The sequence below is a fragment of the Sander vitreus genome, chromosome 20 (genome assembly GCF_031162955.1).
Source record: "Sander vitreus isolate 19-12246 chromosome 20, sanVit1, whole genome shotgun sequence".
Lineage (NCBI taxonomy): Eukaryota > Metazoa > Chordata > Actinopteri > Perciformes > Percidae > Sander > Sander vitreus.
Window position 1 is genome coordinate 13,725,455 of NC_135874.1, and position 144,179 is coordinate 13,869,633.

At 40.1% G+C, this 144,179-nt stretch overlaps 4 protein-coding genes across 4 annotated transcripts; 3 read left to right on the top strand and 1 right to left on the bottom strand.

Moving 5' to 3' along the window:
- Positions 1–10,140: 10,140 nt before the first annotated feature.
- impg1b (interphotoreceptor matrix proteoglycan 1b) lies at positions 10,141–33,483 on the top strand. Its single transcript, XM_078276687.1, has 17 exons — positions 10,141–10,207; positions 14,488–14,703; positions 15,884–16,050; positions 16,191–16,219; positions 16,583–16,617; positions 16,736–16,782; positions 16,905–17,054; positions 18,834–18,892; positions 19,192–19,379; positions 19,477–19,863; positions 25,139–25,785; positions 26,249–26,338; positions 30,936–31,155; positions 31,564–31,774; positions 32,523–32,708; positions 32,846–33,029; positions 33,382–33,483. Exons 1-17 carry the CDS (start codon positions 10,141–10,143, stop codon positions 33,481–33,483), a joined length of 2,985 nt encoding a protein of 994 aa, XP_078132813.1.
- A 1,598-nt stretch (positions 33,484–35,081) lies between these two features.
- Positions 35,082–71,674, bottom strand: myo6b (myosin VIb). Its single transcript, XM_078277851.1, has 32 exons — positions 71,530–71,674; positions 67,359–67,506; positions 65,412–65,481; positions 65,238–65,311; positions 64,650–64,779; positions 64,452–64,557; positions 63,973–64,028; positions 62,790–62,887; positions 62,516–62,680; positions 61,732–61,812; positions 59,649–59,829; positions 58,743–58,887; positions 57,126–57,283; positions 56,702–56,793; positions 56,177–56,249; positions 54,440–54,567; positions 53,644–53,739; positions 53,052–53,222; positions 51,475–51,513; positions 51,285–51,378; positions 50,124–50,254; positions 49,813–49,890; positions 49,559–49,688; positions 48,105–48,195; positions 47,175–47,325; positions 45,622–45,830; positions 45,445–45,523; positions 42,907–43,067; positions 39,187–39,290; positions 38,165–38,299; positions 36,938–37,156; positions 35,082–36,472 (listed from the first exon to the last, which is right to left on the bottom strand). Exons 2-32 carry the CDS (start codon positions 67,473–67,475, stop codon positions 36,273–36,275), a joined length of 3,762 nt encoding a protein of 1,253 aa, XP_078133977.1. The 5' UTR covers positions 67,476–67,506; positions 71,530–71,674; the 3' UTR covers positions 35,082–36,272.
- Positions 71,675–73,819: 2,145 nt separating this feature from the next.
- On the top strand, positions 73,820–76,097 carry colec11 (collectin sub-family member 11). Its single transcript, XM_078277833.1, has 6 exons — positions 73,820–73,952; positions 74,045–74,116; positions 74,592–74,663; positions 74,771–74,824; positions 74,954–75,049; positions 75,706–76,097. The coding sequence occupies exons 1-6, from the start codon at positions 73,820–73,822 to the stop codon at positions 76,095–76,097; spliced, it is 819 nt and encodes a 272-aa protein (XP_078133959.1).
- Positions 76,098–78,884: 2,787 nt separating this feature from the next.
- Positions 78,885–97,878, top strand: dcdc2c (doublecortin domain containing 2C). Its single transcript, XM_078277819.1, has 12 exons — positions 78,885–79,168; positions 79,706–79,754; positions 80,019–80,095; positions 80,262–80,393; positions 80,930–81,106; positions 81,225–81,273; positions 84,856–84,985; positions 88,309–88,409; positions 88,923–89,051; positions 94,609–94,678; positions 96,707–96,761; positions 97,780–97,878. Exons 1-11 carry the CDS (start codon positions 78,885–78,887, stop codon positions 96,736–96,738), a joined length of 1,230 nt encoding a protein of 409 aa, XP_078133945.1. The 3' UTR covers positions 96,739–96,761; positions 97,780–97,878.
- The last annotated feature ends 46,301 nt before the right edge of the window (positions 97,879–144,179 follow it).

Consider the following 144,179-nt stretch of genomic DNA (forward strand, 5'->3'; position numbering starts at 1 on the left):
ATGCAACCTAGGGTCTTTTTGTGAATGTACTCGAGTCAAACTTTCGTTTAAAAGCATATTTAGGATGGAAGCGCCACTTTTAAAATGTACCGTATTTTTGTTTTTCGGTCAAAAGGCCTTTTGAATGGGAGTAATAGGGGCACTTTTATGCTAGCCTCAAAATAGCTATTTTTAAAACACTAAGAAGGCTTGACGCAACATGAAACTTTGCTCGAAGTATCACCAGGGACTCTACACCTTAACTACACCAGTGCACAAGGGATATACTAAATCTGTGGCTACTTGTTTTGATATCGACTCGGTTTGACTGCTGAGGTGGTAGTGGCCGGAAACAACAAACGAAAATACGGTACATCTTAAAAATGGCGCTTCCATCCAAAATATGCTTTTAAACGAAAGTGTGACTCGAGTACATTCACAAAAAGACCCTAGGTTGCATTTTGGCGAGAGTTACGCTTTAAGTTCAGGATCAAGAATTATTATCTTAAAAAAAAAACTGTATGACATTACCGGGGATGCAGCTGTAATGCACTTTTCTGACTGATATAGTCCATTTTTTTTCCAGCCTCACTCAAATCATATGAGTTAAGTTGAACTGTTTTCCTGCAGCCATGCCATAAAACTGAACGGACTCTTGGGAAATCATTAAATGAAGCATGAATTATATCTGCCAGTGTGAGATCATATGGAAAATACAGCATCTATTGAGGCAGCTGCATGGACTAACAGTCCCATTAAATCTGGAGTTCAAACTGTGGTGACTGTGACAACCACTACACACACAAGCAACCATACCATTGCCTTCAGGTTTTCTTCACTGTGAAGAAATAAAGCATGATCTCAGTGTCTTTGTGGGGTGTGGTCTGATCTATTTACCATCCATCTGCAGCTGTGTATCCAGGTCAATGTTCTCTTATTCCCGAGGTCCACACGTTTATTCCTACCAGATGCCACACCATCTTAAATTGCATATCTCAGTTTTGGAGGTGCCGATCACTCCCATATTAGAGTGAGGCGAGCTCACCCTGCAGAGAAAACTCATTTCAGCCCAATTTAACTGCAGGAGTGGTGTCCTAGGGGGTCGGAGGTGTTATCCGCCGCACTGCAATCTTCACTGGCCGACCCTGGCGCTCCTCCATAACACATTTTCTGACTATGACTGGTAAGTAGGTAATCAATTTGTCATTACTAAAAAAAGAAGGACGGAGATGTTGGCCAATGAGAAATAACCTAAAATGGAGTAGCAGTTAACCTGCGACTCCTTCTGTGATGCCTGATTGGTTCTGGTCATTAACCTCATGACTGCCTGATCAGGGTTGTTACATTTACATTTAAATCGTATCACTATGGCACTCGTACTAGTGACTCCTTGGTCCTAAATATTCCATTTGTTAGGACAGAATTAGGCAAAACTGCATTTGAATATTATGCCCCATGTAAATGGAATAGCCTGCATTTTCTAATGAGATTGAACAGCCTAATTCCATTTAATCACTTTAAATGTCTTCTTCTGTGCATTTTGAGTTTAACATTCTGCAACTGTTTTATGTGTGTACTGTGTATTGCAACTGTATAGTGTATATTAATTGCTATGTTTGGTTGTATGTGGTTTTGTATGTGTTATAATTTTGTATGGCATGTCATCAGGGCGTCATTGGAAATGAGAGCTTGCTCTCAACTGACCCTCCCTGAATAAATAAAGGTGATATATATATATATATATATATATTTTTTTTTATATATATAATACTATATACTTTAATAGGTCATTTAAAGCTGCCTCAATCTGATATTTCATCACATGTATGATATGCAGATATCTCTTCAGGAGAGAGGTGAAGTGTCTCCCTATATGATTTGTCCTTGTGCAACATTATATATGAGCGCTTACAGTATGTCAACATCCTGGGTGTTTGGAGGTTTGGGCTACCCTGTTGTTTTAATCAGGCTAAAACTATATGTCCCCTGATGAAATTTGATGCGATCTTGAGCCCTATAAGTGAGTTTTAGAGTGAACCTGTCATATGTTATGTAAGATGCACATGGATACATTTGGATGCAATTATTGTTTGAGACAAATCCAAACTGACATGGCATTTGGCCAATAAAATGAATTATTTGTCATTAGTTTATTCACTGTGTTACAGATTTCTCTGTGGACAACTGCTGATTGATATTCATTAAACCCTGCTGTGTGAATGTTAAGTGCATCTTTTCCTATGAAAATGCCTTGCTGTGATTTGTCTTTTGCTACAAATCAGCGACTTTATTGGAAAACACGGTTTACTACAACTTGGGTTCCCCAGCTGGAATCGCACTGGGGACATTAAAATCACATGGTATGCATCTTTCCAGTGATTCTTAAAAAGGGGTCTGTGAAAGGTTTCAGATTCATTGATTTAAATTATATTATCTTTTTACAAAAGGCTTCATAGTTCAATGAATATTTGCATTTTAAAATCTGAATTAGTTCATAGATGATGTTCTAATCTAACAAATTGTATATTGTGAGTGACCTTGCAAGGAACACAGGATATATCCCTAAGGGCAGAGCGCATAATGTGGAGGAGATGCTGGGCCTGACCAGAGATAAGAAGAAAAGCTACTGATTGCATGAAACTAATAACTAACTTGACTCCCAACTCCTTTAAAAAGCCACTGTTGAGAACACTCTTCAGTCATTTACTGTACTTACGCTGAAGTGCTGTAAACTGACTGCTTGCACAAGTAAAATTACTTAAAGAGAACGCCAGTGATTTTGTCCATTCTTTGATAAATAATTATCCTAACAACACTTCAAACTTCTCTTGATATGTGTGTGTATGTTCTGAAATGCACTTCAAATTAGCGACCTTTCTTTTGATTTGCATTTGATATTTTGTTTAGGTACAGGAAGGTCTGGCAATGCAAGACTAGGTACAGTGTTTCTTGCAGCTAATTGAGTTAATGTCAATTGCATTGTTTAATGGGTATTCTGTGTTGAGATGGTGGAAATGTTTTAAATATATGTCTACTTTCTTTCTAATGGCCTACAATTCTTTTGTGTTGTTTCACATAACTATGGCTGTAGAAGTGTAAAAAATGGGTAAATGAGTATATACAAAATAACAAAATAAAATATGTATATTGAATATGAAGTAACCAGTGTACAAGTAGCATAATATGCAATATTGTAATGTGTGTGGTGATGAGATAGTTATCTCTCAGACAGCTGTGAATTGTTGTACAGTTTTATGGAATGTGGCAGGAAGAATTTTTTGTAGCGGTCCGTGCAACATCAAAGCTGTCAGAGCCTCTTAGAGAAGGTGCTCCGCTGGTGGACCAGTGTGGGGTGGAGAGGATGGTCGGTGTTTTCCATGATGGATAACAGTTTGTCCAGTGACCTCCTCTCCACCACAGCTTCAAATCTCTGCTGTTTGCAGCCAATAATGGAACCAGCCTTCCTGATCTGAGCTACTGCCCCAGCAGATGGCGGAGGAGAACAGAGCGCTGGCCACAACAGACTAGTAGAACATCTCCAATATTCAGGTGATTCTTAACAGCCACTCCACAAAGTTGTCCACCAGCGCTCTCTACTCTCCCTCCTGTCCATCCCTTACACCCAACAACTGCAGAGTCATCAGAAATCTTCTGTAAGTGACATGGCTCTGAGTTGTACTGGAAGTTTGTGGTGTATAAGGTTAACAGGAAAGGAGACAGCACAGTCCCCTGTGGAGCCCTTGTACCACTCACCACCACATCAGACAGAACACAGTCCAGACGGACAAACTGTGGTCTGCCTGTCAGGTAGTCAGTGATCCAGGAGACTATGGATGCACCAACACCCATCAGCTGCAGCATCTCACCTAGTAGCAGTGGCTGGATGGTGTGTAATGCACTGTAGAAATCAAAAAATGTGATTCTCACAGCACCGCCACCATCATCCAGGTGCAAATGAGCTCGCTGCAGCAGATAGATGACAAAGGATGGGTCCAGAGAAGATCTCACCTGCGGCCTCAGGCATGCCAAGACCAGCCTCTCCAGCACCTTCATCACATGGGATGTGAGAGCTACTGGGTGGTAGTCCTTGAGGCCAAATGGAGTCGACTTCTTGAGGACCAGGACAAGGCAGGACGTCTTCCATAGCAGCGGCACCCACTGCAGACTCAGATTGAAGAGATGCTGGAGAACAACACACAACTGACTGGCGCAGGTCTTCAGGACCCTGGGGCTGATGCCGTCAGGGCCTGCAGCCTTGCGCTGGTGAAGCCTCTCCAGCTGTGTCCTTACCTGGCCAGGTGTGATTGTCAAGGGGGGGGGGGGTGCTTAAAGTGTCTGTGGGGGGAGATGAAATGTGCTGTAGTGGTGGGGGTAGTTTGGGATAGGTGGGCACACCACTGTGGAGTGAGGGGGGAGGTGTGGGAGCAGGAGAGGGAGGGGAGGAGGAAGAGAGGGGGTGTGGGTTGGGGGTGTAGTAGAAGAGACAGGGGATGGCTGTGAGCTAAACCTGTTGAAGTCCTTGGCTGTCTTTTAGACTACTAGTCCTATTGTATTCTGTTCTATTCCTCGATAAATATAACTGTGTTGAACTGTGAACAAAATGTGGGAAACAAGTGATTGGGAGAAAGTGAATGGCAGGGCCCTCATAGTTGTTGCAGTTTGAGGTTGTTAGCTCCCTACAGGACAAAGAATATTGCGTTTATAATTTACACTGCGACTACCTCCATGTTTCAGCTACTTTCCATTCAAGTCTGATAATTTTATGGGGGAAGTGACTATTTACTGAGTCAAAGTGAAGGTTTAAGAGTGTTTGTGTTATTGTTCATCACTGATCATTTTCATAATCAAAGCATGGTGTGCATAACCTGGCATTACACATTCCAGCGAACAATTGGTTTCCATTCATTTATGTATGTTATGAAAATCAGCTATTAGACTTCAAAGTTGCACACTTGGTAATTGATCACAACCCCATCATGTCTGCATTTCTTCAATAGTTGCGCTATTATTGTGTTTTATGGTAGCTGTAAGTGCAGATTACATTGATTTGTGAACAAATGCAATGCATTGCCTCACAATAATAATGTAACACTAACAAAATACTCACTTGACCCATTAGCATATTTTGAACAGTTGGTTTTTGACACCTCAGTAAAATAAACCAAAGGTGGGGAAAAAGACATTTATGGGCATCCAGTGTGAGTGATGGACCTCTCTCTTCCCTCATTGTATGTCAACTCTCTATTACCAACTTTCTAAGAAAGGCAAAAAATGCTAAAAGAAAGGACTGATGTATTTCATATTGCACACACACTCATATGTGCCTCATTAACTACCAAATTTCCATAAGCAATCTACCGTATAGTGAGACAAAATACTGAAATGAATTGCTTCAGGTTCCTGGCAACTTCATCCTTTCAGCATGTACTTTTCAGATTTTCAGTTCACATAATCTATCCACTGAAATTGATTTATTCAACAGAAATAATTGATTTCCAAATCTTCCTAAAATATGTCATTTATAGAGTGTTTAGTGGGTCATGAGTTTTAGGCAAAAGTAGCTTTGGAAATAAGAGGTTTATTTCTGAATGAGTTCTTTGTGTGTGTGCAGAGCCTGAACTCACTAACTTTCAAACAGTCACTGTATGGTTTGGACAGTTCAACATGCTGCCCTGTGTTGGTGTTTCTTTTGCAAAGTCTGCACAAAATTATGAATTAGAAGCAATTAAACCCTCTGTGACACACTTTAATACTGGATATCTGTGGAGTACTACTACTTGGCAGGCTTATGGTTACAGCAGCAATCTCTTAGCATGAGTAGAGTTGTAGCTGGGATTTTAGAGACACTGAGGTCATTCATCCAGTTGCTCCATTCACCCTAAACTGCTTAATTATTTTGATGTTTCATATTACATGTATTCACTTCACTGTAAATATGAAGTTATAACTGCTGTGCTCTATGGGCCTGGTATTGAACCTCAATATGTTTTGAGTACTGGCTGAAATGCGTCTGCATCCAGTATCTAAGATTCTAAGCCTTTTTTACATATTCTTTGATCAAATACTTCCTGATTAAACCTAGAAACATAACTTTATTTTATTCAAGCTTTTTTGTTTGGATGCTTCAAGACGTTTCTTGATTGGAAAAGAAACTGTCAAAACATGCTTCTATTCCCCAAAGTATCATATAGGCACTAATAGAAATGGTACTTTATTTATGTATTTTATAGGTTCAAAGGCATCACAAGTTCAGCGGCAATTATCTCAAGGCTACTACACTTATTAACAGATCTTCATCACAGATTATGGGTGACTAAGAACACCCTCACGTATGAACTCCAGTACCAGGTCACAGAGTTGAAGTTGGCACAGGCACTTAGACTTCACTGGCACTTTCACTGCTGCAGGTCTAGTAGAGTGGATCACATCGATAATCAGCCCAGAGGGGATTTTCCCAAAGAGGAGCACTACGACAAACAGGACTCTAATATTAGACATACTGTAGCCCTGAGGCATTGGTCTTTCTCAGCTCTCCAAGAGAAGGTTAAAGGCTGGGACCACACTGAAAATGAATATCAGAGGTTTTTAATGTTACTTTGAGGTATAGGCTACATCTTATACTATCTTTAGGGGAAAACACAGTATCTACAAATGTTTAATTTAAAAGAAAGAAAATAAACATTATTTTGGTATTTACAGTAAATAGTTATAGTTATTTAATCAGCTCTGTACTGTCTGTCTACTAATATTTACAATATATTGAACTAATTTAATACATCTAAATATGTGATTTAAAGGTAGCTTAACCACACCAAATTGCATGAGTTCCAAACAAGTGTCAAAAGTTGTGATGGCAGTTGTTGCTGGTACTGTTGGCTTTGTAGGGCAGCTCAGATTTTTGTTATAGCCTATTGCTATCTGTAGAACACAACTACAAATGACCATAAACATGGTCATTACTGACATTCAGAGATTCATGCTTTTTAATTTTTCATATAGGCCTACACCTTTAATTGCATAAGCAGTAAAGTCCCCACCTGCTGGCAGCAGAATAAAGTGTGGCTTTAGTGGTTGGTAGGTAGGTAGGTAGATACATAAACATAAATACATACATACATAAAGTACATACATACATACAACTGCTTGTGGTCACATGGAAGTTAACCAGTGTGGTAGCATGGAAGTTAACCAGTAGGTAACAGCTGTATTTCTTTTGAATGAGTTTGCAACTGATGTCATCATGGACCATGTGAATTATGGGGAAATGGGAAATATATCAAAAAGTATATTCTGATTTTGCATCTGTCCAAAGTAGTTGCCCACCAAAAAAACACCACTGCACAATGCATACTGTAATAGCTAACGTTATGGATCATGGATGTAACAGCATAGGTGTCTCGTTTTGCCAGACTCTGCCAGCCAGAGAAACCTAGGCTCTGTCCCTAATGAAATAACCAATTCTGACAGATGGCAAGTACCACTTCCCCTCTGTTGCATAATTTAAACTGACCACTCTAATTGGACCATGATTCAAGTCATCAGCCATTGGGAGAAGGTCAAGCTTGTCTGAGCAAAATCCTGGTTAAGACTGACAAGGATTTGTTTTTCTTGGGAAAAATATCAAAGTGACTCATGAATATACAGTGAATCTCAGAATACATTATTACCTACAAGACTCAGCTACACGATTAGGTTGCTTTTATGCATAAATTATGCTAAAATTCAACAATGATGTTGCATTAGTGTCAGTTTATTTTAGACTTAAACTTGATACTTAGGGCCGAATGTTACATTAATTCTTTATCCTCACCCTGAACCAACAGTCTTTGACTTAATTAAACTAGACTGAGACCTGATATGTGACCCTGACCCTAATCCTGAAGGATTTGGGTCGATCACATACTGGAATGGTCAGGTTTGACTACACAACATATGCAAAGTGTGCAAGAGAGGACTTGGCATTCTAAACTTTGTTGATACATGTAAAGTTAAATTTACATTTTCAGTTTAATTTACCTAGGGAGGTGAAGTATTTATAGTAGGTTTTATGTTAAAAAAAAAAAAAGTCAACATGAAAAAAGCAGTCCTCACAAATGTCAGTGTGGGTACTGGGGCCTCCTTCAGTATATAAATATATAATCTTCTCAACTTCCTAACTATGTGACAGCCTGTACCTGTCTGATATTACCTAGTTAAAGTGTTGAAGTCCACGCTAGTAAAGAAGAGATGAAGGAAGTTCTTCTGACTACTTTTGTAAAATGTCAAGGTCTTGCATGCAACAAAAATATTTAAATATTATATTGTGATCACCCCTTTCCATTTCAACTAATATTAATGCCCAAATGAAATGTTTTCTCTTGCTGACAGCCATTTTGCTTCATGAATGCAAAGTTAGAGGTACCAAGTTGCGTTTTGACCACAAGTGGTGCTGTAGAGCATTGCTGTCATATATTCTACTAACTTCAGAAGACAGTAATTACCCTGACCTCTGACCTATGACCAACCATTGGAGTAAGGTAAGCAAAATGTATCCCTCAGTAATCAACACAGTAATACAAATAAATATTAATGTGAAATATAACAATATAATCTTGAATTCAGTGCATGTGTTGGCTGTCTGATTTGAAATTGCAGGGAATTGAGATTTCTTTTAACATGTTAGCAATAACTTCTATTCAATTCAATTCAATTCAATTCAATTTTATTTATAGTGTCAAATCATAACAGGAATTATCTCAGGACACTTTACACTTCTGCCTCTAAGTGGCCAAAAAACTGAATAACACTGCTTCAAAATGTGTCCCTTTTCATGGAGCAACAATTATTAGTTCAAAATCAGATTACTGTGTCAGAAAACAGCCTGGATGGATTATGTTGCTCTTGAAGAGGATATTTACTGTCACAAATTGTTAACAACCAACAAGGGGCGGCTAATCCTCTTTACAAGTAGAGGCGAGGGTGGAGACTTAAAACATGGAGCCTTCCCCACTCTTATACACCATAACAGGAGAGGTCCCACATGCTTATTTCATCACAGCCATTACCATCAGCACCCACTATTAATTAGAATAGAGGAACGGAATCTTTGATGGAGACTTTCCTGATCCGGCTTTTTTTCTTTCTTTCTGCGAAGCAACACCAAACTGTCTTTGGATGGGACAAATATGGAATAAGTGAGCATCAGAAAGACACCTCAGGAAGTGGAGTTGGGTTCATTGGTTCCTCCATCTCACAGGTAACAGTGCAGATAACAGAGGAGGAGGATCAAGCAGCATCAGCAACAGCCAACAGGGTCAGGGTTAGATGTAGACACTGCTCTTTACAGGAAGAAGAGAGGCCTGAACTTGGCTGTGCAGCTAGAGTAGGAATGAGGCACATTGTTTGACTGGTAGCCGGGTGAACAGCACAGAACAAAAGGGCAATCCTGACCTCACTTGGCACCCACAATTGTTGGTCTGAGAGGCAGGAATTTGCTGTGGGCACCCAGGAAGGATACATCTAAACTGAGAGAGAAAAGAGGAAGAGCTAGGCAGTTGGACAGTGACATGTAGAGGCAGATAAGAACACACAAAGATTCTGGGCGTCAGTGATCAATTTGGGGCAACTGCAGGGAGTAGTTATCTGGTCGAGGCTGGTTGGCAAATCCCCAAGTTTGTTCAGCTGACAGATGAGGGTCCAGAAGGTGGCTAACAGGATGAGGCCAGGCGGCCACGTGGACTCGCAGGGATTACAAGCAGCAAGAAGAAGGTAAAGGGATTAGACTCAAAACGGAGCCTGATTTTTTAACCTCGTCACTGTTTGTCACACTGACAGCATAGAAGAAAACTCCTGAGCCAAACCACCGTCTCTCCTTCCTCTACCTCTCCTCCCTCCCTTTGCTCATCTACTCATGCAGCCACCTTGGTTGTTACAGGGATCCAGCAACATCCAATAACTAAATTCTGCTGAAGAACTGAGCTGGAGCACAAATAGGAGTGGACGGGACACCCTCCTTTTGGTACATGCTAACAAGCTGAAGACCTTGTCAGCACAGATGTGGACACTGTTGCACACTCTGCTAATGGACTCAAGATAAAAGAGTTTGTGGATTTTATTGTTGTTTGCAAGAGTCTCTTTACAAATGACAACTTTGGGCTTGAAAACTACATAAATTAACCCATCATGCTTTTGAAGTCAGGAATATTCTTCACTTTGTGTCTGTTTACCCTCCAAGCAAGTCGAATCAAAGGTAAGAATCCTGTAGGAAGACTGGTATTCATGTTGAGATTTTTCTTTCAGTTTGTGCATTTCTGTTATGATTGGAGAAAGCAATGCTGTTTGTATTCACACAGACATTTGCATTAGTGGCATCTTTGCAAGTTTTTTTTTTTTAACAATCTAACTCTTTAAGGCTGCACTCTTAGCAAGTACAGATGTAATTCTGTATATATAGCAGTAAGCCACTAATATATTTCTACTTGCTTCTTTCACACACATGCCAAGAAATAAGGACCCAACTTTGGAAAATGAAAAAGGTCACTGTTCATTACTTTATGTTTAGATAATGACAAATTATTATTTGATGTGAAGACCTTCCTGCAGGTTTATCATTGAGGTTCTACTGTATGACGGGACACTTAAAGAGGTGGTGATCCACTTCAAGGGCAACAAGGTTTTTCTATCTCATCCTCAAACAGATTTTTTTGCGAGCCAGCGAGCCACTTTTGAGATTATGGATAGTCACTATGAATTATACGGCATACGACATATACGGCATACGACATATAATAGATGTTCACTGAGAAAGATAGCATCATTTCACAAGTGATAACATTTGCGTCTGCACTGGTTGTCTTGTTTAATGTGATGTGCTTGGGTGAGCTCATTATCCTGAAGTAAACAAAAGCCATTCTGTTCCCAGTGTCACAGGACGCTAATCTTTTCTGGCTTGTAATTCTGCTGTGAGGCCTTTTTGCGGCTACACTGGGCATTTAGGCCTGCTCAAACACTCCGTCCTCTCACTCAGCCCCTTGTGTCTCTGCATGTGCAAGTCAGGCTTCAAGCTTACCAATTTCCAAAAAAATAATTTAAAATGCATTGAAACACACATGATTTAGCTAAATTTCAGGCCACCCTGATTTGCTGAAATGTTTGCAAGTGGAAGGTTTGTCAGTTGAATGGGTCTGCCTGACAGACACTAAACTGGGGAATATTTGCCCGACAAAGCTAAAGGCTGCAATGTCAATGCCCACACATTCTTTGCATGTTCTTGGTGTCGGGCCAAATTTGGATTTGATGAAAACAATATTGTTCATTGTAGAGGTTATTATTTAGATGTAATACAGTGATTACCACAGTGTTTTCTTTTCTTGCTCTACCATTTATGTCTAGCTAAATATCAATGAATGCCTGTGTTTTTCAATTTTTAATTCTAATTCCTGAATTATGACAGGTAGCACAACAGACATGCATATTCCTACTTCCGTTGTGCTATGACAGCATAAAGAAGGTTTACACAATGTCAACAACATACTGTATCTATACAACAACCACCACAAACTCTGACCTGTGAACACAAGTCTCTGTCATTCTCAACGAAAAACAGAACATTTTAAGCTTCACACAAGGCAGTTTGTTTGTGTGTTAGCATGCCCAGCTACACAATCTTTTTTTTCTCCCCCAACTAAATCTTAACACATATTCAAGTTGAATGATAATACAATGTGTGAGGGGTACAATCATGTTTTAGCATTGAATCACATACAAAACAAATACAATGGCACAAACAAACTCAGAGAGAATTCATTTCCGTAAAACTGTAGTTATTAAAATTCCGACATATCCATTACATAATTATTATTTTTAATATCATTGTTATTATTGCCATAAATAATGGTTCCTTTCATTACTGGTAACTCTTTCATTTTTTTGTTAAATTAGAATATCAGTATATCCAAAGAAAAGAAAAACAAGAAATCTTCCATATCATTTTTACAAATGTTCTAATGATCAACTAATTGATTAATCAACTAAACTTATTATTACTATCATTTCATGACTGTACGATCAATGTAATCAGAATTATCTAAATAATTAAATATTTGTATTAATGTTTTATATCCAAATACACTATTATTACCTTATGCAATACTATATATATATATATATATATATATATATATATATATATATATATATATATATATATATTATTAGTTAATGATGCAGGGCTCATCTGCTGCATTACATTAGCTTGTACATACGTTTATGATATTGTGTAACATGCAAATGCAAATTCACACACTTGCAGCATGTTCTTGCTTGACACTCTCTGGACTCTTTCTGTGTTGTTCTCCTGCTTGTGGTCCAGCATCTCCAGCTAAAAGTTCTGTGTCTGATGCCAATATAACAGAAATTATATTATTTACACTCACTCTTTTTATATTTTTGTTATCATTATGTTCCCTAATCCAAAGGAGGCACAGTCTATTATTTGGGTCCAACAACCTCCAGCCTGTGTTTTGGGGCTTAGAAATCCTGGCTTATTGTCTTAGAAAGAGGTTTGCCACCTGGCATCAATGAGACTCTTTCTTCTAAAATAGCTTTATTCAATGGGGTGACTGTGTTCGGGAGTGTTGACTGGCACGCTGGCTTGTGCAATGATGTGGAATTACCTTCCTGTAATTCCTGCGGCTGGCTGAGCTTGTTTTCTTTACTAAGGTGACATTTTCCTCATAATGTGTGCAGCATTTCAGTGATATCATTTAAGGAAATAGTCCTGTCTGTTATGGCTTGAATGTTTTTGTTCGGTTGGATTGTTTTTGTTAGCCACTAAAATCAGTTGGGTATCCACCTGTACCTCATTTTAATCTCTTTAAGGTTTGCTTTGCACGCACATCCTTTTTCAGCTGTAATCCTCATGCCTGCACTTCTGCATATTCACACCTGGACGCTGCCCAGCACCACTTCATCCTTACACTTTTGGGCAGCTTCAGTGATGCAACTTGGGTCAAGTCGCCCAAGGGCATCTCAGCAACTGCTCCTTAGGTAGAAGAGAATGTTACTCATTCGCTTTCTCTACACATCGGTGCACTTTCCAAGGATTCACAATGAAACCTTTCCAGTCACAAACCAGCTCCTCAATACTCTAGGACCTGAAAGAGATACAAAATTCACAGGATTTGTTTCTGCTAAATTGTCCCTAAATAGACTGTCAGGGACCTGCTGTGTATAATATACTTTTCACTGCAAAGCCAGATGCTATTTATAGGCAGCGGCAGATCAAGCAGCAGTTAACTTACAGTAAGAGGGCTGGACAGATGCCATGAGGTATCTTGTTGAAGTGTCTGTCAAATGAAATACTCCTCCTCAGTGGTAGTTGGTGTTAACTGCCTGATTCTTGGATACACACTACAAGACTAAGAAAGGTAGATATTGAAAGGGAACTTCAGTGACTTCCATGCAACTTGATAGCGTGTTTTATTATACCGCCAATGCCCATGTCTCCACAAACAAATTCACAAGAAAAGCTTTCTGTCAATATATAAAAGGTCTCAAGCCCAACAGAGCTCAGTGTGATTCCGCAAATCACTTTCATATATTCTAAATCAGGATTTTGATTATTAGCCATAATGTCGTAAACATCCAAGGTAGACTTACCATGAGCTATGAGATTGTGAAATTGGTTTATGCTCCCCTGAATTTGTATGATATCAACCTTGTTTTAATAATGTTTTATTTCTGATGTCATGGAGAGGTACTACACAGTGTAACAGCGACGTCTCTGATTGGTGGAGTTCGCTGTTCGCCACAATGGAAATGTTTACAGAACCTGAAAACGGCTAGTGAGCTGCTACTCCTGAACTCTACGATCGTTATGTACACAGTCTTGTACTTTTGCCTTTTCTTTCACTTTCTATTTTTGTTCTTACGCCCAATCAAATGTATTATGGTCACGATTCATCCTGTAGTTGGTTGGCTTGGTTACAGGCTTAAAACTCTTTATATAAGTATTTTCTGAACGGGAGTAAATGAATAGACGTTTTAAAAAGTGTCCGGTCATTGTTGAGTTCTATATGAGATAACCCTGATGGCATCACTGTGACATCATCAGGGTTGTTGCTGTTTTCACAGGATGAGGTTCAACTGATCTTTGTGTGTGAAATTGGTTCAGTGCCCCTTTTTCAAAATAACTCTCTGTTTTGCTTGTGATAAAGCAAACTGAGTTTTGTTGCCAGCAAATACTATTTGTGGTTTTGCTTTCATCCATAAGGGCAAAGGCTACATGTTTTAAATGAATAGCTACGTCATTAAAAATCAAATATACCCTTATGATAGATAAGCAAGATGTTTGTGTTTGCATAATTTTCCACCTGAGAAATCTCACACTTACATGATAATCAAAACAATTTCAGCTACTGTACCTATCATGAAGTGCTCACACATGTTTTATGTTTACTTGAATACTGAATACTGTACAAATGATTATATTTCTTCCTGAACTTACAACTTCACTGACTGCTCTTGCAGACCTTCATGACCACGGTTTTTCTGGACTCAGGGATGTGAAGTACCGACACTTTCTAGAAGCCTCCAGACCTATCAGACACACCACAAATGTCAGAGCAGAGCAGGATGGACATCGGACGAAGAGGTCAGCGCTGCTCACCACGGGGGTCAAGGTGTGTCCCCAGGAGACGATGAAAACAATCATCAGCAGCCATTGGGCCTATTACAAGCTCAGAGGTAAACTGTAGACTTTGACGTGAGCTCATGTAATTGTGAATTAACTTTTTGAAGTTTAACTTTATAATTATGACCTATAGTGAAATGATAAGCCTTTTCTTAAACATTGACTCTGTGTCAAAATGAGAATAAAGCACTTAAACAGTTGGGCAAATTTCTGCTTTGAAGTTTTGTGCAGTTTGGAACAAAACGAAAAAAGATACTCTAATCCTCTCAAAAGGTGTATGGTTCTCTTCATCTTATCAATTGATGTACATACACATACATGAAGCTTAATACAGATGTTTGTTATTTGTCTCAAGTGTTTAGAGCCTGGTGACACTGACACGATGCCACTGAATGATGCACTAAAGCTCTTTTAGGGATACACATACTGAAGCACTTGATATAATGAAGTTATATGCAAATATTCTTTGTTCAAGAGGGATGAATTGTGGATGATTTAAGAGGCAAACATTGCTACCTTGGCTTGTTACAATGGCATTGTATTACAAATTGTTCCACAACAGCTGCTGTGGCGTATGCTTTTAAAATCATCATGGCAGATTAATTTGGTGTATTGGATGTAATCGCACTGCTCCAGAAATGAGTTTGTCAGAGAATGGATTTCCCACAGGCATCAAGATATTAAATAATGTGGAGCTTGTTTCCCCCCAAAGTGGCAGATAAAACATACTGTGGCTTCAGGGGCTATTTGTGCTCCTGATTTTAATATTCACATAAATGTCATTGACATGCAAAGCCTTAAATATACAGTTTGACATTTACTGAGACAGGCATTCCTACTTTTTTGTGCTATCACGTTAAATATATTTCATGATTTATTGTAGCATTGTGCCATTCTAGACTGTTATGTGCTGCATATTCATATGTGAAGCTGCCAGGAAATGTTTCTCTGAGGGGAACACAATCTTATTGCTTAATCGCTAAATCAAAATCCCCACATGCAGAGATGCCAAGATCAATACCAGCAATCCATTTTATCTTCAGTCATTTGAGTTCTCCATGCTGTAATTTTCATCCTGTCTGCCCTTGTTGCAAATACAGTATATGTAAATCTAGGTCTAGTCATCCTTTATATGCTTTTTAACATATATATATATTGGATGTATTTTATTCTAATATTTTCTGAGAAAAGTAAAAAAAAAAACATCCACAAAATTACATGACATCTTTTCAGTTTGTCAGGAAGCAATTTGGGAAGCGTTTCGGATCTTCTTGGACAGAGTCCCAAACTCAGAGGAGTACAGAGCCTGGCTTTACACCTGCCAGCATGAAAACCTCTGCATGGACGACCTGGCCCAGAACTTCAGCAGCTCTCAGGAGCATCAGGACCTGGTGGCCATAGTGAGTCAGGCACCCGAACACAACTGAAATACCTTCAGTAGTCTACTTTTATGGCAATATGTTCATACTGCAAGGCAGATTTCTCATCAGTCTACAGTGTGAATCTGTGATAGTTAATCTTGTTTTTTTTTTATTTCCAGAGAGTAGCTGAGCAAGCTGAAATTGAAGGGTACGTGTAAACCTTAAATTTTGTGTTAGATGTGAGTTACCTGTTTTTAGAATCCGCCTTTAAACCAAAATATGTGCAATGGACAAATGTTTTGTTTGTTTTTAACAGTGCAAAGTGTGAAATAATTGGTAAATAATGTAATGTTTTCATTTTCGCAGAGGCAATGAAAGCATTAGAGGCACCTCTGCTCAAAATGTTAAAAGAATGTTTGAACCAACATTTGCCACCCTAGACAGAAAAATAAATTTTGGGGATATTAGGCAAAAATAAATATGGGATTCTTGACCATCTCAGGAATTTAGTAAAGCAAATGTTCATTGTCGTCTAACTAAATTTGTAACAAAAACATTATTTTATTTTCAGAGTTATCACTGGAACCACAGAGTCAAGAAGGGATTGTGAGTTGAACACTAACGCACCAATACTGTTCAATGAAAGCAATTTAATTACCTTATAAACTATCAATACATTTTCATAACATCATACATTAACAAGTGAGTTGCTGTTTTGTCTCAGGCACATGGACACCGGCACCTTTTCTGCTACCAACTGAGGCTGACGTGGTAAGTTAACCCACAACGTTTCAGAATCGCATGTTAAGGTTTTGAATATTTAACACTCCAAGCACACACAAAATCAGGTGGCACTAGTCTAACAACAGTGTCATTTGAATTTTCCTTGCCAGATCCCAGAAGACCCCAACATGATCAAAGAGAACTATGAGGAGTATATTGTTGAGTTTAGAGTCACTATTGTGGACCCGGCATACAATAAGCTGCTCAGTAATCCAGGGGTCGCCCAGTACCATGAGATCACACGAGAGCTCACAAACAAGGTGAGAGCCAAGTGTAACTTTACAGACCCACAGTGAATGTTAGCTGTCTGCTTCTTTACATTTCTTTACACCTGATAGCAGAGCTGTGTTTTAAAAGCTTTTTAAGATCCTTCTGAGGGTGATGAAACCCTGAAATGTTACAGAAAAAGAAGCAAGTGAGATCTGCTGTGGTAAACATGTGTGTGTATTATTACACTTTTTTTATACAACAGCTGTTTTGTCACCTGTAATCTCTTTGCGGACAAAAAAATCCTCCTCCGTCTCGGCCTAAATTACTCTCCCCTTATTCTACAGTACTGTTGTATCATTATGCAAGCTGTCTTACAATGAGATCAATGTGATTGCCAGCTTCTATGGCATTGTTAAAGGTGCACTATGAGTTCCTGCATGGTTGACATTCCAAGTAAATTCAAAACAAAACAGAGCAAGCTCTCCCCTCCCCCCATGTTTCCATAACTGTCATGACTGACTAACTGTCACTAACCCCCACCCCCTCCCCCAACCATCTTGTCGTGATTGGCTGGAGTGTTTTGTTGTATTTTGGTGCCTATCATGTGCCTCTAGTGTTTGTTTGATGAGTAAGACCCCTGTGTTGTCTCCTGAGACTGGGCTTTTTCACAGTGTATTCAGGGGGCAGGCAGCTAGCAGATCAAGGAGAGATGCCCATGATTTGAGACAAAAATGAAATTGCGCTGAAACCATGCAGGAACTCATAGTGCACCTTTAAGTGTAAATCTCACCCTGGTTGATTTAACACCTTTTGAATATTGTTAAATCTTTAAGACTTTAGGTAAGACTTCTAAATGACCACAAGCCTGAAATAGTAAGATCTAATCATAGATTATCTCTGACTAAGAAGGCATTGGCTGAGGCTCTAAACACAGTTCTTAAGAATGACTTCTACTGGTATAAAACCATTAGTATATTATTTATTTTTTTCAAAGAACTGAATGTTGGCTGTAAGAATGTAGTGCAGCCACTACAGAAAGGTCAATAAGGTCATAGAGAAATGCGAATAGTGTGCACTTACACTAATCAGGTTCATTCCTAAAACTTTGATGTCAAGCCTTCAAACATAATGGAAATGTTTGCCCTATTTAAAAACGACTGTAGTTTTTGTTGTCCATCTTGCTGGATTAAGAAACAAGAGTAACTGCATCTGCGTGTAGCTGTCATGGCAACTACCAATTCTTAATATTACTTAACTCTTTTTACCTGTTGGCAGTTTGCCTAATTCTTCCCGTCATTTCAGATGCCCAGCAGAAGTCCTCGATGTTACCACCTTTAGCTATCAGCTGACCTCCATACTTAATCGTTTTGGCTATAGAAAATAGCATAATACACTTGTTACAATTGTTCCACAGTCCAAGGTGATGTCTTAACATGTCTTACTGTGTCCAACCAAACTGTCCACAACTCAAAGATATTCACTATGGTGTATGACAAAGAAAAGCATAAACATTCTCACAGTTGAGACACTGGAACCAGGGATTACCATTTTTGTTTAGAATAGCTGCCATTCATTTTCTGTTGATCAACTAACTGATAAGTCGAACTGTTGCAGCTCTAGTGTACAATGCAGCAAATGTAATGTGTTGTTTTTATTGGCTGATGTGCTAATGTCCAATGAAAACATATCTTCAAAATGCTTCAGTAATAAAATCACTAAATAGAGAGATCATGGTTTTTACTAGACGGCAAAGCCCAATACTGCAAAGCAGAATGATTGGAGAGAAAATGTTCATGTTTTTTTCACACTCTTGTTTTTCTTTTATTTAGATGATTCGTGTGTTTGAAAAAGTTCCAGGATTCAAAGAGATTCGTGTTCTAGGATTTCGGTGGGTTTAGTTTTATTAAAGGTTTTCTTAATGGATTAGCTGTAATTGTGCTTTGTAATTATGATTGATTTTGACAAAACAACAAAGTATAAGAAATTTATGTTTGAGCTATTTATAGCTCAAACATACATTTCTTATACTTTTCCCCTGAAGTAACTTTTGTTGAAGCATTATATGGCTCAAGTCTCAAGAGAAACTATAACATCTACAAAATACCCTCTTTTGTCTTAGCAGACATCCATTACCAGTAAGGTCTGTCTGTTCTGAGTGTTTCTAACATGATTTGTTCTGTTGATCAGCTCAGAGGATGTGTCTGTGCGTTATGCCGTGGTCTTTAATGGAGAAACAGAGCTCAACGATGAACCTGAGGGTCTTGAGGAGCCTGAAACAGACGAGGATGTGAATGCTCCTAAACTGAAGCACATCATCGTAAAGGCCTTCAAACAGGAACCGTCACTGGACATACAGACACTCAGTTTTGAGGCTGGTAAGCATATATATAACATTTAACTAAATAGACTAATACGTTAGTGCTCAGAATAGGATTTTAAAGTGTTATAAATGTTTTAACTCTTCCTTTTCAGTAACCACAGTTTATTCAGTTGCGGAGCTCGGCCTGAACCATGTTAAGGGCGTTGTATCTGAGTTCGACACCACACAGGCGCCAACAGCGGACAATAGTTTCCTCCCTACTGTGGCAGTGATAGAAAACTCTTTGGAAGCTTCTGCAATCAAACCAGAAACACACACTGTTGTGCCTTTCATCCCAAACATCTTCCCAGAAAGCACTCCTGCCGTCATCGATGAAACTCCATTAACATCATCAGCAGAGGAGGAATCCACAGTAGATTCTGCTGAGGAGCCCGGTGACATTATAACATCAGGCGCATATCTGGAAACTATCACAGAGCAGGGAGAGGAAGCAGAGCCAGAGGTGGAGGAGATACCACCAAATGAGCCTGATGACGGAGGTGAAGCTGAACCTGAAGAACAGGTGACAGACGGTAAGGCTGCTTCAGGTCTTGATTCTGCTGATGGTGGGAAAGCAGTGGGAGGATGTTGTTATGGTCTTAAGACACAAGATACAGGAACAGCTGATCGGGGAAAAATAAAAAGAACACATCCCCTGGATAGAAAAGTAAGAGGGAGAAGTACATTTTAGTTGTATTTGAGTTGATGTTACCAAAGAAATTAATATCTAAAAGTAGACGGAAAATTCTTAAGAATAGGAGTAGATGAAAAACAATTAAGAATTTAACGCATTTTACTGTGCTTCATTTAGTATTAATATTGTTTAACAACACTTTATTTGATTAGTCTGATGATGATCCACACTTTACTTGGTGGTGAAGAAGTATCTTTTTCCTTTTTTCTGTATGCACCATTAACCTAAACCCTGAGAGTAACTTTAACTGGGATATAAATGTTCAACTTAATACTATTGCATTGTGTGACTTTCTAGTGACACATTCAAGCCACTCGATAGTGAATATCAGCACTGGACTGTACAAATAAAGACTGGCCTATTTTTTTCTTCTTTTACTAACACATATCTGCACAGAACACTTGCATCGTAGGAAATGGAAATGGCAGTACAATAAGACTCTGTGGTTTGGTTTTTTTCACACAGAGATGCTCCCTGCTGAGGCAATACATCATATTGAAACCCATTAACAAGCAGCGGCCTGCTGGTGGTCCAAACTCATGCTGTACAGCCAAACTTTGTTCAAACCTGCAGAACTTCATTTTAAACTCTAGTAGAGTTTCCAACAAATGTATCAGACTTTTCAAGATGAATTTGGGGTAAATGTGTATGAAATGATGCACTAAACATTAACAGTATTTTAATTTGACGGACCCCATCTAACATGAAAGTTAGATGAAAGATCGATACCACTCTCACGTCAGTGCATTGAGTTTGGAGCTAGAGCTAGAAGGTTAGCTTTGCTTAGCATAAATACTGGAAGCAGGGGGAAACAACTAACCTGGCAATTTTCAAAATTCCAAAATCAGCCAACTTGTACCTCTAAAGCTCACCTATTGCCTCAGTTTAATTTGTAGACATAGTAATGTAAATTGACTGCTTCCAGTCTTTATGCTCGTTAGGCTAATTGCTTCCCAGCTCTTAACGATAGTTACGTATTGTAACTCCAGATTCTATGAGTAGGCGCAGCCCTCTAAGAGCTATCGCTATTGGGTTTATCCCTTCGCGCATGCGCAGTCGTGAAGATTTTGTTTCGCGCCCTGTGCCTTACGTCCGCAGATACTGTATATTACAGTGGAGCGACCAGAGATCTGCTCCCAGCATTTTTCTTCAGCCAATGTTGGTGAAGCAAGGTGGCCCGAATCTTAGAGGGCTGCACCTATACTCATAGAATCTGGAGTTACAATACGTGACTATCGTTCTATTTTGTATAGGCTTCGTCCTCTAAGAGCTATCACTATTGGGTTAAGGGTGAAGCTGCCGTTGTCAACGCCACCTGCGACACAAGGTCCACAACCAGAACGTAGACTAATTCATCTTCCTATTTCCACTGAACAAGGTTTAATGAATCAAAACATTATTTTGATGAGAAAAACCCTCATCATCATGAGTAGGCCTACTGATCGTGAGGCCCATGTCATGTGGATTGTGAAAATGTTTTATGGTGACAAAAATTAACATCACAATTAATAGCTGCAAAAAAGGATGGAGACAGCAGCAAAACCAAACCTGACAGTGGATCATCCGCTGTCAAGTGCGGATAAAACTGCGTGAGTGTGAACGGGCACGGGGACGTCCAGGAGGCTGCTGCACTACAGGCGTGGGTGATAGCTTCACACAGTCAACGAGACAGACGCTGCTCCGAAAGAGTTGCACCTTGTGTGCGTTCTCTGTAGTTAACGAACAGCCGCTGTGTTCATCTGATGTCTGTCGTGCATAAAACGTACTGGAATAACGTGTGCACCGACCAGGTCGGTGAGACGCCTCCTCCGTGTCGTTTTTAATGAGGCGGAGGGAAAACTCCCTCGCCCGAAGGTTGTTAAAACTTTCGGTGTGATGATAGATTTGGCTGCTCCCGTCCCCTCTAATGGAGAGGAGAGCGCATAAATCACACACCCTCTTAGCCGACATCAATGTGAAGGAGGAGCGCTGTTTTTAGTGACAGCATCCTGAGAGGGGCTTGTGCCAGAGACAAACTTCTCTCTCTGTAGCCCTCGTGGCAGGATGAAATGGCCGCTACGTAGGCTTTAACCGTAGACGGAGCCAAATCATTACCCTTCTCCATGCACCAGCGCTGGAAAGCAGACCAACGCCCTGCGTAACACGCCGTAGTAGAGGGGGCTCTTGCGCCCTGAATAGTGCGCACCATGGCAGGGGGCAAGCCTAGTCTCTGCAAGTGTTTCCGCTCAGTTGTGATAGAGCGTCCTCTTGCCACGGTAGTTGCCAGGGGACTCTAGCAGCTGAACCAGAGTTGGAAACCAGGATGCGCTCGTGCGCTCCGGTGCCGCTAGAATGACTCTCCTCCTGGATGCATTCCAGGAGGCGAGGGATCAGAGTGACCGGGGGGAAAGTGTGTAGGAGGGTTCTGGGCCAGGGTTGGTGGGAGAAGGCGCTGACACCGAGGGGTGGATTGTCCCATGTGCTTGAGGAAAAACTACAGTGCGCTCTGTGTGTTCTCTCATGAGGTGAACAGATCCACCTCCGCTTTTCCGAACCTGCTCCACAGCTTCTGAACAATAGTGGGATTCAATTTCCACTCATTGTGAGAGGGCCCTCCCCTCGACATTAGGTCTGCCGCCCGGTTCTCCTCCCACCACCTGTGACTCGCACATTCCTCCCCAGCCGGTAAGGGACGCGTCCGTGTACACTGTCACGTATTACGTCTCTTTGCCCAGGGGAACCCCGGTTGACAGGGTCCGGGGGTTTCCCCAATATGCCCGGTCTGACTGAAGGCGGGATGGTCTGCATCCACCACTTGTGGCGTTTAGGGTCGAGGTGCTGAAAATGGAACCACCTCTGGATTTTCCTCATGTGGAGGAGACCCAGGGGGACTACCACGTGACTCGCAGACATCATGCCCAGAAGACGCATCACAGACAGCGCTGACACTGTCGCATGAGGCGTGATACGTGACAACAGAGAGCTTAGTGCATCCAGCCTTGGCGCTGACAGTGGCTCTCATAGTGGTTGTCTGTAAGGGGACCAGCGAGCTCTTTTTGCCAGTTTATGACAAACTCACTGTCTGTAGGTGCTGCCCAAACTCCATCCATTGTGTGGTGCGCAGCTCTCTCCTGGGAAGGAGCCATAATGAATGAATCATCCAAATAAAAAGGGGCTTTGATCCCATTTCTCTGTAACAGCATTTGGAGAATGTGGAACGTGGAAAATGCGTCTCTCAGATCCACGGAAGTGAGCCATACGTGGTGGTGTACACATTCAAACACGTGTCTGACCGTCTGCATGTGGGATGGGTGCCTCATAATGTTCATAATGGAATTGAGACAGGACGAGAAGGGTTCCAGTCTGCCCGTCTTTCCCGGTGTGAGAAGTAACGGGAACAGAAACCGTTCTCTTCTCCTGGAGGGACGCAGGATAAAAAGCATCCTTGCCCGCAGCTCTGCCAGCTCTGACGTCAGAGCAGCTATCTCCCCTGAGGTGACACGGCTATTTCCAACACACCGTTGAAAAGGAGGAGGAGGCTGGTAAACTGGGGTGTATAGCCTTTTGTGATAAGCTTGACAGCCATGCATTCCTGGGTGGCAAGCTTTCCCACACTGCGCCCCGCTCTGAGCGTGCACATCCATGTGTTGTCATTTGACATAGCAACAGAGAGTGCGCCGCTATGCTATGTATTCAGAGAACGCATGGCGGGGCATCGAGTCAGCTCTCCCCGTCCGGCCAGACGGCCGGGGGAGGAGTGACTGTTTAGCACGCACATACTGAGTGGGCGCTCGCTCCCATTGTTTACACAGTATGGGAGTGACCGGGCTCTGCCTACGGCACCACATGTGTGCAAGGCGTCAGAGCCGTTATCTGAACTCGAGATAGCATTATAGCTTGGCGTTATGTGTCCAACTCCAGCTGGAGTGAGACACACGTTCCCGGTGCCCCGTCACCGTCACTGCCGCCGCCGTTAGCGGAACGGCGAGGTGGGTGCTGCCCGCCGAGCCTCATGACAGCGCCGCCATACGTGAAGCTGGAGCCGGGGCTTGGAGGGGCGCAGACCGCAGCCCGCGAGGCGCCGCCTCCTTGAGCCGACACCTCCGTGCCGCCGTTGTGGACGAAGCGTCGCTCTCTAGGAGGTGTGTTACCGCATCCCTTCCACAACCTACAGCCCGTGGCTGCCCCAGCCTCAACGGGGAACAGCCAAGCTTAGCGGTCGTGGTGGATACAGCAGAGCTAGCAGTCATGCTTGTTCAGCGCCGCGGCCACCTAGGCGGTACACTGGTACGCGCGGTCAGTGAGTGAGCATGGACCGGGTTTCGGGGAGATGGCGGTGTGGGCTTCCGTCGACCGAAAGCGGGATGGAGGCCAGCCTCTGCCGCTGTGACGGGGCCGCCGTCCATTTCCCTGGTTAGGGGAATGCTACTCGGCATTCACACAGGTCAAGAACAAGAAGCTAGCGGTGGGCAGGGAGCCCGCCCGCTGCAGATGAGAGAAAGAGGAGAAAGCCGCCGGTGTGGTGCTCCTCGACTGTCCGCTCGGCTGCCATCGTCTGCTGCTTCAGTTCTTCCAGCAGTAAGCGACTGCAGAACTGCCGGTGGCCGGAGGGGTGCCAGCGGGCCGGTGGCAGGATGTAGCCGGTCGGTGGTCGGTACACGGCGGACACCACTGTTCTTCGAAGTCTTCAAAACTGCTTGTCGCTGAAGAAAAAATGGGAGCAGATCTCTGGTTGCGCCACTGTAATATACAGTATCTGCGGACGTAAGAGAGGCCCGTGCGGGGCACAGGGCGCGAAAGAAAATCTTCACAACTGCACATGCGCGAAGGGATAAACCCAATAGCGATAGCTCTTAGAGGGCGAAGCCTATACGAAATATTTCTGAAAAAATGTTGTCAAATCATCAAAGCAGTGAGATATAATAGTTATGTTAGGCTACCTATCAGATGAAACAGAGTAACATGATCCAGCCTAAGAGTGTCCTGCCTAAATTGCAACAATACATGTATATAACAATTTGTGTACCTGTATACTTCTTTCATACACAAAATAACTTTTTCTGGTCATAACACATCTTCTCTGAAATGTTTTATTTTACAAGAACCTGAACCAGCTGGTGGGGTCACCGAGGAACACCCAGAGCAACAGAATGAACTTCCCTTAGTAACTCCAGACTCCCAACCAGAAGAAGTAAATACTGATACACCTGTGGAGGTTTACCTGGACCTGCCAGAGTCTACAGATCCTACAGAGACATCTGTCATAGAAGCAGCAGTCACAGTTGCTACACCATCGCCTCATGAGGATGTCGTCCAAGGCACTGAACCAGAAAAAGACGTGCAGTCTTTGGCATCCCCTGCAGAGAGCGGCAAAGCCCCTGAGGACAGAGATGATTCTAGTGGAGGGCAAAGTGGAGCGACCTCGGTCTCAACAGACCTGCCTCCTAAGAACTCAAACATTCAAGAGGATGGAGCGTCAAGTCAGAACGGGACCGAGGCGGATGTGACTGAACTTCTGGAAGAAGAGAGCGGTAGTGGATTCCCCTCAGAGTCTGACGAAGGCCCGTACGAATCCACGGCTGCACCGGCCATGAGACAAGCCAGCACCCCTCTGATGACTGCAGTAGATAAGGGCAAAGAGTTAGTGGTTTTCTTTAGCTTGAGGGTCACTAACATGATGTTTTCTGATGACCTGTTCAACAAGAGCTCCCCAGAGTATAAGTCACTGGAGAATACCTTCCTTGAGCTGGTAGGTACACAAGCTTTTGTGCTGGATATCATGCTTGTGCATGCTTCATTCTCATATTTGCTTTTGTAGCCCGAGCTGAAAAGTGTGATAAAAGTTTAAAATGTTTGCAACATATAGGCCTACTGTTGATGATGATGATATTTTAGTAAGAGAAAAAAATATTTTACAGTAGTCCCAAATTTGTGCTTAATCTAAATCGTGTTGTCCTGCACAATTGAGGATGCACTTTGCAGCAAGCCTTATCCTCCCATTTTTTAAATCCTAAAATAAACAGTAAATTATAATAAATTGATATTCTTTCTTCAACAAATTGTATTTTTTTATAAAAAGTGTTGAAGTGTGATAAGGCTTTAACCAATCGCCAAATTATTGATCAAATCCGAGGTATGCTAATGCTGTAATTTCAGAGGAGGCATTGTGTTAAGAAATATACAGTATAAAGAAATTATTCTGTTTCACTTAGATACAGCACTCCGGGTCCAGAAACTCGCCAAACCCTGGAGCTTCCAGTAAATCTGGGCCTGGGAGAAAGACGACTTTAGCCTCAATACCGGTATTTTTTTTTCCATATTGGAACTACATCTCCAATGCCTCAGAGAGAGCATGACCTTTCTATTTCTACTAACTAACCTTTTTGAAATGCAGTATCTAACAATCTGAAAGCACCTAGTGTTTCTAACATTTCTGAAGTAGGCTACTCAGCTTTAGTTTTCAGCTTTTCTTTTGTCCTCACATTAGACATTCCACCTTCCTGCTGCAGCCGCTCATGTCTATTGGTTTTATCTACGAGTCTGGTTCTAATGTGACAAGCTTGTTTTTGTGTGTTTTGCCTTAATTATTTTGAATTGTTCTAGAGTTTTGGCTTTTTTTAAGGACTGTTTGGAATCTGTTTGACTCATAATCCAGCACTTCCATTTTGTACAATTTGTGGCTGCAAGGGATTTGTTCTGAGCTATAAAATCAAAAGAGGCTTCTGCTAGTAATTGGAGATTTAAAGAGGTAGACATGCTAAATGGTACATGGTAACACATGAGAATATTGATACCACTCAATCTTCTCATCTAACTCTAACAAGAAAGCTAATAAGCATGTTTCCCAAAATGTCAAACTATTCCTTTAAAGAACAGCATTGTAAGCAAAAGATCTTTTGTCATTTATTTGTACAGCTTTGTTAAGCTCTCTGGTGTGATCATAATGTAGCATACACTCATCAGTTTTGGGACTATACATTTGTGTTTATATGTACAGTGTAAGTGTCGTTAGGCTAATTAGTTTCTCACCAACAAAATCCAGATTTTATTTTTGTACATTTGTTGCTCATATGTATGTTGTGACATTGACCGGTGTGTTGGTGCATATTTTGAAGCCTTAAAGATAAATTTGCAGAGTGAATAAATGTGGAAATGAATTAATGTGGAGCAGAATAATTTGATAATAGGCTTAGTTAACCTAATAGAAAAGTCATGCAGCTTCATGCATTTTGTGTTGCTAAAACTGTATTGCTTTGTACATGGTAGTCTGAATCATGAGACCCGGGTCTGCCTTAGTCATTGTAGGACTCAGAGGTTTGTCACTTGTGGTAAGAAGCTTTCAGTAATTCTGGTCAGTTCCTGAACCACACACATTGTGCTATTAATGGTTCCAATCTGCTTAGTGCGACATCAGTCAGGTTACATCTGTATGCATGTTGCAGTAGTCTTACTGTGTTGGTTATCTGGTATATACATACTATTTTTATATACTACTATATGCAACAAGACAATGAAATAAAATAGATAATTTAGTTTTGGAGCATTTGTGTGTAAATACACATTTTAATCAATGGTGATATGTGCCCTTTACGTTCCATTTTCTGTGGGAAATAGGCTACATTGCACATTTTCTTTCTAGATAATGGTTTTAAATTTGCATTAGCTGGGTACAAGCAGGTGAGGACTGTGTCTCTTAAAACCTGTACCTTATTAACAAACATCAAAGCAAGAAGCATCACTTGACATCCTTATGTAGTTTCAAGGCTTACCCCAAGGTTAAGGGAGGGGACATATTTTTAGGCTTGTGCCCTGCGCTCTGTGTTATGTAAAGGCCTCAGCTTTAAACTAAGGAGGTGCATCGATACAAATTGGATTGTCTGTTTGCTGCAATGCGAAAGGTGCAGAGTTAATGTGAGCTCCTACAGCTTGGCTTAGTTTTCAGAGTTTCTTTGATGATATAGCTTTCTGGGTTAATAATGTGTTATATTTTCATAATTTCTCAATAATCTCATTTGTTATAGTGATACACAAAACATTGAAAAGTTGAGGTTTTGGTGATTCATCTTATGAATTTGATCTGTTTTAATTTTGTATTCTGGAACAGAATGCATAATTTTCCCAATTAAATTGAGTTTTCAATTAGTTTTCATAACATATATAGAAATACACAGTGACTGCACTGGATCAGAGAATACAATATGAAGTAGTAGGGATACAGAAATTACATACACAGATGCATATTACAGATACAAATCTAAAACAATGATGAAAATAACACTCCATCTCCAATCTTTAATGGTTGCCCAAACCGTGGTTACTGCAGCTTTCCTCATTTAATCGATGTATTTAGCTTCCTGGCAAAACTAATGTGGTCAGACGTTTGAGCTGGTAAGTATTTACCGTATACTGTCTATTCTCACTATCCCATTAGGAATAGTCAACATATCTTCCTTTAAATGGGCTACTTAGGCAGAGAAGGGACACTTTGAAACAAATATTTCAAACTGGTCAGTTCTGGTTTTTAAATCACCAAAAAATAGCAGGAACTATAATGAAGAAATGTCAAATAATATTATATTCTGCAGCCCATTTAAATGGACATAATGTAATGTTTTGCTGGATATCAGACCCCATTTGTGATACTGTACATTCCCTGTCTCTCATATATATGTATACATATATATGAACCATTAGCCTACAGTGGCTTAAAGTTCCCCCTGCTATATTTGCCTTTGCCTCCATTACTCCTGTACCTACTGGTTTGTGAAGCAACCAATAAAATTGGACATGGAGGTTGGAATGACTTTATTTGCTACGGCAAATCACTAAAAAAAACATTTTCATGGCAGCATAATATTCCTTGTGTTTTTTTTCTTTTTCTCGACATCAGAGAAGGGATGTTACATCAGGTTTTCCAAAACAAGAACCAGTAGATACATGTGTAACCTCAGAGAAGCATATGTGAAATTACGGTTGTGTTTGTGTCATGCTTTCTACATTTCTATGGCTAAAAAGGAATCTACAGTATATCTGTTGTTCCTTGGTCCACAATACAGACTGCACTGAGGTCTTTTGTGAAAGAACTCGGCTCTGACCTTGTGTGGAAGGCAACAGAGCTACAGATTGGTATCTAATCTACAGTGTACGTGTAATACTTGACATATTGCATTGAGACAAATGGATGACCAAACAGCAAGCTGTGTCCAGTCGTACTGCAGGCTGCTGCCCATTTCTTTGGGGTGTTGGACCCTCTTGTACATAGACTATTAGCTATAGGGAACTAGCCCCCAGTAAACTGTCTGCCAGTGATAAGTGAAGTAACCCGATCAGAGCAGAGCTCCTTAAGGCCTCTTATCTCCCGCTCGACAGCCAGGCCAGCTAAAGCATCGTAATCGCTCTATCTTACACTGCGGCTGTTCAGAGCGGTTCAGATCGATGAACATTGATGCAGGTCCATTACTTGAGCTGGTTGACTTTCTCCCCACCTAAATATCCCCACCATCATAGTCGGAGTCCATAGTCTTAAACGATTGGTTTCTCAGTTATCTGAGCTGCAAGTCTGTGGGAATAGTTTTCAATGCAACAATGTGAAAAATTGTAAGATATGAGTAAAAATGTGGCTGCATAGATTTGATTTTACTGCACAGATGTTTTTTCTAAACCAGGAGTTGCTGCTGCTGATGCTGTGTAATGTAAGGCAGGGGGCATCTACAGAAATGCAGCTAAACTGTATAACAGATATAGAAATTGTAAAACCTTAATTATGTGCCTTGTTTGCCAGTCACTTATAATTGAATATATTTAATATGATTTAAAGGTAGTGTTTGCTTAACCACATCAAATCATGTTATTCCACCAGAATTAGAGGCTGCAGAGATGGCAGTTATTGCTACTCTGCTAAGCTAGGCTAACTAACTTTTAGTATGACTAGTTTGTCTGCTACTTTTATCTTTTTTTTTTTTACTCCATACGTAAAACATATTCAATTACTAAGATGTTGGTTTAATTACAGAAAACAGGCAGAAGAAAGTGGTTACATTAGCTTCAGCTAAGGCTATCTCACCAGCTAGCCTGTAGCTGCTGGAGTGTCACTGCAGTTTGGCTTTTACCTGCTTTTCCCCAAAACATCCACATTTTTAAAGCATTATAATTGATATATGATGAAACAGATGACATAAAGTCAAAGATTCTGGTCAAATTGTCAGCTATGTAGTCTATGCGTTGTGGTTTGTATGGCAGTGTAGGTGGGATAATGCAGAGATACTGGACCTGAGAATATAGCATGCATATGTTACTGTTTAGCACTTACGATACTATAGATTTGTTATGGACTTGTCTGATCTTTTCATCATGTGTTCTCTGGCTCTTCATTGACTAGAAATAGCATGTGTGTTCTGCTGCTTATAAACCTAACCCTAATTTTGTTTGAGATCTAAGAACACAGTCATCGCAGTGTTGGCAGGATTTCATGCTTGCATCAAAATTTGATTATGAACTATTTATAGCATTCACACTGTAAAATGTGACCTGAATAATTCTAAATCAGCCTTGCTACGACAACCTCAGTTCTGTCCTTGTGGAACTTAAACCACAGGTGAATGTGGTCTCTGCTGCACAGATCTTTACTGACACTTGGCACTGACATGAATCTGACATAATTTGATTAACCTAACTATCCAAGTGGTAGTCTTTGTCCTCATAGGCTTGAGAATGATTCCCTTTTTAACCTGTATGATGAAATCAATCTTGCTTGAGTGTTGCTTTCCAAGAACACTCACTAATCACTAACTGCACAGAAAACTAATCTTTCAAAATGAGTAAATTCAGTATAAGAGAATAGTTGAATAAACAGATTAAATAAACAAAGTAATACGTTGCTTTCCTCTTCCTTCCCCACAGCTTCTGCCATATCTACAATCCAATTTAACTGGATTTAAGCAGCTGGAAATTCTCAACTTCAGGAATGGCAGCGTTGTGGTAAACAGCAAGATGAAACTGGACAAACCGGTACCTTATAATGTCACGGAAGCGGTTCACTGTGTGCTCGAAGACTTCTGCAGTGCGGCATCTAAACGGCTCGACATCGAGATTGACAGTCGCTCACTGGAAGTTGAACCAGGTGAAATGTACTTGCTTATAGAGTAGAATCCCTGTTGTGTCGTATGTGATTACAGGATGCAGACATCTCAAAACTGTTCTTGCGCTGATTTGTTCATTCATGCTACAAGCTCAGAGTGTCCTGTCCACAGCAGTCATTCTCACTTTGCTGTCTTTTGCAGTCTGTATGCTAGATGATGCGCAGTATAAATGTGATGCATCTTTTTGCTTGGACGATTTCATGACTGTATTAGACCTCATTAAAACACACCTTGTTCAAAGCAGGCACCCTCAATCCCATCAATCAAAATGTCCTTTCATTTCTCCTCTGAATCAGTGACAGGCAGGTGGACACTGCAGTAATGTTAATGAGCTATCACCTCTCTCTGGTCTTTATTTCTTCAACACGTCTCTTCTCTGTTGGTTTCAGCTGACCAAGCAGACCCCTGTAAGTTCCTGGCCTGCAACGAGTTTTCACGCTGCGTAGTAAACAGTTGGACCGCAGAGGCGGAGTGTCTGTGCGATCCGGGCTACAGCATCGTGGATGGCCTGCTGTGTCAGAGCACCTGCGCTTTGCAGCCAGACTACTGCCTGAATGAAGGCCTGTGTGAAATAATCCCAGGGCATGGAGCCACCTGCAGGTACACAAAAGCTGACGAATGAAAGAAAACACAGACAGCATGACCTCGGCTTGTTTAAAGGTTTTACATTTTTAACTAGAGAATGTACTAGACTGTACCTTAGTCCTATTTCAAAAGCATACCTTAAGTCTTTACAAATCCCTTTCTATCTGGCAGGCATTACTTTGCACTCATTTCACTATTGTAACTACCTATCTACCTACCTATACTATCGTTATTGTGTTGCAAGCACAAGCAGGGACTGTATTGAAATCATTTGCTTAATAGTGCATTCAAGGTTATTAAAGATTTGAGAGTTGACTACTGAAAAACAACGCATTCTCACACTCAGAGGACACATATTAAGCAAATCAGCAGAAGATAAATGTTAAGCAAATATCGATGCTGTGGAGAGGATCATGTTTATCTGTTAGTTTCCTCACAATTATTATTGATGTTTATAGCAGCCAGACCAGGCAAGACTTAATGCAGAGATCATTCAGTTATTTAATCAAAAAAAGTGGTTTCATTTGAATTGGAAAGCTTGGCATTACGAAGAAAAAAATCTGTGATGATTTAATTGGATGGCAATTTTATGTATATTCGTGAACACATCATGTTGTATTTATTCGTTACATTATTTTCCACAAGGTAGAAGTAATAATTATTTACATTTCTTGGCATTTCTTTTGTGCCTGCCTATCAAAGTGAAAGACTTGTTTCCAGGGTACTTCTCTTTAACCTATATTTGTTTTGTCATCTCTTTCAGATGCCCTGTAGGCAAATACTGGCACTACCACGGAGAGCGCTGCAACGAGCTGGTGTTGATGCCATTAGACCCTACGCTAATTATGACCTGCCTCGTGGGAAGTCTCTGCTTTGTTTGTGCCATCATTGGCATTTTGTTATTTATTAACAAGAAATGTATAAGGATCCATAAGGCTGTAGCTTTGGTGTAAGTATGAGCCCTTTTATTCTTCCTATTTTTAACTGTTTTTTGTGTTTCAGGTCAATGCAGTTGCAGTGATTTTGTGATGTTTTGTATTGTAAACTTTTCTTTTTATTCACCACCTCATCTCCTTTACATTGTAGGCACACCCCTGCTCCCTATGCCTTTGAGAATACTTTGAGGGTGAACCCCGTATTTGAGAATGATGATGGTGTCTTAAGTCAAGTGTCCACATTGCCATGTCCTTCAAGTTCTGCTTCTTCCCAATCCCAAGAGTCTGAGCAAGAACATTTTGCCTCAATTGAAAACATACATCTGAGTATTGAGGTACACAGTTCTGTGTGCACAAATTACTAAAACTACTAGTCACTGCTGTACTACTGTTAAACTAATACGCTCTAACAAACTCTCTGCAAATAATTGGATTGTTTTTCCTTCCTCTCAGCCTCCATATGTTTCATCTTTGTTTTGTATCTAGAACTATAAACTCACCATCAAAGTTGACAAACTCTGTTCAGTGTGGCTTTAATGGTCCTGTGGTACCTTCAGTAGTAGTAGATCTTTCTCTCTGGCAGATTTGTATATTGGTTATGTTGCCTGCTTTCGTTCACATTGCCTCTGGTTCTATGATATATTAATGAAGCACACTGTAAACACAGTCTACTCTCTGTCTCCACAGATCCCCAGACAACTCTACACAACAAGATCAGAAAAGTTAGTCTCAGAAATGGTGGACTTCCATCACTGTATACCACACAATGAGGTGAGGACCGAAGAGTAACGTGATGATTGTTGATTTTGTAGATTTAAGGATACAAAGATACACTCCAAAACCAAAACATCCTAACAGAACGTTAAAGGGAGAAAATGTGGGATATTTTTGGATGCTATGATGAAACAGAAAATGTACATAAACAGGACAATAAAGTATCTTCAGAGACTTCGTACTTTAGCCATTCAGTATGCATTTTAAGTGTTGCTGATATTCAATAACAATAACCTTTACGTCATCAAATATTTTACAGCTCTATGACGTGTGCAAAGGTAAAACACCTGTGCGTGATGTAGGCCTTGCTTATTTTTCACTTACAAACCAAATCATTGTTGAATTTATGAGCGTTTAAACAATAGCTTTATGGGAAAATGATCAGAAATTAACCTTGAAATGATTTCCATGTAGTAAACTCTCAGTGCTTCTGCAATGAAAAATAGTCCCTTTCTTCAGTTAAAGTACATATTTGATTGATTTATATGAAAGCAACTAACTTAGTAGATATAGTTACAAGGGTGTTCTGTCACTTATTGTATAATTCAACCTTAAAGAAGCAATTTTTCATTCTCCCTCTTGTCTTTTCTAGACGTGGCGACCGCCAAATGAATACAGAACGTGCTGTCTGGTAAGGGCATCAGATAACGAATGTTTTGAAGTAACAGTTCTTTGATGACACCTTGTTCGTCTGAGGAGCAGCCAACACAGCGCAAAACATGAGATAGCAAAGACAGAAGTTGCTGTTTAACTATATATGGGATGCTATGGTAAAGATGCAGGTACGGTAGACCAGACACATGGTGTTAAAAGTGTTGATATTAATTGTTCATAGTGATCAAAGTGTCTTGTTAGACAGAGAGCTATGGATATTAAGGTGGACTTAGGTTGTCTTAAAGTGGAACCTAATATTTATTCTATATATTGAATGGTAGGAACATTTCCTGTATACCCTTGGCAAAGGTTGTTCTTTCCTCACAATGAGGTATTTATAATTTACATACAGATACACATGGTGGTATCTTAAGTTTAGACTGTAACATGTTGTTTATTTTAATGCTATACTTTACCATTGTTGTGTCACAAAAAGAGAATGAATGTAAAAGCTGTTGACTCGGGTCATAACATATTGTTTATAGACATATTGGCTGCTGAGCTGTATTTATCAATCTGTCCTATTCAAAACAACTCTTCCAATTAATCATTTGTGTTTTGAGATCAGGATTTTTTACACATTTTGCATTTAAAAGCAAAAAATAAACAGTTTTTTTTGCATTAAGAAATGTGATGTTTTCATGTGATGGTTGATGGTTCATCAGTGTTTTTATAATCATATATCGCTGCTTGTTGTCTAAATCAGCCAATTTAGCACAAAAGCAGAAAAACCCAAAGATAGTATCTACAAAAAGAGAATGTAAATGTCTGTTTTAATCCACTTGATCACTTAATGGGTGTGAGCCTCAGCTCAGTGATGACATCAGCAGCACATTAACCTTTGTTGTTTAATCAATCTACAGACTAATCTTGTTAGCTGCTGGTACCATCAGAGCACTGACCACAACTCGTTCTCACTTGTCGATTATCTATAGCAACTTTAAGAAAAAGCAACCAGGAACATGGGGGCATACATTTATTGTCTACAGTATTCCAGTGCAACAGGAGGCCAAATACAACCAAATCTATTATTAAAAGTGAATCATTAGTTCCAGTCGACTACTGAATCTTTCAGTAAGTGTGAAACTAAATAAAGGTATTGCATGAATGTCCAATAAGATGACTGAAATGTTCCTGATCTAACCAACACAGGAGTCAAGTAATCAGCCTAATAAAATATTATATGAACAAACATGTAACACACAAACACACACACACACACACACACACACACACACACACACACACACACACACACACACACACACACACACAAACACACACACAAATTACAGCATTGCCCGTTAAACAACCCCAAACCAACGAAACTGCAAACATGAAAACTAACTTCAACATTTCCCTCTTGTGTAACAAATGAACAACAATACAAAAAAGATGCCATTTTCAAGGATTTTAACAGTTAAAGATAGATTAAAAAGACAAAACTTCTAAGATTGTAATAAACCCAGCACTTGAAATGAATTCATCTTGCTTAAAAAATACATTCCATGACTATTTTGAATTGTTATTTTGTGTGAAGTCATTAAAAAGTTATGAAAGTTTAGCCATCACGTGATTGTCCCAAGTGTCAAACTTGTAGATGGAGGACCGAAATATCATTATTATTTGTATTCTTATGAAATACAGTATATATATATATATATATAATATAATATAATGAAAGACAATATTGTTAGTCACTATTAAATCTACATATTTTCTCTAAACATCTCATTTATTGTCCTTATTGCAGACCGTTAAGGTTTCAGGTTAATAGCTAGATAAGCTACGCACCAATTAAGACTTCCTGGGTGTAGTGCAGTGATATTGCAATTTAAGGCGTCACAGTGCGATAATCCATTCAAGCATAGATTGACAAGAAGACTGAAATGCTAACGCTACACCAATAAGGTGTTACACTGCAAAATAGAATATATAAAAAGTGAAGATAAAGAACATCCCGGTATTTAAAAGGAGATGAAACACTGAGTGCATACAGTAAGATTGTATAAGGAGCATCTTTCTCTGTGGTTACTTCTTTTCATCCCACAAACCGCAGGTACACCGCGCTGGCCTTGAATGTGCATGTTTATGTTTGTGAGTCTGTGTATCAGTGTCATGTTTCAGGACGCTTATCTTGGTGCTGTGGTTCACTTGAGGAGACTCTGAAGCATGGCCGTAGCGTATGTGGGGCGGGCCTGCTTGTTCTCAATGGCTTTTTTGAGGTACTGAATTCCATCGCAGCGTTCCCAGATTTCTTCAAACTGCCTGGGCAGGATCTCCGCGCCCCGCTTCCTGGTCAGACCCGTCTCCTCCAGACTCAGCTCACACATCTCCATGTCATCTTTCCCTGAGTAGTGGACAAATAAGGACAGGAGGGTTACTGAAAGGATGTGCACTTTATGCACAAGTATCCATTAAAAGTATCCATTAAACTTAAGGAATGAGAGAATCCATCTCCGCATTTTATCCTATCCTATCAGGAGTGACGGACAGCCACTGTTACAGCGCCTGGAAAGAAATTCAACCTAACATACAGGTTTTGGTGGTATGATTTTTGAAATACCTTAATTCATGCATTAACATATTGTTACTGCATTAAGTCATGCATAATATACTATTAATCCCTGTATATTACTGATAGTTCATGAAATACTACATGAATGAATTCATGCTTAGTCATGCATAAAGTCATGCATGAATTCATGATAATTAATGTACCCATTTTATAAAGTGTTACCAAAATAATGATAAGTTGCAATGCAAATATCAGGATTCTATGATATAAAAATACAAGCAAAAGCTGCCGACTCACCTGCAACCAACACAATAGGTTGTTTGTCTGGGTGAAGCTCCATCTGTCTGGCGATCCAGGGCCCATCGAAGTGGGCGTACCACCAGCCCTTCTTTTTATTCTGCGGGTCTTTGTACTGGTCTGCTGGCCGGATGAAAGGAATGCGAAAATATCGCTGCTGGCGGTTCATGGCCACTTCCTGATGCTGGGCTGTCATCGGAGGAGCTGGGTTCTGTTCAGCTGCAGTGGGAGTGTGATCATTAAAAGATGACATCAGATTATTGTTTATCTCCAGAGTAGCATTCACAACAAAGCATCTGACATTTGGTCGTAAATAACCATATAATACTCGTGTTTTTCCATGTTTTGCTAACAGCACAGAACAAGTTGAGTGGGGCAGAAAACAAAGTATAAAGCTTTCAAAATGTACGAGATGAAAAAGGACCCAGAAAATGCCCAAGTAAATATCACATGGAAAAGCCAGGTAAAGCAGCTTTTAGCCTCTTATGAAATGGCTTGATATGACTCCTTCTGCATCAGCAGAGATCAAGAACAGGATCCAAGTATAAGGCAAACAAAGCTCTGCCAGTATGGCTTTCAGGAGCTATCATATCAAAAGAGAAAGTGGAGTAAATGTAGTGAAAGTAGAAGCAACAGGGAATCTAATGTTCCCATTCCCCCCATCAAACTTAATATTTGTTTTCAAGATGAAAAAAGGAGGGAAATGCAGAGCACCGGTAAGCTTTAAAGCAGCAAAATAACATTTGTGTGTGTGTGTGTGTGTGTGTGTGTGTGTGTGTGTGTGTGTGTGTGTGTTTTTGGCACAGACCAAATGCTTGGTTGACAAAGCAGTGAGCTGTCATAGCAGCAGCAGCAGCTACTGAACCTAAAGAGGCATGGCTGGCAGTTACTTGCTAATTACATCAAATATTTTGGGCAGAGCCAGGCAGAAGGCGGCTGCATTTTCAGGCCTTGGCGTCTCGTCTGCTAATTGAATGTTAGGAAACACAAGGAGATTATTTGTGCGCAGGTCATTATTTCCTGCTAATGACAGCGATTGGCGAAGGTGCGAGAAAATAAACATTTGTCACCTGTAATGTGATGTGCCAGGGGTGAGGTGTGCATGTATGAAATGTACGTTTGTGTGCTGCGTTTATGAATATACAGATTTGTGTTCATATCCGCAGATGATGCATGGAATTATATTCATTTAGAGCAAAGTTGATACAGGGAATAATCTCTACTAACCATAGTCAGTGACAGATTTAGGAGCTCTCTGATCACTTCCGTCATCGGTACGTTTCTTGTTCTTGGACTTCCATGCGTGATAGACCTTCAGACGGCGGTGGAACTCCTCTCTGCAGGCCGCCAGCAGCTCAATGTCTGTCCACACAACATGACAACAGTGAGCACTCAAACAACTCCACAACACGCAAATATTTATGGAATACACATGGAACATAAATCATTTATGGAATCATTTGGGAAGCATTATATTGGAGATGAGTTGTACAACATGTTTAATTTTGATAAACTTGTACTATATACTGTATATAATACAGTATAATGAGGAGTTTAGGGGCTCACACTGTGTTTTCTTTCCTATAATAAAATACAAGAAAGCATTCACAGCATACAGGTCTTTTAGTGAACATAAGGCTATAATTAGTAAGACTTCAAACACAGCTTTTTGGTTTCACCACCAAAGAAAAATTAGCCAGATGTCCTCAGCACTGATCAGAGTACTGTATACAGTAAGTGGCAACGATAAAAGGCATTGACAAGTGTGAGAGCAGAAAGGCATCTGCTTTGCATGCTGACTGAGGAGAGTGTTGGATGGGAATGACTCGGAAGGGCAGTAATAATAATGTTCTCTCTCCACCAATAAAACGAATGCTGATGAGTCATAGCAGCTGTGGGAAGGGAACATCCTCAGATAGATTTTTTTAGGCAAGACATCTTGTGTTCACACTCTGTACAGCTGCAGCCTCAGCTATTTAACACTCACTTTGGGTATTCAAAACAATTACAAAGAGAAAAAAATGAAACAGAGTGCAGATGAAAAACGGTTTAGGTGACAAAACATGCTGCTGAATTATTTAATCTAGGGGCTAAAAAAACTGTACAATACGTTTGGAATGAAAGAATATAGTTGCATTTCACTAAGAGCTCTTCCACCTGGAACTGTTTGTAACAGCCGGTTCAGCGCACACACACTCTGTTTAGCTGATAAAGGTGGCATCATCCTGATCTCGTTTGGGATTTCTCACCACAGGAAGTGTTGATGACATCTCGCAGCTCAGCATACTTCCACTTGCTGAGGTCATACTTTTTCACACCGGCAGCAGCTTTGGTTGCCTGCACTTGAGGACCCCTGTAGCAAGGAACAGATGAATGTGGGTGTGTTAAAGGGAGAAAAAAAGAAAAGAAAGGTGAGTGTGAAGACAGGTAAGAGTGTGACAAGGTGGGAGTGACCAGAGATTAAGCGTTTTAGGTTTCTTATTTTTCAACGCTGAATATCATTTCACAATCAGGGAAGTGACAGCTTCTAAAAGAAACAGCTCCTCAGGAACAAAGTACTAAACGCAAAATTTGATGTGTATTTTTACCAGTCTTGTATAAAGTACTTGAAAGCAATACCTGAGTAAAAGTACAAGTATATTACCAGAAAATAACTTTGGTAGAAGTTAAAGTCACTTTTTAGAATATTACTTCTTCTTAAATTGCTCAAATTATGCACATATTCCGGTTCATAATTGTATTTAGAGGTTATATCAGAATAGGTTTATGTGGTTTAATATTCAGAAAACACCATATTTTTGTTGTACTGCACATTGCTGCAGCTCCTCTTTTCACCCTGTGTGATGAGCTCTCTGTTTTAGCTACAGAGTGAGACATCTCACTTCTATCCATCTTTGCTTGTTGGGAGTCGCACATGTGCAGTAGCTAGGTAAGCACTGCTAGCTAGTCAGAAGCGTGCCACGGTAGCAGCTAGGCAAGCATTATAACGTGTTACAAAGTGACGCACGTTCGTCACGGAAGTAAAGGCTGGACTACAACAGAGCTGTTTGGAGCAGTTTGTGAACACTGTTTTCTGTTGGAGATGGTAAGTCCCTTTGGGCTGGACTTTGGGCTTTTTCACTTTGTAAACCTATTACATGCACAAAGAAGATATATAACACAATAAAGGAAAGCCAAAAAGCCAAAAAGCATAATATGAGCACTTTAAATTATCTGATGTGTACTGTAATTAAGTATCAAAAGTCATTTTCTGATATTAAATACACTTAAGTATTAGAAGTAAAAGTAAAAGTAAAAAAAACACTTTTGATTATAGCCAAAGGTGTGTAACATTATCTTCATCACCACTGTCGTCGGGGTGGTCATCGTCTGTTACCATGGCGGTACAACAGGCATCACGTCACCAGCTGCAATGGAGTGTGCATTAACTTGCAATCTAGGAGCAATGATTTGCCAAACCTTTTTTCCATTGTAACAAATTTCTTCTGATTTTATTTTGTATTAACGTGTAACTAAGATGCTTAGGGAAAATGTAGTGGAGTAAAAGTATACATTTTATTTAGGAAATGTAGTGGCATAGAAGTAAAAGTTTCCGGAGATATAAATAACGAAGTGAAGTACAGATACGTGAAAATTCTGCTTAAGTACAGTAACAAAGTATTTGTACTTCGTAACATTACAACACTGATTTTGACTGGATCGTGGTGGGATGTAGAATTTCAATGGCAGACAAAATACATGAATATTAAAAGGAAAACAGGATTTTCACCCTCAGCGAGAAATGAAAACATATGCCTCACTTCTTTCAAGCCCTCCTCACTGTCTCAGCTGATTAAATTAGAGACCGGTCAGCAGGGGAACTGAAGAGCAGAGTCTGTCCGTATCACTGCAACCTAATGTTTCAACTCCACTTAAAATGATGGAAAGCTCTGCTAATGTTACAACTTACATCTGCTGGCACTTTGAGTGTTTCTGCCCAGGCTTATTTTAACCAGAATGAAAGATTACTAAAAAATAAAAGGCAAATGATGCAGTACTGTAATATATGATTGAAACTGGGGCTGCAGAGTTTCAGCTACTTGAATGACTACTGCAGCACATCTGAGCTTGTGTCAGCCGTGTCTCCAGCTTCCCTGCTGAGTTGAGGCTGCTAATTCAATAATGCGATGGATTTACCTCCTCTATTTACAGTCGGCATAGCTGCTAATGTCTCAGAGAAGAGGATTACCGATCTACGAATCATCAGCCAGATTACCAGTTATAATTCAAATTGACTGGAAAGATGATTCAGGATCATCGCCAGTCTGGCCAGTGTGTGATGGTGATTTATTTTTGCTGCAGCCAGGAAAGAAGAAGTGAGAGTGAAGCGATAGCCAGGGCTTTGCTTTTGGCAGTAGGTGAACAGAAAATGGATGTAGAAGGAAGGAGGTGGTCATCTAGCTACAATGCCAGCAAGTGTGTATACTTCTACCACACCCATGCTTTAATGTGTTTAAGCTCAGTGGTTCGCACATGTAACACACGTGACCTTTGGAGCTTCTTTTTGGCAGCAGATCACCTGGTTTCCAGGGGGCAGCTGACTTACAGGGATGGCAGGAGACATCAAACATGATCCCTGGATGCCCGAGCCAACACTGACGAGATTACAAACTATTGGATCAAATGTAATTCTGTGCTCACCGGACCTGCAGATAAGACCCATGCAGGCTTTGAGAGAACCTCTCCTGGCTTTAAACACAGAGTGTGGTTAAGGGAATTCACTTCCACTTCCACGGTGGAGTTCAAATTACGATGGAGATTTAGGAATATGAATATGACATACTGTATTTAAATGAGAATAATGGCAGTGTTCGAAATTACTCCGAGCTGCAATCCAGTAAACTACTGAGTGTCTACTATATAGGGAATAATGAATGAGGGAACAAGGACGTGATTTTTAACACAGCTAGCTTGCAAGATACTTGGGAACAGTACTATAAATTGTGTTCCTGTACATAACCTGTTACCTGTGGTTCCCTTACACACAGTAGAGTACGTCAAAACTAGTAAATAAATAAAGTACCATTCTGTACTATTATAAATACTGTACTGTACTTTACATATTTCATAGCAGTGGTCAGAAAAAAAATAATATTGTCAGTTGTCATAATTAAAAGGCACTGATATCATTATTGAGATTTAAGCTAGAGGTCCACACATTAAGACCTACAACAAAACTTCTTACATAATTATCATACAGTTTAAAGTATACATGTATTTAAAGGACATAACATAATAACAGATTTACAACAACTCAACGTATGAGTCAGGGGAAGCACACAGACAGTCAAGCTCATGAGCTTGCGCAAAGGACACAGACAAGCTTTATCAACTGCAGACTCATGCAGAGCCAATTAAGGTCAGAGAGAAATCAGAGATCACATGCTGCACATTCTGATGCACCTGTCATTTATGATTTGGTGGGCCATCTTAATTTTTGTCTGATAATTATCACACATAATTATTCACGAAATGGCATATATTATGATTCATAAGATTCACATAACATAACACATACCAGACATTTAAATTTGACTGGTGACCTTTTTTTATTGGCTTTGCATTGCTGGTTTATTTCTGCATCTGTTTTAGGGAGCTAAGACATTTATGACTACGACTAGTCCTACTAGAGGATAAGACAGACGGTGAGGGAGTGAGGGATTATTGTTTGTGGGAGGTACACTTGGACACAGGCAGTTATAGTGCCGATATCTTACATGGCTCTGGCTGAGGATGAAGAGATAGGAAGTTCTGAAAATGACTCGTCGCTGGGAGAAAACACAGCAACAGCAAAAATGCAGTTACACAGCATGCTGAGGTTAAGACATACTGTTCAAGTTATTGTTCACACTGCTTGTTTACTGTGCACTGCATACTGCACAAGGGCAGTTGAAATCAAAAGGTGTGCATTGTGTTCACATATAGAATACCTGCGCAGGCTTGCGTCCAGCTGTCCCTCCTCAGTGATGAGCTCTGCTTCACTCTGAGCGATTCTCATGGCTAACTCTCTGTCTCTTCTCTCCTGCTCCACTATGGTGGTGCGCTGGACCTGCTCCTCGCGCTCCACAGCCAGCTGAATCTCCAACTCCGCCTGTAAACACAAACATATACAAACAGCTTTTAATGTGACTTTATAAAATCTACATAAACCTAGATCCTGTCTAAATACTGATGCTGCACTGTGTGCCAGACCCTTCATAACAATTAGAGCTCTGCTGTGTGCCCGAGCCTGATTAGACATATTTATCCGGAGGTTAGAGCTGCTAATGAAGCTACTGGTCATATGTCTAGTCACAACAGGGCATAAAACAGACAAACATTCAACAACAATCAGTTGGGACATTGTTATAGAAATTTGACCCAGATTAAAACTTTTTTTACTTTACAGAAAATAAATATCTTGAATAGCCCAAACATTACTATAATGGCACCTAGAGGGCATATATATATACACAGTATATATATAAATAAATCAATAAATATATCTATGTGAATATATCTGTATGTGTAAAATATATTCATCTCCTATATATTCGCCACTAATAAAGTCCACAATGGATACTTTTCTCTGAGGAGCTTTAAATATGAATGCCTCTCCAGTTAACAATATATTATTTATACTGTGGGGGGGGCAGCTGTGATACATGGCCAGTGTGAAGCATGAGAACCCAAACTTGAAATTGTGATGGCCTCAGTTTGAAAGTTGAGCTGCTTTATAGCAAGCGCAAGCAAGTTTTATAGAAAGCCTTGCATTCTGCTTAAAATAGCTTTATTACACAGATTGTATGTTAAACCCCCAAATCACCACAGGCACGCTCTCTCTTTCCAAAAAAGTCAAATCAAATTCATTGTTTGCAGAATAAGACCCATGAGATGTATTGACTACTTAACTCACATTTCAAAAGAGGATCCTGGGGGAAAAAGGTATAGAAACATTTCAAGAATTTGTTAATGTTCACAAATATTTATTACACTACTTTCAATGATAGAATACATAGGAAGTCTTCAATTGGATGAGGTTCCCATTTAAGAAAAACTAAATACTGCAGAGTCAAAGACTGGGTGTTGTGCAATAAATAGGGTTAGGTTAAAAGACATCATACAAAGTTTGAAGTGAGCAAGATACAGTGCCAGACTAACCTTTGACACAGCAGAAAATAGAAAAGAACACAGAGTAATATGCCATGAAAGTCACAGGAGACACCCTTAGAAAGTTTACTGCTGCAGCTTTGAGCTTGAGAGCAGTGGATAAACAAACTTTGCAGAGAGTCTCCTGAGACATGTGGCTTATGAAAGCCTGGTCTCAACTGTCTCGCTACTAGAAAGAAAAAATAACGACAGCATGCTAATGTCCAACTGGCCTTGGGTGAATAAAAAGGGCTTTAGATATACAGAAGGTGTGATGTGCGGGTAACAGATGGATGAATGGATGGTTAGGAAAGGTGAGACATAATGGCAAAATTGAGGAGGAAGAGGTAGTAATAAGACCAGAGGAGAACAATTATGGAATATAAGGAAATAACAATTACACAAATGACTGGGACAAATGAAATGTTTGTGAGTGAAACAGGCAGAGATGGATAATAGTGACAAAGTGTAGATGAGAGTAAAAGGCATGATAATGAAACATAGGATGGCGATAAAAGGAGTTGCATTAGGGCAAACTCTGCAAGAAGTGGATTCATCAATTAAGACTCTGCGGGCAATCCACTGGGGATCTGACCAATGTCATGACCCAGCTATTTCCATGGGAGACCAAATGAATGTTTCACATCAGAGGGGAAAGCAGGCAGAGTGAGAGGAAACATTAGAACCTTAACGGTGGTTTTGTGTGGTTTTTTCCTGCTGCCCATTAAATCCAAAACACACACATGCTGTATACTATATTCTTAGCAGCCATGGGATTCATTTGTGAGCTCCTGAGCTCATGAAAATGAACATCATGAGATATGAAATTTACTTTGGAGTTGAATTATTGGTATGCTGTTACAAGCAGGGACTGTTTAGAAAACATCCGAGAACCTATGAAAATATGGGAAGAAACCATAATAATTCCATGACAGGAGTAAGGAGTAAGGAGCACATTATACTGTAGGAACTGACCAAATAAAGGTCCAGCTCAGTCTAGGATTAGGATTAAGTCTAGGAAACCATCTTGCTTTAATGTGATTATAATGGCAGGGTATGAGCACTCAGTCACTGCAGGGGTCAGTGCCCTCATTGGGTGTAAACATAAAGCTTAGAAAAGACTGCAGGGAGCCATGAGTTCATAAACATGCACTTATAAATAATCTACAGTAAAACGTTAAAAAAGACATATACATTATACACACAACTTGATATGCAACCTAATTTGGGAGTATTCCAGGTCATCTTCATACATTTATGCCCCCCTTCATAGGTTTTTAGCAGGCGAGTACGACAGTAGACCATAATATAAAAATATAACATTTTAGGGTGGTCCAAACCTGTATTACTTTCTCTTCCTCCTCTCTCTTTTTTCTATCTTCTTCCTCCTGCTTCCTCTTCAGCTCCATCTCTGATTTCCTAAAATGTTTGGAGAAAAGAAATCTTCACTAAAACTGACAGACAACTTATAGTTCCAAACCTTTACCATTTGATAATCCTCCTCTGCCATCACTTACAGTCTTCTGTCGTCTTCCTCCTGTTTGCGTCGTTGCTCTTCCTTCTCCCTCATCTTCCTCTCTTTTTCCATCTCCTCCTCAATGTGTTTCAGCCTCTCGCTCTCTTCTTCCTCCTGCTTCTTCTTTTGCATGGAGGAGAGCAGCTGCTCTGAGCGTTTCACCAGCCCCTGGTACTCTGTGTCAATCTCTTTCCACGTCATCACTGTGGCCTAGGGGTCAAGAGAAAGATCACAATGGCAGGTGATGGTCACAAAATGAAGAAATACTTTTTTATGTCTTTATCCAATTCTTCTCAGCCATATGCCTCAAAGGAGTTCAAAGCCATGGGTTGCCTTGAACACCATTACTAATAATAATAATACTAATATGGGTTTATCAACAATAAAAACTGATGAGATTCCCTCAGGATGAATATTCTGAATTTGTTTGAATAACAGTTTGTTTACTTTCAATCACGGGGAGGGAACATTTTCGAGAAGTGACACCGAGTGCACTTATAGCCTGACTTGGCATATACTCCACCGTTACTATGGCACAACCTTCCCATGTGGCAAAAAGGGAAGACACTGACTGACACTGTGACTGTCACTTGCACACTGCAGCCAAGATTCCCCACTATACTTGTCAGACAATCAGCAGGGGGAGAAGAGGTCACCGTATTGCGAAGATTCATTAGAGTGAGTCTCTAACAGTGGCACAGGGAGGGAAGATGACAAGGTCTTGTCCCCAACGTATAGAAGTCTGAATGACAGCCATTGGCATCTCATGCATTATTCATTCTGAAACGCCGTGCCAGGAGCAATTTCTGAGCACTCAGAACGCCATGAGTGTCAACAGTGGGATAGCTAATATGCTAACAGAGGAAGATAGGGTGAGTGGGAGAGGCTGATTGGGGTAAAGGGGATAACAAGGTGCTTCAGTATACGTCAGGATAACTTGAGGAACCTATGAGCACTCTAATCATACCTGTTGATTGCATACAGAAAACCAACACTATTGGGAAGTCAGTGCCCAGATATCTGGATAGCATGTGGATGTGTTTGTGATGATTTGCCGTACCTACAGGGTCCAATAAGACGGATGCTCATTGCTCAGGGAGAGCTGGGATTTCACTAACCAAGTTTGATAATTTAGCAAAACAGACTCTCTAAATTATATTATTGGAGAGGAGAGGATTTCTTCTTCACCTAGCTCTTCTTTTTATCCTGAGGTGATTGAAAATATTGATTCTAAAAGAGACAGAATGAGAAAAGGGCACAGCACACTTAGGAAAGGGCATAGTGTAGAACAGGAGAAGACTGCTTGTGCCAGGGAGCTACTGGTGTGAATGTAGAGAACCATATACATCTGAGGCAGTCATGCCTAAAGCAAGGTATGTGTTCTGAAAAATCTTCCCCAGGATAAACACATATAAAGGAGAACAGCTAAATGTTTTATTGCTCACACTGTATCATGCTCAAAATACCTGGAAAACTGTTGACACGAGCAGCTTTAAAAAACCAAAAGAGCAAAGACCACCTTGGGTTATATGAAAGAAGTGAACACAGACTCGCCTTTATCTTCGCTAACAGAGTGTCTATGGAGGCAGCCAGCTCCTGAACCTGTTTGGCCATCTCCTGCTTGCCCTCCTTCAGCCCGTTCACCACCTTGTTGAACCGCTCCATGTGTTTCTTCAGGTTTCGAACCTTTACCATGCCATCAATGCTATGAGAGAAAAAAAAAAGGGCAAAAGGCTGCTTAAAAGAGGTGATGAACATATTAAATATATATATATATATATATATTTTTTTTTATAGCTTTAAATCCCTCTCTGTTCCCCTCATTTTTGAGGACTTTTGAACACGGGGGCATAAACATAAATTATTCCAATCAAATGTGATTTGGGACGACGAGCAAACCCCGACCATCATATAGTATGAAATCACACTTGACTAGCAGACCAATATCATGGGTCAGAGGTGTGCATTTGCCTCACAGTTGGCAAAAATGTTGTTTATATTTCCGAGACAGCGTGATTGTGTTCTAATTTACCCCCCATCTTTACTTCCTGACTATAATGAGGATAAAGAAGGTGTCGGTGGAGGCCTGGTATAAAACATTTCCTAATGCATCCTTACACATACTGTACCGCCAGTCACAATCAAAATCTGATTCTCAAAAACTGAATCTAAAAACCCATCATCTGGATGGTTGGGTTCACAAGAGCAATTTTTCTAAATGCAACCCAATAGAGCAAGACATACAGTATTTCCCAAAGCAGTGCAGTAAGACATCATTTCTCCACAGATGACTTTCTAGATTGATTTGAACTCCTAAATGCACAATATGGGAAAGCCATCAAAACCCACCAGGCATGAATCAGTTTAAATAAAAAGCACAAAAGAGTACAGGGTAAAAGATAAAAGCATAGGACATGGACAAACAGAAAGACAGTGAAAATGCAATGTGTGTGTGCTGGGCACAAGAACCAACAGGAGACTCACCGTGGCTTATGCTTTCTCTTACACAACCACATGCGGACAGTCTTCTGTATCTTAATGCAGGCCAGAGCTCTGTAACTCATCTTGTTCCGAACTGTTGAAGATGGGGAGGAAAAAACGGAAGAGGATTCAAACAAAGATGTATAAAAATACTTATAGTGGTGGTCTGTCATCTCTTTACTATGTCTCTCTAATAAAGGCCTAAAAAATCATTGTCGCTCCCAACTCTTAAATAATTGACATACTTCTTCAGTGCATGAATATGCTCATCTACAAAAACCAAAGGTATACCATGGAAATAGTTCAGCAATGCCCTTCTTAGACATTATAAAAACAAACGTTATATTAAAAGATAAATATCAGACAGGTATGAGAAAAATGTAACTGAAAAGATTATGCTCTGGCTAATTATGTTACAGCTATGTATAAACTGCTATAATGAGTAATATCGATCATCAGGCACAAAAAAAAGTAGTGCAGAATTGTACGACCACTATGCATGTACTTTCTTACTTCATGCACACACACAAATACACACACACACACACACACACACACACACACACACACACACACACACACACACACACACACACACACACACACACACACACACACACACACCTGTGATAATAAGGTAAGGTGTTGAAGGAAATAAATGACCAGCACCAGGGACATAAATTACCTTCGGTCATTTATGCAAGAAATGTGTGGTCAAGCAGAGGCAGCGTTCTGTTATAACTCTAATGCAATTTCATTTGATGCTTGTACACAAATAAGCAGAAGCCAGCCGGCACTTTATTAAAGGCTGGAAATCAATAACTTTAAACAGAGTGTAATGCTTCAAGGAACTGCTTTTAGAGTACTATTCCATATTGCTTAAGGCTGCTGCTTTCAATATTCAGAATGAGTGTAAGCGTGAAATATGATTTAGTATAGCTATCAGAGCTATATAATAACCTGTTAGGAAATGACAAAGCATCTCATACATGATCATCCACTAGAAAGAGAAATGGCTTAACTAACAAAATAACTTGTGCTACTGACTTTCTTCTTTTTTATATTATTATTAATTTGCAGTTTTGTGTAGAAGTCTCATGTGATGTGGCTCCAATATGTTTTTACCAGTGTCACCTCTCTAGAAAGGACTGACTCGGGCCAAGCAGCATATGCATGATGTATATTGCCTAAGTGCTAAGAAATGGAAGTTTCATGACTTTATAGGAAGTGTCTCTGAAAAAGACATAACCCAGGCAAAGACAATTACATATTTTCTTCAATGTCTAGACCAAGTGTGATCTGGACACCGAACTTAGACCATAGACCAAACATAAGAGAAATGTCAAAACAGAAATTCATGACAATCAAAATCATTCCTAAGCTACACTGCAGATACTTATATTGAGGCTGCTTGAGTTACACATCACAAGCTCTGTTGTTCAGTGGATTCAACCCACGTTTGATGACAGACAGGCTGCACCACTGGACCTTCTTCCAGCAGCTGCACACCAACCACTGGTTGACTTTCTTCAGCAGCTCTGCGAGGTGTTCTGGATCAGACTTCATGATCTGGTCAAACTCAGCAAACTGATGCAGGTACACAAACACACAAATTAAGCTATGATCCTTTTAAGACATAGGCCTATTTGTAGGGTTCTGCATAATGATCTGCAACATTAATGCACAATCAATTCTGTTGACTTCTCTGTACCTTTCCAGGGCGGAAGAACACTCTGGTCAATCCAAACTTGAAGTCATTGTCGTTTAGTCCCAGAGCTTTGAACAAAGCCTACAGAGACAAATTCCCATTCAGTGGCACAGCAATAATATATTTGGTAAGAATGTAGGGAACTAAACTGTTTATGTTCGTTAATCATTTCCCAAATGCATCAGTGTTGCTAGAGGCTTTTTTTTTTTTTACAAAACTTTATTTTAAACAGATAACAATAATTATCTTAAACCAACAGTACACTTTGCTTTTCTCCCGTGAAGGAGAAAACTATTCAATTTACGTAATCCCACCTTGCAGAAGAGTCGTGGATTCAGGCGTGTGAGCTTGTCAGGCATATACTGTTTATACATGTTGTAGAGCTCATGGAAGGGAGCTCTGGAGGGGAAACCCCCCTGCATCAGGTCTAACACCGACACCATTCCTAATCAAGAAAAAAACACAACCAAAGAAAAAAATGGTCTTTTGAAGTGAAACAGCATTGCCTGCAGAATTATAGTACACCATAAAATGTACATGACTGACCTACCAAGCAAGCTGAAATCTGTTAGTTTACATACAGCATACACTACTCTGTTTTATTCCTGACAAGTACTTTATCAATGTATGTGTGTGTGTGTGTGTGTGTGTGTGTGTGTGTGTGTGTGTGTGTGTGTGTGTGTGTGTGTGTGTGTGTGTGCGTGCAAGTGAGAATAGTTGCATTTCTACATGAGAGGGTCACTGCATGAAAGAACAATGTTACTTTATTGTAATCACAAATCGCAAAGGCTGTTGCAGGATCATATTAACTTTTGCATCAATTACAGTAGCAGTATGCACTGATGTCAAAATACATGATTTAGCACTGTTTTATGTTTTTTTAAGCAACATGAAGCAAATAACAGACTTCCACTTCCATCATGGTCCATGGCCCCAAGTGAAGGTGCAACATTTACAAAAAGGTGAAAATTATATAATGTGACAAGGAAACTGTCCAAAACAAGATGACAGTGTACAGCGCAGTATGCCAAACAAGGACAAACTGCACTGAAATATAGTATAAGTTAAATGTTACAAAAGGTTTTTCCAGTCACAACAGTTTAATATAATTCAACGTTTGTGGAAAGCAGTAGGAAGAAATGTAAATTTACATATCCTGCATTCCTTAAACCCGGAGCCTTTCCTTTTTGGAGAAAGGTCCCATATTTAGGTCAAATTCTGAGGTTCTTGGGTATGTCATATTCATATCATGATCTTATCATGATGTTATATCAAGATGTTTCACTATGGTTGTCCATCTCCTGTATTACATACACTGTAAGTGGGGTCATCCTGTTCCATTAGCAGTAGAGCTATATTGGGTAAAGATATCCTTAGTAATCCTTTGTATATTTACTCATCCTAAAAATGATAAGTTGTAAATATGACAACTTTTTCAAAAACCTACAGCACATTCTGTAAATGTTTGGTCCCACCTGAGCACTGCAACTGTGAGAGAATCAGAGCTCCTTCAAACTTGTGGCTGACCATCTTCAGGTTGGGTTTTACACAGCGGATGAAACTTGAGCCCTATGCACACAAAGATTAATAATTACTTATTGATTCTTAGCAGACAAGCAAAAACCTTTTCTGTAAAATATACAATGAAGATGACATATTACTCACAGTACTGCGAAGTTTTTCCAGCAGCAGGTTCAGCTGGGTCTGTGTGTGCAAGCAGACCAAAAGGAAATGTTTTGTGATTTATTTTTTTAATGTTTGTGATAAAGGTAGCCCAGACAGACATTTCAAATTAGGTTGTAGTGACACATATCCTCGCCACAGGTAAGGAAGGGAGCAACCAGAGTTAAAGGCAAAGCAAATGTATCTGTATAGCACCTTTCAACAACAAGGACATTTTAAGTGCCTTCCATAAAACATAAAAGGCATTAAGACAAGTATACAAGAGACACAAGATAATTCGAAAAATAATATAAAAAGACACATACACAGGATTTAAAAGGATTAAAACAAAGTAAAATAAAAGATTAAAATCAGATTTCATAGATTTTTTCAATGTACCTACTCAATCACCTGGTGATATCGTTACATAAATCGGTGTCGTCTGCATAATTATGGGAAGATATTTTGTTGTTTTCTATGACTTGCACTCGTGGGAGCATGCAGATGTTGAACAGAAGAGGCCTGAGAATGGAGCCTTGGGGGACTCCACGTCATTTTTGTACGCTCAGATATGTAATTACCAATCAACACAACATTGTCCCTCTCTACCCTTCAAATAGGATCCAAACCAAATTAGCACTGTGCCACAAAGTCCCACGAAGTTTCCCAGTCTGTCTAGCAATATGTTGTGGTTAACCATTTTGAATATAGCACTAAGATCTAATAAGACTGAAACCTTTCCACTGTCTGTGTTTAAGTGAATTTCATTCAAGATCTTAAAATTTATGTTTTACATCACATTTTACAGACTGCTCATTTTAACAGATTATAGTTATCTTAACATGTTTCCAACTGTAGAAAATGACAACTAATTCCACATTTCCTCTCCATTTAACACATTCTAGCTATTTGAAACGCATGCATCATATTTGTGATGAGTCTTGTGCATTAGTGATGAAAGCAAAAAAAGCTACATTATTCATAAATAAATCTCAAATCTGAGGCTGGAGTTGGATTTTTTTGGTTGCTGTTGAAATATAAGACATACAGCTGAAAGTTGTTGATTTTTTGGCTTGATCAACACACTTGTGTGTGAAACCCAGAATGTTTCATTCTTTCTTTCTCTTATTTTCTTTTCACTTCCCCTGTTTTCTAACTCCTTTCTTTCATACCTCAAGCTAAAAGATAAAGGAGTACTGTGAACTATCTTACTAAATTTGACACTTTGAAATCGGTAAACAGAACCGGTAAGCAGAAAATTTGTGTATTTCAAATAGTACATCTACATAATTTAGCAAAATCCCTTGACAACCAAATATCAATTCAATAGTTTTTATGTTATTCATCTTTAATTTGGAATATGTACTAAACAGTTGGGCAAAACCTATAAAAAAGGGTATACAATTAAAGTGACTGATGATGATGATTCATCTGATGATCATAAATGACCTGTAACAGTAAACAAGACTAAAAGTGAACAGAACACTATTTTTATATAGTTTAGCATTATTCAATTGTAGTTATGTTTAAGGACTTTGTCTAACAATCCGAAATGACAAACTTTTCACAATAACTCTGACCTTGAACTTGTTGCCAACGCTGATGAAGCCGAGTTTGCCCGCCTTTTGCTTGGAGTCCTTGTTGGGGATTGAGTTCTCAAACAGCTCTCGAACAAATTTGTCTTTCGATTCGGACACTAAGCCCTCCAGGGACATGTGGAGGGCATCATTATTCTTTTCCACAAACCGAGTCTGTGGACACACAAATGCAAATGCATATCTTTATGTAGTGGCAGACTTTTATATAGATGTACAAAATGCAAAAACAAAAGAAGAATGCCTTAATCCCTGCAGCATAAAACACACATCACTAAATCAAGTTATTTATAAGTGTAAGAGATTGTATTCTATTGTATTGTATTGTACCAGGGCTACAAAAGTGTTGGAGCTGGAACAATTAGTGTATTACTTGATCAAATCTAATTTGCTTTGTTCATTGACTGTTGAGTTTTTGTTAGCTTTAAAGTAACTCCACTGTCTTGTGTAAGGGGTAACTATGTAGGACACGTTATAAATAGAGTTGTTTGGTAAAAAAATATTCTACTGGAATACTGGATTTTGTGAATACCACCTAGCCCCAACATCCCTATATAATAAGATCTGAGTGAATTACCGTTTCATAGCAAACTGCTCCAGCAAAGTGCCTGATGATAAAGCCCTCGTCATCCCGGAGATTCCTGTGAATGGTCAACTTCGACTTCCTGGGAACCTAAGCAGGAGAGGAAGAAAGCTAATCGTATTTAATGACAGAGCTAAAACACATATAAATTGAATTTACTCTAATCCTATCCATCACCACCTCTACGGCAGCAGTAGAAGTATGAAATTATGGAATACATATTCTCACAAACTCTTATCTATTAACTATTATCATTTCTTGTATTGTTAAGGAACCCAGAAATCCAGCATTTTTAAGCTCAATTTTATCTCACAGCATATTCAAGCACTTTAGATTACGATTAATGTCTTTCACCCTATTACATGTATAGAGTAGTCTTTATTTGAGTAATAACTCTCCCTGCAGTAGAGTGTGGCTGCAGCAAGCCAACTCTAATCTTAAACTTGAATTAGTGTCTAGGCTACATTTGTAAAAGGATTTCATGCTTGCAGAGATACAGGGTGAGAGTGACGGACAAAAGCGACAACGACAGAGACAAAGGGAGGGATCAGGACTGTGCGTCATTCACAAAACTGCAGTTACAAACAGGCAGAGTAAAAATGATCACAATGACAAAACCAATGTGCAGTTACACCGCTGCCTGGTCTCACAAAAGAACTTTGTGGACAAAGAAAGAGAATAAAAGCAGCATGCTGGAGAGAAAGCAAAGAGAGGAGCGAGAGAATAGGAAACATAGAAAAAGGCGAGAGAGGGAGGGAGAGGGACAGAGAGCACAGCTAAGAGGTCTGACCGTCAGTCTGAAGTGGTCTTTATGCTTGCTGTGAACAGCCAGTGCAAAGTGTTGGTCGCTGGGCTGAGGGAGACGGTTCTCTTCATCCAAAATGTCCAGAATTCCCACCAGCTTTGCTTCCACTAGGTCTGGAAACAACAATTATATGTGTATCAGCAATATTATTATGATTCATGAAGAACAGAAGAGATTGGAGAGCTTCTTGGAACTTATATTAGTGATAAAAAGGCGGTGCTCTTTAGTAGGGAGCATGGACAAATCCAATAGACATCAAGAAAGAAGCTAAGGCACTCATCTTTTACAAAAAATATCTATAAAATGCCTTTAATGCATCTGGCACATTCTAAATAGAACGCGTTTCGGCGTCCATCCTTCTTCGAGAAGTTGTTTTTATCTTATTCTATTTAGAATGTGCCAGATGCATTAAAGGCATTTTATATACATTTTTCATAAAAGACGAGTGCCTTGGCTCCTTTCTTGATTGGATTATTATGATTCATGTTTAAGTCCATCTCTACAATGTGCAGGGAAGCACTAGTATGAAAACTAATGCCTAAGATGCTACATGTTAGTTGACAAAACCTTAACATGTCCAAACTGTCAATATTTCCAAACATCAAATATTTACAGACTTTTTCAAGGACGAAAACAGAACACACAAATTTGTATTAGGGTATTTAGCAGGGTGAGTTGGGAAGCAGTGGCCATTATTATACAAAAGTTATAAAAGCACTAAACATTTAGTTTATGAGTATGCCATTTATTTGAAATTTCATCTGTTTACTGTTCCTGGATGTGAATATTCAAGGCAAAAAACATGTTCATCAGGATGCTCATTTAGCCATATATCTGAATTATTCATGCAGCATGCTGTTTGGAATATAATCTAATAGCCAAGGACCTCAGAAAAAAATTTGCATGAACAAGCACATGTGCATAAATCGTGAAGATTGATGAATGAATTAATGGCTAACCCAAACGGTCATTTGCAAGTCATAAATGTTATTCACGGCTGTCAGTTAACCTCCACCTGAATAATCACAGCCTTTGAAATACAAATCAAACTGCTTTACCTTGATACACTGACTACTTCGTTCCATTATTTCGAGGATTCATTCGAGAACAGACACAACAAAAACAAGGGGGTGTAATTTTGCACAAAAGAGGCCATAAAACCCACAAATACTCATCATGCTTGCTTAATTCAGACACATGGATATGTAATCTCCTTGGATAATGAGAAGTCTGTATTTTTGTGCCCAACAGGTGTATTTTCGCTGCTCTGACGTGTAGCCCAGAGCTATGAGCTATGAGCTGTGACACTTTAACCAACCTCAGTACACTTATGGTGTGTGGGGCTAAACAGACAGACGCATTTTGTGTTTTGCAGCACATGCCCTCAAAGGCCGAACTTCATCATGCCCCTGAGTGTCAATCGATGGTCCTGTTTTTCACTTCCGAAGATCAATCAAGGTACAGATACAAGTAGATAATAATACACACATTCCTACACCAGCTCCAGTCCCAAACCAGCTCACGTGAGACATCAGCTTATCAGTCCTGCATTATGTTTTTTTTTTACTTTTATTTTGTAGTATCCAAGGCTGAGATATATTTTTATTTTCAACAGCGACATTTTTCAGGTAAATAGTTACATTTTGAGAAGTAGTGAAATGTTAAAGCTGCAGAGTTTGAGGATAAACAGGTTGCCTAGAGTAATGTTAACAACCATCTTACCTATGCAGTCCTGGTTGTCAACATAATGCACCTCATTCACTCCCAGGCCTTCCCTTTGATACAGCTCTTGCTCCTGCACAGACAAGGCCAAACGTCAAAAATCTAAACTAAAAAGAAAAATAATGACATTATTTCTGAGTGGCTTCAGAACAGCATCCACCTCGAAAAGCAACAAAAAAACAGCAAACCAACAACAGTACATTATTTAGATAATGATAAAGAGGCTTAAATCAGAATTGTGGCACCTTAATTAGAGACCTTGTAAGAGAATAACGTTAAGAGATCACAGGAGAGAAACACGCCTCATCATGTCCCCTGAGAAATTAGCATTCTAATGAGCGAGCGCAGGAGACACGGAGGGAAAATATAAATGAGAAAATGGAGATGAGAAAGACAGAAGAAGCTTAGTCCTGGCTCGGGAAAGAGTCAGTGAGTTTGGTTTGTGAGTGACATGACATGGCAAGTTTCCCAGGATAAAGAAGTAAACCACACCAAATCATGTTGGTCTACACATTGCTCACCCACCTCTTTCAGAATACGCTCGTTGAAGAACTGCTGCAGTTTCTCATTGCAGTAATTGATACAGAACTGCTCAAAGCTGTTGTGTTCAAAATACTCTAAGAGAAGGGAAAACAACAAAAGACAGAAAAATTATGCAGTCGGAGGAAATTAATTCTCAAGCAAGAGCCCTGGTAATGAAGTGGGTGTGTATGCATTAGGGTACTCATATTAAGAAACATGCTGCACAGACAAGGGTCTCTCTAGTGGACTGAATTCTAAACAAACCAATGACAAAATTCAGTCAGTCTGGGAAATTGCAGAAATCCATATTTTCAGTCTGTCTATGCTTTTATTTATATTTATTTTGCTATGTTATCAGTCATGTTAGGCTTAATCTACACATTGTATGTATTAAGTTTCATTGAAACTTGAAGCTGCATTCTATTACCAAACCCAGCGATGTCCAACACTCCGATGAAGTTGGAGGAAGTCTCGAAGGGGAAACACTGGTTTACTCGTTTAACAACATGGTCGAAGAGGCGGCTGTACACTGCCTTGGCCAGGGCATCGCGGGCATTGTTTGCCTGTTCCACCTTTAGAGGCACCCTGCAGGGACACACAAAGTGGGGTAGTGAGAGACAGTCTGAAACTGGGACGTGCTAGTCTCTTATTGAACCTCTCGCTTTTATTTTTTTTCCCTAATCAACCCAATTTTCATGTGGCAGCAAAACTTTAACTGTGTTGACGTGACACTTTTTTGCTGCATAGATCCCCCTTTTGATCTCTCTAGTCAAGTTAGGCGATTGTTTTAAAAAGAGGGTTTCTCAGCCAAAGATGAGGTATCAAAACTAAAATATGAACCTTGAACTCTACTTGACTCTCTAATGGCGCTTTAACACAATTTATTTTTAAATAATTACAGAGGGGTTGACTGTATGGACAAAGTGCAGCTCCACAGTGGCCCAGAGTTCAACTCACCTGTCCCAGCTGGGAAGGAGGGGAATTTTAAATGAAAAGGTCTATCCCTTGTTATGATAGATCCTTACCCACTTTTTCTTTTGATATTCAACCTACCAAGTCCTCATAAGAAAAAAAAAACTCATCCATTACAAAGAGGAATAGGCTATCTATGACAAGGCTAAGGTACCCTATTCAGCCAGAGAATAGGCATTTTTTTCTCCATTTCACTATTACATCAGTTAAACTTGGTAAGTCTTAAAAAGCACATGAGATCCTTACAATTCATCTCAGTGACTGGCATTTTCATCCATTGCAATGTTTAATATGCACACTAGTAAGAGACTGCCTGATACCATCACATCCACCACCCCTCCCTTTAACCCTCAATCTGGGGGTAGGGTGGATCTGTCTGGGGCTTAATGACAAAGCCAGGCCCCTTTCGCTCCACCTGCTCCCAAAACACCAAGCCTTTACTGTACTGTGGCCATGCTCCCCTGCCTCCTCAGATACAGGCTGCATTATTTATGTGGAGAAAACACTTCCAGGCCAGGCCAGCATCTGGCCCTCCTGAAATATTCATCTATCAAACCTGGCCCCATCACTCAAACACCACATTATCACCAAAGTACAGAGAAGCAGTGCCAATAATACTGCACCACATTCTCTTCTTAACCTGCAAGAAGTCACCACACCCTCCCTCTACATTTGTGTTATGTGTCTGGAGTTTGCTGTGAGTGATTTAGACAGAGACACAGATCACTCAAAATAAAAGGCTTGATTCAGTATCAGGATTTAATCACATCGACTTGCACAATAAAGAACACCTTAATACTTCTCTTAATACTGCAGCATAGTACCAATCAGTACAGCAGCAACTGCCTCGCCACTGCCCATGTCGATTAAATTCTAGTTGGTTAATCTGTCTAGGATTATGAGCTATTTCCAGAACTATCATGGATTCACTGCCTTCACACAGAGTTCATTTGTCATTCACTGTGACAGTGACTTCTGAAGGAACTACGAGGATAATTCTTTCTCAACAAAAAAAAAGTTGCTAAAAAGTCACAGGTCTTTGAAGTGCTTTCAAGAGTGCTGTTGTCCTTACTTGATAACTGTTCCTTTGGCGCCCCCTGCTGTAGTGAGCATGACCCTGGTTGTGAGGCTGACACGCAAATCATCCTGGTCCAGACCCAGCAGATCAGCACAGTACTCCAGAGTCTGGCCTGACTGATTCTTCAGGACACAACCACCTGAAACCCACACAAGCCGATTACAATCTGTGGTTCTGAAACGGTTTCTCTCCCTTCGTATCAGCCATACTTTCTAAATTACCTCACAATGGGGACACAGCTACAAAGCTACAAAATATTCTTGGTACCGACGAAAAATAAGCAGAAATACGTCTTATAGTCATATATGTAGGTGGGAGAATGAAGGTTAAAAACTTGTAACTGTGAATGGCTGAGCTTCAAAGTACACTTATTTAATCCACATATACTTTGATTGTACAGACACACAGATAGAGAGAGACAGGATCATGGTTACCAGGGTAACATTGGTTCTCTCTCCACCATTTAAGATAAACCTTTATTAATCCCTGGAGGGAAATAGTGGTAACATCAAAGGACAGCAGATCAATTGTTCAATATTTTTCATTGATCTAATACTGTAATGCACATATGTGGAATTCTATATTCTCACATTTATTGAAAAAACTTACTTTTCAAAAGAAAATTAAATGAGCTGCTTTCATAAGGATTTGACAATTCATGTTTTGACCCCTGTTGCCAAGTAGGCCTTTTCAGGGAAGAATCCTCTGGAATAAAGGAACATTTTTTCTTATTTCTGGCAGCAGAAAAGCTGAAAAAATAGAAGACCTTGGGGGTTTGCATGAACAGTTATAAGCATGTGTCTGTAAAGACAAACAAAAGAGTACTACACACACAAAAACTACAAAATCTTTCGAAATACTGAGAATCGTAAATATTTATAACTACAGCATCTGTCTCACCTGAGGAGCTCCCTGTTTCTTCAAAGTCAATGTTGCCCAGATGCAGAACGCCAGCAACCACTCTGAACAGGTCCAGCTTCTCAGTGTCGTCCAGCCCAATCTTCTTCATGGCCACACACATCCTGCTGAAGTCACCCTGGTCGTCAAGAAGAGGGTCCTTCAGAGCGCCGACCTGTAGATGCTACAAAAAACACAAGTGAGTCAGAAAAAGTAGAGATGTGTGAGAATTCAATTTAAATCGTGATTTACTCAAACATGAAGACACAATTCACGATTGACAATCTGTGTTTGCGTGTTCTATGTTTTAGCAACATCATTAAATTGTTCATAAATACTGATCTGATATGATCTTAAGTTGAATTGTAGGGGACAGCCTAAACTATAACAAAGACGTTGCCATTTCAACAAACCAAAACATTTTACATGTGTTAAAATAGCCTCCACCAGCAGCACACAGCAAGCACTATGACCTAAGGCTGCTCTGCTACGGTAGCTTTGTCTCCAAATGACTCAACAAGTACTGTAGAATACAATTAAAGAAAATTCAGAACACTTCAAGATTCATTAGGAATCAAGATTATTCAGTGATAATTAACAAGCGCTGCACAATTATTACGGAATGTATACTCCTGATTATTCTGTAAGATAAGACCCTTCACAGTTTTTGTATTGAGAAAAACAAAAGGCTTTAATTGCACCTTTTTATTAATGTTGTATTTATGTGTTGACTATTTTCAAAAAACTAAATGTCAATCTTTAACTATCTGTAAACTATGGGAAATATCAAATAATTGTGCAGCCTGTAATGTATGACTGAAAAAAAGCTAAGTAGTCCATTGTAGTGTATTGTATCTAAGCACCATCCAGCCCCAACACCACCCAAACCTGACAGACACATGCAGATGCAAGAGGAAGCATGCACCCTTATTTCCTGTTGGACTACAAACAGCAGCATGTAAAACCTGAGAGCCTCAGTGTTAACTTTAGGAAAACACAGGATAAAAAGCAGGCAGCACAATGCACTGATAGGAAAAGTAAAATCACCTTATTGTCCTATTTAACACAGACAAGGAGAAGGATACACAGATGCACAATTACTTAATTAGCAACATATTAACAATTACACAACCACACAACTTACATTGCTTCAATCATTAAGTCATTAGTCACTGTTATTGTTATATTTTGTAAGCACATGGAAAGAATGTTAAATAAAGACCCTTTCACATTTAATATACTGTAGCACTTTATTTCATTAAAATTCTTTCAGTTCTAAATTCGTTCTAATTCGTCTAAAATAATGCTTCTTATAAATATAAAAAGTATAAATGGAACACGAGAACCCCCAGCTGCCTCTGAAAAAAACATTACAAAAATTCAGTGCAAACACACAAATAAGAGTGGATTACAAAAAAAGATTAAAGAACAGAGGTTACGATTGGCCTCTAAAGTAAAAAAAAAAAAGTTTCAATCATGCCCTTCTCTTCATGTACTAGGCTTAACAAATCCACGAGTAAAGCATTAACAGAGAACTGAAAGCATCTCCTTTGCTTACCACTATTTCGCCTGATTTTCCTGAAACTTTGATTAGCATAAAAGAAGATATTATTCTATCTTAGAAAACAAGGAGTAAAATGCACATGTATAATTAGTCCCTGAGAGACCAACATGTCACCCTCTTCTAATTGTTTCATGATAATTATTACACATCTCCTGCAGGCCTTTAGACACTGGTTCTTTTTCATGTCATACATAATTCATCAAATACACAGACCTAAACACATATCTTGCATGAAATATTATTATTGACTAGTTCCTGTATATCCTTTCACATGTGCAGCCAATTTCCCTCGAATATGTGTCTGGGATTTGCTATCAGTCATTGCTTGCTCATCATTATTGGAAAAAGAATAATGTACATCTAGCTAAAGGATTGATTGCACAGGAAAGAATCCAAAAGCGTTGCATTACAATACATCCTTTGTTGTCCTTGACATACAGTAGGCAAATGTAACACCAAACTGTCCAAAAATAATTATGCATTGGGTTATAGTGAGTAAGCCAGAACAGAACGGGACATTACCTCGGGACTCTTGCGGTTCTGCATGATTTGTTTATCAGCGTCCTTGCTGGCAAAGTATCTGGTGCATCCTCGGTTCAGGTACTGCAACGGAGAAAAATCCTCTTAAATACATTCAAACGTAATCAGTGTTTTGATAACTGAAATTCAGACACAGTATAAATGCATTTCAGTCGTGGTGGCAAGCAAACCTAGTGGGGATATCTGTATTGATTTTCATCGTCTAAAAGATTTACTTTGTTGTCTTCCGATATTGCTCTACAGCTGACTAGTAGTGGATCACATGAAGTAATTGCCTCTGTTGATGTGGGTGTCACCTCAGGGACCTGATATAATGACACTATGATAAACATCTAAAGGAACAGCTTGAGCTGCTTGTTGTTCCGTTAAGTGTTGTTTTGTAGAGCATGTAGAAGACAATAAAGGCTGGGGTAAACACCTTTATGTCCCCCGAATTTGCCCCTGCTGAGTTGATCATTGCATTTAAAAGGGAAATAATTCAATTGAGAAATATTTTGTGACTGAAGGGATTTTGAGGGAGAACCCCTTGACATTACTAAAAACAAGCTTCTGTGACATCTAGTGGTCTTCCATAGAACTGCCAACCAATGTATACTACTAAGAAAAAATAGTAAAGTCCATTTAATCACGTAAAAAACAGCTTAGAAAATGATTTCTGTCGCTTTGAAAAAATACTATAGCGCCTCAGTTTTATTCCACAGTTGAAATGATCTTGGCTCACAATACAGTATAGTGTGTATATATGACACTGCCTAAGCCCACTGACCCTGAAGCTGTCCGGAGAGTCCAGGTGCAGTTTCTTCTTTATGTCCTCGGATGCTCCGGCACACAGCCTGTAGAAGATGTGGTAATTCCTCTCGTCGTTACTTTGCATGCAAATCCTCGACTTCTCTAGCAAGTAATGGGAGACAAATCCACCCACAACTGCATTCTGGGAACACAAGAAAAGAATTGGGTCTTAAAATCAGATTTTAAAATTCATGGTCCACACAAAGCAAATTATAGACCAACCTAGAACATAATCAGTGACAATCTATTACCTTTTCATTGAAGTGGATTTCCACAAACTTCCCAAAGCGACTGCTGTTATTATTCCGGACTGTCTTTGCATTTCCAAAGGCCTCAAGAAGGGGATTTGCTGAGATTTGAAATTTGAAAAACAGAATCAGGATCACAATGCTAAACTTAGCACAAAAGTAAGGACATTTGTGTTTGGTAGATTATTTCTCTGTGGTAACAATGCCTATTCGCAATACATCTTATACTGTTGGAAAGCCTGTTTAGTTCCCTTTCAAATGGTGCCCCATTTGTAAGGAACATGCATTTGTGGGATGAGCACCAGTGCTGAGTATGTGGGTTGCGCCCATGAAAAATTTGCCAAATCTTCTCTGCCAATGCCAAACAGCTTATTCTGCCATTGACTCGTTTGGTGTTTGGTGGATTGGATGATTGAAGTTTGAAGAAACAAGACATATTGGCAATTGAACAATTTATTCATTTAAAAAACAGGAGCCTCAGTAGCGTGTGGAAGAACCAAACACAGCCACAACAGCCTGGCACCTCCTCCTCATGCTGGTCACCAGTCTGGTCACACACTGCTGTGGGATGGCATCCCATTCTTCAACCAGCATTTGTCGCAAGTCAGCTAACGTGGTTGTGTTGGTCACTCTGGCACGAACAGCACGTCCAAGCTGATCCCACAAGTGTTCAATGGGTTTGAGGTCAGGACTGCTGGTTGAAGAATGGGATGCCATCCCACAGCAGTGTGTGACCAGACTGGTGACCAGCATGAGGAGGAGGTGCCAGGCTGTTGTGGCTGTGTATGGTTCTTCCACACGCTACTAAGGCTCCTGTTTTTTAAATGAATAAATTGTTCAATTGCCAATATATCTTGTTTCTTCAAACTTCAATCATCCAATCCACCAAACACCAAACGAGTCAATGGCAGAATAAGCTGTTTGGCATTGGCAGAGAAGATTTGGCAAATTTTTCATGGGCGCAACCCACATACTCAGCGCTGGTGCTCATCCCACAAATGCATGTTCCTTACAAATGGGGCACCATTTGTAAGGGAACTAAACAGGCTTTCCAACAGTATAAGATGTATTGCCAAAAAGCATTGTTACCACAGAGAAATAATCTACCAAACACAAATTTCCTTACTTTTTGTGCTAAGTTTAGTTACTAGCTAGTTAGTAGTTGGTAGTTTTTGGTTCATATTACCTTCTACAATTCTCTCGTCAATATCTTGACCACTTCCGTATGTTGTAGTGAGATATCTACAGGATGACATCAACAGTGATGAATATGTATCGTAAACAGATTAAAAATAAAGTTTAAAAGACAAAAAGACACTCACACTAAAACCTAATCCACAGTTTACAGAGGTTAAAGATTACTACAACAGCTTTCCCTTGCAAAGCAGCTACATTTTTGCTAGTTTAATTGGCAATTGTATTCAGTTTAATGTTGTATTACCACCTTTACTGTTCATTATTTTTTCGGGAGATATTTCCAAGGCTAACTCTCAATGTGGTGCAGTTAAGGTACAGTGGTAAAAATGTCTTGATTTGGAAAAAGAGGGGACAATTTGATTTGCAACACCACTTTACGTATATCCTGTGTGAACACACAATCAGAAGGGAGAGGACCAAAGGAGAGTATGAAGGGCAATACAGATGTGGGATGATTCCCACTCATACCTGAGGACAAACTTAGTGTTTTCAGTCTTTCCAGCACCAGATTCACCAGACACTATGATGGACTGGCTCATCTTGAGAACCTTCATGTCCCTGTAGGCTTTGTCGGCTAAGACATAAGACAAAACGTTTTTTTTATAATATCACTGCTTGTTACATATGTACCCCCTGTCTTAACAGTGATTAGTAGTGAGCTCTCACCTATAGCATAGACGTGAGGTGGCAGAGTTCCCAGTGACTTCCCCTGGTACGACTTAATGGCGTCAGGTCCATAAAGTTTGGGGATGTCATAGTAAGGATTCACAGCTATCAAGATATTGGCCACATAAGTCTGTAAGAGATATAAATACAGACATGACTAGTCTCACTGCATTTAGAGAAAGTTAATAAATAGCACAAATACATGTGAGTTATTGAATAATGAGAGACTACGGAGGCAAAAAAACGAGCCCAGTGAATGCTGCTGGGACACACCTTAACTTGTTTCCCTGTCTTGCTTTTCCCATCTACCAGCTGCCCCTCGTTTCCTAAGTGAGCGACTGCGATCAGGATTGGGTTTGCCTGTCTGACTTTGTGACCCTTCTCTAGCTTCCCCTTCCCTCTTTACCACCTGGTACTTCTCCCCCAGGGAAACAAGGACAGAGATCCTTTCTCCTGCTGTCCTCCAACCTGTTACTGTATCTCCTTATGATGCAACTGGATAGTAGGGACTTTAAGCCATTGCAGGAGCACATAAAGGATTTAAACTTGTGCAAATGCAGACTAGTAGAGAAGGAGAAGAAAACATACATAGATGTGGTCTTTATTGTACCGCACTCTGACATTGTTGAGAAGAGTGGCTTCATTTAAGTACATAAGGGAACCTGGAAACAGAGGAACAAACAAACCAGACAAATAAAATAGACATTGTTACAAATAACAACATGATTGTAAAAATGAACAGCCAACTGTGTGTTGACTTACAGTTGTCATCTACATGTTTGTTGACATCATCCTCTGCTGGGAAGACTTGGCTCATCGGAGCAAGAAAGGTCTGCAACGCAAACAGTTTTCATTATTATAACATTCACATGATGTCATTTCCAGGATAGATAGACATGCTACAAGTGGCACTGTCTCTATTTATCCCTGCCAACTTTATGCACAAGATTATTCAGTGTTCTTTGAAAAGCTTATGACACAAAACAAATGTTTATTAGCACCACCAAAAAAGGGGGAGACATATTAGGGCATAACAAAAAGCTAAGCAAGAATGCATAAACATTAATCATTTATCATGGTTAAAGATCACAGTAATGATGACTGGAGAAACATGTTCCCAGGCTAAATTAGTTACTGATATTCTTACTCTATTGTTTAAGAGTCTGAGTAAATGGAAATAAACTCAATGGAACAAGCCGGCTGTGAGAGAAACAAGGGAAGACATGGCAGGATAATGAATAATTTGGTGGGAGCAACCTGATCTGAACACCTGAGTGTGTATGTGTGTGTGTGTGTGTGTGTGTGTGTGTGTGTGTGTGGTTGAGAAGAGACAATGGTGGTGCTCTGTGCTGATCTTTTAGGAACCAATCAAGTCACTTTATTATTAAAAACAACCAAACTCCACTCTCAACATTTAAACAATCAATCAGACCAAGTGGCATGATTGAAGCAGAACAATGACTGCGTCTGGTTATTCCCTACAGTATACAGCAATAATAAACCCTATTTTTCTCCCTTTACATGTCCATTACACTCCTTATATCAATACTACTGCTTGTGTGTGCGAGTGTGCCCCAGTCTGTGCTGTGATGCATGGTTTATTACCGCAAACAGGCTGCAAGCATAAACAGAATCTGCTTTGTGTGCCTGCTACAGTACATTGGCTCAATCTGGACATGCCCATTCACAATAGCAACCATGTGAGAAATGTCTAACAAATAAAATTGACAAAGAAGAAGAGGCAGTTAGGCTGAGGGTTGTGTACCGAGTTGAGGCACTAATGAGCTCCACACTGCAGTAAAAAGATACTCAATGAGGCTTTCATTGCTTTACTGAATGGGATAGAGTGTATGCCCTGCAATAAACTGATCATGATCATTCAAAGTTCACATGTATTCCAAACAAGTCTCACTGCAATCTCATTTACATGTTCTACAGCTCAGTGTATTTTGAGTCTTAATATTATGCCATTATCTGTCAGTTATAAAAAATAATTTCTAATGGAAATTTGATTCAGCAGGTCTCTTGTAAGTGGTGACATCTTGAGGATGTGAGGTGTGAAGTAAAAACTTCAAAATATTGTACCTTCAGACTGGATTGCAATGCGAAAACACTTCGAACTAAACAAATGCAGAGGCAACTGCTAGAGTACAGTACATGTCTGTTGTAAACATCAGACACATCAGTAGCTGGGGGACACGTGACGGCTCAGGTGTAACAGGTGGCCTTTACCTCCTAATGAGCAGCTCTCCCTCTAGGCAACACTATCAGCACACCTGCTGCTGCTCTCTTTATTTATTCATGCCTCTGTACATGTGGTCTCTCACGTTTCTCATATTTTACACACTGTTGCGCCTTTCTACCGATAATCGCACACTCCAGACAGACTGCGACAAAATTACAGAAAATACAAGATTTTGTTTCTTACACATGACATTGTAATTCTCCATGAAAGTTGTGTACAGTAGATGAGCTTAAGAATGTATGCATTTGTGTATGTTGTGAGAACTCTCCTGATATTAGGCAAGCAACACCCAACGTATGTGAACCACTCAATGAATAAACAATTCTCATATCAACCATGAGCCACATGAAAGGAGAACAAGCACCAGCCCCTCACCCATATTCCCAGTTGGACTTAACTTTGCCTGTACATAGAAAGCCTGCATGTGTGCATGTGCCTGTGTGTTAGTATGTGTGATGACCCACCTTGCCCTTTTGGTTTAGTGATTCGATGGTGAGCGTGTCAGCTCCTATGTCAACTATCATCCCCAGCTGGAACCCATCGGCGGGGTGGGGCGCCCACACTGGTTTCCCATCCTCCATGGCTTACCTCCAGTCCAGCACGACCACACAACTGGGAGAGACAGAAAGGGGAAGAGAGGCAACATGAATAAAGCAAAGTACATGTGTGGTTTAAAATACATTATGCAAAGAACCAAACACAGTTTTGCATTCTTACTGTAGTACTTCAAACAAACTGAATTTGCTTCTAAGCTGGTGCCATTGCCTGCTCCCCAGGGCTTGTATTAGCTACACAATATGTATTTCACTTTTTCTTCACAGCTGACAAACAAACGTTGATGACAGCACTGCTAAATTAACCACTACTTTAAGAAAACAATCATCCCCTGTGAGGGTAATTTCTCAGTGTCACTGTTTTATTGTTGAGCACCTGATCCTGATTTGCATGGCAGCATTTTCCTTAGTCCTTTAATATCCCTTCATACCCCACAGCACAGACTCTTCACCAAAGTAAGTCATGAAAATCCTTTTAACGCAACAATTGTTTTGTCAGTAAACATTAGCTTTTACTTGACATGGAGGCTAATATCAAAGTAGTTAAATATGACTGGAATCTACTAATGTGCCCCACTGATGCTGTCTGCTTCACTTTAACTTGTTATTCCTCCTTCTGATGGATTACAGGATTTTTCACTGGGACACGACTGGAGGGAGTCCTGCGATCTCTAGTGAGGACAACACTACCCCAAGTAACCTGACATAAAGTGCGCAGCCAAACAATCCATTTTGAAGCATCTCAGGTCTGTCAGTGTATGTTTGGACCGTGCAATGTCCAAGCTACAGCAGATAATCCTGAGACAATGCTATCAAACTATGACATCTTGGGGTGAACTATACCTTGTATAGTACTTTCTGCATACTGACTATTATGCAACTAACTCCCAATTAGACAGTTCAAAGTTCCATCAACCATCTGTGTATAATTTGGAAGTCAAACTAAGACAACAACATATCGGCAGATGGCTCTTTTAACCATGTTATTTTTGCCAAAACACATAGCTTTATACATTTAACTGTATGTTAAAATTGTACAACTTCCTTCTGTAATTAACATCAGCAGTTAGACCTTGGCAGATTCAGAGCAAAACCAAGTGGATTATTCCGTCCGAATCTTTTGACAATGACAATGTCAAAGATTTTTTATTATATATTATATTCTTGCCAGTTAATCCTACAACCACATAGTTATTCAAAGTAGAAGTGCTGTTGTTATGCCCGAGTATCCCATTAGCTTTAGGGATTGAGGTCAAATGTAAGAGAGGATAGATGCTGGAAAGTGCTAAAGCAGACTTCAACAAGGACTCAAAGTTCAACAGGTACATCAACTCAGCATAATGGTGGATCCAACCAAGGGATGGACTATAGTAGGGCGGGGTATATCGTTCAAAAATGTCCGTTACTGGTATCAAAACAAATACCGTGACTTTGATACCGGTTCCTTAACGATTTTTTCTATACCAATTTTATAAAAATTACAACGTTGCACATTACGGCACATATCTCTTCTCTTTTTTTAGTTTTTCCTGCATGTCTCTACGACGTGTAACGTTAGACAGCCAATCACCAGCATTATTAGATCTTGGTAGAAGCATGCTGTATGCTTACTGTCTCACTGACCCTGATGGGATTTACTCCTTATGTATTGAAACTGGGTATTGAATGATGAGGCATTTTTCGATACTCGATACTTTAGAGGCAATTCGGACGGTGCCTCCAAAGTATTGAATTGGGTACCCAGCTGCTTTTCTGTATTTCTTTTGGACCTAGATGAGGCAGGACCACAATGTTCTGTTCATATCATATGTGTGATGTTGTTTGTGATCTTACTTTTACAGCTCAGTTGACAAAAAACTGAAATACTTTATGAATAAACACAAGGTTTAAGTGGTAAACCCATTAAAATGGAGATATAAGCTACAGCTGTTGGAGAACTGTTGTCCCAGCAAAACCATGAGTCTGTATGTTCTAAATAACGTTTACTCAAATGTGTTATTTCTGGAGAGAGAATACAGCTAGGCCTATGTTAGAAATTTTAACAAAAGAAGGATGGTTTTGGAGTACCTCTCTGCACCTTTGCAAATGAAAAAGAACCAAATAGGCTATAAGAATGTATTAAATATGTAACAACTTGTAACAACACAACCTGGTTTGCATTTAAAGTAAATCATCTTTAATTGAGCAAAGCAGGGCTGAATGTTATCACTGCTTCCACTGAAAGTGAATGTAAGGTAAGACACATGGCATTCATTATTATATGGCTCATGCATAAATATAGCAATAATCTTTGTTTACAATATATGTCTTTGCCCAGGTTGGGCCAACAGCTGAGGATGATTTCACACATAAAAAAGGCCAACCCACGACAAGGCCAAAATTAGAACAAAAAACTCAACCAATACACTAGAGAGAGGCAAACTTCTAAATGCAATCTGTTGGATCCATAATAGCAAAAATGTATTAATAAGCTACTAGAAGCTTCTTAAACCTTGGTTGTAGAAAGCAGAGCCAGCCGATTGCTTTAATGCTAGAATGCAAGCTACAGTCACTTAATGTCAATACACAAATCTGACTCTACATTTACTATAGCTGGCTGCAACAAGTGAAAAGGCCCCATCTGTAACTTTTAGAAACTTACACCTGTGTGTGTACACTACATGGATGCCATATACTATTTTGGCAGTGGTGATCATTTGGTTATCAAACCACATTTAAACATGAACCAGGGGTTTAAAAAATGCACCAGAAGGAGGGAGGATAGGGAAGATTACTTCCCCAACCTGTTATCTTCAAATGTGAGATCAAGGCTTCGGGGGATCTTCAAGAGTCTTTGTTAGATGACTGACAACCACAAAGCTTTCCCACAGTTACCTACTTCAGTCCAAGTTTAATACAGAATGTCCATAATATACACTCTTTTCAAAAGTACATGACCACCAAAAGCCTAAATGACTACACACATCTTGCTATGATTTAAATATCCCATTATACTGTAAAAATAAGAAAAGAATTATGCTTACAATATTTGCCATACACCAAGAGCAGTCTATGTTGGCCTGCTGCAAACTCAGTACCATACACAACACATCTGCTGTCTACAGCACTGTGCAATGTACCAAGAGCTCTGGGATTCTCATGCTACTTTAAAAGCAAACTTTCAAATGATCTGGTATATCACTTAGGGAGAGGGCCTTCAGCCTGGAAGTCTACTTCACTGAATTCTCTCAACAAAACAGACATCTCATGAGTAACTTTGACTCGGCAGCCCTAAATCCTCTTAGTATTTGACCCTAATCCAAACAGGGAGGTGAGATGCTTCAAGTGTGATCTAACCCAACAAATAAAAGTCGGTGATCAGTTGGGAGACAATGCAAATCAGCAGGGTGTCGCATATCCCATGAAACACAGAGACCCATACAGTACAGAGAAAAGGAAACATAAATGTACATGCAAATGAATGGACACTGGCTGAGAGCAGGACACACAAGCACGCCCCTGGTTTCCTGCCTCTTGTTTCCTGTTCTCTACCACGCAAAAGGGTCATGGAAAATGCATTGGATATAGACAACAGGCCAACAGGATGAAGAAAAATGTGACAGGTCACACTTTCAAAAGGTGCATCTTTATAAAACATTGAGATGATAGATTTTTGGTTTGAGAGGGGTTAATATTGGCTGAGGGGAGGCCAACATGTCAGAAATTTTATAATTAAGCACAAGGGAGATTAGACAGTCATATGAAATATATTCGAGACAACCTCACAGTTAAATGGATTTGAACACGTTAATTCTGTGCAAGAGAATAACGGTACTGAGCCCCTTATAATTAAACCATTATGACTAGGCCTACTGTAGGAGTGATTGGCAAACTAATCATAATGCAGGCAATGCTTGTTAATAATTAAATGATATTATAGGTATTGTTAGCATACAGTAGGCTATGTATGAGACTACAGCAACTGTGGGCTACTCACTGCATCAACGTAACGTTACCTGTAAAGATAATACAAAGTAGGCTATTTCAGGCTGTTTCTATTCGCTGAAAAGTGTAAAAGTTAGAGAAAAGCAGGGACACTTACGTTCAGGGGGTCAAATTTACGATCAGGGCGAGAGGAATGAGTTTTAAGTCCCTCATACGGATGTGTACTTGTAGCAGCAGTAGTTCAGCTTGCTCAGTCTATCTTTCGGACAGAGCTGCGGACTGTCTGGATGACACCCTGTGCTCGGTGCTCTGGTGAGCACATGTGACGTCACGCCGACAGTACACTGCTGAAGGTGCGTTAAAGTGCTGCTCGTAAGATCCCGTGTCAGTTTTTATTTTTATTTATTTTTTATTTTTTACTGGCTGTGTTTTAATAAAAAAAAAATAATAGCATTGGGAACATAGACTAACTTGGGCATTTTATCTTTTAATATCACCAACAACACCATCACAAAATTGTTTGTTTTTTCCTTTACCAGTGTGCATGGGACTTTGTTGCAACACCCACTTTTTAAAATCTAGTGAGATAGAGTAAAAACTAAATTTAACCAACAATGTCTCTGTGTGCTTGGTAATGTAAGGAATATTTTAATTTTACTGCTCATTGTCATATACACAGTATTTTTGTTTGCTCATAAAACTGGAGTTAGAGGACACCCAACTACTTCAGTGGCTGCCATGAAAAGACAGCAAATGTTGCCTTGAGAGTCATGAATATTTGAGAGGCAGGTAATCTAAAACTTTTGGGGGGATTTTTGAAGGAGACATCCAATCCATCATTGAAAGCCGCCACTGGGTTTGTAAATCTAATTAGGATATCTGATGCTCCTGCATTGGACCATATCTGATTACTGACACTAGATGACAGCACCAGCACGTAAACACTAACATGACTATTTTGTTTGCACGTTAAAAGTCCAAGTTAGTATTTGTATGACATCCTAAATAATGCACGACAAAGACAATCACCACTAGACCATATCAAATTGTGACACATTTTATTTTGGGACACTACAGTATATCCTAGTCGACAAACAACAACTATTCACCATCCACTAGTGTTTTTATTTATTCTTTCTTTTCCACTCTGGTCAAGACTAATACACACAGGCAACTATTGTATTGGGATTTAAAGTCTGAAAATATATATATTTTTTCATGTCATTGTAGTTACTGTAATTCTAACTGACTGCAAAGAAAAAAAGAATGACTAATGGCACATTTACTGTAGGCCTATATCCAAGCCTGTGGAGGGCCACTGCTGTACTTGCATGGACTCCCTCCGGTGGCCACAAAGGGGACAAGCAGATCTGAAGCCAAATCCTAAACCTATTAACTTTCTTAGAGGAAGGCAGGGAAGAGTAAGAGAGGGGATGTACTGGAGAATTGATCACCACAAGGAACCAGCGCACTTTGGGAAAACAATAGTGGCAGAAATGCTATAAAAGCAAATTGTCGTATTCATGTAAAATCCCAAATGCTTAACTTGGATTGACTCCTGGATACAGGATTAGACAAAGCTTACAGGAAAGGGTTAGAAACTGTGAACAACAGAGATTCAATTTATGTGGCATCTTATAAAAAAAAAAACATTGTTACTTTGTAATTTAAAATAAAATACATGACATGGTGGACATCCAAGGCACTTGACAAAATATGCTTTTCTAAATATCTGATAGTTTGAAGTTTGTATTTATCGGCCCCTCCACTGTCAATCACTCGACTACTTTCCCAGCCAATTATCTGTGGGGCCCCAGCTGCCCTATCTGTGAACTGTTTACGAATATCCTATCACACACATTCTGTGGTGCCTGTGGAGGAACATGAAATGTTTCTGTAGGACCACCAGTGTTCAAAGCTACAGCAAGTCTTTGCAAGCTGGCTATACTTCTCTACTTCAGTCTGGAAACACCTCTGCAGGTAGGCCATTCAGATTTTGAAACCAGTTTTTTTTCTCAGGGTTATATTGATTTCTGATAGAGACATTGCTAAGTTTATAACAAAAAAAGCGGGATTTTTTTTAGTTTAGGCAACTTTGATTCTGGATGTATAGTTCTATCAAGCATTAATTCAGCTAGAAGATGTGCATGGATTGGTTTAAAACAATGATTTTCTATTTCTCTTAAACTTGTATCTATGGCTTCAAATGTGTGGTCTTTTTATTTGCACAAATATGTCCCAGGACAAAGAAATCATGTTTTTTGCAGAGGTCATTATAGGTATAGTGATGTATTAAAAGTGTTAAAATGGGACGTTCACTTATGGCAGTAGGGTGTGTTCTCTTAGGAATTCAGTAGCCTGCAAACCGGATGGTTTGTAAAACGATTTGTCTTTTTTTAATGTCTCTTGTTTCTTCAGTATAGCCCACCAACCAGCCCATGTAAAGGATGATAGGAGATAAGCTGTTACTGTCCATAATACTAATGTCTGTGCTGAGTTTACTGACACTACAGACATCGTATGGACAGCACTTGGCAGAGGAGTCCTGCACTGTTCAGATCCTCGTCCCTGGACTCAAAGGCATGCCATTCTACATACTTTAGATACATATAAAACCAAAACATAGAATCTGTCTTCATATTTTCTTCTTATTACTTTTTCTTCTGCAAAAGGAGAACCAGGAGAGAAAGGACAAAAAGGAGCTCCAGGGAGACCAGGAAGAGTTGGCCCTCCTGGAGAGATTGGTATAGAATATATTTGCTTTTCAATGCAGGAGAAAGTATTAACCATGCACCCAAACTTGTGCATGATCGCATCCTCATTTTTTTTTTTTTAACACTGCCAAATAAGCTGAAACTGGGGTAAAGATCACATTGCTTGGGCTGATTATGTGCTGTTACATCACTACCAGGCCATCCAGAGATGGCCAAGTGTTTACATTTGGGTGAGAGGTTGGAGGAGAAATGATTTGTGTAATCCACTGCTGTGGACAAGTGTTTACTGAAGACCTTAATGAGGAGTGGAGGGTGTTCACATACTTTTTTAAAGAGATTACACAAACTCTGCATTTTAATTAATGAACCTAGCGCATGTAATTAGTGGTTTAAGAATTTCAGTTATTTTTACTCCCATTTTGGTAGGTGCAGAAACGAGAGACTTATGGCTTTTTAAATAGATTGCATAGTAATAAAATATTCCTGTCATACACAATATTTTCAGGTCAAACTGGGCTTAAAGGTCAGAAAGGCATAATGGGACGTTATGGAAAAGTGGGCCCGAGTGGAATGAAAGGTAATCAGAAAATGCAGAAATGTACATTTCTGAATGCATCAAGAATTCACATGCAGTTGTTTAGGAATGAATTAGGTTTTTATGAATAATTACATTTCATATCTCAGGGGTAAAGGGAGACATGGGGGATCCAGGTCCAGCGGGCCCTAATGGAGATCCAGGTGAGATATTATACCATGTTATTCAATTTGTCAAACAGATTATTGCTGGATTAGACGGACACATTTAGTGAAATGGGAGAACTAATTAAGATGACTGTGTGGTAATCCGAAAATTTTTTGCCTTATCAGGTGTTCCATGTGAGTGCACACCAATGAGAAAGATGATTGGAGAAATGGACATTCTTGTGGCACAGCTCTCCTCTGAACTGAAATTCATTAAAAATGGTATGATCTTAGCATTCTTTAAAGGTCCCATATTGTAAAAAGTGAAATTTCCATGTCTTTTTGATTATAAAGCACGTCAAGGTGCTATATAAATACTGTGGAAGTATCAAAATGCTTAATCTACAGAGAAATGCACACAGACCATATTCAAAAACGGACACTTTAAACGAGCCATCAGGACTTTGGTACTGTTGTGATGTCACAAGTAAACTAAAAGTGCCACAACAGTGCCGTTACAGTCATTCCCCTGCAATGACAGTGCAGAGACTCAGAGAGTGCAGATTCAGAAGACCTGGATATGCTGACCAATCAGAGCAGACAGGGCTTTTTTGGGTAGGGGGGATTAAAGGGACAGGCGCTAAAACGGAGCGTTCAGACAGAGGGTGAATACAGGTATATTCAGACAGACTGTATGAGTATTTTTTTTACATTAAAGCATGTAAACATGTTCTAGTAGAAACCCAAAATACAAGTATGAACATGAAAATGAGCATAATATGGGACCTAAAAAACATTTTAATTTTCATCACTATCAGTTCTCGTGTCCATGCTTTAGCTTCACTTGTTATCCTCATAGAACTGCAAATGCTGGGCATGTCAATGTGAAATTTATAGAAATACTAGTGCTCATTTTTCAGCACTGCCCTCCCCTGCAGCTGTTGCTGGCATAAAAGAGACAGACAGTAAGGTCTATCTGTTGGTGAAGGAGGAGAAGCGCTACTCCGACGCTGAGGTCTACTGTCAGACGAGGGGAGGGCACCTGGCCATGCCCAAGGATGAGGGAGCCAACTCGGCCATCGCAGGGTACATAACCGAAGCAGGCTTGAACAGAGTCTACATCGGCATTCATGACCTGGAACGCGAGGGTGTTTTCACTTACGTGGATCTCTCTGCCATGACCACTTTCAGCAAATGGAGAAAGGGAGAGCCCAACAACGCCTATGACGATGAGGACTGTGCTGAGATGGTGGCCTCTGGGGAGTGGACTGATGTGGCGTGCCACCCTACCATGTATTTTGTTTGTGAATTTGAGAAGGACAGTGTCTGAGTTCAGTCTGTGTTAAAAGGACTGTTTAAAGAATGGATAAATATAATGGAACAAAAGTTCAATGTACTCACTGTGTGTGTGTGCTATCTATCTGTAAATAAAGTGACAAAATGACATGCAAGTTGTGCAAACTAATTTACAGTATTTTCTACACTCTTTTTACTTTTCCTAATAAGCCTAACAGCTATTTATTTTCTTCTTTCGCAAAACATCCAGAGTTTTTGTTCTTTTGTATGAATTTTACTAATTTTAAGTACACTCTTAATCTCCTACTCAGTGATTCATTAGTGTTTCATACAGCATGCCAGGCAATGTATAGAGTTTTTATGTTATGCAAACTATCCAACGAGCAATAACAGGACTATCAACCAAAAAAGACAAATAAGCAAATGCAGAGTTGTTTGTGCATTCAATATGAAATTATAGAAATATTTTGTTTCCAGTTGCATGCTTTTAATCATAAAAATGTAATACAATATGCATTCTATATTCATTATCATAAGTTATGTGGTGGTTGTGAAATAAAAATTCACTTATAATTTAAAAAGAAAGTGTCTCTACCCCTGAGCTGACTACATTTATCTATTGCAGCAGCTGAAACAAATCTAGCAGTGTAACAGCCTCCACCCAGTGGATAAAAACTGTACTGCTTTGTAACAATGTCTCACACAGGGATGTAAAGTTAGTAACCTTAACAATGGTTTAGTTCTATTTAAGTGTCCCAGTAAGCCATGGCAGCATGACAGTGGGCCAGTATGACCAACAACAGGACCCTGAAACTGAAGCAAAAATTCAGCCATCATTAATTGTATTATTTACACGTTCATTTCCTGCTGTTAAGTATATTTTGTGACCGCCTATGCTCCTGTTTAAAACATGTCTACACATACTGTAGTTATCGACGCTGAAAATCAAACTTATGTTTGTTAAGAGATTTGGGCTAATTTGGACTAATTATTGGAGATTTTTCTATATGAATATTTATTTGGTAAAAATGCTGAAATCCATTTTACACAATGAATAAAATCTGATGATATAAACCAAACATATTATACTGAGTTAAATTACTACTGACAGTTTTGCTGTGATATGTATATTATTTAAAACATAATGTATTCTCTAAACACAAGAGAGTTTACAATAATAAAAAATGTATTACACTTGGTAACAATATGCTGAATGACAAAAACAAGACATTACATACCTTAGGTTAATATGGCATTTTCATCTTTGAAAATCCTATACGGTTTAGTTGTGTGATTAATAGAAGTTGTCTTACAGCCCTGGCTACTATTGTTTTTTAGGACGGGCATCCCAGCTGAGATAATATTCTATTGAGTCCCTCTAAGAAGAGGAATTTGAATATGCATGATTCAGTTCTTCTAATAAAGCACAGCACTAGTCCCCTAAGAAATGAATAATTAATGCTTAGATGAATTATGCATTTAATTGACCAGAAGTTGTCTGGCATAAACCAATTAGGTGCCATTGTTGGTGCAATCGCTGGTTACCTTTGTGGTAAACAATTTGGACACCTCGGTCTAAACAGTGGACTGGCAGACAATCTGTGGAGAAAAAATGGCCTGCAAATGGGAGATATGGCTACAGTGCATGAACATAAGAAAAGAAACACACCCTGCATCTGATCCACTGCTATATCCACCATGGACATATAATTTCCGTACTGTAGTAGTGATGTTTAAGCTTGTGCCCGTAATACATGGAATAAAGTTTTAACATGTCTTCCAGTGAAGACAGGAGGAGGAAGAAGGAGAAGAGGAGAAGGAGGAATAAGCCTCAGGAGCACTGTCAACAACTCACACGTTAGTCTTTTTGTAAATGTGCAAAGAAAAGTGGAGTGGTAAAGGGGTGAAAGGTATGCCAACTGAATAAGCTTAGTCAGTCAATATGGGTGTATCAATGGCTCTCATCAACATCCACGTTAGTGAAGGGCCTCCTGAACATACACAGCACAAAGTTGTTTGGAGACAAATAAAACAAATGGTGAAGTTTAAGTTCTAATAAGATAAAACGGAATTGGTGGACCAAACCCAAGTGTAAAAGTGAGCCACATTGGACTCAAACAGGATGTCCCTCACTTATGTCAGATGTAGGCTGTTGTTGCTTCATAAGGTGATATCTCAAGGCTTGTTACTGCAAATTCGTATTGTCTTTTCTGTCCACAAGTGGTCAAAATTATTTATTGCAACTTTAATACAATGATAAGGTTCTTGCACTGCAAAACACAACCCCATGTTCCAGCACATAGCCTACTACAAAAGTCATGTCTTCAAAATGATGCAGATCATGACGTACTGATGGAAGTCCAGTGATCCAGTGGAGACAGAAGGACTCAGGGCCAAATTTCCCCAAAAACCTGTTAAATAATAATAATAATAATAATAATAATAATAATAATAATAATAATAATAATATAAAAAATGTTAGCTTATTGGTCATTTTCTAATACTGTAAAGTGTTATTTTAAAGTAGGATAACCTAATGCAATTACACAACGTTACTCAAATGAATAATATAGATGTGGTTACCTTGGAAACACTTAAGTTTTGGAATCAAACACCTAGCTAAATCAATGTTTGCTGCATACAAAAGGAAGAAACCAGTAAACAACTCAGGCGGTGGATAGGTTTCTTGATGCTAATTGGTTTCCATATCAGATGCTATCTCCAGTTACGTCTCCGGAGGCTCAACACGCCTTTCTGTGACACATTTACGTTTGTTTATTTGCTTGTTTTAAACTGCCTCTGTTGGCTAGCTAGCTAAAGTATGCCGGGCACAGCAAGGAGAGGTGAACTGCCGCCGACCAGAACAATAATTGTCTACAAGAACGGAGACGCTTTCTTTTCTGGAAGAAAAATAGTTGTGAATCCGCGGTATTTGTCAACCTTTGACAATTTTTTGACCTTTTTGACCAGAGGGATTGAGGCTCCGTTTGGCGCCGTGAGAAGGCTGTACACTCCCAGAGAGGGCCACAAAGTTCAGCATTTGGACGACTTGAAGCATGGGAGTGTATATGTTGCAGCCGGAAATGAGCAGTTCAAAAAGCTGGAGTAGGTACCATGCTGTAAGGTGTGTATCGGTGTGTGTAGCTGTAGCTATAGCTATATGTGTTGGTTATTCTGTAGCAGGAAGGTCACAGAACAGTATGTCACTGTAACCAAGGACGAGCTCCATCCTCGGCCCTGAGAATGTGCATTACTTTCGGCCATGTTCTGTTAAGTTTGCATATTTTGTTGGCTGGGCATTTGACTGGGTTGGTAGGCTATTCCATAGTCCGTAAACTATGTATCATATCATATCTAAGTGCTTTAGGGTTAGACTAGCTAACGTTAGCCTACATTTACACAAACAAATCTTAAATAAAGACTACATTGTAGTTTACCGTTTACTGTTGCGGTTTTATTTGCTGTCTTGACCAGTACAGTTTAGCTAGTTGGCATAAAGTTCAGAGCAGCTGTAAAACTTTTGATTGGCATTGTCAGGTCTAGAGATGTCCTTCATCTGTCTTTATCGGTTTCACATGTAACGTTAGCACCTGTAGCCTGGGTTTGAGTCATTTACGTTATTTATTATTTAATGCCTTCCAGCTACTGTGAGATAACAACACAGAAGCCACAGAAAAAGAAAAAAAAACAGGTAAGTCCACTTTTAGTGTCTATCTTTGATCAGTTATACTGAAAGTGATTAAGCTAAGTCTAACCTTTATTGTCAGGGTATATATGTTGTGTGACCATACTACGATATAGAGCTTTCTGATGGAGCCTAAACTCTGACAACTTACAGTGGTCTGAATGATAATTGGAACCAAACCAGTCCTGAGTCAGACACTTTGGAAAGCCTCATTCCTTATTCATCACTGGGCCATATTTATTTTCTGAACCCTAATTTTGACATTTTCAGATCCAACCTGTTGTTCACAGCAGAATAGTAGTTTCTGCTCGCTGGAAGAGAACTACTGACGAGTCTTGCACTATAAAGTGAGTATTGATTTTAAGCTGGATACAAAGTTATCCTGAATGTAAAAAGGAGAATGTTCTTTGCTGTGTTATGCAGTAAAGAAATATTTTCCCCCATTGTTTCCTTTTCAGCAATTAGCCTAAATGTTTATTTCTTTGTGTCTTCTTTTTTTGTTGTGTTTCATAGTGTCTTTACCAACGGAGATGCCTTGGTTGCTCCAGCTCGAATACGGATCCCAAAGTATACTCTTAGAAGCTGGGAAAATGTTTTAGCCATGGTGACAGAGAAAGTGTGTCTTCGCACTGGTGCTGTGTTCAGGTGATGTCCAACATCAGTGCGTCATGAGCCCTTACAGTTTTATTTAGTCATGTACTATTGAGGGCAAGCAACGGTGCAACCTGTTGTTTTTCTGTATTAAGAAAATAGGACCCGACTCTAAAGAATACATATTTTTATGTTTTTGAACTTGCTGTTAACAGTTCAGTCATAATACTGAATCCTGCCTGTCTGTAGAATATCAGCTTCTCTAATAAACAGTAGATTGTGGAAATCTGATTACTGGAGGCTTTCCAATCAGTTTTAAATCTGTAAGTATTTAGCAGAGCGGAATGATTTTTCTAATTAATTAGTGATTGGGACCATGTCTGGTTGTGATGTGCTCACATGCGTTTATCCAAAACAGCTTGTGAGGCAAACACTGCTTTGATGGATTTTTAAACATTAAGTTTAACCACTCAAACAATATTTGAGACCTCTATGTCTCTTTTAGTATCCAAAACACAGATATTTATAACCATAGTTAAAAACAATCACAAAACAATGCTCCAATTTGTGGTATTTCTTTGAGTTCCCAGGCTTTGCACATTAGATGGACGTCCTGTCTGCGGCCCCACTGAACTGGAGAACAATCAGTACTATGTCGCAGTTGGTGCTGAAAAGTTTAAAGCTCTCCCATATGATCACTACGACCCCTGCAGGGATTTATTCAAGGAAACCAACGTGATCAAACAGTATGACACCTATGATTTTTGGTCAATGAAATAAGTTTTTATCTACATATTTTAAAGAAACACTGTATCCCTACTTTGATGTGAAAAGGAAGGAGAAAAAAATGTTTGTCAATTTTGGTTTCCCTTTTTCCCTCTGCAGCCAAGACATCCTGCCTGCTATTAGAAAGACAAGACATGCAAAGGATGTGGTGAGTACTATTGCTTCAGAGTTGGGTGTAGTTTGCCATCTGGTTGTTCATTTTCTCGCAACATGCTCAATTGTTATATTCCCCCCCCTTAAATTTCCTCTTGTTTATAGCTGTAACACCTTTGTAGTATCACAGTTGAAAAGCGTATCTTTGCACACACAGCATTTCAATTAACATTTCCCATGTGTGAGACTTGTTGTGGGGGTGCAATTCGTTATGAAACAGCACTATCATCAATCACTGTCGGCAAGAGGCATTGAGTTACCTTTGCTTTCCACTTTGATGGGTAATCCCCACAGAGAGAGGCTGGCCCACTTGATCAAGTGCAGTGAGCCTCATAGACAGATCATATGCACCAGGGGGACTTTACTGCAAAAATCTCTTATTCAAACCAGAACCAGGACAATTTGTATTGTGATTAAGTAGACAGTGAAGTGCTTTGAATCCATATGAGGATTGCTCTGCTGTGGGCCCGAGATGAACACCAAATCACATGGTGAAGATGAGAACATGCCCACTCAGCAAGTTGAGGTGGATATGGGGGGCCCCCCTATGAGATTTGTGTCTGACATCTGATTTTTCTAACCATGAAAGATGACAGTGATGTAGCAGATGCCGATTTTTTTCAGATGGAGAAAGATGCCCCATGCCTTATCTCTAGCTGTATCTGTGGTTGTCTACCATTATATTCAGAAATACGATGAATATTTATCTGTAATATATTAGAATATGTGAAGAATATTGTAAGATTTCTTCATCCTATTCAAATCTATCCAATCATAAAACAATATATGGAAACCACTGTTATCAAACTTTGTTGAACTGAGGTTCAGTCCTTAGGTAGGAAAATCTGAATTAACACTGCTAAGACCATAGCCTTTGCCATTTCACACAGCACCATGAGGTGGAGACAGAGACAGAGCTATGGCTGTGTTTTGCATCCACCAGCTCATTGTAGTATTAGTTATTCAATGGACATGATGCTGCCGCATTTTACTCCCTTTGCCTTCATGTCTGAACCTCATGAATTTGTAAACATGATTTGACCAGTTAATAAGGACCTTTCGGAGGGGAAAGATACATGTGACAAAAATGTCCCACTCTGTCCTGATCTGTTGGCTGTTTAGCCTACTGATTACACATACATTTATAGGGTCATGTCCGTCATTAATTTCAGTTTGACCTCACAAAACAACAGCAGTCTGGTTTGAAATGCCTGTAAAAAGCTCCTTTTAAACCTGCCCACTGAGGCTGTGTAAAATGTAACCTTGCTCTTGAAACCTCGCTGTATGGGAACGGTGTCTGTCCTGTCCTGTCTGCATCGGTGGCGGAGCATTTCTGCACCGCTGAATGGGACATCTGGTCTGGAGCAACCACTGAAGTCTAAACTGACGGCTCTGCAGAGTGTGATATTGAAACTCTCCAGCACACCATGTTCCCATCGGGAGCAAGCACATATGCTGAGTTAGGTGTTCACAGACATGATGAGGTAGAAACTTTTGAGGTAGACGTCGCATAAAGAGAAGATTAATTGGGGGAAGAGGAATGCAAATAGAAAAAGAGAATAATGACGTGCATCAAAGCAAAGTACTTTCATATTACTGGGATAATAATGAACAGTGCAATTGTGCTTCACGTGTTCTTCACACGAAGCATCCTGTGAAAACGTCCCAGAAAGGCTGACTTAACCTTTTTAATAGCTGAACTCCCTGACAGCAGCGATGACTTGCTGCTGCTCTCCATCTCTCCGCTGTTTCTGGGTGATGTCATTGGTGAGGGGAAGTAGCAATGCCCCATGGAAAAACTATACCCCCTCACTGCTGCCAGCGTGTCTGCTCGCTAAGGACTCGGCCCTGGGAGTGGCTCCTTCTGATACCACAGCCAGTATGGCTGGAGGCTGGTCGGTCCAATTGGTTGGGACCCCCGTTTTCCCCTGGCTATCATATCACAGTGTCCTCCTGTTGACTCGTGTTCTCTGCTGCTTGAGAGGACCACAGATTATTTTCTGCTCGGTCCCCCTGAGCCCCCTTCACACTAACTCTAGCACTCTCTCTCTATTGGTCTCTCTCTCTCTTGGGCCTCCTGATACACACAGTTGTCTGCTCCCACAGGACATGGTACTGTAGATATGTAATGCAGAAGGAGAGGCGAGATGACCTCAGCTTTTCCACTGCCGTGTTTCCAGTTGTGCTGCCACTTGTACTGTACTCTCCTGGCTCTGCGGCGCCCCTCGTCCTCTGCTTTCCCCTCCCCGAGTGAGACAGTCTTGATTTCACTTTGTTGATTTAAATAAGATCTATTTGCATCCCACCACCAGGCTGTAAACATGGAAAACAAGCTGTTCAATGTTTGATTGCCCAGATGTATTTTGATTTTGAACTTTATGGTGAAGTTGTTTCTCATCACTCACAGACGAATTGAGGTTGCGAAACTGAATTAACAGCTTACCGCTGCGACAGTGCCACTGCTCTTCTGTCTTTGATCTCATGCGGTTATGTGGCCACTGCAGCGATAGAGGATGAACTCTCTTTCAACTCTCCGCTGAATATACAGTACCAGGCTAACTGTTCTTTTTTTGTTTTATTTTTCTCCCTCGGCACACCAACAGCTGTAGAAATTCAAAAGAATATCAACAGACTTTGCCTCTACATTAAAGAAAGCAAACAAGTGAAGAAACAACGCTGCTATAATACCCCAGAGGCCATGTTAGTGAGCTTGCAAACACCATTGCCAGAAGTGTATTCTGGTGGAAGCCTGAGATCACTACACTATCCCCCAAGCCAGCCCAGGGATCTAGCCAGGCAACTGCAGTAAAGAGCACTGTAGCTGAAAAGAAACATTAAGTCTGCTCTATCCTGCACTCTGTGTCTCTGTAAGGGAGACATACCTCACCTAGCTACCTACAGAGGGGATGAGGAGCCTGTGAGGAGAAAATTGCCTTTTGTGGAAGCATTAATTCAGATGTGTACCCTGCTGTCTGAACATCACTCTGAACTCTCCCCAATGCTCTCTCTCTCTTTTTCTCTCTCTCTTACTCTCTCGCTCCTTCACTCTCCCACCATGCAACTAAGTCCCAAGCTTCTTTTTTTCCCCTCCCCTCTCCATCAATAACCTTCTGCTGTCTACTGCTGAAGAATAAGTTATTCCCTACAACTCCCTCCCTTTCCCTTTAAGCTTGTTTGGATTTTCATTGTTTGATCTGGCTTGATAAATAAGACAAATGCAGTTAGAAATTCATGGCTGCCCCATTTCATCAATAAATGATTAGTTTACCACACTCCCTAGTGATTGATAGGTTGTGCACGGGATGTATTGGAACCAGATGAATTCAATACAGTAGGAGTCACAGGGGAGCTACAAAGCATATCAGCTCATGAAAAATTGAGGTCAATGGAAAATGTAAAAAAGCATTAAAGAGAGGAGAAACAAGTTTTGCCGCGATGTGTTTTGTCCTTTTTTTTCTTTCTTTCTTCCTCTTTACAAAACAACAGCAAAAAGTCGATGATGAATCACAAAGAAATGTGAGGAAATCCGCTTTAATCTCTGCCCCTGTTTTCTCCTCTCTTTTGTCTCTTCATGTAGTTTGCTCACACAGGCTTTAGAGAGGACCTTGAGCACACAGCCAGGGGGCAGATGAAGAAACAAGCCACACCGGAGAGAACCAAACAACAGAGGCAGGTGTCCAGAAACCCAGTTCTCTTCTCGACAGGGGGTAAGCAGAGCAACTGTATCGAAATATCTCTCTCTCTCCAGCCCCTCTGTTCTCATAGTGTTTTTTTCCCCTCCAACACCTCCTTGAATGAAGAATACTTTTGGCTTCTGAAGACAACTGTATGTGTATATGCATGTGTTTGGCTACAGTATGTGTGTGCATGTGCAAGGGTACATGTGTATGGCTACATTTGAGCACACGTGTGTGTGTGTGTGTGTTTGTGTGTGTGTACGTAAGGAGATATTTGTTCTGTGTGTTGGGAATGTAAAAAACGACAACTAACATTTGGCAGGTGAACAAGCTTTCTTTGGATTCTCAACCTGTTCTTTTAAGTCCAAACAGAACCCAGCACCCTGCTCTTTGAAAGAAACACTAGTCTTTTCTGTGAATAGAACAGAACAAGACTTCAAACACCGTCAAAGAGGCTTAAATCATAGATTAATTCAATCAGGCCATTTTGTTGAATATGTATCCAGAAAGCCTTGTTAACTATGTGGGGGAAAAAATAAAATGCTCTAATTTTTTCCTGATGGTATCAAAATGGTAATAATAATAAAAATTAATCACAAATAACGCTGACTAAAGATCATAAAAGTGACAAAATGCTCCTTTTGGATTGATGGGTTTGAACATTGCGCTGTTTAAAAGTGATACTGTTTGCTTCCTCTATCCAATTATTCAGTAGTTGTTGTTGTTTTCATGGGTGTTTGTTTTACCATCTGTGCACAGTAATGCAGTGACTCAACTTGAAAGACTAACCCTGTACCGTACCACAGATAACATGGCATGATATGGTAGAATAGATGGGGCTAATTGTCACAATTTGAAACCTGCCGTCCTTTTATATGTTGCAACTATGATTGCTGACATTATTAAATGGAAGTGACTATTTGACTTTCTCCTGTTGTGCTCATGATGATGCTGTTGTTTGTAGCGAGGCACAAGTAGTGCAGTTCCCTTTCCACATTTTGAACACTTGAGCACAGCCATAGTAATGGTTTCCTCCTACAACACAATACTAAGGCCCAAGAGTCTTCTTTAAATCACGTCTTAGAACCATTTCATACAGGCAATAGCTCTGAGTAGCGTTTCCAAACATCATGTGGTACAGGATCAGAGCTTTTGGCACCAGATTTCTACCATCATTTTGCCCTTTCCTAACTGGAGTGTTCCTAGAAAGAAATACAAAAGTGAAATGCCTGACTGAAAAACACAACAAAGTATATAATAAATAATTGCCTCCTTGAGCTATTAACCACCTACTGTATATTTTTCTATACAATGTTCCTGTCCTTGTCACTGATGAATCTACCATGCTTTATTTATTATTTAAATGAAATTACTTAAGGCTATTGAAGTAGATTCAAGCTCAATTGTGTGTTTTAATTATTTACAGCCCACCCTGTCCAACAGCCACAGACAAAAAGGAGTTTGTTTACAAGGAACAACAGTGTGAAGTTGCCATATACACTCCTGAACAAAATCTTAAGACCGGGGGAAACATTGCAAGTTTTCCACATTTCGCGCTAGTGGATCATAACTGGGTTGTAAGTACTGCTTCAAAATGCCAAAAGAAGAAACGGGAGCAAGAGACAAAAAACAGAGAGTAGGCAATTTATTGAAAACTGCATTTAAACTTAAACAGGCGGTTCATCCGCTGATCAAAAGTTTAAGACCATAGCCCAAAAATAAACCCACAACAGAACTAAAAGTGTCAAAAAAGGACTCGGTAGTGAGTAGCCCCACCATTCTTGTTGATCACTTCAAACGCTCGTTTTGGCATGCTTGATGCAACTGTTCCAGGAGGCTGCTGGGAACGTTGCTCCATGTGGTGAAGATGGCTTCACGAAGGGCGTCCACAGTCTGGAACTGACGTCCGTTTTTGTAAACTTCCCTTGCCGTCCATCCCCAAATGTTCTCAATGGGATTAAGATCAGGGGAACACGCAGGATGGTCCAAAAGAGCAACGCTATTCTCCTGGAAGAAGTCCTTCGTCAGGCGGGTGGTGTGAATTGCAGCGTTGTCCTGTTGAAAGACCCAGTCATTACCGCACAGACAGGGGGCCCTCAGTCAAGAGGGATGCCCGCTGCAACATGTCCACATAGCCAGTCGCCGTTTGACGCCCCTGGACAACCTAAAGCTCCATTTTCCCATTGAAGGAAAAAGCACCCCAAATCATGATGGAGCTTCCTCCACTGTGCTGCGTAGAAGACGGTGGGATCTCCTTCTCATGCCAGTAACGTTAAAAGCCATCAGGACCGTCCAGGTAAAAAATGTTCTCGTCGGAGAATAAAACTTTCTCCCACCTTTCAATGTCCCATGTTTGGTGCTCTCTTGCAAATTCCCAACGGACAAGTTTGTGGCGTGGGAGGAGACGTGACCTTTGAAGACGTTTTTTTGTTCTTGAAGCCCTTCTCTCGCAGATGACGTCTTTATGGTTATTGGGCTACAGTCAGCACCAGTAAGGGCCTTAATTTGGGTCGAGGATCGACCTGTGTCTTCACGGACAACCCGTCGGATCCTGCGGCTCAGTGCAGGTGAAATTTTTTTGGGTCTACCACTTGACTTTTTTGTCCCATAACTCTCAGGATCTTTTAAGAAATGTAAAATTACTGTCTTACTGCGTCCAACCTTGGCAGCGATGGCGCGTTGCGAGAGGCCTTGTTTGTGCAGCTCAACAATCCTGCCACGTTCAAAGAGAGAAAGCCTTTTTGCCTTTGCCATCAGGAGATCACGACAGTGTGACTGCCTGAAGAACAATGACACGAAAGCCATATTTTTGTGCCAATTTTACCTTTTTATGCCTATGGTCTTAAACTTTTGATCAGCTGATGAAAGTTTAAATGCAGTTTTCAATAAATTGCCTACTCTATTTTTTGTCTCTTGCTCCTGTTTCTTCTTTTGGCATTTTGAAGCAGTACTTACAACCCGGTTATGATCCACTAGCACGAAATGTGGAAAACTTGCAATGTTTCCCCCGGTCTTAAGATTTTGTTCAAGAGTGTACGTAAGCTATTCCCCACATGCATGAAGAGCAACCTGTCACTGTCGGGAACTAACTCTGGACTGAAAGTTCACACTGGCTGGCCATATTTGTGGCAGGGCAGCTGAGGCTTTCTGTGGCCCTTTTTCATTTGTGGGACCACTCTAAATAAATAATTGGCCTGACAGCAACATTGTTCTCTTGTGAAGTTGAGCAGGAGAGGCAAAAGGAGAGGGCAGTGAGAGATGGAGGGGTATAGAGAGGGAGAGAATGAGTGTGCAGAAGAAAGAGACGGTGACTGCCAGCCGATGAGGTAATTGTGATTAATCACTTTTCTCAGAGGGCAGTGTGTTCAATGCACAAAACAAAAGAAGTGAGACGGCAGGAGCAGCGGAGGTGCAGGAAGACCGCCAAGTGAAAGTGGACTTGCCTATCGATCAGGTAAAGCACTGCAACCTGAAGAGGTCTTTAGCATACAATCTTGGAACATCTTAGCCTTATTTATCTGACAGGAAGTAAGAACTAATTCCAGTCTAAACATACTATCAACATTACCATAAATAAACAAAGGCCACCTGGCCATGTGCAGAGTCCATTTAAAACCAAAAAATATTTGCTACTAATTGTACTCATCAAAATTATAGAACTTGTTGTCAATGAAGACAAGCAGAAGTACAGGCTTAGTACATCACAACCGGTTTAGTTGGGTTAGATGGAAAAGTCTGCCGCTATAGCATCCTCTCCCCATTTTCCTCCCTTTAATGTACCTCTGTGTATTTTTCAGTTTAAAAAAGAATTAAGAATACACTTCTAGTACAGCATAACATTTTCTGCTCAGAATAAGACTCATGGGCGCTCAGTAGAACAAATTGCGTAAATATATAAATATTTAGCTAAATCAATACAGCAGTGCAGTGTAAGCCAAGGGGGGTCTTGTTTTCTCCCTCCCTGCAGGTTGAGGCCAAGATAGTTGATGAGGAGTATGAGAATGGGAGTTGTTCTGCGAGTCCCTGCAAGGCCTCCCTCCATGATTCAGACAACTTGCGTTTGCAGAGGTCTTTGTCTGCAGGTTCCAGGAAGGATGTAAGTACCCTTATGAGTTTTATGTAGTTACTATTTCACGTTTAGTTTTTACTTCATTATTGTCCAATTTTTCTTTTTCATTTGCTCTTGGATTCGCTCACATAAAAATTGTTTAACCAGCAATTATGCTGATCACCATGTCCATAACTGCGAGAGCGCCACGTAGACCTAGTCTCGCATTGCCAGACCTTCCTCCACAGCGCTGCGGAGGAGGGTCTGGCTAGTCCACACAACATTCCGGGATGGGAGAGAAACGTGCTCTGGTTTATTGGCATTTCTTTAAACCAATCGCAATCATCTTGGGGACACAATGACGGTGCCTTTGCAAAATAGCCCCTGAAGGAACTTGTTTTTGGTGGAACATGTATATGTTCAAAGGTTGTTTTTTTTTAGTTGTGCAACAGAAAACTTAGATTGGACAGATAGTCTAGCTAGCTGTCTGGATTTACCCTGCAGAGATCTGAGGAGCAGTTAACCATAGTCCTCATGAATCGGAGTTTAGAATGCCAACACAAAGAAAGAGGAAGGAGACGGACATCTCACCCAAAATGATAGACATCCGGCAGAATTTCCAGCGGCACCTGAACAATCCCGAAAATGAAATGTCGTCCATATAGACTACGTAGACCTACTTGCAGCAGCTACACTTTTGTCTAATTTGTGTGTAATCTATTTCTCTGTTTCCATGGTTCTCTCTGTATATCGTGAGATGTGCATTTACCAGCGCAGCCTTTCTTCAAGGCAAGGAAGCACATGCACAGGTCACAGTACTGGTACTGGGGGCACTGGTTTAAACACTTTATGTAGTATTATAGAGTGTATAGAGCTTAGCTATAGCCACAGACCCTGTATGTGGTTGTATTTGATGTCTGCCCTCTACTCTGGTGATTGTGTGCGTTCAGTGATGAAGTAGGGCTGAGCTGTTTATACAGATGTTTTTGCATGGATCTGTTGTTTCTAGAAATTACAGTCATTTAAATGTACTTATTTTGCTCTAATAATCCTCAAGGGACAGCAATATGAAGCAATGTAACTGTGATGAATGCATACAATAGTTGGGTGATATTACTATTCCAAGCAATTTCATTCGGCTTTGAAATGAGAAGGTATTGAGTCTTATTTAAGCAATCAATAACCTTGAACATTTTGTTTTAATGAAAACTATAATTTCAAGCAGTGGCAATTACACCATAGGGGAATGTTTTGGTGTGGTGATGTTTTTGCTGCCGTTGCACTTTTGCAATAAAGATATTCTTATCGGGGTAATTATTGACTTCTGGGGGCCAGTTATGACCCTGGCTAAAGACCTCATCAATAGTTTAATTCATTACTTATCCCTTTAAGTCATACAGGAATGTTGCTGATTCAGATTGGCTATGGATTGCAGGGAAAGACCATTAGATAAATAAGAAAATAATAATAATCCCTGGTACAGACTCAGCTACTTTTGCAATATTCATTTCACCAAGCAGTTTTTGATTTGTCCGCTAACAAAGACTGACATAAGGATATGGTAGGATTTTTGTTGCAAGCTCTCCAATTGAAAGCATATGCCAGAACACATCTTAAGCATTCAATTCAATTAACACTAGAATTGTCCAAATTGTGTCACGCAAGTTAAAGGAAGTCATCTAACCATAAACTATGGAAGGTTATATATCTATCAATCAATCAATCCATCAATTTTTATCTGTCACATGAAATCGTACGAGGTACAATTCCAGTGAAATGTATACCCATCAGCTTCTTCAACTTGTGCATGATTCATCATAGAGAACAGAAAACAGTCACCCAGTTGAATGACACCGGCACTCCAGGATGCACCCAAGTCTCCGCGAACGGACACCACAGCTTCCAACACCCCGCTGGCAACCGACGCAGGCAGAGAGGCCACCCAGCTCCCCGCCGATGCCTGCACACTGGCTAGCAGGATGCACAACAGAAAAGTCGCAGTCAGTGTTCAATTGTTGAAAATGTCTTTAGTAGGAGCAACCCTTTGAGATGCACCATCTCGTTTTCGAGGGGGTCCTTTACAATAATTGAATATACAGTACAATCATAATTGGACACAACAGTTAACAAAACAGAAACGGACAAGCAAAAAAAAAAAAAAAAGTTATCAAGTTTGTGACAAAGCAAGAATGAAACTGGATACTACTCATAATATTAGAAGAGGTGTTAAGTTGTTGTGGAGGATTAAGGACAGATACAGTTGGTACTGTAATAGGAAAACGGCATTTTTAAAGGATGGGAGAGATAGAATGGACTGAATATTTACAGGTAGATTATTCAAATCTGAGGGGGGATTATTCCAATCTTTAAACCTAAAGGCTTTCTTAGCTGTTGAGAAACGTACAGCAGGAACAGAAAAAAGTTGTGTAATTGTCTCAGAGTGGTAGAGTAGAGGAAAGGGTACCATAAGCTGTTTAAGATAGCTAGGGTAATTGCAATGTATACATTTGTAAATAAACAGCAACCAATGCTGATGTCTTCTTATTGAGGGTGATGGAAGAGCATGTTTTTCATACATAATACAATGAGTAGTAAAAGGGCATCCAGAACAAATCTACAGATTCTGTGTAAGCAACATTGAGAGGAGCAGATTAGTGCTAGGTGCAACCTGATACTCTAACATCAGCATAGTCCACATAATTGGTAAAGATAAGTTGTTGCACAAGTTTCTTTCTAACAGTAAGAAAAAACATGTTCTGAGTCATTGAAAACCTGGCACCAAAAATTGATTCTTTTTAAAATATAATCAATATGATACGTAAATGAGCTCAGAGTCTAGCCAAAGTCCGAGGTATTTGGTGTGTTTTGCAGTGAACTACCATCAGAACATGTAATTACACGTGTGATCTTTTAATTTGGATTTGATGGTCTGTGGAGTTCCAAAAATCATAATGTGAGATTTGGTTTTGTTAAGTAATAATTTATTTCTTATGAGCCAATATTGTAGGCTATCAAAGTCAGACTGCAGAGCTGATTCAATTTGTAATAAATTAGTTTTGGAAGTGTATAATACTGTATCATCTGCATAAAGCTGAACACAACATTCAGAATCCCCCCACGCTTGCCTCTGTGCCCCCTCTGATGTAGAGATGGAGATGGTCTTGTTTGTCTGTATAGTCGGGATGGTAGCCATAGGTCGTAGCTGATAGCAATCTTCACCTTTTCCTCTGTTAAAGGTGCAGTAGGTAAGACATATAAAACTAACTTTCTGTCATATTTGCTGAAACTGACCCTATGTTCCAGTAGAACTACAGGAAGCCGGTAATAAAAAAATAAAAAAAATCTGGCTGCTCTGGCACCACCTACAGCCTGTAGTGCAATTTGCAAAAATCCACAGCTCTCTGGGGTGTCTGTGTGTCAATCACTCTCATGCACACGCAAGGGATAATTAATATTCTCCCTTTTGGAGGGAGGGGCTTAGGAGACCGTTTTGGGCTTTAGCAGAAAGGGGGGAGGGACTGAGAAGTTGTTGATGTTCACATTTTTTGGCTACAGCACCTTTTACTCTGTTTACATTTGAAAACGTTGACCGGCCAGGCTAGCAGAGGCAGATAGAGACTTGATTTGATTTCCTGATGAGCGACTCATAGTCATGTGTGGCAGTAGAGATGGTCTTACTAGCTTGAGCTCATCTTCTCCACCTTTTTCTTAATGTATATTTTGATGTTTACATTTGAAAACTTGGACCAGCAGCAGTCGGCCGGAGACTGGCAAATTGATTTCCCGATCCTGACGAGGGACTCCTAGCCACATGCCATCACTGTCCAATGTCAACCACATAAAGCCCATCTAATATTTGTGAAATAGACAATTCAGCTGTTTTGAGAGGTCGGTTCCTTCTAGAACAACAGTAGACATCATAAAGGAAAGCTACTTTTTTTTTTATTAGAACGCCTTCTACTTTACCTTTTTGTTTTATGTTCAGTCATGTGTTCCAGTATTCCAAAATTCTAGTATATTCGTAAAAGTTGTCCTCAGACCAGAAATAATGATGCTGCAGGTGAAACTCACCGAACTTACAGTCTAAACATCACTGATGCATGCTCTACTCTTTTCTCTTTGAGGCCAAACAGACTGCTGCTGTCTCATTGTCGGCAACCTCATCATTTAGAGGGTTGTGAATAATAATGAGGGATAACTGCACTGCTATGACTCATACTTTGAGCTGAGTTCGGACAGATTTCCTTCCACTCCAGTGCTCATATGTGCTCGCGAAATGCCCCGTGTACTCCGTATATGTGCATGTATATAGTAGATATTGATGACCAAATTCAATTACATGATTACATTTTCAGCCCAAGCTTTAAATGATTTATTGCATTGAATTTAAATAGTGAATACATTTACAGACAGTACACCGGGGAGGCAGTTGTGTGCGTGGGATATTGACCTGTGTGGTCCAGGCCAAATAAAGAATAACGAGATTCAGCATCTCTGCCAAGTGGAGATGTCCGCTGGGAGTGAAGGCAGGCTATCTCAGTGGAAGAGAGCGAAGGATGGCGGGCTGGAGCCCGATGCACATTTATCAAAGCTTTTCTTATAATCACTTCACTGACTTTTGTTAGGCTTTCTGAAGGTTGTGTTTTCCTTTAGAGTGCACTCTGTTAAGGAGTTGATTGATTTCATGAGGGGGGACTCTGTCTATGTTGTAGATGTCATACACTTTGAGGAAATGTGGACAAGGGTAGATTTGTACTCACTGGTGCGGTATTGTGTTTACTACCATTTGTTTTGATATAGCAATATTGGCTGATTTATCAACCAGTGAGCTAAGCATTTTTTCTTAATTAATATTGTTAGAAATGCCAATAGGACTAGGGATGTTTGATCAATTGTCTTCCTCTTCTTAACAATTTTGTGATAAAAAAAAATCGAATCATTATTGAGCGCTGCATTGATCCATTCCTTTCCTTTTCCAATGTAAGTCCATTTCATTTGTCTTTCAGCTGTTTTTCCGTGCTCCTATTCCCCAAAGCTTAGGTTAGCCATTTCAAAGGCCTTATTCTCTCCATACAAGGTCAACTATAATCAACTCTAGACAATGTCACTGCCTTGCATTTCCAGAGAGCTAGGCAGAGGAAGACGACTCCTCTGGGCTTTTAAGGACCTACTGCATTATACCATTCAATTACTGTTCATTAGACAGTGTACAGCCATTAATCAGACTGAGATGTTCTGCTTAGTCCTCAGCGGGGACAATAAACTGGGGAAATTTATTCTGGTTTCCTGTCTGGGCCACTGTTTAGTGGTAAGGAGAGAGATGACACTGGAATGCACTGAAGTCTTCAGTAGAGAGACATCCTAAACTGAGCTGCTACTCCACTTTCTGTATCGGTTTTCAAGTGAAGTTCTCTGCTCCATGCAGCCTTGTCTTTGAATTTTAAGAAACATAGGCTCTGTCAGAGATTTACTGCATATGTGGGCGAGTATTACGAATCTGATATATCACTGAAAGGGGAGAAAGCTGACAGATTTACCGATTAGAGCTGCATATGCATTGAATATGACTAGATGATGATATGAGAAACTGATTTATGTTTTCCAGGAGGCTAAAGAGAGGGAGGCGTCTTCCAGGCTTCGCAGAATACGGTCACGGGTCTCCCGGTTTTTCAAGGGTAGGTTCATCAAAGCATAAAGCCTGGTAGTAGCTCAGTGGCGGCAGCGGCCGCGCTCCCTGCGTTCCCCTCCGCAGCACCTAATGCACCCATAAAGAGACCACTAATACACTGTGCATTACCAGTTCCTCCCTCACATTGCATGTCACTGGATCCGCAACCACCTCTCAACATCTGGGAGAGGTTTACGCCATGCTTTATGGAGACCATCTGGTTGAGTGGGTTTTTTCGCCTCCCCAATCTCAGATGACTTATTCTAGTATTAAATGCACCTGCACATCAATGTGTGCCATGCTGAGAGCCTGGGATTATTCACTACTCTTATATTTCCCATGTTGTTTGTAATTTGGAACCACTCAGACAGAATGAGAGGGATATGTACCTTGTTACTATGAAAATCCATGTTTTCCCCCCTCTATGACTTATTATTCTAAGTAGAATTGCATGGTCTGACTTTTATTTGATTGATCTAGAGAAGAACACATCTGACAAAACACAATAAGTGCTTTACACATTTGATTATGGGGGGGAGAAAACAGTGTTTAAAGAAATAATGTGAACTTGAGATTCTCCTTTGTTGGGCGTCTATGCCTTTCAGCTGGTTCAGGCAATTTCACTGTAATTGCCTACAAAACATAGGCTGTGGTAGTGAGGCATCCTCAGTTGTTCCATGTGAAAATTCCAAAGGTGACTAAATGGGAACAGGATGTGTCTCCCTGCGCGTGGTTATCACTGTCTGCCTTTCAATCTGAGGTTCATCTTGTCAGTGCTGCACCAGGAAAATCACAGCATCCGGCACTAACAGCAGGCTCCCTACCTCGCTCACGTGTCATCCATGCCATCCTAAAAGCACACAAATACAGGCACACACGCGCAGAGTTACCTAACAGACAGCACTTTACAGCAAGTGTTTTTCCTTATACTCGTGTGTATGATTATTACGTATACACATGTATTCTCTTTCAATTATCCTCATATTGCTAGCACTAGAGGTTGTGATGCATCCGTATACCGTACAATCTAGTACTGGATTGGATTTCCCTGCAGAATATCAATGGACACTGCAGGGGGCATTTCAAATAAATCACAACCCATTATTGCTTGCAGACTCCAGACCCACATACTCGTTTTTCTGTCCCTATGACATTATATTGTTGTTGCTGTTATGAATGGTTCTGCATCATTCATGCCGCACATTCCCTAACTGTCAAAGTGGATCTGCAGATGACACAGATGCAAGGCTTAATAAGAGACCCACGAGCCATAGTGGAGAGAAGTGGGATGTGAAAGGAAATGCAAGTGATCTCTAACAGAATCAAGACTGCCCGCCACCTGCTTTGCATCAAAATGTCAATATCTGGGCCAGTTTTTATCCTTGAGAGGAATTTGTCAGCCCAGTGAAAATAGGAGGCATTTTTCTAAAAGCAAATCCACCATCAAAGCACTTCCCCTGCCTCCTTCATATGTACTCTACCAGGGGTATTCCAGCTTGACTTCCACGTATAAAAGTGAGAGATACTACTGGGTTCAGTTTGGCTGAGATTCTCCTTCAAAAGTTATTGGCACCATGTACAATGGCCTTGTAATTTACGAGAACTGTTAGGGCCTCTGACAGAAGTTGTAAAGCATCTTGACTGATTGGGTAGATATGAGATGTGTGTAGTCATGGCATATTGTCGCCTATATGTGCGCAAGACATGCAGAGAGTTGCATGGCTTGCTCTGTCACAGATAAATTACTCCACACAGTCAAATTAAGTTGTTGTAAATCACCTTGCGGACCCGGGACTAGTCCTGAGTGACGACCTTTACGCCTATTTGACTTTAAGTCTTATTTATGTTAATCACATCTGTATTATACCGACAGTAAAATTGTGTCATATCCTAAAAGGTCATTGCACCATATGACGGGGACAGAAAAACAGACTGGTTTTGTGTGGTACTAAGTGTAAGAAGTCTTGAGAGGCTGGTTTGACTCCTGAATTTTTATATATACACAATTTTTTTTTTTTTATTCTTTATTTTGCAGAAAAAATGAAACCTGAACATTCATTGCTCTGATCCACATGACATTCATTCAAAAGGTATGTACTATACAAATAATGCAACACAGAGCGTAGTAGAGCTCCACATAGAGCACAGCAGTGTTCATATTAACCATATACAGCATATTCCTTGTCATTAGTATAACAACTTGTGAGCATTACAGATGATTGGTGTGGATATTAAAGTGCTTGTGAAATCCCTCCACAAAGAGCTTTATGATATTTGCGACTCAAGTAATCTATATGGATGTTAGTCCACTACAATACATTTTATGATACAGAATACATATTTATCCTCTGATTCACCCATCCTTGTAGAGCAAATGCTATCCTTGTGGATGTCTTTGCTGAGGGAGAATGAGAGCCTTTAAGTGCAGTAAATGTATGCTTTTCTTCTCATTCATCATATTCCGTATGCCATGAAAGGCCTTCAAAAGACAGCAGCTCCCACCCGCAATAAGTTTCTTCTTTTTTTTACATTTACATTGTGAAAAATAATAACTTCTCAAAGACCATGTGTGGAAAATCAGCCATTGTGAAGTGAGAGAGGCGTCTGTGTGTGATCTCCGCTGCACTTGGCACGACAGGCTCTGTGAAGTGCACCACTGCCCGGTTCGACATTAGCTTTGATTGCCAGTTTGTTCTGTGCGTAGCCCGTAGCTTTCAACTGCATCTCAAGATGAAAGCCAACCTTGTCCACAGTGTGTCCACTGTGGACTGCTGCTGCTTATTTGCTACAGGCACCATCAAGGGCTTCAGTGCTATTTTCTTTCTATAGTACTTCACCATGCTGGGATGAGCATTATGTATAATTTATCAATACATCCCGAGACAGCGCCCTGTCTCGACTCCATTTTAATTTAATGCCTTTTCTTTCTTTTCTGCATCTTGTATTGACTGTGGTCAATGTATGATACTACTAAGGTATGTCTTTGTTGTGTCCAGCAGATAAACTTTGATATTGGTGGTTCCCATGGTGAGAGCATCATCACTCAGTGCTTATATCTCTCTCCTTCTCCCCCTTGCTCCCTCTCTCTCCTTCTCTTTCCTCTATGAGCCAGAGCCACAGAATACAGTGTCAGACTGCTAAGGACCAGACATCCTCGTTCTCTTCTGTCTCCAGAAGCCAGCTGCTCATGTATAAGATGAAACAGTGTTAAACCAAATAAAAATGTCTTTCCTCTTGACAGCCCCACTGTGAATATATGGCCTCTTATTTCAGTGAATATATTGCATAATTATGTATGGTTATGAATATTGTATGGAGCCTCACACTGAGTGCATGGTTAGATGCCTAATTGCGAAGTTTAATTATTAAGAAGCAAAGGTCCTGAGCGGGATTTGTGAGAAGCACTTTTGATAAATTATTTTTTGCAGTTTTCTGATGAATTATTTTAGGGGCTTGTGTCTAATCAGCAGGCATAGTGAACGGTGTAACTGCTCTTGAGAGAGACTTATCTTCCCATAGAGAGGAATTACTATGCTGATTAAATCCACTGAAATCAACTAATAACTTAATGATGTTGGAGTGGATCAAAAGAATGAATCATCGCCTCTCATAGTGGTGGCTATGAAGAACACAAGGGCACAGTGATGGGTACAATGAGGGCTATTGCTGTTGACCTTGGGGCACATCTTTAATATATCTGCCTAACATGAGGGAGAGGAAGAGAGCATGTGATGGTATGTACTAAAGCAAACCAAAGCACCTCATATTAAACACAGTGCAGTGTTGTCGTGCTTTGCTGTACACTTTATATGAAGCACTTCAAGGATATAGTCCAGAGAGGCTGACTAAACAAGGAATAATAAACTAGATCTCCCTCAAGTACTGCCAAAGCCACTAGAAACAGCTGCTTGTATAACTACAGTGCTATTGCTACTGCCGCTTCTTCCTCTCCAGCATGTAACATAACTGAGGCGCCCACACAAAAATTCCCTCCCTAGTTATGTATTCAGTTCAAGTGCACTTAGTATGCAGAAAAGTTTAAAGCTTGACCTCGGTTTTGTGTCGAAAGAAATTTGAAAATGAATAAATCGGGCCTCTCTGCGTGTTACTTCAAATATAGAACTGGTGCACATGATGTATTCTTCCATAAAAGCTAATGGCTGTAATGCAGACAATAAGAATCATTGACCCACTTAATCACAGTTCTGTGTCACGCTGTGACAGTGCGAAAGTTAGTTCACCACAACTGTAGGATCAAACGCAGGGTAATAGCTGAGCTCCCTCCTACAAAATGCATCAGTCGGTCTGGCACTTATAAAATGCAGTCAAGATGCATTTGGCGAGCCGGCACAAATATGTGAATAATTGATTGATATCGATGTGAGGATCACCTCGGTGTATCCAGTAGTTGTTTGGTTTTGAAGACTCCTGTGAGGGCAGGAGGCTGGCCATCTGTCAATAACACGTTGGTCGTCTCACGTGGTGGGCACTCTGACCAGTTCTAACGCCTCAGTAAGCAGCCGAACAATTGTTCTCAACGTGATGTCAAATCAGCTATTCTGCTCCGAGGGAAGGCTTGAAGAAGTGTTTCAAGTGTGCTTCAGTCAGGGGTCCACAAAGTTGTCTTTTAATGGGCACAAACTAATTCTGAGTGATTATGAATGATGGATTATAGTGTGCATTATAGTGTTTACTTTAAAGCCTATTATAGCTTATACTGGTTTTGCATATATTTATAATATATACAAAGCACATTTTCTTTTTAACCTTTTATCCAGGTAAATTAACCACAAACACCTCTTTACAGCAAATGTCTATACAAGCTATTAGGCAGCTTTTTGTGCAGTTGAGCAATTTAGGGTTCGTTGCCTTGCACAAGGGCACATAGTGGCTGTTATGGAACTTTTATAGTGCACTCACAGTTACTGCCCGAATAGGACAAAAGCGCCTATGAACTTTTGTATGTTGCGTAAGTGAAATGAAAATTGTTGAAGGTCAGATTATACAGAGGTCTCCACATGCCTTGAGACCTGTTTTGAGCCTCCTCGCAGGCAAGATGGACAGGTGGTGTTATAAAATGCCCTTTCTCGCCACTGACATCATCCAGAGCCACCAGGAGGCCACTTTTCCCTCTCTCTCGCTCTTTCTCTCTTTCGCTCACTCTCTCTGTTTCTCTGTTCCAGCCTGGTAGCTGCCCACTGTCTGAAGCTAATGGCTGGAAGCTCAGCTAAAAGCTCTCAGTGTGATAAGGTAATGTGGAGTCAGAGAGAGAGTGAGTCGGGGGAAAGGGTGCTATATCAGTGAGACTATACTGATTAAACAGTGATGAGGAAATGGTCTAAAAATAAAAACAAATGGAGAATGCTTGATGATATCACTGCACCCAGATTGCTGACTGCAGTGTTTACAGTCATATCCAGATGGTTATGAAGCGGGATGACGGTGGGAGCCGAGACTTACTGCTGTCCTCTCAACTGACCTTTCTTGGTGGCATGCTTGATAGAATAAAAGAGAGTAACAATCTGTTTTTACAAATACATAATGGATTATAAACAAAAATGTGGATAATGAATTGAAAACGTTCCCATAAGGTTCCTACTGTGCTTTCATCTGTAGCAAAAATGAAGCTTTAAAAGTCAATTTGGCTCATTCATTCAGTAACGTTTCAGCTTTTTTACTATTGTATTGTAGGTGTTGTCCACTCCAGGCTTTTGTACACCTCTAGATTGCTGTTATGCCAACCACTCCCTTCTGTACGGTGGCCCTGAAGTGCAAATCACAACAGCAAATAGAAAAACGCAACAGCAAATCATAAAACACAACGGCAAATAGGAAAACACAACGGCAAATAGGAAAACACGACAGCAAATAGGAAAACACGACAGCAAATAGGAAAACACGACAGCAAATATGAAAACACGACAGCAAATAGGAAAACACGACAGCAAATATGAAAACACGACAGCAAATACGAAAACAAAACGGCATTAACTTCTACCGGAAAAGGTAAGGCCTATCTAGCAGAGGACGGAGCCTGTCCGTCTGTCCAATCAGGAGGGTCCACCCTCTACTAGATAGGCCCTATCTTTTCCGGTAGAAGTTAATGCTGTTGTGTTTTCATATTTGTTGAAGTGTTTTCGTATTTGCTGTCGTGTTTTCCTGTTTGCTGTCGTGTTTTCATATTTGCTGTCGTGTCTTCTTATTTGCCGTTGTGTTTTCCTATTTGCCGGTGTGCTTTATGATTTGCTGTTGCGTTTTTCTATTTGCTGTTGTGATTTGCACTTCAGGGCCACCATACTTCTGTCTACTCTCACCTCTCTTTTGCTCCTTTGCAGCTCCCGTCCACCACCAACATTAAAAACGCAAACATTTCTCCCCTACTGCTTCCTTTCCTGTCCCACTATTACTTATTTTTTTCCTCTCGTTCTCTCTCCACCCACTTGTTTTCCTTTATCGGCTCCCTGACTGGCTTGTCCTTAGTAAGATGGATGTGTGCATTCCCAGGGCAGATGGCCCTGTTGGTACTCTGTGTACCCGGCTCACACTTTAACACCCGGCCTGCTTGTCTGGCCTGACCGGCCATTGCCTGGGGAAAGGAATCTACTTCTACACCATGCAGCAAACGTGTGTTGTGCAGCTAACCGCATGGGTGCTCACACCTTTTTTGTAAAGGAGTAGGACTCCAGCAGACTGTGTGCCAAATACACAGATGGCTTCTTTCTTTAAGGATCACACATTTTGTTGTTGGAACGCTTGAATATACATAAATTAATTTACATAGTGAGTCATTTATTTTGTTGACATTCACTTATGGATACATTGTGATATTTTCAATGTATTTATTTCCAAAGTAGCAGCTTTTTTAAATTGATTTTTTCTTGCCAGACAACCGTATTTTGATTTGATTGATCAAGTGCACGGTCTTGATCCTCTGAAGATTTTTTAGACCAAATTAATTATAGTAAAAACCAACACAGATTGGCCAATTTCAAAGATTCCTCCAATTGTGGGCAGGAAATGCAACTTTGAGGACTCAACAGTGTCTGTCAATTGTTTAATGTAATCAATGCAGGGCCATCCTCATGAACTCCTAAAGTCAGGAAAGGCCAAATTGACCAGATATTCAATGGAAAAATATATCAGTTTTTGTTTGCAGAGAAATAGAAGATACATATGTATTTACTAATAACCTACCAGACATAATTTTGACTTGATTGAGTTCTGAGTGAGAATAAGATTATCAAAGTGTTTTCTTTTATTTAAGTTAAGTTCTTACTTATCAGAAGCTTACACGTTTGTCTTTCTTTACTAAACAGTGATCAGTTCAAGATTTAGGCTTCTTTTGAATAGCCGATGCTGATGTAACATGTTATTTTTAATTCCAACTTCCCTTTGCTGCTTAATTAACCTTCCATATTAAAAAAAAAATAGTGCACTTAAAGTAGTGTCCCACAAAATGAACCTGTTATTGTACATATGTATAGTTTCACACATAGATTCAGTACTTAAACATCAACCGATCTCTACTGTTTAGTTTGCTGTTTAGCTGACTGAACTGCTGTGTATAGACATATTTTAATGCCATTACATACACACTTTAATTAATTATGATCACATTTGGGATGCTTCTTTTAACAGTCAGATTGAATGAAACTTCCTTTTTAATAATACTTCCATTCCACTTGCCTTTTTCAATTACAGTATGTAAGTATTGGGATTGTTTTTTAACAAAGACTGGTGGTGTTGCATGTATGTGCTACATGTGTGCAATCTTTTTATTCTACCTCCTACCGAATAACTATCTCTGATTGGGCACCGTTTTGCATGACGGCAACCTGTTCCTTTTTGATGGATTCGTTCCATTTCATTGCCATGATAAACTTTTACAACTGCTATCATTTACTGGCAGCATGCATGGACCTCTATAAGAGATCTGTGCTTGATTTCTACACAGTGATCTAAGGATGATAAATCACCGGTTACGCATAAATTATATCAGTGAAATCAAATGCGGCATAAGTCTTTTGTGTGGACATGTAAATCCAGCCAGGGATGTTCGGCTGTGCTAAATTGCGGTCTTTGTCTTCCCTCTAACCATACAATTTCTTTCATTTCAATCTCAGCACGCAGTAGGAATATTTTCCCTTAGCTGCTTCTATCATATGTAATGAATGTGCTGCCCCAAAGGTGAGAGCCATAATTGATTAAAAACCATAATGTTTTTCCATGCCTCAGTGTAGTCACTGATAAGGATATCTGTGATGTGTGAGTAGGTGTCCTGTGTGTGTGTCTGTGGGTCTGTGTGGACAGGACGGGACATCAAAGTGTGGCTCTGTTTCATCCTGGCTAATGAAGACGCTGGGAGTGTGCTTCTGGGTCACAGCGGGAACATGCACAGCGAGGTCACTTCAAAGGCGGGATAATGACGGATTAAGTCTAAATCATGGCCGCGCTTTAGTCGCTTTGCATTTTATTAACAAATCATCGCAATATGATTTGGTAAAGATGTGCCTGCCTTAATTTTCCTTGTCCATCTTACTCTGGGCAAATTCCCTACATCCAGATTAGTGGATTGTGGTGGGCAGAGTGGTAGGCCTTTTTATAAACCCTTGATGGCGATGAAATATTCTTCCATTAGTGTCCATATATCTCCCCATGTACTCATGTTTTAATGCGCTGCTCTCTCTCTGCAGTTCCTTATTGCTTTGTGTTGTGTCCGTGACAGTGATACAGCTTTCCATTTACGGTAGCCCTACAGCTTGAAAGCAAGCTATTCTATCCTTGGCTAGTTCTGTTCTGAATTTAAAATTAACCCACACACCCACAGGCCTTAGCTCTCAGTCGATGAACAGGTAAAACAGAAATTTCTGTGTCATAAATAAATGAGTCATAATGCTTAAACCCTTCGGACTGTACGTGAAGTAGAAATGGTTTAGAAGGGGGTGACACTTCAAGATTATAGAGCTCTTAGCACTCTTATGTGTGAAAGGATGGCACATGAATATACTGTTTCACTACCAATCATCTTGTTCAGCGTATAACCCTTGCGATCTTTGACCTCAGGCCTGCTGTGCCTGTGAAGTTGCAGGTATGTAGGAAGCACTCAGGGAAGTCTAATTGCCGCCGGAGTGATTTATCCTCCCGTGGAGCCTCCAAGAGCACTCGAACGCTCAGATACGCTCATCAACAACATTTCCCAGCAGTTACAATCAAGGGGATTGAGTTCAGGCTAGACACCAAAATGCTTGTTTGTGATGAAGAGGTGCAATGAATGAAATATTTGATAAATTTCAGCACAAGTTCAGGTGAAATGGGTTCAGTGGTGTTCAAGGTTAGAGTTACTGCACAAAACTCTTCCTGAACATTGTGTGCTGAAACGATGAATAAAAATGATATAACATTTTTTTTAATTATCGATATATTTGTTCTCGAAAACATTGACTTACTGTGATTAAATAGGCAACAACCACAGTCAAAGTTTTTGGTATTATTCATTTAGAGTTTAACACTCAAAAACTCAGTCCAGATGAAGCTAATCTACTCTATCAGGACTGTGTGCATGTGATTTGATCAGACTGACACGTGTTTGTGATATCACCTTATCCCAACAAAGCCACTTCAAACTTGTTAAAAGTGCCCCAACAAAAACACAAATACAGACATTTCTTTGAAATAACCCAAACTGTGCAGGCTTTAGCTGATTATTTTCTCTTCATGTAGAACCTCATTACTCATAATAAGAAGCTGATTGAGATAAAATAGTTTGTCACTTCTTAAATTTGAGGATCTAATACTTTTACGTGTCTTAGATGAATAACATTTTTAAATATTTGTGTTTGGGGCTGTTGGTCGGACACAACAATTCAAAGATGTCACTGTGGACTCAGGATTGCGGTGGGAATTTTTCACGATTTCCTGACATTTATAGAGTAAATAATGTAAAAAAAAATAATGTACACATTAATGGACAATGAAAATAATCGTTAATCGAAGCTCTAATCCTGGCTACCCTGGATGTTAATGTACACATTCCTGCTAAATTCACCCAATACAGACACATAATCCAGTACACGATATAAGTGTTGAAGTGAGTACTTTAGTAGAGGATTATCGAAGTTGAAACTGGGCTGTCCAGCTTCTGTCCAGTGGAGGGATCAGCAGGGCCTCGTTTGTTGGCAGCTCCCATTTCACCTGCGTTCTCCCGTGTTTAATTGGCCTCATTATGTGATTAACTTAGCAAATTTACCCCTTACCCTCAAGGCACGGCTTTGAACACTGGCAGACCACAAACCCTCCCAAAGTAACTCCATCACCGAAAACGCAATATCAGCCTTTAGGCCGGCCATCGCATTCCACTGGGAAGTTTTCATTTTCCAGCAGAGATGCCTGTTTGCCTATATTAACCTCAGCACCTTTGACTCAACACACCACTTTTAAAAAATGCAGTAATTCATTCTAGGATGATTAGCAATATATCATTGTTTCCTTAGAAATACTCAGTATGCATATTATATTGCTTATCACACTTTATATGCTTAGCATGATTTGTGCAAGCTCTGTAAATTGTTGTATTATGCATGGCCCGTGTTGACGTTTGCATTCAGACCTAAGCCCCACGCTTTCAGAAAGTGAGAGGTTTTATATGTGAAACATAAATCTATTTTTATTTCAGGGTACAAAAAAAGTGCATGTTGTAATGCAGCAGTCTGTTTATCTGATTTAGATGGATTTAGGTTTTGCCCTTGCCTCTCAAATCAGGCACAACCATGGAGTGAGTGAAAAGAAACACTAGATTGTCCAATCCAAAACACAAAATCTAATATTTTGAAAGCTCCAGTTGTTTGTTTATCGGTTCATAGATATTGGTTTCATTTCGTTGATGTCCTCGGAGAATAGTATAGAAAATGGAAGGAAGATGAAAAACAAAGTCCATGATGTTAATCTTTTCTGTCATCACTGAAATCTCACAGGTCCTTTGTGGGCTCCCTGACAGTTGAATGAAATGGCCAGTAAAGTGCCAATTTTACCAGACCACTTGTTATTTGTCAGAAAAGTCATAGGTTCGCTTCCTTGTTTAATAACCAGTGTAGGAGAAGGTGATGAAGGGGGGATGCACATGTCCGTGTGTGGGTGTAGAGGAGGAGAGGAGGGGTAGTAGGGTAGAGAAGTTTACAAATGGGATCCATCATTTTTCATGCACAGGGGTGACATCCCTCCGTCAGCCAATTTCGCTCCGATAGCCCAGTCCCTTGGTTCATTGATATCTGCATTAGGGACCTTTGTTAAAGGTCTCATCTAAATGCATTGAAAAACGCCTTGCTCCCTCTGTGTACCTCCTTCCTTTAAAACTGTGTGCGTGCATGCATGTTGCTTGTGCAAAGATTTGCCGACTTGGCTTTGTCTACATTAAGGTTAGTCTTTGTGGCGAAGCAATGTGGTGTCGCTGAACCTGAAGGGAAGAAAAAATACAGCCAGTGAGAAAACCATCAACAAAGCCACAACAAAAGCCAGCTGCTTGGAGTGCTGTCAGAGCCGGAGCTACGAGTGTTTTCTCACTTTGTTGACACTGAGTAAGTCTGTAATGTAACACATTTAGTGAATCTATCCAAATTAAAAGCAACAAATGTAACATGACCTATGAACCTTTTTCAAGAATAGGCCAGAAGGCATTGTGAAGGAGCTTGTTTCAAATTGATATAAATATGACAGTGCCTTCTGCATGAAGTTGGTTAAGTAGACCCATTAACCAAAACACTTCAGAGCCACTTCATTTTATTCCACTAAAAACACCACCCTTCATGTCCTGCACTTTTACAGCCCAGCAGGTTCAAGCCAACCTGACTGTACATCCCTTGCTACTATTAAGAAGATTTAATTTGCTATTCCTGTCCATCTATTTTACAGAGCTATAGTGTGATACAGCAGAGGTGCTGAGGGGCTAATGTCGCTGTCAGTCCGCCATCCCCTCAGCTGCAATCTCATGGCTTAATTTCTACACCGATCCAAGTACCCTTGAGCTTCAAGAGGTCTCATTCCCATACTTGAATCAAAATTGCCCCCAAACTCTCATGTCCAGTAATTTCACAACACTTTGGTTATAAGCAATGTTGCACTTTGAATGTTAGCAGCTGCGCTTTCATTTTGGTCCATGAACTTTCCAGTAAAAGGCGAGCTACACACACACTTAGCTCATCTAGTATTTCATTAATATATTTAATGTAAATGTATGTCGAGCATTTCATTTGCAGCTTTTAAGTAGTTAGGCTATAGCTCCTGGCACTCTCATTAGATATATTAAGAATAGTAATTAATAAACTTGATAATCTGAAATTGACTAATAATTTGGTGCTTAAGGACATCCCCGCAGTATGGTCCCATAGGGATCCCATTAAAAGTCCTACTGACTACAATCTATAGTTGTGCTATATGATTCAGCCATGCTGGCCTTGCAACAATATTGAAATCCACTTTCAAATGACTTTGGAATTAATCATTTACGTTAAATTTATAGACCTTGTGGTACATTACAATAACTGCTCAGATGTGTGTCCCAGAATGTTTACAAAGAGAATTGCACTGGGAGCATCTGTCACAGCCTGTCACTAGTTTGAAGAGAAAATGTGAATGTTTGACACATGCTATTATTGTTGTTGTCCCATTTCCAGAAATAGTCCAGAAGGAGGACAGGTTTTAATGTTAATGTTTTTACGTCAGGGCTGTTTGGTTTTCTTAAGATAAATTAAAGTGTGATTAACAGCGCGGAGGCCTTGACCCTGACGTCTGTGGATCAAAGGGAGTGGCACCCATTGTTATGCTCACTGTGTTATGCACTCTCTTTTAAATAAACTTATTGCCACCATGTGAGGCGGAAATGTCAGTGCCAACTCAAACAGGCCCAGCCAAACCTCCCAAACATGGTGAGATTGGATGTGATATCAGTGCAAGGGTCACTGACAAAAGAAATTGGGTTTTATGCAGAGCGTGCCTCAAGACACAACACTCCCAAACCAAAGGAAAAGCAAAGCCCCTACCAGCTATTTTCGACCCATCATTATTTCTCATAAATCCCCAAACTAGCCAAGACCAGTGCCTTTGACAGCATGACTGATGAGTTTGCCGTCGTGAATGTCAAGAGAAATGGTCTCCTGCACCTTATCTCCCCTATTTCTCATTGTGAGTGAGACTTGGGGTTTTTATGGAGAAAAGCCACGGCCATTGTGATGAGCATTACCCGGTGATAATGAAGGGCACGCTGCTGTACTGTCAGCCTCTACAATCAGACAGACAGGCAGTCAGGCAGGCAGGCAGGCAGGCAGGGCTGGCTGCTGAGAGACGTCCATTGATGCGTTCATGTGGCCTTATGTCTTTATCTGAAGACCAGGATAAATGAGCATATTTATTTATTTACACTATGTCAGCTCAGCGATTGCCTTATCTACTGCTGCTTTCATTCATGGAGGGAAATGTCAAGAGGTAATCAAGTCAAATGTGTTTTTTGTCAATGCTATTCATGGATCTCAAATTGTAAAATGAAAATATTTGGGTGATGGGTCTCTCTGACATATTTAATTTAACTGGAGATGTTTCCATACTATTTGATTATTCATATGATCCACCTTTAAACCACATATAGTTCCATATAGTAATGGGAAAAAAGAAACCATACATACTTAATGTTTGGGTTTTCACTCTGAAAGTTACTCACTTACTTACTGCTCATTGAACAATTATGGTTTGTTAGAGTGCATTCAAAATTTAACCAAGTCAAATATGGATTTTCATTTTCCAACACTGCTTATGTTTTTTTTAAAAGGAAAAGAAAAAGTTTTGATGAGCCTGCTTTCTAGTCCCATAAGCGAGCCACATATCCCACTGAGGCTAACGTTAAGGGGCTTTTAGTGATCAAGCCTGTAACTTGGCATGCACACCTGACAGTACAGAGGAAGGATACTGAGCTTGGACCTGGGTCTGAGCAGTGCCTGCTAGGCAGGAAGCTGCATATTTATGATGGCTTTAAGAAGCATTTATTGCCTAGTTTCCATCAGAACATTGTCTGCAGAGACCTGACAGCTTTCCTTAGAGATTAGTCTCAGATACCCCCTGTTACGAGACAGTCTGGGCAGATCTCTCTCCCTGCTGGACTGCTCTCTCCCTTTCTTTCTCTGGTTTTCTTTCCCCCCTATCTTTATCTCTTTTCTTATTCTCACTCCTTTCCTCCCATTCACTCGCTTTCCCCCCTCTATCGTTGTGCTTCTCTTCCCTCTCTCATATGTTTTCTACACTTTGTGTCACTACATGTCCTCTGGTTACACTGATACAAATCAGGGTTAAAACATTTGTTTACTGTGAGGAAGGGAGAGAGAGAAACAGCGCTGTGCTAAATGTCAAGGATGATGAGGTGGGTCAGGCTGGCAGTGCGGTTGCGATTACAGCTGTCTCCGCATGGCATCATCACAAACTCTGACAACCGCGCATCGACTGCACAATTTATGCTCGGGAGGGCTAAGTCTTCCAGTTCCGCTGTTTCACCAAGAAATTAAATTCACATGTTATCTTTGAGAACATCCTTCCTCTTTTTCCCTCCAATACCAGTGTCAGGAGTAAAGGAATGTGTGATGTCAAACTGCGCTGTTCAAACCAAAGAATAATGGATTCTGGCATAAGGAATCATTTCTGTCTTTCTTGGCAAAAGCCACATCCACGAAAGCACACTCATTGCTTGCTGTTGACGTCTGCTTCCTTCAATAGTTAACCAGATATATAAGTACTTATAGGCTTTTCTAAATACATAAGAAAAGTTTTATATCATTTTTTAATGACTTTGGACCACAGAAAACCAACCAGGTTGTCAACTATTTGGCGCACAAAATGACAAGCTTGAATGTGCTCACGTCTACACTCCACGCCTGTGTGTTTGCCCAGCGCCTTGTGTATGAGCTATATGATTCTTTCATGAGCTGTGTGGTGGCTGGCCTTTCATAGGCGTGCTCTCATTGAGCACTTAATCAATACCTGTCATCTTGAACTCATCCTCTAAAGTACGCTCCTGTTCTGTCTGCCCCGTAATCCGTCTCCATACAGCTATTTGAATTTGTATTACACACTAAGAGGCCCTTCTTCACTATCATAAGACTTAACAGATTGTTTAAGGGCCCTCAGTACGTATTTTCATAAGCACAAGAACTGGTTTGTAAAAATCTATAAGGGCCTGAGGACCTGGGGCACAGTGGCAAGCAGGGTAAGCCAGGAACGTGTGGAGAATTTCAGATCAGGAGGAAGGCAATTTTAGTGTCTTGGTTTTTCTGATTGTTTTGTTAAATCTGGTTTTATTGCTGTTGCTCAGCTCTTCTGTCTGTCTATTTGCTTTGGGTTTAAGGAGTCGCCAAAGGTAATTTATAGTATTTTCCCCCCTAGGAGAGTATTTGATAAGTCACTTCTAAAGCTGCCCGGCTACAGGCTCGAAAAAGGGGAGACACGCTTTGGATTCCGCATGAGTATGGTTTCTAAATCACTGGCAGCTTCTTGTGATTGTACTTTTGTGAGTCTATCTGTAGTAAAGACTGATAGTACCCTGGCGCAACGCTAGAGTGATTGTAGTTTGTGAGTTTATCTGAGGTAAACATTGATAGTATTGGAAGACACTATGCATTTACGTTTTTCTTTCTTCCTTTACTCAACTTGTATGTTCCACTCCTGCAGCTCAGGCTTTTCAGAAACAAATGTGCAGTGATCCATGCTCTTAACACAGTTAAGAAAATAGTTTTTTTGAAAATTGGACCTTGAAGAATTTAGAGTGGGTGAGTAATTGGAGGTCAATAGAAAGCAATGCTCCACGACAGAGCTGAACCTGCTGAGAGAGAGAGAGAGAGAGGGAGGGAGAGAGAGAGAGAGACAGCGAGAGAGAGAGACAGAGAGAGGGAGAGAGGGAGAGAGAGAGAGAGAGAGAGAGAGAGAGAGAGAGAGAGAGAGAGAGAGAGAGAGAGAGAGAGAGAGCGAGAGAGGGAAAGAGGGAGAGAGGAGCCAGCAGAGTGTCAATCAGTCTGCATTTTGCCCGCATTGCCCCTTAATTTAATCACTGTTTAATTACTGCTGTCCCCTGAGGGGTGCTCTGTTAGGTTCAGTTACTGAGCTTTTTCCCTTCCTCTGCCTCTGTCTCTAGGTGCGTATTTAGCCCTTGGACACTCTCTCTAAAGCAGGCCACTCTCTCAGAAGCCTCAGCAGTATTTCAACCTTACCTCAGGGCCCCTAGCACAAATCTGCTGATGATAATGTCAAGGGCAAGCACATATGCATATGTGTGATGAAAGCTGCCTGCAGGCGGAGAGACACCACAAAAACATAACTTTATCCAGCAGAGCAAGAGCAGGAGAAGCTGGGAACGTCTTGAAGAACCAACAACCCACCCACTGCCTATCCCTTTAGGACAGCCCCTTCCCCATGGAAGTCTCTTTGGATGTAGTCTCGCTTTGCCAGACCTTCCTCCACAGCGCTGCGGAGGAGGGTCCGACTAGTCCACATAGCATTCTTGGATGGGAGAAAAACGTACTCGGGATTATTGGCATTTCTTTAAACCAATCACAAAAAAAAAAACTTGGGAAAGAACCTGTTTTGGTGGAACGTGTACGTTCAAAAGTTGTTTTAGTCGTGCAACAGAAAACTCAGATTGGACAGATAGTCTAGCTAACGGTCTGGATTTACCCTGCAGAGATCTGAGGAGCAGTTAACCATAGTCCTCATAAATCGACCGTGGAACGTCGTGGATATAGACTACTTTGTATGTAATGTGAAATCCAAGAGCAACCCATCATTTAAAAATCACTGCTGGAAGGGGTGGTCAGGTTTACATAAATGCTATACAATGTGTGCTACCATATCTATGGCCAAACACAGTGCCCATGTTGTGGTTTCTCTGGATTACCAGCAGCCCACCACCACAGATCCTACACAGGGGCTGCGTCAGGGGAATAACTCACATTTAGCTCTTAAGCTACAGCAATCAATATAAATTTAGCATGGTAATCAGGTGCAGGGGGTGTAAGTCTCCTGTGCCTCACTCTCTCTCTTTTCCTGGTACATGCCATGGCGCTCCAGCTCCCAGAGGCCTGTGGGTAATGCAGCTAAGGCGCCACACTGCACGTCAAACCACAACTGAGGATTAGAGCGGGGGAAACAAACAAGCAAGGCTGTCTCGGAGTCTTAGCGACAGGCACAGGCGATAGCCGGCGCTAGTAATAATAAAGCCACTGATGGCACACACTTATGCGCAGACACATACACATACACACCTCAACAGCCCTCAACCCTCCACAGTTCCCTTCCTGGAGCAGCAGAGGTATTTTACACTGTGTTAAGGATATAATGGGACAAATAGAGATGATGTGATGAGGGGTGTGTGTGTGTGTGTGTGTGTGTGTGTGTGTGTGTGTGTGTGTGTGTGTGTGTGTGTGTGTGTGTGTGTGTGTGTGTGTGTGTGTGTGTGTGTGTGTGTGTGAATGTGTGTATGTAGGTGTGACTGACTGATAGATGAGATGCTGTCTCTCAGGAGAGTGTCCACAATGATGACTATCGCCAGGAGAGGAGAGTTGAGACAGTTGTGGCTCCTGGGTATTCAGATTGGAGTGTTGACAGGTTTATTATTGAAGTTAGTTTTTTCCCATTTTCTTTCTATCAGTGGATGGGTGGTGTCAGGGTGCAATAGTCACTGTCTTCTTCTGTAGTTTCATTCTTGACAGACAACAACTTGTGTGCTGTTGCTACACCAGCTGGTCTCTTGCCACTCTGGCAGCCATCTCAAGACGTCAAGAGGAGACGACAACAACAGTGTAGATTAATTAAACAGCATAACATTTAATGCTTTGCGTTCTATTTTTGTACTCAAAGTTGTTACGAATTTTACACTGTGAAATGCAGTATTAACGCCAAAAGCAAATGGAAATTGGCTGTAGGATTGTGCCAAATGTAATCCCTCTAAGCTGGCTCGCTGGCCTCGTTTGTGTCAAACAGGATGCCTAGCCAGAGTATCAAGGCCTGTAATGCAATTGACGGCCTGCTGCCTCTGACATTAATAAAGATGGAACATGTACAGGAAATTAAACTCTCACTTTTCTATTGTAATGAGATCTTATCCATCATGATACTGTTTACCTCACAATCAGATAACATGATCAAATTGAAGCTCAATCAGTGCCTCACGCAATGCCATCACTGTAACCTGCTAGCATTACTCTTCTAAATGGATGGAAAAGTGAATGAGATTTAAATAAAGACTCTATATGTTAATGGCCAGGGTTTAGCTCCCCTGGTGATCCACTTTCTACAGAGATGGAGCGGGACAGATGGCAGGGCAGGGGGGACAGGAGCATGTAGCCGGCACTGAAGACCAATGTCAGTAGTTGTTGTGTTATACATATTTCTAATCTCCTTTTTCTTGTTTTAAAAAATGCAAGAAGGAGGAAAGTGAGCATGTTGACCTTACTAAGTGTCTCAGGCGTCTCTGTGTCCTAGTTGGCCACAAGAGGGAAGTAGCTAGCTACAGAGACAGAAAAAACAGGCCACAGGTTCACAATCACACTGGAGAGACGTAAGATATATTAACTAAATGGTATTATCATCTGCTTTACTTTTTCAGATCACTGGATTTTTATTTTCATTACATGAGCCTATGATCTTTGATACAGAAGAAGGGGGGAAGTACTAAGGGCAATGAGATGAGGCAATGCAGAATTTAATGGTATTGGCTTTTATACGTAATAAGGGGGCACTGATCAAAGGTTCACAATACTCAAAAGCAGCTAGGTTGCACTCAGAAGGGGGACAAAGTGCTCTCCAGCCAGGCTGAGTAAAATGCCAGATCAGCTAATCAGAATTCAACTGGAAGATGTAAGTTAGTTGAGACTAATTGAAGACAGATTTAAGAGGCATCCATCTGGATATGGCAACCTTTTCCCACTCTCTTTAGTAATTTCTAGTGAATACTAATAATGTTTTTTATATAATAGTGTATGTGTGGAGTGGGGAGGGGGAAGGGCCCTCCAAATGAAGCAACTAAAAAGCCTCAAACATACAGGGTGAAATTACTCAGAGGATATCTCAAGCAGACTATCCATTTGCTTGCCCTCTTCGCTGCTCTTGCAGCACGGGAAGGGCGGTGAGGAGCCACGCACTTATGAAAAACAGCACATGTGGGATGTTAGCAGCACCTGCTCAACATGGCTATATGAGCCAATTAACAAGTATGGGTGTTATCCTCCTCTACATGATTAGAATCAGAATCTATGGCTGTGTGTGGTCCTTCTTGACCTGACTCAGGTTCAGATTGAAAATTCCCTGGAAAAAGTTTCAGTTAATGAAGAGTATTGAGCCAAAGCCTGATCAAGAAGTAGGCCAGGATGGATGCAAGCACAGATTGATGAAGTCGGGGAGATAAGAGCGGATTGAATTTGCATAAGACACTCAACAACAATTAATAGCATTATGTGTAATATAGGCAGTGTACATGCTGCAGAATAAATTTAGTTTTAACCTGTATACTGTGTACAGTGAGATGCACTATTGCAAGCAGTGGTAGAAGTATTTAGATCCTTTACAGTACTTGTAAAAGTAGAAATACCATAGTCTATAAATACTCCAAGTAAAAGTCCTGAATTCAAAATGTTATCAGCAAACTGTAATTAAAGTATACACTTAGAAAAAGTGCTCATTGTGCAGAATGTTTCCTTTCAAAGTGTTATATTATTATAGAATATTATATTGTTCTATTTTTTATCGAATACATGTATTTTATTGTTGTAGTTGGTCAATGTGGAGCCAATATTAGATACTTTGTATATTAATGGATAGATTAGTAGTATAGTACTGCATCATATCATATGTTTTAATGTAAAAAGTAACTAGTAACTAAGTGTCAAATGTAGTGGAGTAAAAGGTACAATATTTCCCTCTGAAATGTAGTTAAGTAGAAGTTTAATGTAGCAGTAAATACTCAAGTAAAGTACAAATATGACAATATTGTCCTTAAGTACAGTACTTGAGTAAATGTAACAGTATACACTAAATAAACAAAAAAATAGATTGAACACTTCTTTTTACTTAGTTAATAGTTGTCCCAATAAAGTCATAGCAAAGAAAGATCATTTTGATCTGCATGGACTGCATATGTGGGCAGGCTTTAGTCACGAGAGGGATTTAAATGAAATCCTTGAAATTTGAATGGATATGAATGGAAGAAAGTGGGCAAATATGGTGCGATACAGAGCTGTAGAGAGACTGTTTACCTCCACCCACACCTCCCTCACCTGTGTTGTTAGATCAGGAGGAGGAAGATACGGTTTAAATGAATAAAAATGAATTTTAAATGAGACCTCAACCACATTCTTTGGAAACATATTAATATTTGTCTGCCAACTGCAAACCGGCGGTCAAGTGCTATTCAAGAGAAGTTGTCAAGAATAATTTTTACATTTTACAGGAAGAGAAAAGGGAGGGATTTTGATTTAAAAATATGGCCACATGGTTTCTTCACATGGTCTTCACATGATCCATGTCTTCAGTTTCCATAGAATCTATTCTGTGACCCTATGGGTACATTTTTTCCTTGTGCTTTACAGTGGATCCAGATCTCACGGTGAAAACACTAGGGCAAAGAACATCGTCAATATGGCATTCACAACTGCTGTTATTTCCCCCAGGACATGGAATCACACATTTAAAACGATCCTCCAGGGAGATATTTAGACGACAGAGCGATCCAAACTGCTGGTAACTCAAACCTCGCTGTCACACCGCTGCCTTTAACAGACTTTAAAAAGTGAGAGAGAGAGAAATAGGGCAATAGATGTATAGACCCTGTCAGCTGCCACAATCTGTGATTTTATTTGTTTTGGGGTTTTTTTGCACAAAAAAACATGTAAAATTAAAGGCAGAATAATAATACAATTTAGATATGTTAAATTGATGTGTATGTCCAAGACCTTAGGGTCATCAGAAAAGTTCTAAGACTGTTTTCATTGTTTTTGAAAGCTGCATATTCCTTTTTCACTATTCCACATATCCTCTGTACCTGAAAGAAAACTGACAACGTAATATACTGTAGAGGTATTTAGAGAAAATGATCAATCATTAAAGCTGTCATTGTGGTGATTTCATTCAGGATTACTGTCCCAGATGTCAGTAATGATGGAAGCAACAAGGAGGAGTGTTATATTAGTCCCCAATGCCTGACCATAATACCTTTCATATCTTTAAACCTAACTTTCTCTTACTCCACAAGGAAACATTTTCACTATGCTGCTTTGATATGCCTGGCTGCTTGGTAGCTGTTGTAGGGGGGGGGAGAAAACTCCCACCACACCGACAGGTGTCTGATTTCTATTCTCACAGCAAACACCCGCCACAGCTAGATGCCGATTGCCTGTGGAGATCACCGTTTGTACAAAATAATAGTGTATCTGGAAATACTGGCTCAGGGACAGTCTACAGGCTTTTAGATGAGATGTGTGTTTGAGAAGAAATGATACAACAGTGAGGAAGTGACTGCAGTAATGATAGATCCCTAACCAGACATTTTTCATAAATGGAAACTTTGGTTTGGGCCTGAAAAGAAGCAAGAATTGGTATGTCAAAGTGTGAGACAATTTAGAGAAAATGATTTTGTACTAAATTGCTGCATCATGGATGCTCGAGATGCTTTAAGGTAATGGAGTTCACGCCTGGGCAGAATCATTCAATCCATGAAAGTATGAAACCACTCTTGTTTACAGACTAGAAGAAGTTTGAGCAAGTTTTTCATCTGGCTTGTCTTAAATGTTTTTTTATGAATGATGGGTTTACATTTGACATAATGCACCACCGAAGCATGAATAAATGGAATAGGTTCTACATATATTGAACACTTAGGGTATATCAAGGCTCTCTTTCTATGCCATTTTCTTCTGGTATGCAAAATGGAAGGTCTAACCTGAGGGTATGACAATATAATTAAAATGGAAGTCATTCCCTCTCCATCCTCACGGCCACTGTGATAAAAATATAAGAAAGTGATTAGGGGCGTAGAAAAAGCTTTGGTTCATTTATATTTCATACCATTTGAAAAAATAATCTGACCTATAGACATTGTGGCTCATATTGGATATGGAAATAGGGAAGCCAACATCTATATAAGACTGCTTAATTTCAATGGAATTACTGCATTATTTACATTATTAAAAACCAAGACTATTGTAAATCCATATTCAGGGGACAAATGCACTAATACAAGGTTGGAGATAAAAATAAGGTGACAGCATGGGCACTTTGCAAAGAGATAACTTAAATCAGCCTGATCAGTCGAGCATAATGTGATGGTTATTACATTGAGGCTGTATATATGGATATCTGTCAGAGGATATGGCATGCTGTTAGTGTGAGATCACATCACATATAGCTTGAGAGTTTGACATCAGAGAGACAGTGGGTGAACTCCATACATTATTAGTGTTGGGATGTGTCAGATTCAATTTTCACTACATTGCCCTTGTGGTTAATAATTAGCTGTTTTGCAACACTTTTCTTCAATCAATCATGAGAGAGTCCGTATCTTCACTCAACAATTATTCTGTCATCAAAGATTCAGCAATTAGATTTTTCATATTTAACTCTTCATTAAGTGACTTTTTGGCCACTTGGGGGCAGCAAAAACAATCTGTAAACTCTAACATAGTAATTCCCTTTTTGCTTAGTTTTGGTCTCCACCACTGCAACCTGAGGGAAATAATAATAACTTTATTTATATAGCACCTTTAAAAAGAGAGTGCTTTGACAGACAAAGCAGAGCAAAAGCCAAACAGTAAAGTCAAACAAAAGGAAGACAAAAATTAAAAACATAGTAGGAAAAAGGCAAATGAAAAACAATTAAAAAAAACATGTCAAATAAAAATAAATACAAATAAAAAGATTAAAAGCAATGAAAAGATAAAAAGACGACATCACGTGAAAGCAAGTCTATAATAAAAATGAGTCTTAAGAAGTGATTTAAAAGAGTTCACTGATTCTGCAAGCATTATCTCCTCAGGCAGGTTGTTCTAAAACCGAGGGGTCCTGATGGGCACGGTCATCTTTAGATTTAAGCCTCGACTTTGGAATGGCTAGAAGTGCCCCAGCTGAAGATCTGAGACTGCGAACAGGCTTATAGGCATATACAGTATAATATCTGGCTCTTTAGCAGCTAAATGCTTTACTATGTTCACCAGCTAGTCTCAAGCTTTGTCTGTCTGCTGTTTGGTGCTGGGTATGTTGCGCATACATTGGGGTTTTTGAGCTTTTTTGCTAAAAAAAACGCCCATAAAAACAGCTGCCTGTTGCGGCTGAAATTGCTGATGAGAGCCGTGAGAGTGAACCAAAACAGTACAGTTGTGGGCTGGAACAACCAAAACAATAAGCTGAAAGATGCTTAACCCTCCTGTTGTCTTCGGGTCAAATTTGACCCATTTTCAAAAAATGTCTATATCAGAAATTTGGGTTTCTTTCAACCAAATTGCCAAAAATGAACATGGATGGTTCCATTTAACGCTCTTCTCAAGTCAAATGAAGGATCAGTACACTACTTTCATTGAATTTTGGGTGTTTTATTCAATTTTATAGCTGCTTTTTAAACTCAAAAATTAGGTTTAGTGTCGATGCATTCTAAGAATAAATGTAAAACTCGTTGTATGAGTTGGTAGTAGTGGGAAAAAAAGCGTAAAAAGTAAAAGTGTGTTATTGTATACCTTAACATACTTTTCTGTGTGCAAATGTGTAAGTTGTTACTGCAAACCAATTTAGCTGTAATACACAGTATGGTGCAGATTTTATGCAACATGCTATTACAGTGTTCAATATTCAGTTTTAGTGTTGCTACCCCATACACATTCTGCTCTATATAACCAAACCAAGGTGAAGCAGGATACTGACATGCATTAACTTTGACCCTGCCAAAACATTTACATACTCAAAACACAAACCACGTCTGTTGATGCCCCCATAAACATGACACATATGTGATGTGCCTGTCACACACGGGCCATGTCACTGTGACCGTGCGACATTGTGACAGAGCTCGTATGCTTTTGTGCCTATTTTGTGTACATGTGTGAGGTTGAGCATTAAAGGGGTGGTGGGGGTGGGTAGTGTTTTTGATGAGTGTGATTGTGTGGGCGCGTTTATGCTGCCTCACTTTGACAGCGCTGGTCTGGCTCCATCCTGCAGGTCAGCTGGGGTTTAATTGTCAACCTTAAATATTCATGGGCACATTGAGTAGATAAATGAAGGTATAAGCACACTGTAACATTTTCAATAGGTCAGGTGTCACTGACTTCACCGGATACAATTTACTGTATGATCCGACATTTGCTGCAATGCCAATTAATATGTTAAGAGCATGAAAAGAAACCCTAATGGCATTTTCCATTTATGCATTATGAAGTAATCCACAATGAGATGGATACCACTGAGACTAAAGGTGCACCGCAATAAAAAGGAGCGCTTTATGAGGGTGTTTTATATAGGTATGAATCTATATAATTCTAACATAGACTCAAACCTTTGATTCTTTCAGTCATTACTTTTTACCTGAGCATGTGTTCCCTCCTGATAACCTGAGCACAGTGGTCAAATTATTTTACCGTTTATCATCGTACTCTTGGACAATAGTGATTAAAGCATCTGTACTGCAGGCTCACCAGGAGCCAGTTGCTCTAGCTCGTTGTAAGTTCAAACTTAGCTTAGTTAGTCTAATCACTAAATTAAAACTATTTGCACCATACAAACTAGGATGAGTTGTAACTTAATATTTACATTTAGCAACTGCCAAGTGTAACTGTTATGTAGCTAACTTACAAAACATTAGCTTATAATAGTTCTAATAATAATAATAATAATATTTGAACGTTTAGACTGAAGAGTGACATGTTGTATAGAATATGGTTGACATATTGGACTGGCACTAGACCTAAAAATGCTATTTAATAACAACATAAACCGGGAATATTTTAAATTGCATTTCACAAAAATTACAAAATATACCTCAAATTACAAAATATTATGCTATTGATGACTTACCATTGGTTAGGTTAGCATAATCAGATATTCCCTACTCTGTATTTATATATGAATGAAACAAAGTCGTACCTACATTTACAAACAATCATTTTTGGCTGTTATGTTGGTTGCATGCTTGTGATTCTACAGTGACATCCTTTTCACGTACTCAATTGTGACAAATGTTTTTTTTGCAACCAATTTACACATCACTAAAGTCATTACTAGCTAAGACATGTCTCTAACTTTTAATGGTCCAACCCAATTTAGAAAATCACTAGCTTGCTACTTATTTGTTAGAACTAATCAGCTGGGATAACCACCACAAACACTCTGTCGGGTGAATAATGTAGTACAATAATGTAATAATAATACAATAATGTAAACATGTGAATTATAAATGTTATTCTTCTGCGGGAATTTTTTTAAATTTTTTGTCACAAAACATAGTCTTTCCAGACATTAGCGTTTTACACATCACCAGGTTAAAATCAGTACCTTAGCAACACAATCAAAGCCAACTTAACCTAACTCAGCCACCCAGCTGTCCCCCTCCTGCCAACGTTAGCATCCCCTCATCCTCTGTGCTTCCATCCTTCTCCTTAATGGCTTATTTGACGATAATTAACCCTGAATCCTACAGAGACAGGCCGGTGAGAGATTGATGGCCTCGTCTGCCTGCTACACCTGTTCTGCCACAAGGCTCACAGTTACCAAGCCATGGCCAAATATGACTGCCCTGGAGCCACGCATGTGGATGTCAAAGACAAACACAGGTCCTCCCCAGTGGCCTGGGTGTTCTGTATAGGGCAACATTGTGACCACAACCTCTGATTACACTCATTATTCCACTCAAGGCGGCTGCTCTAAGGGGCCATCCCGCTGTCCCTTTTGTCCCAGTTATCTACATTGTCCCATAAAATGTCTATTCATCTGCAACTACACATCTTCTTGCATACAGATGCTCTGACTTGCTACAAAAAGAATATTTCATCAGGCTTTGTCATTTCGTCAGTGAATCCATTTAGGGAAGGAAACAAGTGCACATTTGGGAAATTGGCAGGACATGGTGACTGTATAATTGACAGTTGAAGTGATGTAGTTCAACGCACTTCTTTCATTTTAACCCTCCCCCCCATTCATTCTATATTGAGTTAATATGAACATTTGTTTGCTCTTTTGCCATTTTGCTTTCAAACATGAATGTGAAACCACAGCTCAGATGATACCAACACATGTAGCACACTGATTTTGTTTTCAGTGTTTATCATTTATAACAGTATTTTGCTGTGGTAGATTACTGCTGTGAAAGCAGATTATCATGCCAATGCTGAATGGCATTTCCAGGCTTCACACATGTGCTTACTATTACCATGAACAGATGTTAATTACTTCTTTTTTTCACTTCACTTTACTTGAGATAGTCCTCACTCCCATAGGTGGAGGCTCTGGTCTTCTTCTCAGCATGTTGGGGTGAAGTAATGGGCCTCTGTCATGTTTGCTGCAGAAGGGCTTTTGGGAGTGGGGGAATAATCAAATGCAGAAAAGTGTTTAATTTTTCATAAACAGAGGAACCACCGAATGCACACAACTAACAATGTACCCCAAAGCAGATGTAGAGCGTTTTTAATTTATGGAGAACTGAGCGAAATGGGCAGATGGAGTAAGAGGAGGTGGAGGCATGCTGAGGGACTTCACTTTTCTCTCTTCTCACCTCACAAACAAGAGAAGCCTGTGAGCGTGTGCCACAACACACACAAACACACTCCCACACACCGCTCAAAGACACGGGCACATGCACAAACGCAGACGTGTACCACCCCCACTATTTACATGCATACTTCCCACCGCCTCCATCACTTCCACCACACATAGAACACATAAACACACACTTGTCCCTCCTTTTTCACCATAATCCCAGTCTCTTCTGTAACTGAACAAAACACACATGGTTACATCCCCCTCCCACACACACACACACACACACACACACACACACACACACACACACACACACACACACGCACACGCACAAAAATGATCCCATCACCATCAGCATCTCACAGACACACTGGCTCAAATCCTCAGGGTTCGACTGGACCCGATTGAGAACAGTTTGTATTGAACTGCCTCATGCGCTCTACAGAGTCTGCAGGAAATAGACAGGCTTCATTCTGGTGGGCCATATGTAGGTATGAATATGCATGGGAATCTGTCATACAGGCAACAAGCACTACATATATGTGATGCCAAAGGTCGCCAGTGTGAGGAGTGAAATTAGCTCTCTGTTGGGCATTTGGCGACATGTAAAACTGTTTGGAAGCCGTGGGCGGGCTGTGAATCATGCTAATGTGTGAATGTAGTCCTTGGCTCACTTTTAGAGGACAACATTGATTGAGAAATTTGGCCAATTAGTATTATGTGTTTATTAGTAGAGGTAGAGGAAAAAATTTGAAATCAATTGGTGCATGTTGCAAATACAACAAGGCCGCACTAGTGATATGGTGGTCCACAGTTTTTGTCTTCCTGGCACAAGGGAGGGTTGGTGCAGCCTTATTTGCATTTTTAAAAGCCAAGGTGATGCTGTTTGCAGACTATTTATTTTTAATGTAAACAGGAGCTTAAACTGGAAAAGTATCTGTTGCATGATAACCACGATTGGAGACAGACTGTTTCGTAGCTGTTGAGCAGAGCTACGAGATACCTCGTATCTCCATATTTCTTAATTTTAATTTCTTTTCATAAATCAATGCTATTGGTCATCCTTTATGTCTGTGTGTTGGTTTTACAAATATTTAAACAGTGACGAGGCATTTTCATCTGACTTTGTAATAGCAACCGTCTGTGTCAATGTAACACAGTATCTTAGTAAGTTCTCTTAATACAGCGGTGCTGTAGCCTGCCAAGTTGTCCAAATTTGAGGGATCCTTATCAGAAATGTGTATGTTACATCGGTAGTACCGGTAACAGACTCAGAAATCCAGTATTGGTCAGTCTCCACTGTAAAGTTATAAAATTATTCATGAAAAAGATTATTTACTCCTCAAACATACTTGATAAATATAAAACTGATAAACTTTTACAGCTTTTCTTTTCAAACAAACGTGCATGGAGTACAATATCTGCACCATATGGACATGATGCCAGTCATACTGAAGGAGTCTGAGCAGTTTTTCTTTATCTCAGCATCTTTTTTTGTTTTCTATTATTGCCATTTGATTGAACAACTTCCCTCAAAGCCTCTACTACTTGAAATGGTTTTGTTAGAGTAAGGTTTGGCCCTATCATAGATGTGTTTCATCTCTCCCAACCGACTTGTCATTTCATTTCTAAAGCCAGATTCTTCTAGTAAAAAAGAATAAAGACAGAAGATATTTTTGTGAGGCAGGCTGCAGTTCTAACAAGCACAACTATCTCCAGCTTGTTAACTATTTATTTGAGGTGACATTAGACCAGCATTATGCTTCACCAAAACACATGTGTCCCCAGGCATGGCCCAGACGGCCTCACTGTCCCGCAGTCTTTCTGCTGTAAATTCCCCACTTAAAATTTCATGATCTCCGCTCGGCAGGATACCACTTCCATCATGAAAGAGTTCTCAAACCTAATAACCGTTACTACTCTGGCGGAGCCATCAAAAACCTATTTGTTTCAACAAAAGCCCTCTCCCCCATGCAATGCTGCTGGGTAATAATGCCAGATAGATTTTAAGGGCAATGAATTGTGGAATTACCATTTTCTCCTCTCTCTGTCTCTGTCGGTCTCTTTCTTTCCTTTCCTTTCCTTTCTCTCTCTCTTTCTCTCTCTAGATCATTATATTAAACACTTAATTATTCATTGGTAATGCCTGTCATGGTGAAATATTGTCCTCTGCCAATCTGAATGCATCATACCGCTGAGGCCTGCCTCTCTTCCCGAGGTTAATGGCACAGCCCTCACTTGCATTAGCTTGGCTAAATGCAGTGCACCTCATAAGTCAAAGTTCCCTAAGTGAGTGGGGAAGTCATCACCTCAAGCTCTCTCTTTTTCTTCCTCCTTCAGCACGTGGGCCAGTGAGATCATCCTATGACAGGAACTAGCTCTAAACACACACACACACACACACACACACTCTCACAAAAACACATTGGATCTTTATTGTTTTATCTGAAGGATGGTCTGGGCTTGACAGAGTGGTTGCAGCTGAATGGGGCTTGCCATCAGGGCTTTTAAAGGTGAGGGGTGAATGGATCACTATTCATGCAGTGTACTCATGGACTGAGCATCCATAGATGGCCCCTATAGGGTACAAAGTATTATGACTAAATTATCAGACATTAGTCATTCCATACCACATGTTCAATTTTAGCGGACATAAACAGTATTACAGGAGATAGTGGTGACAAGAGCTCTCAGGTCTGATACGAAGATGCATGGCATCCTCCTTGTGTTAATACACTCTGGCATGCAATATTTCTTCGGCAAATATGCAGCACTAACAAAAATGATAGTTTTGTGCACTTAAGCAAATTGCATGTTGATTACATCTTCCTGATATTGCTAAAATGAAATGTATTTTATCATCGGTTAACAGTGTATTACATGTAATAAGAAATCCTACCGGGAAAAAAAAAAAAAAAAATGCAAACATTTAGAGGTGTGCCAATAATGGGAAATGCTGACATATGGGTAAACATTTCACCAGCATTGCAGCTTTTCTCTGTGGCAAATAAAATGAATACCAAAAACAATTAATTTTATTTGAAAGGAGGTCAATCTGCTTTAACCCCCGCTAAATGAAGTGGCAGAGAAAAGGGGCAAAAGGATGCTGGAGATTAATACTTTGTCTTGAAAGTCAGTATGGATCATTATTTTACAGCCTTCTATTACCTGGTTAAACATGTATGACTTTATGTCAGCACATTATTAAAGGTGCAAGTGATGCTTACCTCACCACTGGGCCATCCAGGAAAGATCACAGTTAGAAAAAAAACAAGTTATTGGAAAAGCTTGCAGTCTTTCTCAGCAGATTGTTTACCCTCTCAAAGGGCCATAATGAATACAACGTGCTAACAGTTGTGATTGGATCTGCAGAAAATAAATAAATTACTTGTTAATTTTCAGATATCATATAATACCTTTGCAGTCATGATAGCTATTGAATGTGTTAGTACATGTTTGGCTTCCTATATGAAAGCTCATGACATGTTAAATTAGGCCGGACAAAATCACTTCCATTCATGAAGTGGAGCAACTCAGTGTTTTGCTTTTTCTTTCATACTTTAGAGGCTCATTAAAACAGAGAGAGGAGAGAGAATATATCAAGGGGCCTTTAAATCATTTGTTTGTTATTAGTTAATGACTCCTGAAGTCCAACAGCACATTTGGATGATGAAATTTCTGACCTTCACTTCACAGTTGACTCATCTCACTGTAGAGCTCATTACTAAACCATCTAATCTCATTAGACATTGCTGGGCTAAGGTGGCACTGCAACAAAGTAACCAGCCTCTCTCTCTCTCTCTCTCTCTCTCTCTCTCTCTCTCTCTCTCTCTCTCTTTGGTTTGGACCAGGAGCAGAAACAGGTGTAGGAGCAGTGTGTGCAAGTCTGGGACAGGCGGAGCCCTCGCTAACCCTTCTCCTCTAATTGCTGTGGATGCCAGTATGCTCTCGCTATCCGCTGCCTTTCATAACAGTTGGTGTTTGGCAAAGAAGCTTTTTTGTTTGTTTTAGCTGATGCTTTGCTACTTACTGTGTCTCTGTCAAAGGAATACTTTTGCATCCGTAGTTGAATTGAAATGTGTGTGTCCCTCATGGACGAGGATGCCAACTGCTCCAAGACACATAACAGTAACTCAGCCACTTTTGACACTGAAGGCCTTAAAGGAACACGCCGACTTATTGTGACTTTGTCTTATTCACCGTATCCCCCAAAGTTAGATAAGTCCATACATACCCTTCTCATCTCCGTGTGTGTCGTAACTCTGTCTGACACACCCACCGCTAGCCTAGCTTAGCACAGATCCTGGAGGTAACTGGCTCCATCCATCCTGGAGGGTGGTGATGGCGCAGTGTATATGACACATGCCTTTGGTGTGGGAGACACAGGTTCGATTCCTACTGTGATACATCAACCAATGTGTCCCTGAACAAGACACTTAACCCCTAGTTGCACCAGAGGTGTGCAACCTCTGACATATATAGCTTTGGATAAAAGCGTCAGCTAAATTACATGTAATGTAGCCTACTGCTCCCAATAAGTGACAAAATAACGCCAACATGTTCCTATTTACGTGTTGTGATTTGTATAGTCACAGCGTGTACAAATAACAAGGTCACATGAGACACAGCCATCTTCTAACCGTATACATACTGGGAACTATTCTCAGAAGGTGAAACACTGCTACTTGGGCAAAGTGATTTGCTCGCAGCACCTGAGAAGCCCCGTGGTGAGGAGCAGAGAGAGTTTGCCTGGAGTTCGCTCAGAGTTGGAGTAATAATCACTTGCTGCTGCACAAGTAGCACTGCTTCGCCTTTCTGAGAATATAGTTCCCAGTTTGTATACGGCTAGAAGATGGCTGTGTCTCATGTGACCTTGTTATTTGTACACGCTGTGACTATACAAATCACAACATGTAAATAGGAAATGTTGGCGTTATTTTGTCACTTATTGGGAGCAGTAGGCTAGTTGGAGCCGGTTACCTCCAGGATCTGTGCTAAACTAGGCTCGCGGTGGGTGTGTCAGATAGTTACGACATGCACAGAGATGAGAAGGGTATGTATGGACTTATCTAACTCTGGGGGATACGGTGAATAAGCTAAAGTCCCAATAAGTCGGCGTGTTCCTTTAAGCATATAGGGCTAGTTATATCCATGTTGACAACAAAGATAATACATTTTTGCTTCCTGTAACTTGTTAGTCATGCAGGTCTAACATGTTAGGATGCAAGTGTTAAATCAATTCATATTAATTCCTGTTACATTATACGTTGTTCAGGAGTGTAATGTCAGTATAACAATGAACTGGTTTTCTGATGCACCTCATTGATATTTTCGACTCACCACCTCTGATATCATCTGCTCCAAATTTAGGATTTACTCCTCTGTCTGCATATTTTCTGCGCAAGGCTCATGTTCCAGATCATGTGGAGCCGTATTTATTGTTGCAGCTTATTTAAATAATCACCGGCGTGTCAGCGCACATTATGGCCCTCTGTCAAGGTAATAACACAATGTCATTGCTGTTGGGAAGCAAATATTAAACCATAGATCAACGTTTAACAATGCATAATGGACTTGATCTGCATGTTTCCGTTTCCATTTCAGTTGGCCTTCGGGCTATATTAGAATAATTTAATGCTCCAAATAATATGAAAAAAGCTGTTGTTATTATTGCTTTTTTGATAAATAGTTAAGGGAATCATTGTTACATGTATTATAGAATATGAGGTTGTTTGCATGTGACATTTGATTGACTGTGATGTTAGTGAGCCTGCGCCTTTGTAGAAACAGCAGAGTAACAAAAACTGTCGAAAGCAGAAGCACATAAACTATATATGAATCATTATTTTTGATTTATATATGCCTGCATAAGGTGTTGCATGTTTAAATGAAACAATAATGTGTGAGAGGTTTGTTTCTCCTACAACTGTTGGGTTGTGTTTTATGTCATATTCTGGGCATTCTGGCGTGTGCAGCAACTACCATCTTTAATGTTATTATTGACACATTTACCCATATTTAATATGAAAGATTAAAAACTGCAATAACTGATTTCTTGGGGCAGTGGAAACAAGCTGTAAACACAACAATCATATCACCTTTTAAGTTGAAACGGCGAACTTCTTAGCAAGCAGTTGCCTTTTTTACACATCCATCAGATGAGGAGCAACATTAGCATTATTTAGAGTCATGTTTCTGACCAGCTTAGAAGATGAGGAAAAAACCTTTATTTGGATACAAATTATCTATAACATTGTGTAGATGTATATACAGTATGTTATAAAAAGAGGTCTAGATGCTATATTTTTTTGCTGTTTGACGTGCAGCGGGGTTTTGCAATCCCATGTGGTACACACACACACACACACACACACACACACACACACACACACACACACACACACACACACACACACACACACACACACACTCACTCTCTCTCTCTCTCTCTCTCTCTCTCTCTCTCTCTCCACATATGGCTTGGTAATGATTCTGCTCGAGTTTCAATGAACCATCAGTTGGAAAATCTCCCTGGTTGATCCTGAGTCAGTGTGTGTTGGGTGCCAAACCTGCAGCGTTTGCCCCAGGGATTCTTCCTTGGCTCAGCTGTTGCTAGCTGAGCCAGCGGCTAACAGAGCCCCAGGGAGCTGCATGTGGGTCTGATTAGCTCTCTACGGAAGAGAAGGGTCAAGGGAAAGCAGCTCGGGTTACCTTTGCAGAGGTGGAAAGGAAGAGAGAAAGGGGAGGGGAAGAGAGGAAAGCAGTGTGTGGCGGAGAGGCAAATGAGTGGTTGCGGGGCAGTGAGTGCGGAATTAGACACATGGCGGGCCGAGGTCTCAACTTTCCCGCAATCAGCACGACACCTGGCCTCGTCTTAATTGGTCAGGATACCTCACCTAATCCATTGCATGTCCTCCTCAGTGTCTGGCGCCCTCTAAGCTCCATTCGGCGCTGAGGCGAATGGACAAAGCCACTGAGGAAAAAGGGGCCTCTCTTTGAGACCTAATCCAATTAGATAACTGTTAGAAAACCGTGAGTAGAGTTTCACGTCTCTTAAAAGTAGACACGAACTCTGGCAACCTCTGTGACCTCGGAGAATGCCATCATGTTAGGAGTCGCAGCAGGGACCCCTATCCCCCGCTCTTGATCTCTCTGACCTGAGGGGGTGTGTTTTGTGTGTGTATGTGTGTGTGTGTGTGTGTGTGTGTGTGTGTGTGTGTGTGTGTGTGTGTGTGTGTGTGTGTGTGTGAGAAAGAGACAGAGAGAGGGATAAATGGTGCTGACTCATATAGCAGCTAGTAAACATCTCATCCAAGTCTAAAATAAATCAGTATCTGAAAGGGCTCTCCTGATAGTTGTGTAATGGCGCTTTTGTTTGTTTTTAGTTTAAACTTAATTAACTCTTTAATACTCTTATGTAAACAAAACAAAATAAAACAAAACAACACAAGAGCCACTCTAGCATATAAAAGTACAGAAACTGTACCACAGGGACCTATCTGATTTATTCATATTTACAGAATCAGGATTGCCTTAGGTGATATCTTTGCCAGTAAATACATGAATATGTATAGCTGCTTTTTGAGACATGCTATGACTTACACATTTCTCGCACACCGCCCATTTTTATTCATGCAAAACGTTTCAGGCGCCCTATTAAAAAGTCAGAGTTTTCCATTATTGAAACACATCTAAGTATCGTAAACTTGTGATGTGCCCTGCCAAAGTTGCATGGCCTCGGAGACTGCCCCTAAATGTTTGCTAAAGGGGGGCACCTGCTGGCCCTCGTAATATCCCATAATGTCCCTGCATAGTGATCAAACAATGAAATTTAATCAGTGGCCTCCAGTCTACTTCCCATAAAAATGTGTTCTCTAATATAAAGTTCATTTCTATGAATATTAAAGCAGCATATCATCTGTTGAATATTTCATTTGATCTCCACCTTTAATAATGCAAAATGTGGAATAGAACATTTGCCCCTTTTTTCCTTAAAATTATGACTTTGTCCACTATTGTATATATCACATATTACATTACAAGCTGTGGTATCTTATAATATAGGTATAGTTAAAAAATGGCACCTACTGCAATGGACATTACACCACAGCTTAGGGCATTTTAGCTGCCATTGGAATATAGTGAATCAGATTGATGAAGTTTTAAATAAATGTCTAAAGTGATGCATTGCTTGACACCTGCTCACTTCGAATGCACTTATTAGCTGGGGGCCTGGAGACAGGACGAGAAAATGGCAAGTCAAGCAGCAGAGGCTTTGCAAATACTGTAAGACAAATATACTAAAATCGTTATGTAAGGACTACACAACTTTGGATGCTTATTTAGCATAATTGTGTGACATTATAAGGATGCAACTGAAGTGTGTAGACATGGCAACCCTGTTGGAAAAAGCCTTGAGGCTGTCTCCCCTTTGTTTCCTTCCCCTCTCAGCCATGTTCTAATTGTATTATCCCCGTCATTTTAGTTATTTGCTTCTCTCTCGTTTTCCGTCTCCCTTCCCTGAATGTCTTTGTATAGCACAATCATCAAGGTGATAATTGCATTGCCAGTCCCCAGTAAGAGACATTCTTAATTATTTCAGCATTAGGCGGTAGTTATACAGGCAATTAATGCTTGACTTCACAATTATATACTTTGTTTGATTGCCTTTTATCAGCAGGATACAATGAGGTTATTTGCAGCTGACAAGAGGAGCACCACAGTTTTATGCAAAAGATAACTGATGTGACATTCCCTGTATGGCTTCTATTCACATGCAAACATCGCACGTAGCGTTGAAGTGCTTTTAATCTCACAAACACCCCACGCATGAAAACTGTTTTACGGAATTGTGTGGATGCTGAATGAGCTGTCAAGCCATGAAAGCAGTTTGGGTCAGTCTGTGCAGTCTGGACTTGATGCCTTCTCCGCCAGTCTCACTTGAGTTCGGTCTGAATTGTTGACACCTTCTTTGGAACACGTTTCCCTCGTTCGTATGGATGTGCCATGCTTTTTATGAGCAGATTAGTTGTTTGAACCTTTGTGCTTTATTGTTAGCCAACGTGGTCTCTCTGTATCCTTCCTCCAGTATCTGCAATCTTAGTAACAGTAACACACTTGAAATATGTTGCTAATTAGTGACATTATATTTTATATGCTACTTTACAATTCAGGCCTAATCACACTGTTGTATACACCTGGCACTAGCCCTCAATACCACATTCCTCTGTCTTTAAAGTCTTGGCCCGGGCATCAAAGCCGCCTGGTTTTGATGATATTTTGGCACTGCTCAGTGTTGGCTGCAATTTAAATGGGATTAGAGTGTTTCATGTTAAAAAGGCCACTGCTCTTCATCTCAGCAGAACAGGATAGCATAAGTACTTTTCAATGTCAAAACTCAGGAAAAACATTTAACATATTAAAGGAAACTGCAAAACAGAAAAGGTCCACAGAGTCTCTACATATACAGTGTTTTATCATCAATTCCTTCCTCAGCTATTCTACTGCATCAATATTATAGACATATGTACCAGACTAGATTTAGCACACACCCTTTAACAGACCAGTCCACTAAGTGTCCAGTGAAGTGCACACTCTTTGGACAAAACCTATACGGAACATGCCAACATCATCACAAGCTGAATTGGGTTCAGATATTGCTAGTTAGCACACCAGATGTTGAATTCAATAAAGAACACTTCTCATGACACCTGATGGTATGGGCAGAACTTGCAGACAAGTGAAGGGTAGAAGCCAGTATTCAAATGAAAGTGAATTCAGTTCACACTGTTCACAGATGTGCATTTACATTGTTAGCTAACTGCCAATTCATGGCTTATTCTGTTCCAATTATTGTCTGTAACTGCCAAGTTGGGATACTTTTTGGCTGTAATATTGATCCATAATGAGGCTGGAACAGAGGCAGGAAGGACTACAATGGCTACCTTAATGACAAAAAAAAATATTTGTTTTAAAGCTGTATTTAGTCATTTCTGACCAATAAGTAGCAAGGCCCAAAAACAGACTTAGAAACCGCTCAATGAATATTGGCTCATCTACTTGTTATGGCGACATATTGATCCTCGATAAGAATGGAACAGCACTACTGATGCAACATGAGTGCACATCCAAGAGACAGAGAGCAACATTGGCATCCCATTGGAGAAGCATTTCCTGTCTCGTACAAATATCAGTCTAAAATTCACTTTCTTTTTAGTTCTTATGGTCCACCAAGGGCTGAGAGAAAGATCTGCATCTATATCGGCCATATGCTCCATGATAATACACTGTTATTAGTAATTATATTGTTACTTTATTATTGCTGCTGTTTTGTTGTTATGCTTGACATATTGATGAACATATTGTTATAATAATTAAATTAAAAGAATACTGAACCGTCAACAGTAATGATGCTTCTGCTGCACAAGCTAGAGACGTAATGACAGATCCTTTAAATGCACAAATAAAAAGGCTTCAAGAAAAGAATGTCTCTTTCTCATTTTTAGTGTGCATTTGTTTTGTTTTTTATATGATATTTATATTTTATAGGCTCCTGTTTCTGTTTTTTTTACAAGCACCATTCAGTCCTTCTCTGAGCTGCAATAAGTGTGCAAATACCGCAGGCCAGTCAGTGTTAAAATGATGTCATCGCAATTAATATGCAACCTATAGTTTATGTATGCAACAATGAATGTCCTTCATTTTTATTAACTAAGATCAACTCATGCTACAAAACGTTCAACCTCTTTATCACCATAAATCACATTTTAAATGTAAACGTTCACTGGCCAAGTGACCGGGTGCCAGATGTACAGTATGGGTTAAGGTTAGCATTATTGTGGTCTGAATGCCCACCAGATCTCCTGATGCAGAATAGCATTACTCATTACGGATAGTATTGCAACACTGGAAAACTAAAGGAGATATACAGTATCAGTGAAGGAATGGAGGGACGAAATAGTCAAAATTTCCTCCAATAAAATATTTTGTTATAATGAGCTGAAGGATAGGCAAGACATTTAGGCCAACATGAAAATATAGGGACCTTTTACAGTAACCTGATGTGCTTAAGAGTTCCGCCCTTTCCAATTAATACCAAATACCAAAAGATAATGTGATGTACTATATAACATGCATAATTTGGTGTATTATTTCGTTTAGAAATATATATATATGTCTACCTCTGTTATATTTCCGTTTATCTTTGTTTCCTGTTCCTATCCTGTCTCACAGTATGTGTACAGTAGTTTGCTGTGATATTTTGATGTATGATACATTTTATAGGCTATATATGCAAATATGTGTCTATGTAGCCTGCAGTTTGTATGTATGTATGTATGTATGTATGTATGTATGTATGTATGTATGTATGTATGTACGGTTAGCAATATTGTAACTCGACAAAGGTAAAAAGAAAGAAAAAAGTGGCATCTACCTTTAACCAGCTTTAATGCACCACCCGGTCAGCACGTTAAGTGACGCAAATCAAACGCACTCAGGATATCGCGTGATCAACAGGTGCAGCTGGGCCTGATTAACATACTAAATGCTAAAATGCTTATGGTGACTTTTCCCTTCAGTGAGGTGTGTGAAATAAACTATGTCACACTTGTGACTGCAGGGCATCTTACAGCTCTAAAATGATTAAAAAAAAAAAAACTTTAAAGAACGCAGTGGGACAGAGAGGCCGAGTTATATTATACAGTGAGGATGGACAAGCTTGAACCTGGAGACTCACAGAATATAACGTTTAGACAGGTAAGCAAAACAACAAACTGATGGTTGGCTGGATGGATGATGGTAACTTTCTTCAGAGAATGTCAACGTTGTAGTATTGTGCACATGTGGTACACCTTGTGTGTTTGTGGCTGCAGCCCCTGCAGAGTTTAATGTGTATACATGTCGATGTTGTCTGCTTTGGTGATGTTTTATTCTGCTGTGTCATGCTATTTTGATTTGCTGTACCCTACTGCTTGTTACTCCCGCCGAGGTGTCAGCTGTTTTTATTTGTTGTCGGTCATGTTTGTTTAATTGTCTGAGTTTTTTTTTGTTTTCCTGTTTTCTGGTTCATTCTAGTATGGCTATACTGAGGAAGATGGTTTTCTAATTGATGATCAGTTGTATGCAGTCTGCAAATAGGCTATAGAAAAGAAATATATGTTGCTTTGGACATAGGGGATCTGTGGTGTGATAAGAAGGCCTTGATGATTTAATGTATTTCATTTTGTAGCCTAAATGTTGTTTATTTAATACTTCTATCATAACATAATCATCATATAACCCACATTGTTTTCCTTTACCCTCCTCTACCCCCTCTCTCCCTTAAAAAGTAATTTTACTCAGAGTACATTTTAACTGACCTACTTTTTACTTATATCAAAGTACACAAGCACAATTCCTTTAAAGTAACCGTACTTTTACTTGTTCACTTGAGTACCATCTCTTTCGTCCCTGGTTAAAAGTCAGCCAGCTTTTGTTCAAAGCAATCTTGGTTCATGATACCAGCTCCAGGTCAAACTTTATTACAGGAAGAATAACAACAGCAACTTTACAATATGAGTATGGTTAACCCTCTACTTGATTTTTAAGTTAGAGGTAGTTAGTGCAGTATAGAGGAAATCATTTGAGTTCTTCCTTAGCTCAGCCAGTGAAAGATGTTTTTTTTTTTTAAGTCACTGAAAAAGATAAATGCTGACATCATTGCTTTGTTGCTTTCTCACAGTTTATTTTTGATTGCTAAGCTCTCCTTCAATACTATTAATAATACTTATTATAAACATTATTACTATTTACTTATTCTGGATTAGAGGGGCACTTCAGTCAAAGAGTGCAGCTTGAGCCACAGTAGCAGTTATTATATGCACCTTCCATGCCTAATATCTACCTATACACAAACCCCATACACTGTGACACACACACACACACACACGCTGCTGTAACAAACACATGCACAACAGTCATTGCCTATGCAGCAGGACATACATCAAGACCACCGTGTGGACATCAAAGATCAAATTACACCTCCCAGTATGAGACACATTGATAACCCCGATGTCAGTAGGAATCCAATCAAAATCTAAATTGTGCCCCACTAAAACGGCCCCCTTGATTAGTTCTCCAATAAAATCCATTTCCTGCCCTCATGCCTATTTTAGGCAGTTTATTTCCCCTGTGGTATCAAGCAATAGGCCCTACCCAGGACTCCCATCTCAGAAGGCCTGGTGTGATGTGTGTGTGTGTGTGTGTGTGTGTCTGGAGTGCTTTACAGGAGCTTGATGCTTCTCTTCGCCGCCCGACCATTCCCAATGATTATACAAGCCTTACCGGTACCTTTTCCAATATTCACCACTGGCTCAAGGTTTGTGTCCACCCTGGGCAGAACTAAATGGGCAGTGCTTCCAGAAAATTGCAGCACTTTTCTTTACCATTTATTTTTTCATGAATTGTAGAGCTATCTTGCAGAGAGAAATGGCACAAATATCCATCTAGTCTCCATCACAGGAATGGTGCCATGATTCATTCACCTATTAAAAAAAAAAAAAAAAAGTCTTATATCCTGATGCCTAGTCTCATATTTCAAAAACATGAACAGAAGTTATGTCTGGATTTGTATTACCATTATTTTATGCTGCTAGTTTTATGTAAATTCACCTGTAGCACTTCAAGTAATAGTTCTCTTTCGGTGCACTTTTATATTCATTACACTTACCTCTTTGTTATTCCTCTGGTGCCTACATTATGTGTTTCTTGAAGTGTGTATTTGCCATTGATGATTCTCTTTATTCCTGACTCTATAAAATTTGCTGTTAGAATCAAATTATGTCTCGAAAATTACCCCAGAGCGCAGGATTGATGGTTCAATCAATCAATCAACCTTCTTTCTCTAAAAGTAAAGAGACTTTTAGTGCTTGAAAAGAATTGCTGATTCAGTGATTGGTTGACTGTATATGGTACTGTAGTTAAAGTACAGCATGGAAAATACAGCATACTGTAAGTTGTCATCATCGGTTACATAGTGACAGCCATACATTATCTTAAATTTGTTTGATTAGAAGTGTCATGTCATCAGCGCGGCTTGAGACTTGAACTATTAAACAAAAAGGAAGCATTAGAAACCGGAGGTGTGGAGAAAAAGCGAAGGCTAATAAAAGACACTATTGAGTTACATTATAAATATTGAAAGATCCAGTGTTTTTAAAGCTTGATACTACTGGCTAAACGTCAGGATATCTAGACCTATGCTACTTCAGTTTTGAACAGTTTTTTTTATCTGTCTTTTACACGTCCCCCCACTACTAAATTGCTGGAGTACCACTTTAAGATTCATACCTTTTGACCAATGTCTCTGATTATGGCTCTGGACCTTTGCATGCCGTGCAACCTGTCTAAACAAGGCAAAATGCAAAAAAAGGATAGACAAAAAAATCTGAACCCTATTGTTTTGTTTGTCTGGGTTGTAATTGACCCCAAACATAAGTAATGTCACTATGAAGGATTAAATACTTTACATTTCTTTGTCTATGATTTTATTTTTTTGCCAAACAAAAATAATCCAAACAGTATTTGTTATAGGCCTTATAATAACAAAACATAAAAAAATATCTGTGAAACTACAAACAATCAGTCCCTCCAGGATTTTGCGATGTCACGATCACAACAATTCACGCCAATTCAACCAATCACTGTGAATTAGGTGCGACTTGCAATTTTGACCAATGACTGCAACTTTTCTGCAAATTTGACCAATAACCGGAGTTTCCCGCGACTTCAACCAATCACAGCAGTCGCACGTGCCAGACTTTGCATCAGTATGTGACTCTGAGAGCCACTGATCAAGCGGGAGTGAGAACACGGTTGTAACACACGTACGTCGCCAAATAAATTTCCTTGATTCTAACATGAAGACGAGATGTGTGTGACTCGAACATCTCACATTTACCAACAAAACGTACAGTGAAAGACTGTGCAAAAACATTTCAGACCGTCCTGCCAACCTGTATACATTTTAACATCAATGTACGCTGTAACGATTTTTTTCACTCTAAAGCATAGGCGCGGGAAGTGGTGAAGCTTTAAAACTGCAATGAGAATAAAGTTATATCTGAGATATTTATAAGTTAAATTACATAATAATAAGCAGTGGATTTAATGAATTCAGAAATGGAGTGCAGATTCGATCAAGCTGTTTTGTCAACAGCTGCAAAGAGGAAGAAAGTGCTGCTGGATTCTGCAAAGGGCCTTGTTCCAGATGCTGACTTGAGTAACCTTCAGCTTCTGCACATGGACATTGCATCCATAGGCCTGCAACTGAGGATGCTGGGTGGCCTCACCAAACAACAAGCATTCCACTCAGTCAAAGAACTTGCTGGCTTTGTATCAGCTCTACATCCACTAACAAGAGGGCTCTTCACCGAGGTGGAAAACCTGATCCACTTGTGCTTCTGTTTATCAATGTCTACTGCTGGCTCCGAAAGGTCTTTCTCAGCTCTTCGTTGCCTAAAAAACCTGGCTCCGTAGCACTATCACTCAGAATAGACTTTCACACATGACACTGCTTCACGTCCACAAAGACATTTTGGATGATCTGGATATTCAGGGTCAGAGTTTTATTTTTATCAGCCGAACTCCAGAGCGCAAATCTACGTTTTGGTGTACCGAAATCATCGTAAGGTAGAGACACAGTGTCTTACAGTACATCTCTGCGTCTTTTTCCTGCTGCCGTGCAGACCCAGATGGTAGCCTATATTTAGCCTAGTATGATTGTGATTTATGTATGCCTATTATAAAGAAACAAATAGTCTGTAACTTTTTAGAATTTGTCACTGTCGGAAAAGAAAGATTTTGCATAGTCTGTTACTTTGTGGCACTTAGGCCTTTTTTTGGTCATTATGCGGTTTATGAACGCTTAATCTACTTGTGGTTGTTTTAAAATAAACAGGCTACATTGTCATCTAGAAAACCGATCCTGGTGCGTCAAGCTCCTTGTTTTAACAGACATTTTGATTATGCATCTATTGCTAATAATATATAATTTACATTGGTTGCACTATATAAATAACATTTTAGTTTATATGCACGCATTCGCATAGATATTTAGATTTTTTTTTTTAGATTTAGATAATTTTTCATTGCTGGTTTTTGGAGTTCGCTGTGCAGTAGGCCCTATGTTGGGATATAGTTTGTATGCACCGTCAGCTCAGCTGTACTTCATGGAGGGGAGGGGCGAGTGAGTTTTTAAAAGGAAACGGAGGTAGAGTGGTCTGCAGAATACAGAGCCTGTGTAACATAGTATCATTAGACTCTACGTGGACCCCCCTGCCAAAAATATCTTCCCGTGCCTCTGCTCTAAAGTCGCTGAAAGCTGCTGCTGTTTCAAGTCGGCTCTCTGCAGCGCGCACACACACACACACACACACACACACACACACACGGTGGATGCAGGAATAACCGGAGACGTACAGGATGACCTAACAGCTACGCTTGTTAATGTAAGTGCAATGATAAGTGAAAATCCAATAAGTACTTTATCAAACCGTATGAATGCGTGTCCCAGGCCAGGATAGGAAATTAACTAACAATGTAAAGATCAACAAGCCACTGACACACATGTTCAAATTTGATAACATTTTTATTTTTTGTCTTAAATCCACCAGCCATTTTCATATTATACCAACATTTCTAGCATCCTGAGCCTTTTTGGTAAGGTTACTAGGAAAACTCAGCCCAGATTAGTTTTATTCTCCTCGAAACAAGTTTATTTAAACTTTTTTTTTTTTTTTTTTTAATTTTCACTGTCTCTGGCAACTTCATTGCAAAAACAAAATAAATGCAAAAGACATTGCAACTTCTATTGCAATTCCTGCAAAATTAGGCATTTTGGGCTGCAACAATCTAAAAAAAAAAAAAAGGCCGCAAAATCCTGGAGGGACTGAACAATGAGGAAGCAAAGCCAATGTAATAAAAAAACAAAATAAACCTGGGTTCAAAAAATATTTGAAATCAAATAGTTTGAAACAAAGAGAAAATGTAAGCGTTACTTTACCTAGACTAAGTTTATTTGACCGAAGAGCAGTAATTTCTGCAGAGCAACACCAAATATAGCCTAGTGTCCTATTAACCCATATGTCTTTTGAGGCAAGGAATGTAAAGGGTTAAACGCAACTAATCCGCCGTCTTTTATAGAGGAGTGATTTATCATTGCCTTGACAAAAGGTATGTGACAACTTGACATGTTGACGCATGGACGTAATTGTGTGTCACATGTATAAAGTTTACTAAAATGGAAATTGACCATCTAGGGATGTTTTACACCAGTATTACCTAATTTTCCTTATTGACATTATTGACCCCTTTACAGGCTGGAGAAGGGATTCTTGTGACCTCAGCCAGTAAACACATTGGAGGAGATCAATACGACAAAGTCAGAGTTCACTCGGCTCCCCCAGCCAGGTTGATTGCAGAATGAACTCCATTAAAAGTTTCCAAGGCCCGAAAGTCAAACATCATTTGGCTCAGACGTCAGAAAGCGTCTGCAGGAAAACCAAAAGACATGCTGGTGGTAATGAAGTTTGTTTTGGGGGCCTTAATTGCAGGTGCACTCGTGCCAATAACTCAAAGAGTTCTGCACAGGGAGCATTTGTTAAAGGGAGCAACTGTGTCTGAGATTAAAGTCAAAAGAACTTCACTAAGCCCTGTCCAAACCAACGATTTCTGGCCCGGTGACATCTGCGTCGCCATTGACAGCTGTCCTCTTAGATCTGTGGTTGTGTCGTTGCAGCGGAGCACAAAGCTCCGAGCCACTCAGCTCTCTGCAACTCAGTGTTTTACTTGTCATAGCCGTCGCACTTACAAAGTTTTTTGGTGACACCTCTTTATGTGAGGACACCTGCCGTAGTCATTACTCTAATTGTCCGTTTTGTCTCCTGAATGAAGGGCATATAGAATGAAATTAGGCACTTGAGTTGCCACCACAGTGTTGATTTGATTCAGTAGTCAGACTTGGGAGGTCTACAGTAATTGCATTCACAAATTGATCCCCCCCTCTCACACCCTGCCATCGCCTCCTGATGAAGGCGGCATTTCTGGAGCTATTCCCCCTCTGCTGCCACTCTGTGTATTCTTCCCCTTTTTCTCCACCAGCCACAGTTCCACACACTTCTCATCAGTCACCTCACCCACTTCCACCCCTTCTCTCCTGACTCCTCCGTCACCCCTTCATCCCTCCGTCTGCAGCCAAGACTCACTTACCCCCCCTATTTACGAAGATAAAGCCATAATGGCTCTCTTTGTGCTACTGACGGCCACTCAGCCGTGGCAGCCCCAGTCGACAGATAAATATTTCTTTTCTCTGTTTTCCTTTATCGAGAGCTAGCTTCAATTAGTACAAGTTACAGTCGTTTAATGAATTTCTCTGTGACCTTTGCTCTGCTCATCTCCTTTCAGGGATTTGACTAATTTAACTTTGTCTGAAAGGTGTGTGTGTGTGTGTGTGTGTGTGTGTGTGTGTGAGATTCAGGATGGGGGGGCGTGACATGTTTTGTTTGCTGACTGATAAATGGATGTCTAATGCAAGTAGATAAATGTTTGCAAAGGGGCTGGGCTTGGGATGGGAAGAGGCAAGTAGTACATTGCCCAAAGCTGTGACATGTAGGCCCACACTGCCCCTCTTTTTGTTCCCCTCTCTCTGTCTCCTCTTTCCCTCTCCCTTTTTCTGTAGATAGATATTTTTATTCCTTGGCACCTCAGTGTAGATAGGCCATTGGGCTCCTGTCTGCTGGGGTAGCTGGCTGGGGGTTGGAAAGGGATGAAGGATAAGTAGATTCAATCGGGCGTTGCAAATCAACTTTTCCACCAGCATCCTGGGAAGACCTGATAATACAGGTTTCTAATATCTGACCTGTCTGGCAGAAAGAGAGAGAGAGGGACTGAGGGAGGAGAGAGAAAAAAAGAGAGGAGCAATGAACACATTGATTTGATGCGGCTAATAGTTCTGCAGTTGATAAGCAAACTGGCGCCAGTCACCAAAATGAAAGGCTCACAACAGAGAGAAATAAATTGGGTCTAGCTTTTTTGTCTCACTCCCGTCAGAGTTTGGACATGTTTCAGAGGGGTTTGGCAGACAGGGCATCAGCAAGGTTTCCTCTTTGTGTCTCTCCACCTGTCAGCCTTCATCCACTCCCCAATCTGAATACTGTTATCATCGCGGTTTCAAAAATCTCAAAACATTCTGGGCTGTTTATGCGAGTCAAACTCATATCTGTGAAGGAGAGAAACAAGACAGAGCATAGCAGTGTGAAACATGCAGTTTGAGCTGCTGTTGACAATATGGCAACACTATACTGTATGTGAGGGATACTCCTTCAAGCTATGGCTTAATTCACATGCATGACACATTTTAAATCCCTGATTTTGACCAAGTACTACAAGTGCAAATTGTATGGGCTGTCACAAAAAAGGGCAAGTAAGAAACTGAACTTATGAAATGATGTTCAAATATAATTTAATGGTCGTATATTGCCCTGTGATTTTAAAAAAAAGAAAAAAGAAATTGATCTCAATGGTCAAAATTGTATTGACCATTATTTGTAAAAATGGTATTATATGTATTTTTTTTACATTATATTATGTTTACAGCTGACACACTGTAACCAAAACCGACCCCGGTCCTCTAAGTTGTTTGTTTATAAACTTCCATGGATCAGGCCTGCTGAGACAGACAGGGCAGAGCCTGCTGTGTCTGTCCAGCTTGCGCTCAGTGTGACAGTGCAGACACGGCCACTCTGACCTTTCCTGATGCTACCGGGTACGACAGAGCCAATACCAGCCCTAACGAGATAGTGACATAGCTTGACAGCCAGTGGTGGCACGCAATTATTCTACCGAAAGAGTGTGTGTGTGTGTGTGTGTGTGTCTCTCTCTCTCTCTCTCTCTCTCTCTCTCTCTCTCTCTCTCTCTCTCTCTCTCTCTCTCTCTCTCTCTCTCTGTGTGCAGGTCCCTTTGTAGTCAACGAAGCTGCACGGTTCTTATTATTGATTGATGTGTCCAAATCTCAGTAGAACTGCTCTGTCAGGTCCCAACACAGGTGAGTTTCATCAACATGAACTCAGTTACCTACTGTAGAGTGCCTTGCGTTCGCATGTAGGGGGATCTGATCTCAGAATAGCCTGGCCTTGTCTGCTCCCGGGATCGCCTGATGTGACCCATTTATTGACTCTGTTGTCAGCTGTTCTGTTTGAAGTTAGGGTTTTGTCCGTAAGCAATTTACTCTTTTTTTTCTTTTTCTTTCTCCACACTATTGAAAAAGCCCGAACCTTGAGGAGAGTGATATGTGACGCTCACTGTATCCACATCAATGCTAAGATTTAGGAGGATGTGAATGGTTATACCGTGATGTCACATGCCAGTATCACTATATACACACACCGATACAAGTCATCAGAATTGTTTAGTTGTGCTTTGTTTGATATCGGCCATTTGCATTTTTTTTTTGGTCAGAGGATTATGTCATAAATAGATGATTAGATTCATCTTCATCTGATTAACAACAGTTAATTAGCTGGATAAGATACTCATCTGTGGCACTGGTGTTATTTTTCTGGAACAATGCCGATGAGGTGACTTTGAGAATAGTGTCAGTAAATCAATTAAGTCCTCAGTCAATAAATTAAACTGGCAGAAGATAATCAGAGGTACTGTATATACAGTAGTGGAACCACCTACTCTTGAATTTGACTTTGACAAATTGAATGATTTAAATCCATACCTTTTAAAACGGATGACAGTATACAAAGCTCTGGTGTTTATTTGTATTGTTTGTTTCTAAATTGCTCCTCACTCAATAGTCAATATAGTCAAGGTTATTAACAGCAGCAATGGATAATTTGCAGTATTTACAACAACTGGATGTGCTTACTGTGAAAGTACAGCTACTTCGCATGTTGCATTTAGCAGTGACTTTGGTCAAAAAAATTCAACAATAAAATGTTTTGTTTTTTTTTTGTTAAGAAAAAAAACAAACAATAGGAAACCAAAAAGTATTTCTACAAATCCCTAAATGGAATGGCTAAATGGAACGGATGCTCGTATGATAAATCTAAAATATGGATACATTTGACACAAGCCGTCTCTCGCACTTTCTCATCCGTCAGGTCATTGCTCCATCAAATTCCACTCCGGCTACAAGTTGCACATAGTTATTTCATCAAAGCAGGTGCATAGAGTATTACAATAATCCCAGAGAGGGGGAGGCGGGCATCAAACATGGAGGAAACTGCAACAGGGGGTCACGACCTAACGCTGCTGCCTGGATAATAAAATAAGGATTTGTGCTCGAACAAAGGAGGAGAGGTGGAGGATTTGGAAGTGACAACGTCTGAACAACATCCAGCAGTCAATCAGCCTGTGATGACTAAAATAGATTATGTATCATTTAAAAAAAGACAACCGTTTATCTGTTTAACTGTTAAATTTCTTACTTTTGATACTACATCTGGCAGCACAATTTGGGGCTTCACTGCCTGCTAAGCATTGCCAATTATTATTTTTTTAATCAGTTTGAAGGAATTAAATGCAAAATGATCTATTCACTAAAGCCAGTCTCTTATACTTTGATCTGTATCTCTTTGTGAATTAAGGATAACAATTTTGCTTAACATCAAGCACTTCAATCAGATAGTTAGACACTCTTTGGTGGGAATATGTGCCAACTTCCAAGGGCATAAATCAAAGGAATAAGAGGGAGTTGCTATTCCTTTGTTGCAAAGGCCACTTGGCTCAGATACATCAGTGGCTGAGCTTACTGCAGTGCCTTGGAGGACTCGGTGCTCGGCGTTGTTATTGATCTGTCTGTGTAAAGTTTCTGCAGAGTGATTCCGTGTATAAAGCAGCTATGCATTTTTAAAGGCATGCTGGAGTCCAGACTGGACACACATTTATCTATACCCTAAACCCTAGTTATAGCAATTCCACACTTGACAAATTGTCGTGCTCTGAGCTCACCTAGCTTAGTGGTGTTCTCAGATGTCCACTTCTTGATGGTCTTAATTTGTAGTCATGTGTTTGTGATTGATGGAAATTTCAGATTGTGGAATGGTAAAGTGTTACAGGACTGATGGGAAGCAGAGGTCACTCTGTGAATTGTTATTTCAAATATAGCACGGCATGCTCTTAACGTTCCTCCCTCTCCTCTCTCTGTAAGTGTAGTATATTCTTAACAGTGATCCATTGTGGTGCCTATGACAAGAAAATAATGTATTTCTACCAGAGTCTATCAGAGAAATGACTTTAGAGGTAGAGGGAAGAGGAGCTAGATCAATATGTTTCAGGCAGCTGTGAGTGTTTTTGAAACTGAATTTCCACCTTCCTTTGAGTTGTTTTGACCTTGATCTCCAAGAAGATATGTCTCTGCTGCTCCCCAGCTTTCACCACTCCGTGATTATCCTGTACACCATGAAAGATAACCTGCGCGGTGAGCTCCACTTTTCCCCTCTCAGCAGCCCTCGCCATTATCTTGCCAATCCGAAAAGGGAACAAAAGATGTCACCGCGCGGCCATTGCACACCTTCATCCTGTGCAACCGTTATTATTATTCCCTTGCTATCTAACTGTTCTCGGAGATAATTGAATTTAAATGAAGAAAAGGCAAAGGAGAATGTTCTTTTTGTGCTGCGTTAACATGCTGTCATTAAAAGCGCTGGTTGTTTTAATGGACCATGTTTTAAACTATCAGGACTGTAGAGAACCAGGGAGAGGTGGAAAAT

Bases quoted from the DNA above. Each gene is read 5' to 3' on its own strand.
- impg1b (XM_078276687.1), top strand. From the start codon at position 10,141: ATGCTTTTGAAGTCAGGAATATTCTTCACTTTGTGTCTGTTTACCCTC. The intron at 31,156-31,563 runs GTGAAATGTACT...TGTTGGTTTCAG, and splicing joins CTCACTGGAAGTTGAACCAG to CTGACCAAGCAGACCCCTGT. The intron at 33,030-33,381 runs GTACACAGTTCT...CTGTCTCCACAG, and splicing joins ACATACATCTGAGTATTGAG to ATCCCCAGACAACTCTACAC.
- myo6b (XM_078277851.1), bottom strand. From the start codon at position 67,475: ATGGAGGATGGGAAACCAGTGTGGGCGCCCCACCCCGCCGATGGGTTC. The intron at 56,794-57,125 runs GTAATAGAATGC...CCCTTCTCTTAG, and splicing joins GTTGGACATCGCTGGGTTTG to AGTATTTTGAACACAACAGC. The intron at 45,524-45,621 runs GTAAGTGATGGC...CAAACATTTTAG, and splicing joins GAGGAAGACGACAGAAGACT to GAAATCAGAGATGGAGCTGA.
- colec11 (XM_078277833.1), top strand. From the start codon at position 73,820: ATGATAGGAGATAAGCTGTTACTGTCCATAATACTAATGTCTGTGCTG. The intron at 74,117-74,591 runs GTATAGAATATA...CAATATTTTCAG, and splicing joins TGGCCCTCCTGGAGAGATTG to GTCAAACTGGGCTTAAAGGT. The intron at 74,664-74,770 runs GTAATCAGAAAA...TTCATATCTCAG, and splicing joins GGGCCCGAGTGGAATGAAAG to GGGTAAAGGGAGACATGGGG.
- dcdc2c (XM_078277819.1), top strand. From the start codon at position 78,885: ATGCCGGGCACAGCAAGGAGAGGTGAACTGCCGCCGACCAGAACAATA. The intron at 81,274-84,855 runs GTGAGTACTATT...CTCTTCATGTAG, and splicing joins CAAGACATGCAAAGGATGTG to TTTGCTCACACAGGCTTTAG. The intron at 94,679-96,706 runs GTAGGTTCATCA...TTTATTTTGCAG, and splicing joins GGTCTCCCGGTTTTTCAAGG to AAAAAATGAAACCTGAACAT.